We start from the raw sequence: 144,179 nt of genomic DNA, 5'->3' as shown, positions 1-144,179 counted from the left end.
TATTTCCATCACTTTCTTCAGAGATGGTAGCCATTGTGGGTGTGGATAACCTAGATCATGTTCATAAACCAGAAACATTTCCACAACTATATCTGCTGTGAAAGTGTCTGAGTCAAGCAGAAGACATCTCAGTGGGTATGGCAGTTGTAGCAGTGACACGTGTCATAGCAGACATTATTCACAGTCATGTGCCATGCCAATATCAAGTCAAGGTCATGGTAGAACCAGCGCATCTAGCAGATCCAGTTTTCATGAGCATTGCATGCAAAGGATGGTCACACCTCTACCATAAATGCCCTGAATATGTCCAGTATATAAAACCACAAGTAATGCTGAGGTTGTATCCCAGTAAACACCCACACACACCACCGCAATCCACAGTACATCACACACATACACATATATGTGCGCATGTGTGCCTGCATGCGTGTACACACACACACACACACACACACACACACACACACACACACACACACACACACACACACACACACACACACACACACACACACACACACACACACACACACACACATTTCCTCTGACAGTGGATTTTTACAAAGCATGTTACATTAAGCCTTTTTTGTATTGTCTTCAACATTCATGCATTTCTCTGTGTGCTCCCTCCCCCACCTTTGCAAATGATGATAACCATACCTTGCCCTTTGTACATTGTTATTTAGGTTGGGTATTTCTAATGCACAGCATGGTCAGCCTATGCACGGGCAAGCATAGCCTGGTGTTGATTTTGCATTCATCCATACCTCTCAACCTCTTAGCATGAGAAATCTGGACAAAGCCTAAAATAATGGTGGGACAAATGAGGAAAGGTAGGGACTGATTTTTAATACTGCTCTTATGAACTTAGAAAGTTGCTAGAGTAACAGGATTTGTGTTAGCATGCATTTTCTGAGAAATATGAAGAGATATGACATCTGAAACACAAATAGATGTCATTATTTAATGACTTCAGTCCTCAGTGATTTGCCAGAAAACCACAAATGTTATGAGGAAGAGACCAAAAACATGAGGCAAAAAATCTCGACAGTATGCATGCATCATTTTTACTGTAGACTATCTGCTTTAATCTGGTCTGCTATGTTGTCAAACTATGTGCAAGCTGCTATCTCTTTGCCAGTACCATGGCATACTGTGCCAACCTCGTTCCGGTGTGACCATCCCCTGCTGCTGCATATTCAGTGATTCATCATATGATTCGGTCTCCACTGGCTGGTGTGCTGGGGACTGCTGTTTCTGCATTTCCCCAACCTGCTGTAACTGCTTTCTAAGTATGATATTGTGTAACACAGACACTGTTTTTGCACATGTGATGGGGTCATACTGCAGCGTGCCACTGACTGAATCCTGATAGCGAAACAGTGCCTTCAGTAACCCAAACTTATGCTCAGTAATGTTTCTTGCTTGCAAATAGGCATGGTTGTACCCCTGGTCTTTTCCATTTTGTGGATTTCTGATGGGTGTCATCAGCCATGGTTCCAGGGCATATCCAGCTTTGAAGTCAAGATGTCCCTGGGTGACGTCACCCCTAACAAAATGTTGGCATAAGTTACATGATGATTCCATGTACATTACAAAAGACCTGGCAGTTGATAGAGTCATACCCTTTGTGGTTCACAAACCTCCTTTCCAGTTTACCAGGTGGGGCCTATATTTTAGTGTGTGTGTACAGTCTATGGCCTCCAGTACTTCAAAGAAATTGGCTATATCATTGAATTTCCACATGGTGTTACTTCTGTCTTCTGTGGTATTTGGGAACCACATATGCTTCACTACATTTTGAAACACGATTGTTGGATTATCTGCAATACCCTCACTGTGTCACCAATAGGCCAATGAAAGGTTCCTGCAACTAATGTATGCAAAGCCGTACATACCTTGGTACCCAGTGGGATAGGTACTCCACAACTTACATGGGGCTTCATATGATGCCAATACATGTCCATGATGTCTGGCATGATCTAGCTATCTGCAGACTGCCCATCCGCTCTGTAGTTGTCATGGAGTCCATGAAACATTAAGAGCAGTTGAGTGACATGGCCCATCTGGGTGTGATGACATGCAGCAAAGATCCGCTCTGTAGTTGTCATGGAGTTCATGAAACATTAAGAGCAGTTGAGTGACATGGTCCATCTGGGTGTGATGACATGCAGCAAAGAAAGCTTTTTGCAGATGCATATTTACTAGAGGAATGGCATCCCTTGTTATTATTTAACAATTCTCTTAACATAGACATTCATCCAAGTTCCTTTGTACAGTCTGTGTGCAGGTCCAAGGCATGGCTCTATAGAGAATTACTCTGTCGTCTTATTCTGACTCATGCGTATACACTGTACTATTTATTTTAATAATGTTGGTTATTACTGTGTCGTTATACAGCCGGTAACATATATGGAGTCTGACCCAGCTGGTTAGCATTCCTGCTAGTGATATGTGTGTCTCTGCCTGTGGCAGCTCAGCACATAAATCCACTCACTACAAAACGACAATGTTTTCTGACTCTATTCTGTTGTTTCTGATATGTAACGTATCCAATATATCCTTTTTTTCTTTAAATCTAAATTTATATGTTATTCCAATGATCCAGTGGATTATTGCATTCTTTAAATCTGCATTAATATGTTATTCCAATGATCCAATGGATTATTGTGTTTTTTAAATCTGCAGTAATATGTTACACCAATGATCCAGTGGGTTATTGTGTTCTTTAAATATGTATGTTTATTTTATTTTACTGCATACCTTTTACTTGACCATGACGATGTCTGAAAATGGTTATTGTTATCAGGTCACCTATTCAAAGTTTAAAAGAGAATGTATTTCATAAGCTGTATTTTGTATTATTGCTTTTTTAGCTGCAGCACATTAATAGCAAAAAGTGACCTGCTTTTCTATTTTAACATTTAACAACACGTAATTTGCTTTATTGCCTTGGAAGTATGATTCTTTATATAAATTTTTTGTGCACAGGTGGTAAACGAATATATGTACGTCTGATTATGTTAGTTAACAATTCAGATATTGTTTTGGAACCTTGTTGTACATACTGACAATCAAGAACAGCACAATTGCTTACACAAATATTTGATTTTTAAAAAGATAAACTTTAGATTGTACCTGCTGTCTGCAGGCAAAGAGTGCGTATGTAACCTGTGGAGCTCAGCAGAAACAATATCCACAGCTGGAATGCCCTTTAGCTGAAAGTGCAAATCAAAAATTATCTAATGCATAAAGAATGATTTCTGTGTCAACAGAAAGGTGAATGTTCAGTTAAATGCTTTTGCCTCTGGGCATATTTTTCCCAGAGATTTGTAGAAACTGTTTTATCACAGTCAGTACTTCTGTTGGAACAAGTTTGTCTAAACAGACTTCTGGATTATTAAGCATAGCAAAACCCCATGGAATTTTTGAGATAGTAGATTCAACATGCAATATATGAAATAACTATAACAACAATATCTGAGTAGACTGCAGCTTGTATTATTTAATATTTCATGTATTAACAAGCAGCCCTCAAATCTGAATTGAAAAATGATTGTATTCAGTAACATCAGGCAGAATGATAATGCTATTTCATATTCTGCAGCCCAAAGGAGGTACATATTTTTGCAAGGTAAAAACTTTCATATTCCACAATATTATTTTACATTGCTGCATATTTTAGTTGTTAAAGTGAATACATTACAGATGCCATAATTAAATACCAGAGACAATATAGAGGCTGCATTTGGCAACATGATAGTAGTAATGCTTTCTTCTGAATAACAACTGTCATTTTATGGAGTCTTGTACATGCCTTTAAATGAAAATTGTGCAGTTCAGAAAGCATGTTGGTTTGCAAGTGACGTAGCTAAGTTCTGCATGTTATCCCCCCCATATACACACAAACACTCTGTGCTAAGTTCTTCTGCATCAGTACACTTAACAAAATAAATGGATTAGCTCCTAAATACAAAGGCAGGTTTTAAAGAAATGGATATGGGCTTGCAGCAGTTCCCTATTTTTTTTTAAGTTACAATGCATGACAAAAACATTGATAAGTGTAAAGTGCAGATAGGTGAGTCACGTCAAATGGATTTCTCTTGCATATCATCTGTATGTCCTTCGTCACAAACTTCTGCACACAAACAGCTACATCTGATCAAAACAGAACTTGAAAATTTCTTCAGGTAAATGATACACATATTTATTTGTTCTACTGTTGTTTTCTAAAAGACTTCTGTAAATATTCAGAAACTTGACTAGTATCTACATCTAGGAACTTACACTTGGCTTTAATAATAATTAATAATAATAATAATAATAATAATAATAAAACTTATTTGTTAACCAGGTAGGTCTACTGGATATGTAATTACTTTTCAGGGAGATTCGGAAACATTGGAGTGATGTCTTGTTAAGTGACCTATGTACAATCAGGTTTCCAATACACATAGTAACTTCACAATGCAGGGCACTGATATAGTAGAATAAAAGAAAAAGTTAAGATAAAAGCACTGCATTCATTGGATGTGAGACTCCATGTCTCCTAGTGGGATTTTCAGTGAAGATTTGTATTGACAGCAGCACAGGTTTCCAATGCAGAGTGCAACCGCACAGTATAATAAAAAGGAAGAAACGGAGTAAGAATGTTCTCCTGTTTATCACAAATATGTTTCCTTGTCACTGATGGCTAATTGTTCCTTCCATTGCAAGTTGTATATACACACAAACACACACACACACACACACACACACACACACACACACATATATATATATATATATATATATATATATATATATATATGGTTTCACTTCATATCATCAAATTTCATTTCATCGAATTTGAAAACATCCAGACCAAATCATCGAAAACCCATATCATCGAATCTCAAATCATTGAAAACTAAAAAGCAACTAGAAATAACATCCCAGACACTATTTACTACATTTATGCAGGAGGGCAAGCCCCCCCTGCACCCCCCATGTGGGGGGCTCTGCCCCCACACCCCCTGTAATTAAATATACCAACTCCAAGGTCGCACTACAGTGGGGTTAGGAAATTATATTTTCCCCCCACTGTAGTGCAACCTTGGAGTTGGTTTATTTATTTACGGGTGGTGTGGGGGCCTGAGCCCCCCACATGGGGGTGCAGGGTGGCTTTCCCCCCTGCATAAATGCAGTACTAACTCTGTGGAATGTTATTTCTAGTTGCTTTCTAGTTTTCAATGATTTGAGATTCGATAATATGGGTTTTCGACGATTTGGATTTTTGACGATTTGGTCTCTATGTTTTGGGCTTCGATGAAATTAAATTCGATGATATGAAGTGGAACTATATATATATATATATATATATATATATATATATTATATACACCAACTTCAAGTTTGCTATGTCTCAGAGAAAAGGGAATATTCTGAGAAATGGCATCTTAGACTTAATATATGTAAGTTCAATCTTTCCGCCATTTGGTATCTGCATTTGGACACTTGGTCTAGTGGGGCCCAACATTTTATTATGGTTACCTCTGTATATCTATTTATCTATATATATGTTTTTGTCCTTGCTTCTAAATTTTCTAGTTGTTGCCTGTTCAGCTAGATTGAAGCCAAGGACTTTGATAATTTTATACTATTCCTTTTATCCGGTTTTACCATATTTTACTGCAGAAAACGCATGTAAATTTACATATACAATACTACTGGAATACATAACTTTCTAATCTTAAACCTGGGCACAGTTAACACACATCTTATTTTAACAAACAGACTAATATACAGTACACTCACCCAAAGCCTAACTAACATGCAGGCTAATAATACAGAAACTCCCAAACATGCAATCAGTATTATATTCAGGTGCTGCTAAATACCTGCAAACCAAACAGCCCAGATTGATATTATAATGCCACTTAATTTGAAATTCAGCATAAACTAGAAAAAAAAAAACAATCTAACACCACTGCAAAAAAATCTCCTGTCTTTAGGGTTATCATCCCACCCAAGGCCATCTGTTAGAGGCCTACCAAAAACTAATACTCCCTGTCTTATAGGTACTTAAGATATGCCATATTAATGCTTTTGGTACATGCAATGAAGTCACTAAATTAAAGTCATTTATCGCAATGTATTCTATCCAGACATACTTGCAATTGCAGAATCCTGACTAAAATTGCAAGTGAAAGATGAAGTGATCATCTCCTGAAGCATTGACATAAGTCGTCAGAATATACATTCACATGAGCTGGTGGAGTGACAGTTATATATACCAACAAGAGATGAGATAGCTAATTCTGGAAAAGCAGAGATTCTTTTCACCTTTCTCATGGTAGACAATCATAAAAGTCTCTGTCTAACAGCACTATATATCCTGCACAACAATATCATCTGTTTAGCTAAGGCATCCTATCTTGGGTAATAACAAGCATAAATCAAAAAGTTATTAAACTAGAATACATAATCATAGCTTGGCCCATGGCAGCCAAAAGTATCTGTGACAAACCTCATCTTATTTGGCTTACCTCAACTTATCAACATTCCAGCTAGAATCAACAGAATCTCCCACATGGAAAGCAAGCATGGCTGGATACTAACAAATGACCAAAGTAACAGAAGCATTACATAACCTGGCTCATGGTGTATTCACTACCCTGCCTACGCCATATGGAATAAAACAAAAATTCCAAAAAGTGCACTTTCCAGTTTGGTCAGAAAATTCAATGAAGAAATTTTCCTATCACTTCTTAAAACCCTAACATTTTCTCAAGGAATGAAGCCATTACCTATTTGAATAAAATTGTAGTAATAAAAGAAATGTACCAGGACCAGGACAAATCCAGAAGTTGTATAACATATAAAAGTCAAAGATGTCCAGTAGGCTGAAGTTGTATGAAATCAATCAAAATGAAAATGTTAGTCATATGATATTAATCAGTGATTCAGACCTCTTCTTTTTAATGCAGGCTTTAAATAAATAGCACTGTTGAGCCCTGGAAACACATCTGCTCTAAAATCTAAGATCCATTTCAACTCCAAAAATAAAGTTTCATTATTGACATCACCTTCCCTAATATTAATATTGAATTGCTGCAGAACTAAAAACTTAAATTTGTGAGTGTCATCAAAATCTAACCCATGCTTAGCTAGTGCATGATTGGGTTTCCCATTACGTATATCATTAATATGTTCCAGTATACATGCCTTAAGGGTGCAGTTTGTCTTCCCAATGTAGAACATTTCACATGCTAAATATTGTGCCATATAGACAAAGTTACTACTGTTATAATCTGCATTAGATGCATTAATCTAAAAACTTGATTCTTAACTACATTTTTAGCAATGTGTCAGGGATGCATGCTCGTATTATGTAAAATATTATTTTTCTTACAGGGTTTCCTGTACATGCTAGTGGATAGGGCACCTAAATTATCAATATTAATCAATATATCTAGGAATTCAATGCATGTCACAGAGCTATGCATAGTAAAGCTAAGATATGATGTTGTGTTCTGCAAGTAGTCAACAAACTGATCTATAATATGGAAGGGCCCTTGCCAAACAAAAAATATGTCATCTACAAAATGTCTGTAGAACTTCACATAACTTACAAATAAAGTGTTAGAAAAAACAGACTGTTTCTCCCACTGGACAAGAACTAGGTTGGCATATGAGTTAGCACATGCTGTGCCCATAGCCCCCCCCTAGTTTCTGCAAAAAGTAGTCAGTTTCAAATGAAAAGATATTATTTTCCGAAATCATCTGTAAGAAGGCACAAATCACTTCTAGCCTAGAATTCAATAATGTCGTCTCAGATACAAGGAACATTCTAACATTATCAACCCCTAAATCATTAGGGATGACTGTCAACAAAGAGTTCACATCTAGGGTTACAAGAATGACACCTTCTAAACTATTGGACATATTAGACCATTGAAACAAGTCCTTACTTTCACCTAAATTTAGGATCCCATTAGATTGCATTGGGGTGTTCTGGCAGTGGACCCTGATTTGAGGGACTTAGTAGGCATTGCACCACAGTTTGTATATAAGAATAAGCTGAATTTGAAGAAATTGTTGTGCTACCCTAGAGTAGAACACAGGGATCATGAGAGAGTAGGGACCATCCCTTGTGGTCAGTGCAATTATTGTGGGTATATTGACACTGATGCTAGTTTTGTCCATCCTGTCCATGGCACTAGACACAAGGTTAGGTTATTTGCAGATTGCATGTCTACACATGTGGTTTACCTCACCTCCTGTTCAATCTGCAATGCGTTTTATGTTGGCAAGATGGACAGGAAGCTGACGGAAAGAATAAGGGAGCATGTATATCAAATTAGGATCTGATCTGATGTGAATGCCCTTTCTAAGTATGTTTTGGCCACTAATGACACACACACATTTAGTTTTAAAGCTTTGGATGTTGTACCAAGTAGCTTCAGGAGTGGGGATCTGAAGAATGAGACAGAGACCTCTGAGTATAAGTGGATCATCAGACTTAGAGCGGATATATATCCAGGGCTTAATGAGAAAGTACCGCTTAAGCCCTTTCTGAAGAATAGGAGGTTGAGGTAGACACAACCATTTGGGGCATGTTGTTTTTTTTCCAGATAAATGTTTATCTCTAGATTCTGTCACTTGATCAGCATGAAGTATTATATATTTTATGTGTTTTTATGTGAATGTGTTTTGATATATAAATATGCTATGCCTTTAAGGTTTTTAATGATTTTCGCACCTTTTTTCATTTATAAGATCAGCTGTTATATGTATTTATATGGTCTGAGGAAGCCTTCTTAGGTGAAAGCACTTACGACGTTGTTCATTGTTCCTGAATAAACCTGTTTTTTTTACTATTGTGCTGCTGCTTTCTGAGTACACTTTATCCTGTTTTGGATCACGTCATTTTTTGGATATTGTTTATGTTCTCCTGCCTTGTTCCGCTCTTGCACCTTATTGTGTTGCATTACTACTGTTACAATCTGCATAAAAACAAAAATTGATGCCTTTAGATATTCTAGGATGAATGTTGGATGTGGTGGAACAAATAAACCTACATGCCTTGCAAGTCCTACAGGCATAGATGCCTTGGTGTTCAGATTGTATCGTAGTAGGCCTGGATTGTTTATAACATAGGCGTTGTTTCAAAGTTTTATTATTCCTTAAAACAAATTGTGGGGTATCTCCAACAACTTTACTTATATTTTTGTCCGTCATTAAAATTGGCCAATTCTTCTTCATAATGTCGCATACAAAATTGATATTGCTTGAATAAGTTAAAACCATTCAATTCTTATCAGTTTCTTTGATAGTTATGTGAAGTTTTACAGACGTTTTGTAAATGGCATTTTTTTTTGTTTGGCAAGGGCCCTCCCATATTTTAGATCAGTTTGTTGACTACTTGCAGAACACGACATCATATCTTAGCTTTATTATGCATAGCTCTGTGACATGCATTGAATTCCTAGATATATTGATTAATATTGATATTTATGTGCCCTATCCACTAGCATGTACAGGAAACCCTGTAAGAAAAATAATATTTTACATAATACGAGCATGCATCCACAACACATTGCTAGAAATGTAGTTAAGAATCAAGTTTTTAGATTAATGCGTCTACATACTGATGCTTTAATCCTTAAGCAGGGCCTTAGATACTTTACGCATTGAACTATTGGAAAGGGGATACAGCATATGAGTAATAGAGCAGGTCATAGAAGAAGTTAGTATGAAAAAGCTACGCCTTATTTTTCTAGGAAGTCTGACACACAACAAACTAACCCATGACCAGCCAATAAGTCTGATAAGAATAGAATGGTTTTAACTTATTCTAGCAATATTAATTTTGAATGCAACATTATGAAGAAGACTTGGCCAATTTTAATGACGGACGAAAATATAAGTAAAGTTGTTGGAGATACCCCGCAATTTGTTTTTAGGAATAATAAAACTTTAAAACAATGCCTATGTTATAAACAATCCAGGCCTACTAGGATACAATCTGAACGTCAAGGCACTTATGCCTGTAGGTCTTGCAAGGCATGTAGGTTTATTTGGTCCACCACTTCCATCAGTAATTCTAGAATATCTAAAGACATCAATTTTCATTTTTATGCACATTGTAACAGTAGTAATCTTGTCTATATGGCACAATATATAGCATGTGAAATGTTCTACATAGGGAAGACAAACCAAACCCTTAAGGAACATATACTGGAACATATTAATGATATATAGAATGGGAAGCCCAATAATGCACTAGCTAAGCATGTGTTAGATTTTGATGACACTCACAAATTTAAGTTTTTAGTTCTGCAGCAATTCAATATTAATATTAGGAAAGGTGATGTCAATAATGAAAGTGAATTTTTGGGGTTGAAATGGATCTTAAATTTTAGAGCAGATGTGTTTCCAGGGCTCACCAGTGCTATTTCTTTAAAGCCTGCATTAAAAAGAAGAGGTCTGAATCACTGATTAATGTCATATGACTAACATTTTCATTTTGATTGGCCAAAGGGTTATTTTTAAACACTTTGTTTGAGTGTATGATTTATGGTCTGAAGAAGCAATAATATCGTGAAAGCACTTACCTGTTTTTATTTATTTTATTAAAGTATATATTTTTCATACAACAACTTCACCCTACTGGACATCTTTGACTTTTATATGTTCTATAAAATTGTTCTTGCTATTCTCAACTTGAAAGTTCCAGAATGCAAAAGAGAAAAATAAAGTATCCTTCTCTGATGATTATTCCAGAGTGTCGCACAGCTTAGAAGGGGTAAGTATGGAAAATAGTAGGGGAAATGCAAAACAAGCACCGGCATCCAAAACTTCCATCTCTAAAGAAACCTAGCTAAGACTGAAGCTAATATGAAGAAGAGCTGCAGAGATGCTCACTCCTCCTACCTTCCAGTCAAAACAGCTGTACCACTGGAATCCATATTGGACATATTATTATTCAGTATATTCATAAACAAAACACACTTGGCCATAAAACATGTCACTGTGGTCCGTTATGTACACAACTCCAAGTTAATGTGCTGCACACTCTCGATACTTCCCAAAGGCAAATCATTGTTCTGTAATTGTTGTCTTCCACTGAAACCTGGCTAGCACAATCACAGCTACTTCTAAATGCAAGTAAACCAAATTAATCTTATTTACTCCTAAATTACATATGCTAAGAATGATAAAATTAACTTCACATCTAGTACCCCAATCTAAGTTCCTCAGTACCCTAACACATCAAAACTTAAAATCTGATGCAGCTGTTCTGGTGGTCTACAGGGATAAAACCCTAATTATGACCCAGTCAGCCCAGGCAGATTTAGCAGCTCAGGTGACTGACAGAGTGGCTTGGAGGGAGGGGTGTGCCCATCTCAGATTGAAGGGTGTTTGTCACTGATGCTCCCTTGAAGGAACTCTGGTTCAGTGGAGTTGCTCTTGAACAAAATTTACATGTGTGGGAGGCAGTACAGGGAATGGATAGAGCATATAACCCCCCCCCCCCAGCATGGAAGGGGAGATGTCAGAGCTCTCAAGAAATATTTAGGATCCACAACTGGCCACAGCAGGCAAGCCAGTAGACCCAGCATTGACGTGGGGCCCTGGAGGCCAGCCCTGTGTAAAAAACTCCTTAGTTAACCAATAAAAAAAACTTAAAGATTAATCATCATGCTCACTATTTAGAACAGAAAATAAATTTGAAATCATGAGTAATGTACAGAGCAAAGTCCTTCCTTAATGGACATATAACTACAACATTCATCTTCTTACTGCCCATCATTTTCTATGTACCAAACATACAGGCCACACAACTAACCCAGACTTGAAAACTGCTATAACAAAATTGTTCATAACCAAACAGACACATATGAATAAATCAATATGGATGTATGTATATTACTGCATAGCTGTACAACAACTTGACTGGCTAAAACATCCAAGTAGTCTGACTTACTCATACCAAAAATGACTTTCATCTTTAACCAACCTGATAAATTCCCAGCAAATAGTCACAAACTATAATGATATTAACACTGAGAAATTTATGTTGCAAAAAACAATACCTGGCCCTGACAAACAAGTCACAGAATTTCCATGGAAATATATTATATTCAGTCTATGTAGCTAAACTCTGGAATTCTATGCTAGATACTACAGGACAGACAGTTAATCTCAGCAGCTTCAAAACTGCCATGAAAACATCCAGTACAAATGGTTTTGTAGGTATTCCTCAGCTGAATTAAGAAAATCCCACAGACACTGTGCTGCCACATGTGCAGTCTACATTAAAAAAGTTAGGAGAACCCACCCTAGAAGAAGTACAAAGTACTCTAATGATGCAAGAGAAAGTGCCAGACTCAGATGAAGATATGGCAGTTGTGATCAAGATGCCTGGTGAATTAAGGGAAAAAAAGGCTCCTGAAGATACTCGCTGCAGTATAAACAGAGAGGCATATCCCAAAAGCCTGGAAAATAAGCATTCTGTTAGTACATACACAACAGCAAATGGGGGAATCAGAAGAAGCTGAATGTTGGAATAGAATGTAAAATAATGGATTTCCTGAACAACCTGAGGTATCTGGGAGATGAGGTTGAGGACTAGGGAAATCTGCATTAGAAAGTCAAAGCTAGAATCTGACTGCTGCAGTAGAGTGTCAGGGGTAGTGCATGACAGCAGAACAGCAAAGAAGCTGAAAAAATAAGGTACAAAACAGTGACATGACACTATTGCTGTATGGCACATAAACCTGGTCAGTGAAGGCAGAGCAGCTCGGGTGAACCTTAATGTGATGAAGATGAAATGTTTGAAATGGCTAGCATGATGCGCACTGTGAGGCAGACCACAAAATAAGGACACCAGAGTAGAAGCCAAAGTAGTCCTGGCTGTAGAGAAGATCAAGGAGAACAAAATGAAATGGTTCAGTCATGGGTCTATATCACATTGTCGAATGTTGAAAATGTTGAACGGCTAAAATGTCGAAAGTGCCGTTCATCTAAATGGTTTTTGTGGGATCGCAGTACAGTGATGATCAGAACATTTGCCCTTTCCTCACTGTAGTGCGATCTTGGAGTTGGTATATATAATTGGGGAGGGGGTGCAGCCCCCCACAAGAATAGTTTCGAGGAATGGCACTTTCGACATTTTAACTATTCGACATTTTCAACATTGGACAATGTGATATAGACCCTTCAGTCACATATGTAGGAAAGCAGTAGGCAGTCTGGTAAAAAAAAAGATTTGAAAGAAAAGTGGAAAAAAAATACAACAAGAAATGAGGATGCCTAGACAAGTAATGGAAACATTAATCTGCAACGGGTAGACATGAGTGTAAAAGAAGGTTAAATAGTGACTTTGAATCAGAAAATGAGGTGACAGTTGGCATGACACCCCAACCCTATGGTAAATAGGAAAAAAGAAGATGATGATAATAATAATAATGAGGGTGCTCCCCATCTCCTGGATGACCCACCCCAATATCACGTGCCTACTGCAGACTAACCTTCCAAGCTTCATTAGTAATATAGCACTTCAGCTAAGTCTGGTTATCTATCAGAATACAAGATTTTTCTTCTATTTTTCTCATGTTTTTCTTTAAATATTTCTTCTCCCAGCCTGCCCTACATTCCTTTAAATTCTCTGTTATGGTCTCTTACTGACTTATACAGTTTCTTGTCATCCATTGTCCAGAAATATATACAAAAATTCCTTTATGGTTCACTCTACACTTCCTACATCCCATACCAACTCCAGCTATAGTGCACCCTACTTTTAAACAATCCTGAAAGTCGAACATTAATCTATCTTTAAGGACCCTCATGTGTCAATTTCCCAAAAAGGCACTATCACTTAAGCTGCATAACATCACACTGAGATGCTCTAAATATTGCATGCCTCTAATGTTCCCCATTAGGACAAACTTTTATCAAATATTCAACATTAGAACCAAGGATTTAAATCACTGATGCTCTATAAATAACAAATGCATGTTGGAAAGATTTATTACCCAATCCATCTTTAGAGTAAAATTCCCTTATATTGTTAAACAGAGTGACAGATTTGGAGCTTTCAGCACTAGCCTGGATGACTGAATGGACATCCACAAACTCGGCCTAACCTGACCTAACTATAGGAATGTTGGTGAGTGACCCTCCATGATAACATGCAAGAGACAGCAAATTGTGTCTCTGTCGTTTCAGTCAAAGGAAGCCATGCTAGTCCATGTTTAGTTAATATAGTGCTTAATCCAAAACACTATGCAAAACAAGAATAAACAAAGCAATATTGAATGACAAACTGGGTTGATTGATTTGGCAATGATCAACAGTTAAGTCTAACTTGGGGTCAAACCATAAATGATATGTGTGTATTGGATTTTATTCTCACCTGTTCATTTGAGATCACATCATGTGTATTTTCTGTCTCCAGCATTACAAAAATATAGCAGCTGTTATCTACAGAATAGCATCATAGAGATTTCTTTAATAGAGGTTTTTTATAAAAAAAATATTAATGTAGCATATTTACAATATATACACAGAAATGAAGACATTCAACTTTGCATATTGTTATACAATGATATGAATACATTGACTCATCAAGTTAATCTTATACAATTAACAAATTAAGAGTCTCGGTACTTCAATAGCAATATTTTAGGGTTATCCCAACCACTAAAAGTCTTAGTATAATTTATAGATCTTATTCTGATAACTTCTTTTACAGTTTAACATAGTATTGCTGTTAAATTTAAAAATTCGTTCAACTTAGGAACTGAGTTGAATTTCCAATTTTTTGTAATAACTATTCTAGTAACTACTAAGAGAGTCCAAAATTTTTTTTGTTGTTTCTCTTTTATAGATATCTTTAATTGAGATTTGTCCTTCCTTTCACGCAGTATAATTTATGAACCATTTTCTTGTTCATTGTATGGCTAACTGTCATATTTTGAAGGTAATACACGCTAATTATTAAAATTGTCAGTGCAAATAAATGAATAAATAACATTCATATCAAAAGTCATGCATACATCTCAACTGTACAGATTTTCACAAAATGTCTAGATTTTGCCCTCATATTTTTGGTCAGTTTTTCATAAAATTGTGATTTTTCTGGCAAATTAGTGGTAAATCACTACAGATTGAAGTTAGAAAATAATGACAGACATTTGAGTTTCAGACTTCATATCCTTTCTAAAAATTCATGCTAATGCAAAACCTGTTATTCTATCAACTAAGTTTGTAAGAGCAATATTTAAAAATTGTCCCTATTTTTGGGCCTTTGCCCCACTTTTATGTATGGCATTGTCCAGCTTTCTTGCTCTAAGAGGTTGAAAGGAATGGCTCAGTCATGCTATCACTGGTGTTGTCATTTCGAATGTGTTAATATCATATTATTTTTTATCACATTATCTGAGATAAACTTCACCTTAAACATGTAGAGTTTATATTTATCATACTTTAAGCTCACTAACTAAATATCTGTCGAACTAACCAACTAACTAACTTATTAAGAATAACGTGAAAATTGCCTACATTTTGGAACTTATTTGACGTGTTGAAATTAACACTGAAATGCTACTACCTAAGAGATAGGAGAAAACTCAAATGCATGTTCTAGACAGGAAAAAGAGAGATGCCAAAAAAGGGAAATTCTGAAAGATAGATATACTGTAGATACAGATGCAACTATATATATATATATATATATATATATATATATAGATATAGATATAGATACAGATATAGATTAGATATAGATACATATATATATATATATATATATATATATATATATATATATACATATACAGATATAGATACAGATAAAGATATAGATATAGACATAGATACAGATATAGATAAAGATACAGCTATAGATATAGATATAGATAAAGATATAAATATAGATACAGATATAGATACAGATATATATATAGATATAGATACAGATATAGATATAGATATATATATATAGATATAGATATAGATATAGATACAGGTGCTCTGTTCAGGTGATTGATTTCTGGATTTGTCATAAAGTAATTTAACATCCCATTAGATCTGATCATTGTTAGTCCAAACATGTGGAAGTGACTGAGTGAGAAGACAGTTAAATGGATAGGGATCTTTTCCTTTCCTCAGTGTTCTGTGATCTTGGTAAAAAGTATATTCAGAAATATGGGAATATAGTGGTATGGGGAGGTTTTAACTTCGCCCCTTAGCAAAATACTATTTCTATGCTTATTTTGTCCTAGACTTGTGCTGTAGTGGTACATTGGTTAGGACATGGTTGACCGGAGATAAGTAATTTCATCACCTCTATTGTCTAATCTATTGTCTAATCTCAGAGTTAATATGCTTAGAGCAGCAGGGATGTCAGAGGGATGTCCCCTCTGAAAACTTGCAGTTTTTACATTCTTAGCAGTCTGTGTGGCAATGGCTTTGGTTAGATGCTTTGTAGCCCTAATAGCTGTGTTTCCAGTTGAGGTATACTCAAAAATGGAGATAATATATGGAGCTGTTGACACATCAAAACAATCCAGCCTCGTATGCTAAGGTCAGAACTATAGCACTAGAGATTAAACATCTGGACATCAAAGCTGCAGAGAGAATGAGGCATCATGAAGCAGCAGAGGAAAGAAAACTTCAGCAAGAGGAACAGCAGAGAAAAAAGGAGCGACTGAAGGAAAACTGTCGATCTTTCAATAAGTGCGTGTGAGTAGCATGACAGAAAAAACATCTCTGGATGCAAAGGTCAATAAAAGGTAGTTTCACTGGTGCATAAAATGTACCTTTAAAAGTTTTATGTTGGTACGGGGACGTGTACAATCATTATCTAAACTGACTGGGGGCAATGGGTGATGGTTTTTAGCTGCTCTGTGTATCGGTAACTCTATGTACATAATAAGTAAGATGCCTGATCGACTGTCTTGAGTATAGTAAATCAAAGAATATTATTTCTGAATGTTTAAGCTCACACCTAAAACATATAGAAACAAGTTATCAGCTGCAGTGAAAAGTCAGAGATCATTGTTATTTTATTTATTTATTTATTTATTTTTTTTTTGCTGAATTAAACACGTTTTAATATTTGAACTCACTGAAGTCAGGTTGCTTCTTCTGAAATATTAGGAAACTTTATGATAAGGTAGAAAATACTCAGGACTCAGCCCCCTGTGTGATAATATGATAATTTTTTGCTGGATCAAGAGTGCAATATTGTTGAAATGGTCAGAAAATGTGATTCTAGCTAGCTAGCAGGGCAGAACTGCAAAAGACGGGTAAATCCAGCATTATACAAGTATATAAGAAACTAACAGGAGCAGTTTAAACCATCTCATCAGGTTCCACGGGCAAAAGGGGAAGTCAATGGCTCCAGTACATATCAGAGTTTTTAGCTTAATTGTTTCTACTGTAATCAAGTAAGTCATTTATAGTCTAAATGTCTATATAAAGGAGATGAAGAGCAAAACCTTGTGCATGAGTTAACACAGATGGCACCACGTTAGTTATGGATTGTCTCGAGAAGTCAAGCTTCTCTAGGTTATTACTAGGCTCTATACACTATATGACAGAGGGAGAAGAATCTGTTTTTAAAAAGTGTATAGTATACAGTATTAGATGTGACTGCTGTTAAGCCTGTAGTTTTTAAGGATGACCATTTCTTGCCTGGACAGTCCAATCCAGTTAGAGTTAAGGGTGGGACACTTTGTCAGATTCTATTAGCCAGAGTTCACTTGGTCTGTAAAGGAGATGAGAACAAACAGATGGTAGTGTTTGCTGATACCCTGGCAAACATTAAATAGGAACTTTGGCAGTGTTGGTAACATTCAGGCATATATATTAATAGGAGACCATGTCTATGTCAGAGTATCTTTTGTACATTTAATTACCTGTACTTAGGCATTTATAAAGTGCAAATAAAAGGCAACTAATGCTAGTAAAGTGGCTACTTAAGAGGAAGACCTAGGTAGCAGCAGCAGTAAGCTTGAATCTTATCCACAGCTTTACAGAGGTACTTAATTACCTTTGGAAGTGGTTTCATCAGGGGTATAAGCAAGTCTAATGCTGAACCACAGCTGTCAAATGATACCAGAGTTCACTTGGAAGGAAAGTTGGTAAGGATCGCAAAGAAGAAGTGGAAGCAGGTAAAGCTCTTAAATCCCACCTGAAAAGTCTGAAGACAGGTAGCCAAGTAGTCTCCTGACTCTCAAGTGCAACAGTAGTCTTTATACTGTAACAGTAGTCATTATTTAAAGAATGGACTCATGAAGCGAAGGTCTATGGTAATAAGTGGTGCATCTGTTTGTAGATCCAAGGCCTACTATGAGGTACGTTTGGCCACAGGCCATGATATTCCTTTTTCAGGCCATCTAGTACTAAAGCACACCAAAAAAGGAGAATTATGTAAAATTTCTTATAGCCATCTGTTATCAAAGATGTAAGAAAGTTCTGCAAGATGTGTGGGCAGTGCAAGAAACTTTGCATGGCAGGAAAAAAGTTATGATAGTCTGGGTCTATATCACATCATCAAATCTCACTTCAGTGAATGGCTCTTCATGGAGTAACTAATCATCAAAGCCGTTAATCAGCGAATAAACTTTTCAGTGAAAAGTTTCCTAGGGCAAACTGATAGTTGGTCTTTATCTGGAATTTGCCCTTTTCTCCACTGTAATGCAGTCTTGGAGTTGGTATATTTAGTTGGGGGGCACAGCCCTCCATATTGGGAGATGTGGAGGGTGTAGCCCCCTACCTGTGTTGGTGTTACATTTTATGATTTTGTTTACGGTCGCTAGGGTGGACTACCATTGGTTTGCCCTAGGAAACTTTTCACTGAAAAGTTAATTCGCTGATTAGTGGCTTTCATGATTAATTGTTCAACAAAGAGCCATTCATTGAAGTGAGATTTGATGATATGATATAGACCCAATAGTTCTGGTGACCTTGCCTGTTATATAGAAACCATTCTAAAAGTAGCCATTGACATTGTTAGGATTGATAATACTCCAAGTATCATGTGTAAGAGGTATATTTTAAAAAGAGTCTATGCTACTAGGCATGATAGGATGTGGCTTTATGCTGTACTGAAGTTGAGGCAGAAAAAGTTTTAAAATTCTTTGTTAAAAAAACTTTTAACATAGTACCCTTTTCCCTGAAAAAAAAACCTTCAGTAAGAAGTGTTAAGTTTGTATCAGAGGCCTTAATCTGTTTGTGGAAATATTGTGGTTTAAGGCAGTTAAAAACTGTTCCCACCACCCTAAAACAAATAGTTCAGTGGAGGGGTTTAAGTCTATATTTTAAGAGCATATTGACTACTTTTTGTAAAACTAGCATACAGAAAGGGGCATCAAAAATCTATAGTTTTTTTTATTATTTAAGAAAATTTATTTATGTGGGGTGAGAGGTCATGTGAGTAGAGATATGAATGAGATGCCTGTATGGAGTCTGTTGTGGTGAATGTATTGAATTTCAGGACTAAGCATATGAAGCTCAAAGGATTGTCACGTCAGCAAAAGATCTAGTAAAGCTACAATCAAAGTATATTCAGTCAAACAGAAAGACAGCCATGGTTATTTTTGTTCAACCAAACAAAATGCATGTGCCCTAAATGGTCCTTTCACTATTTTGAGGAAAGTAAGCAATGCTAATTATGTGGTAGTCTTGCCAGACAAGAAGGAGAAACATAATCTCTACCATATTAAAATATTGAAACCCTGTCAAAAATGAGAGACGTTGGTATGCATATCTCCTGTGGTTTATAAAAGGATTCAAATGAGGTTTTTGTGATATTTTTTCTCAATGAGACTTGATCTGACACTACCCCAACAGCTATTTCCATCTTATTTGGGTTCTATAAGCTCAACAAGATGCCCCTTGTAATGAAATGTGCCCTAGCAATTTGCCAGAGACTGGTTGCATGTATCCTGGCATACGATGGGCATTATGCTGGAGGCTATGTTCTTGCTTTTACAGGTGATATTGCTACCTATAGTCAGTCTTGCCAGTAATATGTTCAAATTGTTATAGAGGTGCTGAGAAGGTGAAACAGGGAGGAAGATGAAAGGCAAACAATGAAGATGAAAAGGTAAACAATGTTGGTTCAGAATAGCAGAAAAGTCTCATCTTTGCCATCAAGTGTGTATTGTTAAGAATTGGCCAGAGCCTGTCAATGTAGCAGCTATATCGGCATGGCCTACCATTGCAACCAAATGTCATGCATTGGAGTTCATCTGAGCAGTAGGGTATTATAGAAAGTTTGTCTCTCATGATAGCACCATAACCAGTCTTCTCACAGGCCATATCCAAATGAGCAGGATGAATGCATTTATCTGGATATCAGTATTTGACCAGGCATTCCGAGTGCTTAAGAAAGGCTTGAGTGATCAGAACTACCCAGTCCTGATTATTGCAAAGCACTTATTGCAAAAGAAGCTGCTGCAAACCACAGAGTGAAGACTGTATGTAGCCATGTTTTTTTCCAATGGGAGATGAGAATCCAGTAGCATATCTTAGCTGTAAACTCCAGCCAAGGGAAACCATAATGGGGCTAAAGATGGAATGGTAGAAAATTTACAGTAGTTACAAATCAAAAATATATTAAATTGATCATGCAGAGACAGTGGGCAAAATGCATAACTTCCTAGAAGGGGGTTGGGATTTTTGTTCTATATTATGACAATCTAACATTGTTTAATTTCTCCAAGTCTTTTGGGTTTCTAAAATGATGATGGGAATGGGCAGCATTACTTAGTCAAAGTATAATTAAAGTTTGTGAAATTAGTATTGCTTCATTCTTTGATGTTAGTCAAAAGTTCTTTTCGCAGCACCCTCAGTGTGCCCAGAAACTACTCCTTCTGCAATTCATATGGAATTATAGGTATCAGTAGCATATTTATATAAGATTGTAAATTCGTTTTTTTATAAGATTCATTGCTTCTACTACTGTGGGAACTGTCTGGTATCCGTCTTTCACACAGCCCTCATTTCAGCCGGAAAATCCTGGTCTTTTATGACTTTGTGTCTCTCTGTATGTAAGACACTGTAATCACTGGATGAAGTAATTACAATGATCAGTGCCTCCTGGAAATAGCATATAGTACAAGTTGTTCCATTTTCTACCTGGAATTTGGTGTACTTTGTGTTTCCTGGGCATTTGCCTCTTTACTCTTCTGTCTCCTCCCAGTCAGCTCCAGAAGATCCCAGAGTCTCTAAATGACATTGGGCTACCAGAGCTGTAATTGGGCCTTTATCCCTCTATGTCCGAAGGACTTGCTGATTGGTAGTGTTATTTTTTTTGTCATTTGTATGTTCATTTCTTTGGTTTTGTATCATCTATGATATTGCATATGTGCACAACTAATTTGTACATTGCCAAATTTTTATTATTTTAAGTAAAACATCTTATCATTAAGTTTAAATGGCTTATGACTGTGATTTTAGTATAAGGGCATGTATAAAGAATTAGTGAATTGTTAAAAGTTGCTATTACCTCTTCAGTCTGTAATAATTTTATCAGTGGCTACCAAATGATTATATTATGAATGGCCCATTTGTCTTCAACTAATAGGTAACTGTTCTAACTAGCAAAAAAAGAAAGAAACAAATGGCTTTTTACAGGATATGTCTACCACCCCAAATATGCAGTCATGTGGTATTGTTCTTAATAGCATAACTGATCATCCATGTAATACAGTCTATATCAAACTCATCAAATAACATGCCCCTGTGTAAGAAGCTGCAGATGTGTCTGGTTTTGTTCCTGTCGAGATATGTAAAAAGACAACAAGTGTATTACATTCTTTCATTGTGTAATATGCTCACCTACATTTATTTACTGATATATTTGTTTATTTATTGTACATTTGTTGACTTGGAAAGTCCGACTGGATGCATGTCCATTTCCAGTGGAGGCCTAGGGAGAAAAGCTCCACAGTTAAATTTTAAGCAAACTATAAGGTGCATACAGAAGCTTTCAAATTTGCATAGCTAGTACCAAACTTAACATTGACAATAACATAACATTCAAGCTTAATTCAAATTTACATAGACAGAACCAAACTTAACATTGACTAGTAACATAGCATTCAAGCTTAATTCAAATTTACATAGATAGTACCAAACTTAACCTTGGCTAGTAGCATAGCATTCAGGCTTAATTCATATTTACACAGATAGCACCAAACTTAACAGTGACTAGTAACATAGCATTCAAGCTTACTTCAAATGTACATATATAGTACCAAACTTAACAATGACTAATAACATAGCATTGAAGCTTAATTCAAATTTACATAGACAGTACCAAACTTAACACTGACTAGCAACATAGCATTCAAGCTTAATTCAGATTTACATAGATAATACCAGACTTAACATTGACTAGTAACATAGCATTCAAGCTTAATTCAAATTTACATAGATAGTACCAGACTTAACATCATAGCATTCAAGCTTAATTCAAATTTACTTAGATAGTACCAGACTTAACATCGACTAGTAACATAGCATTCAAGCTTAATTCAAATTTACATAGATAGTACCAAACTTAACATTAACTAATAACATAACATTCAAGCTTACTTCACATTTACATAGACAGTACCAGACTTAACACTGACTAGTAACATAGCATTCAAGCTTAATTCAAATTTACATAGATAGTACCAAACTTAACATTGACTAGTAACATAGCATTAAAGTTTAAGATTTAACATATTTACATAGGCTGAACACATCTTTTACAGTTTTAGGTTGAGACATTACATAATGGTGAACACTGTTAGTAGGGGTTGCATTTTTTGCTTTATACAGTTGAGTTGTGAGCAAGTTAGCCATAGTAGGGAGTATAGCAGCAGGAGAACAGACAGAGATGGGAAACTGGATAACAGGTTAAGTAAGAAAACCAGGAGTAGTAAGTAGCTTAAGTATAGAGTAAGAGTAGAGGTGTAAAGAGAAAAGTGTAGTGGATGGATAACAGAGTGTCCTAGCAGTGGCAGATGGGTATTGACTAAGGGGTTAGAATTAGAGGTGGAACTGGAAGGAAGCTGGAAAAGTTGCATTCTTTTGATGATGAACCTGAAGTCAGAGGACAAGAGTAAAGGGAGATGGTTGGGGGGGGGGGGGTCAGCCAGGTGGAGAACATGTGCATATCCATGTGTGCTTTAGGTGTTCTTTCAGGAGTCTTTTAAATGTAATCTTTGAGCCTGCTGAGGAAATAGCAGTAGGTAGGGCATTCCAAATTTTGCCTATGTAGTTAGGGAAGAGGGAGTCCCCTGCTGTGCTGTTGGTCTTGGTGACCTTGATTAATTTTTTGTTGTTAGAGCGAAGTTGTCTAGTATTAGCTTGTAGTTCTAGTAGATTGGCCAGAGCTAGAGTTTTGTCTGGGAGTAGTAGGAGATTATGGGCAAAGGAAAGTTGATGATAATTTAGGAGATTAGGGAATTCAAGCCAGCCAAGTTGTTTTAGGGAATGGCAGTGGTGGTCTCTGTAGGGAGCACTGGTAGCATATTTTGCAATTTGATTGTAACAGGTGTTGAGTTTGACAATTTTGGTTTTGGGTAAGTTGGTGAGAATGGGTGAAGCATAAAATAGTGTGGAAAGGAGGTACATTTGAGCAATTGTTATCCTATAGATTGTGTTACAAATGATTTATTTTTATATAGACTGCCCAGATTTTTGTGGATATTTTTAATGGTTTGATTTATATGCTGATCAAATTTGAATTTATTATCAATAGTCACTCCTAACAATTTACTGTGAGTGTCAGGGGAGATGACAGTCCCATCCCTGGACAAAATATTAAATGGGCTGGGTATTGTGGTAAATTTGTTAGTTAAAATAGCAACAGTTTTTTTTTGTGATTTAGTATTAGGTTTTTGTTAAGAAACCAGTTTTCAGTGGTATGGAAGGCTTTTTAGGTTACAGGGAGGAGTTTCTGAGGATCATTAGCTGTACAGACAAGTGTTGAGTCATCAGTGTATTGTATAACTGTTGTGTCTTGACAGATGCTATGGAGGTTATTGGTAAAAATGGGGAATAGGAGGAGACCTAAAATGAAACGTTGTGGGACTCCTGCAGTGATGGGTAGCAGTCTGGATAGGTTGTTGTCCCACTGAACTACTTGTTGTCTTCCTTGTAAATAGTTTTGAAACCAAGCTAATGCTTAGTTACTAAGGCCAAGGTCAGTAATGGCTTGTACTAGTTTAAGATGGTTGACCATATCAAAGACTTTTAATAGGTCCAAGAAAATGGCAGAAGTTAGATTGCCTGTGTGTTTGTTTTGGTTGATGAGGCTTGTAAAAGAGAGTAGGGTGGTGGTTGTGCTATGAGAAGGCCAAAATCCATGTTGGGTAGGAGAGAGAAGTTGGTTGTTAAGCAGGTATAGCATAAGTTGGTGGTGTATACATTTCTCAAGTATTTTAGCTAGTGGAGGCAAGATGGCTATGGGGTGATAGTTGGTGAGGTTGGTGGAGGTACCTCCTTTATGGAGGGGGGTAATAGAGGAGGTCTTCCAGATGGGTGGGATTGATGTTTCTGAGATAGATGTGTTTTGAAGGATGGATATAGGGAAGTCAAGTTCATTGGCAGCCAACTGAAGGTATTCAGCAGGTATCCCATCAGCTGCTAGTGTAGTAGGTTTAAGTTTGGATAGCAACCTTTTGACATAGTTGATAGGGATAGGTTGAAATTGGAAGGTTGATTTGGGTCTATCTACAGGTTCTGGGTAATTAGTGGTAGTGGATATAGGCTGTTTTTGAACAAGATTAGAAATAGTTTCTGTGAATATTTGTTAAATGTGTCTGGTATATTTGAAATTTCACTAGTGGAGGTTGGAGGTGGGGTGGAGGGTCTGCCAGGGTGGAGTAGCTTATTTATTCCTCCCAGAATTTCTTGGAGTTGTTGTGATGCTTGTTTTACAGCTGTAGGAAATAATTATTTTTATCTAGGAGAACTGCTTTTTTTTGTCTCACTCCTAAGTTTTTGGAATTGTTCTTTAGCTGCTGGGGTTTTTGTGGCTCTCCAGTGATACCAGGCTTTGTTCCTTTTTGATATTCTGTTTTTAGTCTCTCTGGTAAGCCAGGGGCTGTTTTCATTTTGAGTTTAGTGGTCCAGGCTGGAGCATGGGCATTTAAGATTTCTAGGAAAGTGTTACTGAAATGGATTACAGCTTCTTCTAGAGGTAGCACTTTTATCATTTTCAAGTTATGGTGCTTTAGCTCAAGTTTCAATTTGTTGGGGTCAACGTTTTTTGTGTTATGGGTTAATTGATTGATTGCTTAATTGATTGATTTAATATACCATGGTAGTATAATGCCTTTACATGTAAAGGTTTTTTTTTAAATGCATTATTCACATGTACTGTAATGCAAGTGTGTATGGTTATGATGGAGAAATATCCATATGATTACACGTGCTGCAAATAACTAAACAAAGTAAAGATAAATAAGTTACACCTAGTGCATAAGAGTGGATTGCGGATTGCACAGTATTATTTTGCTCTGCATCAAAAAATCATGACCATTTAGATTCATAGTATAAATGTTCAGTTAGTGAGGATTTGAATTCCTGCAGTATATGGCGATTTTTGCTTGTTTTGGTAGAAGGTACCATACTACTGGTCCTAATATGGAAAATATTTTTTCATCCATAGAAGTTTTGAATTCTTGTTTGAGGAAAATAAGGGGATTATCTTGACTGATTCTGACTGCGTATGTTAGTTCCCCAATTGGGAGCATTCTTTTAGTACAGGGCAGCAATTAAGCTGCAGAATCTTGAACAGCAAAGTACTGAATAAAAACATATCTCTGTGGGTAATGCATAACTAACTAAATTACTTTAGAAGGTCACAGTGTCACAGTGATGAGTGTTGTTATATGCAAGAAGTACAAGTCTGCATATTTTATTTTTAGTGGTTTGTAATTTGTGTTTACTGTGTTTGAAGAGTTTTGACAGAACAGTGGAAAGATATATTCTAATTTTGGAGTTATGACATTCTTGACTATTACTGCTCATTCTGTATGAGAAAGAAAGTGGGAGCTCTGGTAGCAAACTGGTTATATTAGATGTGTAGCGGGAAAAGTTGATAGAGGGCTCTGGGGTAAGGCTCAGATATTTTTGTTGTGAAACATTTGTGATGTGGCTGCCTTTAATCTCCTTAAACATAAGGCATTGAGAAAGTTTCAGAAGTCTAATGTAAAGTCATTAATGAATATAATGAATAGTAGAAGTCCTAAGACAGAGCCCTGAGGCACATATATGTTAATTTACCTATTTCAGAGAATGAAATCTTTGCGTAAATTTGAAAAGTTTTATTTAGTCTTTGTTGACTGGGTTGGTTCCACCAGGCTAGTGGCCTCTTCTCAAGGTAAATCTGAGGTGGCATTACTACTACTAGGTGACAACTGGCAAGTGCTTTGACAAAATTTCCTTACTCTTTTCAATAGGTGTTGTGGGATCTTTTACTTCCACCTAAGCTACCAACAACTCAACCAGATTGGAGCTTCAGTTTAATAACTTATCCAAAGTTCAACATACTCAGGAGTGCAATAACCCTCTAATTGTGCACCACAGTGTCAGCAATCCAATCACTTGGAGTGGGAATAGATCTCACAGCCTTCTGGTCTTCTAGCACAAAAGGCCAGTGGGCTACCTGTTCTACCACTGACACTGTCTTTCAGGTAGTTTTCGAACCATAATATAGAGTTTTAACTAAAGTTTAGTTAATTGAGTTCGTGTAGAAGTAAATTGTATTTAATGGTTTCAGAGGTGCATGGTATATCAATAAATACATGTGCTGAAATTAATTATTCATATAATTATTCATATGCATAGAGTCAGTGGAAGAAAGTAATGCTGTTGCAATGTTGAAAGAGTTTAAAAACAATGTTACTTGCCACAAAGAAGTCAATAGTTATTTATGTGAGTAAGAAGCTGCTACTAAAGGAGGTTTTCAAAAGTCTTTGTAAGACAGCACAGATTAAAGCTAGGAAAATAGTCTCCAGGCTCAGAGGGTGAGGAGACTTTGGGGCGGAGAATGATGTATGAGTGCTTTAATGCTGACGGAACTGTGTCTGAAGTGAGTGAGAGACTGAAAATGTGTTTTTTATTTTAATAATGTGTGTATTGTACTTTAGCACCATAATACCACTCTTTAAATATTAATAGCCTCATTCTGGTTTGAAACATGAGTCAAGTTCAAATGCTTTACTTTGAAAAAAATGAATGTGTGGCTAACAAGGACGATCTCCGATAAATACTGCATTTCAAACAAATCCACTAATTCAGTCCTCAACTACAGCACTGCCAGGAATATCTACAGGAATATGTTACTTAACAAAAACAACTGCATTAAAAACCTTCAGGCTTCAGATAACACAAATCTTTGACAATTTCTAGAAAGGAGCATATGCACTAATATTTGGATACCTGGCTTCACCTAGTCCTCTGCTATGATCTGTTTATACCCAAATCATATAGGATTCTTTCAATTACTTCCAATCGACCAACATTTTTCATTAATTCTAGTGAGTCTGGTTCATCTACTGTAGCTAGTCTTCTGTTAGCTTCTGTTGTATCTAACTCAGCCTTATAAATGTAATCCTTTAACAGTTCACTATGATGCTTCCATTGTAAAAAAAGAAAAAATGAAACCATGTCATTCTTCAGCAGACAATTTCAACATAAATCCATCTTTCCTTGATTTAACTTTCAACAAGCTATTTAACTACAGTATAAGAGAATCATATGCTCTGAGTATGGAAAATATAAAGTATTTTCACTGAATAAAGTGGAAACATTTGCTTATTTTTGCAGCAATAAATCAGTAACCATATTACATCTCTTTCCAAACTGTTATAAAAAGCCATACATAAATAAATAAGGAGACCCTTCTAAAATCATAGCTTCCTAAGTGGTTTTCATCACAAATTCTGACCCAGCTGTGGAGAACAAATTGCACTTCTGACTCTCAGTGAAAATATCAGTGTGAGTGATGGATGGATTAGCACACTTCCTTTTCATATCATGTCAGTGATACACCAGTCAGCACTTCCCTTTCATACAGTGTCAGTGATGCACCAGGTATCACATTTCCCTTTCATACAGTGTCAGCGATGCACCAGGTAGCACATTTCCTTTTCATGCAGTGTCAGTGATGCACCAGGTAGTACACTTCCCTTTCATATCATGTCAGTGATGCACCAGGTAGTACATTTCCTTTTCATGCAGTGTCAGTGATGCACCAGGTAGCACATTTCCCTTTCATACAGTGTCAGTGATGCACCAGGTAACACATTTCCTTTTCATGCAGTGTCAGTGATGCACCAGGTAGTACACTTCCCTTTCATATCATGTCAGTGATGCACCAGGTAGTACATTTCCCTTTCATGCAGTGTCAGTGATGCACCAGGTAGCACATTTCCTTTTCATGCAGTGTCAGTGATGCACCAGGTAGTACATTTCCCTTTCATGCAGTGTCATGATGCACCAGGTAACACATTTCCCTTTCATGCAGTGTCAGTGATGCACCAGGTAGTATGCTTCCCTTTCATGCAGTGTCATGATGCACCAGGTAACACATTTCCCTTTCATGCAGTGTCAGTGATGCACCAGGTAGTACATTTCCTTTTCATGCAGTGTCATGATGCACCAGGTAACACATTTCCCTTTCATGCAGTGTCAGTGATGCACCAGGTAGTACATTTCCTTTTCATGCAGTGTCATGATGCACCAGGTAGCACATTTCCCTTTCATGCAGTGTCAGTGATGCACCAGCTAGCACTTCCCGTTCATGCAGTGTCAGTGATGTACCAGGCAGCACATTTCCCTTTCATGCAGTATCAGTGATGCAGCAGGTAGTACACTTCCCTTTCATACAGTGTCAGTGATGCACCAGGTAGCACACTTCCATTTCATACACTGCCAATGATGTACCAGATAGCACACTTCCCTTTCATGCAGTGTGAGTAATGCACCATGTAGCACATTTCCAAAAAACAAGTAATCTCTGTGGTATCCCCGAAGTCTCAAACAACCCACTAAACAAGTATAGTGGGTCCAAAAACAAAGCAGCATAAGAAACTTCTCTGTGTGGAAGATTTGCAATCCATATATATCTAGTTAATCACTGTATATTAATCACATCAGATAATGGTAAAAGAAGTAGCCAACTTAAACTCATCCTAAGTAAAAAAATAATAAAAAATATAGAATTTGAACTATTATACAGACTTACTAAGTATTAGAAAGTAATCCAAGTAGGGTAGACGGTCTGCTTCCAGTTGAAAAGCCTTTATTTAGCACATGTCCCTTTCATGCAGTGTCAGTGATGCACCAGGTAGTACACTTCCCTTTCATGCAGTGTTACTGATGTAACAGGTAGCACACTTCCCTTTCATACAGTGTGAGTGATGCTCCAGGTAGCACACTTCCCTTTCATAGAGTGTCATGATGCACCAGGGAGCACACTTCCCTTTCATACAGTGTCAGTGATGCACCAGGTAGCACACTTCCCTTTCATAAAGTTCAGTGATGCACCAGGTAGCACACATCCCATCATGCAGTGTCAGTGATGCACCAAATAGCATTCTTCCCTTTTATGTAGTGTCAGTGATGCACCAGGTAGCACACTCCCCTTTCATATGGTGTCAGTGATGCACCAGGTAGCAAACTTGCATTTCATACAGTATCCATGATACGACAGGTAGCACACTTTCCTTTTATACAGTGCCAGTGATGCACCAGGTAGCACACTTCTCTTTCATGCAGTGTCAATGATGCACCAGGTAGCACACTTCCCTTTCATGCAGTGTCAGTGATGCACCAGGTAGCAAAATTCCCTTTCATGCAGTGTCAGTGATGCACCAGGTAGCACATTACATTTCATACAGTTTTCATGATGAGACAGGTAGCACACTTCCCTTTCATACAGTGGCAGTGATGCACCAGGTACCACAGTTGCCTTTCATACAGTGTCAGTCATGTGACAGGTACCACACTTCCCTGTCATGCAGTGTCAGTGATGCACTAGGTAGCAGGCTTCCCTTTTATACAGTGTCAGTGATGCATCAGGTAGCACACTTCCCTTTCATACAGTGTCAATGATGCAAGAGATAGCACACTTCCCTTTCATACAGTGTCACTGATGCACCAGTTAACACACTTCCTTCCCTTTCATATAGTGTCAGTGATGTACCAAGTAGCACACTTCCGTTCCTCTATAGTTCAATATTTTCTTTTTCTGGATGCGGTTATTAAAGAGTACTTTCAGAACTATACATCCGTGGTACACTGTTGCCCAAAGTGCTATAACAAATGTCATGCAGATGGCTCCTGTGTTCACATATCATATCAGATGATTGCAACATATGATATAGCAGTACCTGTGTATGTGTGTGCATGTGTGTTTCATAAGATCCTTTAAACAGCTAATTAAGTAAATTGTAACACAATACAGTTTAATTAAGTGCTATGTAAACTGTCTTACTGGATGATAAAGACACAGATCCAGTTGTTCTTCATACTCTCTGTGGAAACAGTAACACAATATATTCTGAATTATGTAATTATGGACCTGCAGTCACAGGGCTCAGTTTTATACAAGTCACAACAGTGTAACATGGGGCGGAACCTAGATGGCCAACTGGTAACAGCTTTTTTCTTGAGCTCCACATCAGTTACTAAGAAACAGGAAAATTATTAATTAAAATTCTATTATCTGTTCTTTAAAAGTTGTACAAACTGTTTGAGAACATTTAATATCCAACTTTGGAGCATTTTCTTAAAAAAAATCATGTCAAAATTGATGATTATCTAGCTAAACAGAGATGAGCAATTCAAAATCTTTACATTCTGATTCCTCACTGAAAAAAGAGATCTAGTCCATAGCTACTACTCTACAAGAATTATCCTTAAAGATGGATAGATTCACTGATAACCTGGAAAGCTTAAAGTTAAACTGTCAACAACAAATTGATGTTTTGAAAGAGATCCTCCAGCAGCAACAAACAAAAATCCTGGACATTGAAACTTCACTGAGTGATATAGATGGAAGACTCAAAGAAAATGACTCTCACTGTGAACTCATTCTGCATCAAAATAACTGGCTGATAAACAAAGTGGATGATGTTGAAAATAGAGAAAGAAGAGCAAATATTAGAATTTTTGGTCTCCCTGAAAAAAACTGAAGGAGAAGATATTACCTCATTTTTAAATTCCTGGTTACCTGATTTTTTAGGCTTAAAGGAAGGTCTGTCCTATGGGATAGAAAGAGCTCATAGAGCCATTGGGAAACCTATTCCTTCTTCTCCAAATGCTTCACCAGGATCCATAGTTGTGAGGTTCCTTTCTTTCCTGGATAAAGAACTTATACTAAAAACAGCTTGGAGAAAAAGTACCTTATCATTCAATGAAAATCAAATAAGGTTCAACAATGACTATTCTACGGGAGTCCTGGAATTGAGAAAACATTCTTGGCCACTGGTAAAGCTGTTAAAACAAAATAAAATCAAGGCACAGCTTGTCTACCTAGCCAAAATCAAAATTTTCTACCAAAATGAAGTGAGATCTTTCAATACTATTGGAGAAGCTGTCTCTTTCATCCAAAACAAAAACATTATTACAGTCCTAGAAGGTATGGACTGGTCAGCATCTACAACCCTTAAAAGATCATATGAGAAAAGTAATTGGATAGAAGTGAATACGAAGAAATTAAAGACTGATCTTAAAAGTGCTGGACTTTTTATTTCTCTCAAAGATCAAACCAAATGATAAAATATTCATGGACAACTAAAAAGTATGTATCACTAGTTATCAGTCTATGAACTCTATCTCAGTTGTATTACAAATGATAAATATAGCTTCAACTTATTTGTGTTTCTCTCTATTTAGAACAAAATTAATAGGAATATTTAATATATGTAGTTTTTTTTAGTTGCTGCACACATATGCTTATTTTTCCTTCATGGAACTTAATATCTTTTAACAAAGATAAAATGCTTATTATTTTGAGAATAAATAATACATCAACAGTACTTGGTTCTGTATATATGTAACAGAGCATGCATTTAAATGAGTATTTTAAAATGTATTGGTAAAATACATGGGTTAGATCCAGCACAGATACTGCTTTCTAACAAACTTTATATATATATATATATATATATATATATATATATATATATATATATATATATATTTCTTAATGTCTTTTAACAAGGACAAAAGTGATTATTTTTTATGAAATGATAATATTTATTAACAGATCCCTGGTTTTGTATATATCTAACAGAGCATGTATTTGTGTAAGAAACTCAAAATGTCTCAGTGAAACACATGGATAAAACGCAGTACAGATTCCTTTCTTCATTAAATGCCTTTTTTTTTTTACTTAGTTTCAACCTAGCGTTTCAGCATTCCAAGCTGACAGTTACTGCTTCACTACACGAAACAGCAGTCTCAAGCACTACCTAGATGTGAGAATAAATCACTTTCCCTTAAATACACTCGCAGTTCCTTTAGATATAAGGCTAAATCCAATACAAGAGGGTTAAATACAGCATGGATACTGCTCTCTAAGACAGAAGTGGTTATTTCCTGGTTTTGTGTACATCTAAAAGAATACGTATTTATGTAAGCAATTCAAATTATTTTCACTGAAACAAGGTGACAAAACACAGCACAGATTCCCTTCACTATCAATGTATGCTTTTTTTTTTAATTTTATATTTTTACTTAGTTTCTCCCTAGCGTTTCAAAATTCCAAGCTGACAGTTTACTGTTTCACTACACAAAACAGCTGTCTCGAATGCTGTCTTGATGAGAACTCTCTTCCCTAGATACACTTGCAATTCCTTTATATTTGGGGTTAAATACAATGCAAGAAAGGTTGGTTTTGGTTGCAAACCAAAAGCGAAGTGGTTTATGTGTAGCTTTTTTTTTTCTGCTTAGCGAGGGGCTCGAGCGGTGTACATGGTTTGCCTGTATGGTTGCATAGACATTCATTGATTGCATTCTTGGAGAAATTAATAGAGAAACTAAATAGCATTAATCTGAGAGATGTTTTGGGGTCGTAGTAATTTAGGGATGTAAAGAGACGGCACTAAGCTAAACTATTCCCTGACAGTTGTATCATAGAAATGAGGGCGGGGTTATACAAAGTAATAATGACCTCTTTGTATGGTCTTCATAATTACAGGCATTTAAAAGGAAAGATAAACTAAACAAACTGATAACCTGGCTTCACATAATTATTTTAACAAATATTCACTCATATAACTATCTTTTATGGAATGAATATATGACAAAACATATGCTGTTTTTAAGTAGTATAAACTACTGGTATTAAAATGCATGGCTTAAATAATTAATGCTTCAGCATTTAAACAGACAGTTTAATCATTCCTTAGCACTAGACTCAAATATTGATTTGAAAAGGGAAATTATTCCATTCTACACATATGCACTTATAATTATTTTTTTGAAAGATTACATCTGGAAAAATGAGACTTGTTATTGCTGCAAACTAGAAATTGCAATAAGCTTATATATAGTTTTTTTCTGGGCAGTTGAATGGAATATATCGTTATAATTGTCAAATTGACTTAATGCTCAAAAGTTGCTGGCACAGAGCAAGCAGGGCAACATTATTTAATAATGACCTCACTGCATGATCACCGAAGCTTGAAGACATTTAAAAGAATAGTTAAAAGATGACATATAAATAGTAGGATTCCTCATATCCTTATTATAACCAATATACTAATATCATGCTTCTTGCCTATGACAGATATGCTGCTCAGTTAATGAACATTTTTGTGTACATAGAGTGGTTTAAATTAATGAACAGTTGATCTCGCAATCATCTTCAACTGCAAACAATTGGTTGTTAGAAGCAAACAAATCCTCAGAAAAGTACCATATTCCAAATAATATAGATGAATGATATATTGTCATGATAAAATTCAGCAGAGCAGAAAGTTACTTTAAAGGCTTTTTCTTTTTTCACATAAACTACTGTAAAGTAACAACCACTCTAAACATAGTACTTCCATTCTTATATCAGGAAAGTGAAGTCAGAACGCTTCATTACAGGCCTGGCTCCAAATATTAGGTGGTTATGCCTGCAAAGATCTAAATTAAATTCTTGTTACTATAGTATGGAAAACAGTTTTGGGTCGCAGTTGGGTAAGGACCATATTTTAATTGAAGGCTTCTTCATTGCCCTCTGTAACGGACCTAAGGGATAACTGCAACTTACATCTACAAAATGACATAAAGCCTCTAATTTATTACACTTTTTTTGTGTGACATACCTAAGAACATTTAATAGTAAAAACACACAACAACTAAATGTTGAGCTACAGATGCAGGAAGGAAAACTGTATGAATCTTTATCCTTCCTTGCAGTTTCTCCTAATGATAAGAGAGATAAATGTTTTTGTCATATTTAACTTTAACACTATGACTCTAAGCTTAGTAAAGAAAATATATCTTCATTTCTGTTACCATGGATGTACTTGATGAAATAGTAATTATCTGAAAATGCAATGAAACTGATGTTTGAACTGTGTTGGTTCTTAAAAAATGAATATGGGATAATGTGTCAACAACTGAGTTGCACTGAGAAAAGTTAAAAAAAATACTGCCTAAGATGTTAGAAGTGTAATAATAATTGCCTAAAGATAAATGTTAAAGCTATTCCACATCTCTAAAAGAGATATGAGGTAAAGAAAGGCACAGAGAAAAAAATAAAGGGGCGAGAGTAAAGATAAGAGGAAAAAAGGGGAAAGGGAAAGGAATAAGAGGAAATGAAATATAAGGTTTTAGATAGGTAGTCATAATTAGACTCACAATACTTCTAGACTAGAACTGGATTGATAGAGTTTTTACTTATCATTATAAGTCATGTGACTAAAATTAGTCTAGTGAAAAGTGAAATGTATCTAAATAATTCTTAATCCATCAGCATGTTTAAACTTACTGTTATTACTATAAACTGGCTCAAATGTTGAATTTTCAATTTTAATGATTATCCTAACTTATGCAAAATAGTTTAATATATATTTTTTTATCAAGTGAAATAGAAATGTTTAAATAGATAATTATTGTTTGAATTCTTCTTTTATTGATAAATATTCTCATATGTATTCACTGTCAAGTTGCAAAATTCTAAACCTGGTAAGAATACTTATGGTAATGAAGAATACGTTCTTTCTCAATCAATGTTTTATTAGTAAATCTTAAAGTATACTTATTAAAATCAAAATCTTTTATTACATCAATATTGCTGTTCTCATACAAATAAAATTATAACATTTTCCATAGAATACTTATTCTGGAGCTTCAAGTTGGGAAATTGTGAAGTCTTTGGGAAGATGATTAATCTGTCTGGATATTATTATCCTGTCAGATTAGGAATGGATTACATTTCACGTCAGTTAAAGGATTTACTGAAGTTTCACCAAGCTGGACGAACTCTGCAACACACTTTATTATTAAGCGCTTTTCATCCAATTGAATCATTGGACTTCCTCAGATAAAATGTAATTAAAATTAATGGATTTAAATACAGCTCTGAAAAGGTCAGATTACCTACTCATTACATATTTAAGTAAAAAACTTATTTAAATACAAATCCATTGTGAATATATTAAGATAATTGTGTTCCTTAAAACATTTATGTTATTTAAAAACGTTTTACAGCCAGCCAAAAAAAATATTTTCCACAAGAAACTTATTCTTTTTAAACTAAATATATACCTACATATAAAAACATTTGTGCAAACATATCAGTGTAAAAATATATTTATGAAGTATAACTTTGTGAATCTAAACATATACAAGACTAGATATTCTATGTTTTAAGCATCTGAACTATCTTGATTCTGGTCAGATAAATGTATATATATATATATATATATATATATATATATATATATATATATATATATATATACTTTACCCTCTAACCACTTATCATGCATACGTTTATACAAAATAACAATGCACAATGCTAAGAAAGGTGTATATGTGTATATACAAAAAATAGAAAACCAGTATACTTACATACATATGCAAATATACAATTCACCTCTCTAAACTTTTTAATTTTAGTAAGCACAATAATAGAACATTTGTCATTAAGGCCAGGATATGTATAGGCATTGAGCCTTATTTGCCAAATCAATTCTAATTTCTCTAATAATAGAGAATGAGGGCCACCCCTAGGGTCAATATTAATCTGATCTGTTTTCCCAGATCATAAATTCAAGTTTAAGGTCATAGATCAGATTAATATTGACCCTATGGGTGGCCCTCATTCTCTATTATTAGAGAAATTAGAATTGATTTGGCAAATAAGGCTCAATGCCTATACATATACTGGCCTTAATGACAAATTTTCTATTATGTGCTTACTAAAATTAAAAAGTTTAGAGAGGTGAATTGTATATTTGCATATGTATGTAAGTATACTGGTTTTCTATTTTTTGTATATACACATATACACCTTCCTTAGCATTGTGCATTGTTATTTTGTATAAACGTATGCATGATAAGTGGTTAGAGGGTAAAGTATATATATATATATATATATATATATATATATATATATATATATATATATATATACATTCATCTGACCAGAATCAAGATAGTTCAGATGCTTAAAATATAGAATATCTAGTCTTGTATATATTTAGATTCACAAAGTTATACTTCATAAATATATTTTTACACTTATATGTTTACACAAATGTTTTTATATGTAGGAATATATTTACTTTAAAAAGAATAAGTTTCTTGTGGAAAATATTTTTGTTGGCTGGCTGTAAAACATTTTTAAATAACATAAATGTTTTAAAGAACACAATTATCGTAATATATTCACAATGGATTTGTATTTAAATGTGTTTTTTACTTTAAATATGTAATGAGTATGTCATCTGACCTTTTCAGAGCTGTATTTAAATCCATGAATTTTATTTACATGTTATCTGAGGAAGTCCAATGATTCAGTTGGACGAAAAGTGCTTAATAATAAAGTGTGTTGCAGAGTTTGTACAGCTTGGTAGATTTTTATTCTATTGTTTGCCCTTGAGTTTTTTGTCATTTTGGATTTACTGAAGTTTAATTACTTTTTTAAAAACATGTTTTGCTTTTACAGGCCTCGATTTAAATTCATAACACATTAATCAATGGGAATTAGCAATTTGTCAATAAAAAACAATTTCTTCAAAAATGGTTTTACAAGACTTAAATATTATAAACACTTGCTATCATATCCTTTTATGGTTGGAAGGTTTGGAGACAAAGCCAGAGAGGCAAGACTACGTTGGTTTGGACATGTGCTGAGGAGGGATGCAGAGTATATTGGGAAAAGATGCTAAGGATGAAGCTGCCATGTAACAGGAAAAGAGGAAGGCCTAAGATAAGGTTTATGGATGTGGTGAGAGAGGACATGCAGGTGGTTGGTGTGACAGAGCAAGATGCAGAGGACAGGAAGAAATGGAAACAGTTGATTTGCTGTGGCGACCCTTAGCGGGAGCAGCCGAAAGAAGAAGAAGATCATATCCTTTTATCGCTCTTAACCTTTGAGTAAAGAAGATGGATTTGACCTTTTTTTCTTTGAATGTTTATGGTTTAAACAACCAGAGGAAAAAGGTTAAATTTGCTAAAATATTTGAAATTAAATAAAGCACAAGTAGTTTTCTTACAAGAAACTCACTTTAAAGTGAATAATAGCTTTATTTGTAATCCAAAGGAATACTTAACATTATCCAATTCTTCATATACTAAAAAAACTAGAGGGGTCTTAACATTATGGAAAAAGAATACTATCTCCCCCCCAAATCATTTACAATTATGAAGATAAAGAGAGTCTTCTATCAATAATAATAATAAAATTAAGTAACAGAATTTGGACATTAGTAAGCGCCTATTGGTTTCTTGGAATTAGAGTTAAAACAGTAAAAAAGCACTTAGAACTTATCATTAAAAATTTTAAAGGTCATTTAATTCTAGGGGAGATTTCAATTGTTTGCTAAGTGATTCAGAAACTTCTAATAAAAGACCTTTCCGTATTACCTCTATAGGAAAATGTCTTAAAAAATGGGCAGATAATTTACAATTATGTGATTTATTATATCTCAAAAATGATAATTCACTAGAATTTTCTCACTGTGACTTTAGACATAAGACCCAGACTAGAATTGATACAAGTTTTATATCCCAAGAACTAAAAACAAAAATATCATACTTTACAATAATTCCGTGCCCTGTATCTGATCACAATGCACTCATATTTAATCTCCAAACAGATTTTAAGAAATTGTCCATCACCAAAAGAATTCCAGCTTATATTACTAAATTAAAGCAGTTTAAACCTTGGCTAGACTCAGAAATATTTCTTTTCTAGACACTAACCTAACTAGCAAAGTAAATGTAGAATTTTATGGGATTCCTTAAAAACCTATCTATACAGCAAAATTATTGCATGGATTAATAATAAAACAAAAGAATGGGAATCTGAATTATCTAACATTCAAAAGCAAATTGTATTAATAAACAATGATAATACAAAAGTTTTGTCAAATAAGAAAAAAGAAATTAAATCTTTAAATAAAAAATATAACAACATTTTAACTCACAAAACTAATCTAGCTTTAGGAAAACTAAAATTAAACCCCTATTCCATTTCCCCAAATTATATGCATAATCTAGCATTGAGAGTAAAAAGACAGTCCATTGAACATAATATTACAAGTATAACTCATGAAGGAAGGAATAATAAAAAAAGTTTCTGACATAAGCGATATTCTAGATGCCTTCAAGTATCATTTCTCAGAACAATATAGAAACAAAGATATTCAACTGGGTATTATAGACCACGACCTAGACTTTTTATAAATTAAAAAGCTTACCAAAAAACTTAATTTATGAAATTCAAAAGCAAATTTCCCTAAAGGAAATCAATGAAAAGATTAAAAAAAGCCAAAATAACAAATCACCAGGAATAAATGGTATTACTAATGAAATATATAAGCTATTACCATCCTCGGCTATATCAATTCTACATAAAGCTTTAAATGAATTGTACTTACAAGGCACAATTCCACCTTCATGGAGATATTCATTAATTACTCCTATACTAAAAGAAAATAAAGATTCTCTCTTATGTAGTTCATATAGACCAATTTCATTGATAAATATTGATTATAAAATTTTAATGTCCATTTTAGTTAATAGAGTCAATAAATCACTAACACACCTTATTACAGAAGATCAAACAGGATTTATGTATAATAGGCATACTCAAGATAACAGTCAAAGAATTTTGACCATCATAGATTTATTAAATAGGGATAATCAAGAAGCTCTTATAATCACCCTTGACATTGGGAAGGCCTTTGACTCCCCTGAATTGGAATTTTATTTTTTAAATTCTTGAATCATATAAATTTCCTACTGAGTTCATTAACTTTATAAAAAAATATTTATAGCAATAATTTAGCTTATGTAAAGTTAGAACCATTTACATCTGACTCTATTGAAATTACTAGGGGTACCAAACAAGGATGTCCAATGTCTCCGTTTTTATTTGCATTAGCAATAGAACTTTTTTCCTTGGAAATTCAATCTAACCCTAAAATTAAAGGCTTTAATGTATATAATCAATTTGAAACTAAAATAATGCTATTTGTAGACAATATCTTACTAACTTTAATGAACTCAGAAGAATCTTTACAAGAATTAGAATTATTAGTTAAAAAAAATTACGATATCTCAGGGCTTAAAATTAGTAGTTCTAAATCCAATCATATACTGTTAAATAAAAAAAAATCAATGATAACACTAAGTCTACCATGAGTGAAATAGCTGGGAAACAAGTCTCTTCTTTAAAATATTTAGGGATTGTACTATGTGATAATATAGAATAAACTTTAAATACAAATTATAATAACATTGTGAGTACAGTAAAAGCTCTTACAGTAAAATGGAATAAATTACATTTAAAATTTGAAGATAGACCACAGCTAATTAAAATGATTTTGTTACCAAAAATATATTACATTGCTTTATCTATTCCTATATTACCAAATAAAAATATTTTAAGAGAAATAAATAGAATCCTTTTAAAATTTGTATGGTACCCAAAGAACAATAGACTATCTTTATCAAATCATATTAGACCATGGAAGTTGGCAGGAATACATTTTCCTGGCTTAGAATCCTATATTAAAGCTTCTAATCTCAAAACAATATTAAATTGGATTGATCCAAAAATTTCTTCAGCATGGAAATCCCTACATGCAACCATTATCCTAAATGAAAACAAATTAATAAAAAATTTACAACTGAATGATCTGAGCAATATATTTTGGTATGTACTTTGTGTAAAGTTACAATATAATGTTGTTAAACCCACAAATCTAAATTATATAAATTATATCTACAATACTTTTAGATGTTTTGTTAACAACAATATCGATATTAAAATATGGCTACAACTATTATACCCCTTTAAAATTACAAAAAAATGTTTTCAATAATATCAATGCAGATATTCTTAGTATTTGGGAAATGAAAAAATGTACATGCTGGTATCATTGTATAATGAACTTAGTTACTCTTGATGCAAAAAATATAATAGAAACATTTAATTTATCAGAATCAGATTGGTTAGCTCTTAACAGTATATTTCCATTTACTCAAGATTTATGCAGAACAATAAAGAATTCTTCCTTTACATCCACACCTAAATTTATAACTCTTATGCATGAAATACTACATGGAGAATTTAGATGGAAAAATTTAATTTCAAAACTCTATAAAGTCATATTTAAATATAAAACTGCTCCTAATCAGAAATTTTGAAACTTTATTACCAGGAATTATACATTATCTTTAACTTCTGAAAATAAAGCTAACCTCCTACATTCCATTAAATTAACTTCTAATTTACAAATATGGAGAATTTTCTCCTGGAAATTTTTGCATAGAGCATTTTACACCCCTAACTGAATTGCCAAACTTAATCTTTCTAAAGAGGTAACATGTTGGAGATGCTCTTTAAAATGAAGGCTGATTGGCTTCATATCTTTTATAAATGTTCGTTCATTAAAAACATTTGGGAAGACATTGGAAATTTCCTTCAGGCTATCTTTAGTGATTATCAGAATCTTTGATTTCTTTTTTTTTAATATAAATGATTCCATTATAATGAATAACAAAAATAAATATCTTCTTCAATTTTGGTAGTAGCCAAAAAATGCATCACAAGAAGATTAATGTCACCCTCCCTTCCAACTGTTGAAGACTTCATGACTCTACTGGACGAAGTAGCATCAATGGAAATAAAAGTAAAATAACTGAGAATTTATCCTAGAAAATGGACTAATAATCCTTGGGAAAAGGTTTTCTCACTTATTAAGGCAGTGAATCCAGACACAACTCCATCTAATTGATCAAGCTAGAAGCAAGAACTATTTGAATATTGTATAACTTCTTTTATTTGTTTACATTTTTTGCTATTCTCATTTCTTCTGCCTGAGGCCTTTGTAAATTTTGTACATAGTTTATGGCTATTTGTCATCAAATTGTAATTTATTCTGTTTTCTAAATTATTGGAAAATCAAATAAAAAATTTGAGCAAAAAAAAAAAAAAAAAAAAAACAACAGCATAACATTTGCGAAGCAGCAAAGGACGTTATCTAAAAAAGTATCTATAAGGATACAGAGGAACACAAACATGCACAGTTATATGGTATTGCATATAAAATGGGCTAAATGATATGCGGCATGGCAAGGACACATGGAATTGGAATTTCGCCAGCAAGCATGTGTAATCATGTGGCTAGCATTTTAATGTTGTACAACATTATCTAGTTGTACCTGTGACTTAATGGGACCATATGTAGGCAAAGTTACTTCAGACAACAGAGACTCTTACAAAGGACAGGTAGGCAAATGGCTACTTTTGCTACTGCTAACACAAAAATACATAGGTTGCACATTAAAACTATTTTTAATGTATGCATTTATGGATAGATTTTGTAAAATTTAGACTGCCCCACTTAAGATGTAGTATTCCCTGGCATAGTAGATATTAAATATTGATATATTTGGAGAAAATTACTTTTTATTATACATATAAAATAACAGCCTTTATTTTTTCTTGTATAGAATATATTATTAATCTATATAAATAATCTAAATCATATTTTCTCAGCAGTTTTTCTGTTGTTGACATTATGCTTTTATCTAAACACTCATACCATAACTATATTTTTTTGTTTTAAAGTGAAACCAAATTAACAAGGTTCTGACTTTCTAAAAATCCTGGTATAAATGAAATAGGAAATAGTATAAATCTCCATTTTATTTAAATGAACACTAATTAAAAATTTCTAAAAGTATTCAGTATAATCATCATTTATTTTTAATCTAATTTTACCACTATATTTCCATCTATATAACTTTTTAATAACCATACAAATTATCTAAAATGTCATTTATGCTTGAATCATTACAATTATGTGAATTTAAAATTATTTGTTCATGCAAAATTTTCTACTGAACCCATAACATAACCATATTCTAAATTGTAGCTACAGAATATGACTCTAAATATTCAATGTCCTTATATGTTTTTACATATAATTTTTGGCCCTGTTAGATGCCATAAAAATGAAATTAATGTTTTTTACAATTTTAATTAATATTTTATCTTGAATAATAGTTACTGATTGTAATATATAAAGTATTTTAGGTAATATAATCAATTTTATAATTATCAGTATTTTATCCAATGAAAAGAAAATCATGTTCCATTGTTTTGTTACAGACATTATTTCATTAGTAATTTTAGTAAAATTAACATTAATGATTGTATTAATATCTGAATTCATTATTCCCAAATATTTTAAAACATTCATTCTCCAATAACATTTATATTTATTCTTAAAAATAGGATTTGCACATTAATAAAATAATGTCAGATTTGTTATGATTAAGACACATTAAATAAACAATTTCTTAGTTAATTTCAACTATTGAATTATTAATATATTCTACTTGAAAAAATATTTTGAGATTTACTTGCTTACTGTTTGCTGCTTCTTGCTTGGTGTGATGGATCTGAAGTGTTCTTATGACACTCAGTCTTGCTGGCTGGATTCTGCTAAAATTCAACGTCTGATTATATTTGCATTCACAGTCTGTTGCATACAGAAACTTGCAGAATATACACTGATGAGAGAATATACTTTGCAGCATCAACTTTAAAGAGCAGTAACAAATAACTTTTTATAATAAACCAAACTGGAAAACCGTTGCAGCTTAAAAGTACTGTTCCAACTTTACTTCTCATATAGTACAGATGATGTGAGAGATATAACATTTACCTTAGGACTTGTGTCCCTATCATACCTCTCTCTTACCATACCCCTAAACAACTGGATTTATACAGCTCTTTATATACTCTTTTTAGTCATGCATAAACATATTTTGGAGAATTGCTTATCCTGTAGAAACAATACTAAACTTCCTTGTTTAACAATGTCTTGTAAGAGACCAGCTTTTCTGACAGTGTGAATATCCTGTAACAGTGTCCTAATGTCCATGTAGAAAAACATATTTTTGAGAAAACACATTGTCAGAGATCAGCTTTTCTGACAGTGTGAACATCCTGTATTTTATTTGGATCTTTGTATAAAAAACATCTGTTATCCTGTTTTTCCATGCAGCATAACATGTCATTGTTCTTTAAAAGCAGATTTTGCATTTTTGTTCTTGCATACATACTGTTTTGAGTCTGTAAGGGAATAATGTCCATTCTTTAAAAGCAGATTTTGTATTTTTGCTCTTGCATACATCCTGTTTTGAGTCTGTAAGGGAAGAATGTCCATTCAGCAGATTCCTTTTCCAAGCCATGGTCATTTAGTATGACTGCTGATCACATATTACTTAAACTTTGTTTCTGCATTTAAGCAAGCCTTTTCTTTCAGCATATTTACAACATAATTAATTTCAGATTTATATTCATAAAATCTAACACTACTGATACTGGAGTATTACTTGTAAATAATTGTAATTTTAGATTGAAAATTTTTATTAATACTAAAGCTTCCATATCTTTATTTAATTTTATACTATTACCAAATGGTTCTATTGCTAAAGCAAAACACAATAGCAAAAATGAACAGCCCTCTCTTGTTCCTTTTAAAAACTTAGATTTCTGGGAAATAAATGTACCAATTTTTAGAAATACTTTAAAACTTATAAACAAATTCAGTAAAATGTTTTGGTAACATAAATGCTATTAATGTCTTAAATAAGAGCTTCTAATAGACCAAATTAAATGCTTTTTGATATCCAGGCTGATTAAGGATATATTTTTCCAGTTATTAGCAAAATCTATTACTGTAATTATTCTTTTAATATTAGCATAGAGTAGTCTATTTATTATAAACCCAGTCTGATTCTTATTTATCATTATATATACAATGTATCTTACCATATTAGACAAATGAGTTTTGAATATTTTATAGTTTGCATTTAACAATGGTCTGTATGACATGATTACTTCTTTTGGAGCAATTCATAAAGGTTAACATAAAGTGTACATTATTTGTACACTTTGATGTAACTTTTTTGAATTCAAGAACATCCCTATTACAATGCTTTTGGTGTCATATGAGTACACAAAGTGTGGACATAGGTCCAGATTCCAAAGTAGTTGCTATCAGTGTAAGTCTGCAGTGATTCCAAAACACCTGCTCTCAGTATATGTTACCTAATTCAGTGTAGGGCCTAACTATAAACAGACTCCAAAAACCTTGATTTCAGCCTAATCTCAATTTAAGTGATCACTTACACTGAAAGCAAGTCTTTTGGAATTGCAGCCATAGTGAACCCTTTGTAGTAACATTTATGAGGCTCCCCCTTTATATTTTTCTTGCTTTATAACTGCGGAAAAAAAACAAATTTCCATAAAGAAGGAATTATTTTATGAATCTGAATTAACTCAAATGCATAATCTTACAATATATTTTTTTATTAAGTAATAATTTGTAAATTTCTGCAGTAAGACCATCTAATCCAGTGCTTTTCAGTTATTATTTTTCTTAATCATTTCTTTAATTTCATTTATAGAAGTTATTTTTATAATTTCTCTATCTGATCTGCATTAAAATGTGTAATACCATTCTTCTTTAAATATGCACTTAAAATGTTCATCAATATGCATATTATTGTTATTATTATTAATTTTTTATAAAATTCTTTAAAAATATCATTTTCACCACCTGGTGTATTATTCTTGCTTAAATATTCTGTTAAATTATTTATTCAAATTTTCCTTTTCATTAACTTACTTCTATTGGTAAATCCATGTAGTTTTTATTTAACATTACATAACTATGATCTTTGACTTTTTCTAAAGCTATTTCAATTTTATGATATAATTTTTATATTGTGAAGTGAATAACTTTATTATTTCTTTATCTTTTTTTGTATTTTGCTCTTCCAATGCAGCTTGATGTAATCTTTCTTGGATATTAATTGACTCTTTATCCCATTCCTTGGTTTTATTATAAGACCACTTAGCCATTTTCTCTCTATCTATATTTAAGGTATCCCATAGTATTACTTTGTTAGCTTCCTTATTATCACTAAACAGAAGAAAATGATCAATTTGATCCAAAAGTGTTTTCTTAATTATTTTGTCTTTGTCATATAAGCTGGATCTTATTAATCAATTAAAAATTTCTGGGCTCCATTTTTAAATCTATGCTTATGTCATTATGGTCGGAAAATGGGTACAGTATAATTTATGAATGTATCAAGTTTATTACCACCATCTAATGATATATAAATTCTGTCAATATACATTTGAGTAAAGTGCATTTGAATGATAAGTAAAAATAAAGATGTATTTACTACAGATATAGCTAAGTGTTTTAGAGTGTTATTATTTACCCATTTATATTATTTATTTATTTTTACTTTTATTTTAGTTTTATTTTATTTATACTTTATTATAAAGAATAACTGTGGTTGAAAATACACTTTTAGAATAACTAAATTTACCTAAAATCCTTTGCATAACTATTTTTTTCCAAATTATATCTGTACCTCTCTTTAATAGCTGTGCATGGTCTTTTATTAGATATGTTTCTTGCAAATACATAATATATCCTTTAGTCACTTTTAAATATTCTAGTAATGTTCTTCATTTCATGCTACTATTTAAACTATTAACATTAATATTTATTAATTTTAAACTATTATTTTTTTCTTTTTTTAATTTTAAGAATTTGAACAAATTGAAGATTTAGTGGCCTTTAGTGGCCTTTGTTGTTATTAAAAACTATACCAAAGTAATTATAAAATATCTTCCTTTATTTTTAACTGTTAATGACATGTCTTCCTTTCTAAATCCTAATCTAATTGTTCTACAAGGTGTTATTTGTAAAATTTCAGCACAAGAGAAAAATGTATTTAATACCCTACAATCTATGTATTCAAATGTTCCTAACCTATCTAGCTGGTAGACAGCTTAACTAATCCCCAATCATCTATCAAAACAATTTCTATCCATTTGTATTAAACTATTAATATTTATTTACATATAATCACTACAAATGACAAAACTGATTAAACAAATAATCATCTAAATCTTTACTAATCCTTTTTTTATTTTTATAGTATATCCATTAACGAGCATATTATTGTAATTACTCCCTTTATTTAGAATATTTGTCTTAATATCTAAATATTATCTAACCATATTTATATTATTACTCTAATAATTTTAAGAAAATCTATTAAGTGCTAATATTTATAATTTGATATATCATTTTCCTGTTCACTTTTTTATATCACATACATTTACAATTCAGACTGTTAAACACTAACTGCATGTTTACATGTATAATTAAATATTTATATCATTTTGAAATTGTAATGTTTCTCTTCTCACATATACTGTTTCTGACATGTTAACTCTGAATGATGATTTCAGCTCTTAGTTCATTTTATTCAAGCCATGCATCTTTCATTCTTGAATCTGTATCTTTTTTTAAGCAACATATTGTATATCAATAAAGTACAATATATAAATTCAAAATGCATTCTAGTCGCATAATAATTTAATACTTGGATAAATCATATTCAACTTCTAATGCACATGAAGTTAACAGAATCAGATATAATGCGTAGCTTAACCTCAGTTGTGCCACTTAGTTAAATTACATTCCTATAGTCCTAAATTGCATATATAGTACTGATTCAGTACTAAACTTGAAAGTATATATATTTCAGTAGATATTTCCCATAATTTTGTAAAATGATAATTCCATCCCAAAATTTCATCATGCATTTTCCAAATGTTTATGAAATTTGAGCAGAATGTTATAATTCTGTAAGTGCTCCAAATGATCGTCATTGTAATACTTGTAATATATTGAACATATCAAGCTTTCAAACTAGAACGATGAGCACATCAATAAGTATTATTTAAATACAGTATGAACAAAAAAATCTTTGTTAGTTTAAATGTTTATTCATTAAAACAAGCATACAATTTTCCTATCTACTATTACTAAGGACATGTAGAAATTATAACAGTACTGCTCGAACACAATCATTTTCTCATCCTATGAGGTTCCAACTTTTATATCTTTAAACAAATTGGACTCTGAAATTTCTTTAATTTAGAAATTTAAAAGCTGTAACTATATAAGAAAGACAGGGCATGCTGAATTAATGCAATAAATTATCTAGATTTCAAGATATATATCATAGAATGTACACCCAAAAAACACTATATTCTTAATTGCAAAATTATACAAGCATTACTTATTATTTAATACCATGGTGTCCTAGCAACTTATCCTGTCTTGTTCTGTTCATTAAATTTTGTTACATTTTTATCATGAACACAGCACCACTTTACCAGCTGTCATGAAAGTATAGAATGCAACTTTTCCCTAAATATAGAGACATCATAGTGATCTTATGTACAGATCAGCAAATGGGATTTTAGAGCAGTGTAGAAAACTTTGCTTAGGAGCAGTTTGGCCTCTCCAGGGATTTTGTTAATACCAACAATGCATATAGTGTAATCATAAATATCAGTATTCTGTTGCAACTACCGATGAACCAAGTATTTATAAAAACACAACATAGTAGAAAATGACACAAAAGCTTAAACAAGTCATGAGTAGTCAGCCATATGTAAATATGTAGTGAAATCAATGAAATATGCCATTGGACTAAATAAACCCTCTTCATGGGCAACAAGAAAAGTTCCCAGTCAGAGAAAAAATGCAGCAAAAATGATGAGGAGCAATTAACTATGATCACACAGTATTAAGTAGAAAAAGATTTTTGCAATAAGGTTGGGGCATATTTTTATCTTTGAAACAACAACAGAAGAGCTTAAGATTAGCTTTAACTTGCTTGATAGACCTGATTTCCCATTATTAGTTTATCAATAAACTCAGTATTAATGAGAATGCTGATTACTGTTACTTGAAAGAAATGCAGGAGGTGTGAATTCATTGTTCTCCAACAATCAGAGCGTACCCTTATTCAACACAGCAATTCCAATATATTTCAAAACTGTCCTATCATAAGCAATCAATATAAAAACAAAAGTGCATTCTTAATTTAGAATAACTTATTTATAAATTAATCCATTACCTAGTACTAATGCTGAAATTAAAACATCCTTAAATATAACTTACTTCATAACATATTCTTAATAGTGCCATACTTTCAATTAACCACCTGATATCAGACTAGGCTCTCTTTACTTAAGAGCCCTAGCCAGAAAAAAATGTAAGTAAGAATGATATATTTATTTTATTTCATTTTATGGGATAGCACATAGGAGGAAATTTATTCATTTTTGGAATATTTAAACAGTACTACAGATTATTTACAATTTACCTACAACTGCAACAGGAAAGGATTAACTACCGTGATACCCTCATATCACAAGCAGTATCAGGATTTAAGTCTAGCATCTATAGAAAATAAACTTTTTGCAATGCTTACTTACATTTTTCCTGGTGTCATCCTTGCATCCATAAAAAAAGTTTGTTAAAGGGCCATGCAATTTGGGTTGCAAAGATGACATCCAACATGAGGAGCTGTGGGATGAACTAATTAAGCTTAAAGAAATGTTTATAGTGAGAAGATATCAAGAGAAGTTAGTCTATGACTTAATTAATCATGTGTTTGATGGCTGGGGTGCATTATAAACCATTACTTGGATCAGGTCTAACCAAAACACTTGACAACACACAAGAAGTTAAATATAAAAAAGCACTTGTAGTAGAGCATAATAAGTTTTCTGGTGAGATTATGGACATTGTCAAATGTAACTGGAATATTTTCAAAGTGAATAAGGATATATATATATATATATATATATATATATATATATATATATATATATATAAAACATGGTCGAGCTGAACCTATTTTTATTTAAAAAAAACTGCAAAGAATTGTAAACAATTGTTTGAAAATAAAACATCTAAAACTTCAAATACAGATAGAGGGACAAACCCTTGTGGGTGTTGCAAACAGTTTTCCCACATTATTAGGGTACATACCTTGGTACTTGAAAATGTACTCAATAGTAACATAGGTGTCCAGAAAGAGAACTGTGGAACAACTAGAGTGCAGTATTTGTTGAAGTGTGACCAGTGTCCTGCTTACTATATTGGTAAAAATAGAAGTGGCAGTTAAACCACTTACTTATGAGCATACTTATGATATTGCTAACCACAAAGAATCCAATGCCCTATATAAACATTCTATCAGCTGTCCTGGTTTCAAAACGTTTTCCTTTGGGATATCAACCCTATGGGTTTGATTGGAAGCAATGGCTTACCAAAAGAGAACTTATGTTGCAGCTCAAACTGTGTGCCACCTTTCCCCGGGGTTAAATGAACATGTATCAATAACCCCAGTATTGAATACTAGGACTGACAAACTATAACACACCATATGCTTAAGCATGTTTCAATTAACAACACCTTTAATTTATAAAAGGTTTAGTTTTTTTAAGCATGTTGCAAATTTTGTAGTGTGCCTTTGAGAGTACATTAATCAATTTGTCAATTTTTTCATTAATTTTAGTAGAACCCATTGATTTATGTGTTCAGATTTATAAAAACTGTGATCTGTGCTTTCTATTGTTATTCTGATGAAGTCTCCTTACTGGGACGAAAGTGCTCAATGTATATTAAATTTTATCATTTGTAACCATTGTTGGATCCTTGTTGGTGTTATTACTACTATTTTTTCTTCATAACACTGTATCTATTTACTTACAGTTTATGGTAAAAAGTGGTCAAAGTGCATAATAACACTGTACAACTACATATCATGTATGTATTTGAAGAGTACTATGCAGAGTATGAGGGTGAAAAACCCACTCAGAGCCAGCTTCAAACATCCTACATATGTAGTTACACAATGTACAAAGCACAGTATCAAAGTCATGCAACACAAGAGAATTCATACACCGACTATGAGAAAATGCAGTTATGGTTACAATATGGTATCATTGTGTGTCCAAAAAGTGATTTTTTTCCCTGTGAATGGTAGGCTTTACTAGTGTAACAGTGTCCCACTTCAAATCCATTACATATGTAGAAGTGTACATAAAGTGACCATCATTATATGACAGTAATCATAGTCACCCTATTTAAGCAGTGATGGACGTATCACCTACCTATACACTTACACAGTCTATACAGTGTATTATCAGCATCCAGCACCACAGGAGAATTCAGCATCTATGAAGGGATGAAATTAACAGTGTATTATCAAGGAGAGGTGTCTGGTAAAATTACTTTTACAGCCAACTACTGCTAGGATTTTAAAAGTTGCCACTACAAATATGTGTAAACCATTCATGAATTCATTTGCAGTCACACACAACCATACTTGTAGAACTTAAGCATTGCTGTATTTGAACCTCTTACATATCATTCTAGAGAATAGTATAAGAATCACAAGCACCTCAGGAGAAGTCTGACATTTAAACTCTGACAGTTCACTTCAGAAAGAATGACCTCATAAGTGTGTTGCACCATGAGTCTAGGCAGAGCATTTAATTTCATAATCGTGTGTTTTAATTTCTACCCCACAAACCAGGAAATGCCCCCCCCCATAGTTAACACATTTTGGCATCACTTTCTTAGGAAAAATATGAAAGAGATATATTTTCAGTTTATGAGATTCCTACTGGAAGCATTCATTTAGACAGTTGTGGACATAGTATGGCCTAAACAAGCCATAGTCTCTTCAAGTAAAGTATAGAAAAATGTAATCAGTAGAGTACAAAGAGTATGTCTAGGTACACCCTTGTGCTGCAAAGAAGTTGTGGTTGTGAAATGTGGGATAAGGGGATAGTGCCATCATTTAGCAGGTTAAAATTATTATCCAGAGTAGAAGTTGATTGAGCACATGCTCACCTATCTGTAAACACCCCCACTCACACACACACACACACACACACACACACACACACACACACACACACACACACACACACACACAACTTTTTCATAATGACCACTGATCTCATGGCCTATGTAGTTACACAACGTAGAAAGCATTGTATTACTTGCAAGTGCCACAGGAGAAATCTAACTCTCAAGGGAAGATAGTGCACTTGTGTCAGGATGACCTAATTAGTGTATTTCAGTAAAAAGAGGGATAAGGAAGCTGTGTGCACATTTAAATGCATTCTGTTCCAGGGAAGTGTATACAACACAAAGCATTCCATATACACACACATTTTCCATGCTGAGCATCAAATCTCTACCTATCTAGTTACACAATGTAAAAAAAAAACACTGTGTCCATTACAAGTGCCACAGGGAAGTCTGACTTTTAAAGGAAAAGAGTACATTTTTAGCAGGATGACCTCATCAATGTGTTTCAGAGATGACGTTTCAGTAAAAAGTGGAATAAGAGAGTTATGTGCACATTTAAATGTATTGTTTTCAAGGGAAATAGATACAGCACCAAGTATTACACACACAAATTCCCCATGTTGGCCATCAAATGTACTGCCCATCTAGTTACATAATGTAGAAAACACTATATTAATTGCAAGCACCACTGGAGAAGTTTGATTGTTAAGGGGAGATTATGCACTTTTATCAGGATGACCTCATCAGTATGTTACAGTAAAAATTGGGATGATGGAACTGTAGGCATATTTAAATGCATTCTTTTCAGGGAAGTGGACACAATACCAGGCTTTGCATACACACAAAACATACACACACATTACCCATGTTGAGCATCAACCTTCAAACATAACATTACACAATTTATAGAGCACTGTATTAATCATAAGCACCACAGGAGAAGTCTGACTCTTAAGGGTTGTGAGTCCATTGTCAGGATGACCTCATCAGTGTGTTCCATACAGGATGCTTTGGTACAAAGTGAGATTAGGGAGTTGTGTGAAAAGTTAAGTGTATTTGTTTCCGGGGAAGTAGATACAGTACCAAGTGTTACAGACACTTTCATGCACAGACAAATTTCCATGTTTGGCATTGAACCTCCTACCTATCTAGTTACACAGTCTAGACAGCACTGTATTAATCATAAGCATCATGGGGGGAATCTAACTTTTAATGAGTGAAAGAGTGCACGTTCATCAGGATGATCTTATTAGTCTGTTTTATGGAGAATGTTTCAATAAAAATTGGGATAAGGGAACTCTGTGAAGAGTTGGATGTATTTTTCTGAGGGGAAGTGGATACTGCACCAAGTGTTAAACACAATGTCACATGTTTCCCATGCAGGGAATTAACCCTCTTACCTATCTAGTAACACTACTGAGACAGTACTGTATTAGTCACAAGTGCTACAGAAGAAATGTGATTGTTAAGGAGGGACACTGCACTTTTGTCAGGATGACATAATCAGTGTGTTTCAGGGATGGTTTCAGTAAAAACGTGGGATATGGAAGCTGTGTGAAAAGTTAACTGCATGCTTCATAGAAGACGTGGATACAACACTGGATGTTACACACACACACACACACACACACACACACACACACACACACACACACACACACTCACACACACACACACACACACACACACACACACACACACACACACACACACACACATGCACACACACGCACGCACATATGCACACACAAACACGCACACACACACACACACACACACACACACACACACACACACACACACACACACACACACACACACACACACACACACACACACACACACACACACACACACACACACACACACACACAACTTTTTTCATAATGACCACTGATCCTCTGGCCTATGTAGTTAGACAATGTAAAAAGCATTGTATTACTTGCAAGTGTCACAGGAGAAATTTAACTCTCAAGTGGAGATAGAGCACTTGTGTCAGGATGACCTCATTAGTGTATTTCAGTAAAAAGTGGGATAAGGAAGCTGTGTGCACATTTAAATGAATTCTGTTCCAGGGAAGTGTATACAACACAAAACATTCCATGTGCACACACACATTTTCCATGCTGAGCATCAAATCTTCTACCTATCTAGTTACACAATATAAAGTAAAAAAAACTGTGTCCATTACAAGTGCCACAGGAGAAGTCTGACTTTTAAAGGAAAAGAGTGCATTTTTTAACAGGATGACCTCATCAATGTGTTTCAGAGGTGATTTTTCAGTAAAAAATGGGATAAGAGATTTATGTGCACATTTAAATGTATTGTTTTCAAGGGAACTAGATACAGCACCAAGTATTACACACATAAATTCCCCATGTTGTACATCAAATGTGCTGCCCATCTAGTTACATAATGTAGAAAAAATTATATTAATTGCAAGCACCACTGGATAAGTCTGATTGTTAAGGGGAAAGTATGCACTTTTATCAGGATGACCTCATTAGTGTTTTACAGTAAAAATTGGGATTATGGAACTGTAGGCATATTTAAATTCATTCTTTTCAGGGAAAGTGGACACAATACCAAGCTTTGCATATGCACAAAACACACACACACATTACCCATGTTGCGCATCAACCTTCAAACATATCATTACACAATTTAGAGAGCAATGTATTAATCATAAGCACCACAGGAGAAGTCTGACTCTTAAGGGGCGCGAGTCCATTGTCAGGATGACCTCATCAGTGTGTTTCATACAGGATGTTTTGGTACAAAGTGAGATTAGTGAGCTGTGTGAAGAGTTAAGTGCATTTGTTTCTGGGAAAGTAGATACAGTAACATGTGTTACAGACACTTTCATGCACAGACAAGTTTCCATATTTGGCATTGAACCTCCTACCTATCTAGTTACACAGTCTAGACAGCACTGTATTAATCATATGTGCCATGGGAGGAATCTATCTTTTAATGAGTGAAAGAGTGCACTTTCATCAGGATTACCTTATTAGTCTGTTTTATGGAGGATGTTTCAATAAAAATTGGGATAAGGGAGCTCTGTGGAGAGTTAAATGTATTTTTCTGAGGAGAAGTGGATACTGCACCAAGTGTTAAACACACTGTCACATGTTTCCCATGCAGAGAATTAACCCTCTTACCTATCTAGTAACACTACTGAGACAGTACTGTATTAGTCACAAGTGCTACAGAAGAAATGTGATTGTTAAGGAGGGACACTGCACTTTTGTCAGGATGACCTAATCAGTGTGTTTCAGAGATGATGCCTTAGTAAAAACGTGGGATATGGAAGCTGTGTGAAAAGTTAACTGCATGCTTCATAGAAGATGTGGATACAACACTAGATGTTACACACACACAGACACACACACACACACACACACACACACACACACACACACACACACACACACACACACACACACACACACAGTTTCCATATTGGGCATTGAACCTATCTATCTAGTTACACAATTGAGAAAGCATAATATTATTTACAAGTACCACAGGAGAAGCCAGAAGTCAATAATATGAAATAGGACATTTGAACTTTTTGAAAATCCACTGTTTGGAACAGATGGTGCTATGCATCACAGGTTGTGTAACAAATGCATATGTATGTACAAGGCAATTTAACATCACCATGATTGTCCATGTAATTACATATTTATCTGCTGAAATTTAAATACTGTACTTCATGTACATTACATTACTGAGTCGGACAATGAGATGTTTCACATTATGGGATGCCATATACATTCACTGTTGTACACCAGTGGATTATCAAACATTTCTGTGACTTCATGTCACGATGATTGCACACAAGACAAACATGCAAATCAGATATAGGACAGTGCATTTTAGAATAACAGTGGTAGATTATGTGAGAATAGGTTAGCCAAGCTTGTATCACAGTTGCTAGCATAAACTTTGTGGAACAGACATAACATTAGATGACTGAACTGAGTCAACATCATTCTGCAGTCAAGATCATCTGTTGACAAAAGTAATGCAGACATATAGACGTTGTGCAGCATAAAACGATAATTATTTCATTTTATTTTTTTAATTTACTCTTTGAGCACAGTACTGCCAAGCTGAATTGTACTGCTGATGGCAAAGTATTAGCACATAAGTAATGTTATCTTGAAGTGTTTAACTTATAATGGGAATTAGCAGTACTCTATGTTGCTCTGTACTGACGTTCGCACAATGATCTGTACAAGACAAGCTTCACAATATGGAGTAGTCACAGTAATATAGCAACAGGATAATGATGTGTTAAGGAAACATGTAGCCAAAATTTAAAGCGGTCAGACAAAACATTCTATAACATTTTTCATTTAGAGCTTTCCAAGAAAAACATTTATACCTGAGTATTATCTAAGCACATCATGTGTTGTCATAATTCTGAGAAAAACTATTTGATGGCAGATTTCAGCAAGTGTAACTTATGTATTCATCTTCATTTCCCTATTGACAACTATAATCTGTGCATCCAACTCTTCAGCTTGTTGAGAAGTACTTTAAACTGAATAAACATAGCTAAGCACATCCACGTGAAGTGCAACAGAGTAATGCGGCCAAAGGCAATAAAATCGCAAGATATTGCCATAGGCTATGTACTTCCATTTAGCCTTAATTGCATTTGTTGCCCAGCCCCAGACATTGTATGAATGTAGAGGGGGCAAATAATGATACAGAATGGAGAATGTATATCATCAGGGTGACATGGAGGCAGGGACAAAGTAGCTTATGACCGAAGGATAATGGTGACTTATAACAACATGTAGCCAACAGATAAACATAAAATAGTGTACCAAAAACAGTCAGTAACACTTAGCAAATGGCTGGAATAGAACCCTTGAAATATATCTGTGCATGTGAGGATTAGATAATCACACCACAAAGGAATTATTACTTTACAAAACTCCAGAATCACAGCTGAAGCACAGTGACAACTTACTGAAAGCAAAGAGAGACAGTGACAGATGCAGGCAGGAATAGCAACAATATGTTTTGTCGGGCATTTAGGAATAATTGTATGGTGTGTTACTCTTATTTATTAAATCATCATTCATTTGTCATGTTGTGTAGAATAAAGAGCTTGCTATAGGGATGAATAAGGGGTAAGAGAGAGCAACAAGCTTGGAGAGATAAGCAAGATAATGTTGGCTTAATAAATCTTCCTGTTGAGGCTGCAATGTTTTTGCAAATTAGGTCTTGATGCACTATTCAAATGGTCCGTTAAGGAAATGTTCAAATGGTCCGTTAAGGAAATGTTCTAAGTGGAGAAAAATACAAATGTTTGCAGTTAAGTATATGACAGGAATAAGAAATGTCATGAATAAATTGACCTACAGCTGTAATCAAGCCCATGACACTATGCAAGAACATCAGTCTGCAAGCAGGGTAATCATCTCTACATGACACATACAAACCCCTTCTTTATCATATCTAGAAGCCTAGGAACTGATACATTAACTGTATCACAGTACTGCCTTTGGTCTGCCTTTACTCTGTATTCCCATAGTGCAGTGGATTTAAAAATATTTGCACAAAAGTAACCTGACCATTATGGATTACACTGAAATCATCAGCTTTTGAAATACGGATTTTAAACAGTGTTCACTGTCACTCATCACTGATGCATTCGGCCAATCTCTGTGCAAATGCCAAGGACATAAAATGAAGATTTTTCATGGAACACTTCTGGCTATGTGTGTTGTGTGTAGATCTATTGTTTTTTTTTGGATCAGATTAAGCATGTGCACAATAGGCTTATAGGACAGTTGTGAAAATGGAATGGGCAAGCAGAGGGTAGGGCACAGGTGAAAGAATACAGGAATTTGCAGGAGGGTTGTGGGAAAGCACCATTGCCATCCACTTATTTACTACATAAATGTATGGTTGCATACACAATTTTATGACTTTGGAGAATCAGCATACTAGTGATGGATAACAAGAGAATAATGTTCTATAGCCAGATGAACCAAATCAAGTGTGTCAAGATGGCACATAGGCGAAATGGAGGGCTATGTATGGGGTGTATTGTTTTTGTGAGACAGGTGCCCTTTTTTATTATATTTCAGGAGAGAGAGAAATGTTGGTAAAGGTGCTTAGGAATGACAAGGTCAGGAAGGTAGGTAGGTTAAGAAGCATGTACAGACATACAGGACATACAAGACAAGGGATGGTGATGCAGGAAAAAAGGTTGGGTGACACCATTATGGGGAAAAGGTAGGGGACATTAGAGGCACACCCAAGGCCAGCTTGGGAACAGTCAGAATCTAGTCCTTACCTGCAGAACAGTTATTACTGTCTCCTGTAGCAGCAGCAGCAGCTCTGTGAGTCATTGCCAGACTTGGCATCATCTTAGCAATCTGACATAGGACCTTTTCAATTCTGTCTATATGTGCACCAAAGCCCCCTTTAATTTTATTCTCCACCACCCCTGTCAGTTCCTGCTGGGTGTCAAAACTGCCACCTCCACCACTACTGCTGCTGGAGGGTACCACTTCACCAGCAATCAGGCAGACCTACCTGATGCGGATGCAGCAGGTAGGGCAGTAGTTGTTGAGGCAACACTGACTGGTTGTGAACTGAAAGTGCTGGGTGTTTGTGCTGCCATCTGTGGAGGTATTGCAGGCTGAGCTGCAGTGGTTTGTCTACCTCTCAGTGTAATCAGAAGATTGTTAATAAATTATTGCCCCCCCCCCCCAATATAAAAAATAGAGAGAAAAGGTGGGGAGACAAAAAAAGAGAAAATTACATAAATGGCATGTCACAGTGCTGTACTTTTTCAATAAACTTTGTTTGGCAATACATAAACAATTATGATACTTTACTGTTGTACACCTTCGTGATACCAATATACAATGGAAAGGTATTTATGTGTCATAAAACGAACAACTCCCACTGCTATGATATACAAAGAACAGCCTTTATTTCCTATGATGGATAGGAAATATGCATTCAAATGTAATAATTGCAATTAACATAATTTGATTCTTCCTGACATGTTATTGTTGTTAATGTTTTATAAATGCTTATTCAGTAATGAAAGGTGACTGCTGCTTCTGGGTATTGACACCCACACAGTTAAGCTCATGCAAGCAGCAAGAGTTATTGTTGAAGGAATACATGCTTGAGGTGATGGTTAAGGTATGCCTGCTCAAGATGCTAGTGCTTGAAGAAATGAAAATAAATTTCTTGCTTGGATTTGGTTCTACGTCATACCTACCTTGTGCCTGTCTTAGGTGAGTTAATCTCTCCTGGTGCACCTCACTGTTGCAGCGATTTTCTCTGCAGATGTACAGTACAAAAAGACACGAAAAAAAAAAAATATATATATATATATGAATGCATAATGAGTACCTGCTTTGACTGGCTAGATCATCAATGCCATATCACAGACAGGTGATAAGTCAGTAAATTTATACAACAGAAAGGTTTTTATAGTCCTAATTTCACCCTCCCATTCGTTTAGGAAGCCCTACTTACACTTCTTATAGGTTCATAGGTTGGTACTAGGCTATCGGCCCTAGGGACTATACAAGCCTAGCCATAACAAATCCCTGGATATTTCTTCCCACAGTATTTATTTCCCTGGACCCCTATCTAGCAGGGTGACTGACGTGATCCCCGGGGTGAATTTCCTATCTCCCATCCAGTCATCAAGGTTCCTTTTGAAGAGGGCCAAAGAGGAGCTCTCCTTGAAATGTATGGGCAGTCTATTCCAGAGTCTGGGGAGTCTCTTGGTCAGGAACCTATCCCCCCAGCATGTTTCCTTCATTGTGTTGACAAGGTTTAGATCCCTGGAGCATGTGTCTCTGAGGGATTGGGATTTCTTTAAGTGTAGCATGTTCAACAGCTCTGGGTTTGACATGGCCTTGTATGTTAAGGAGAGATCGCCTCTAAGTTGATGATATGTGACAGAGTATAGGTGGAGTTTTTTAGACGGTCAACATAAGGCATCTGCTTTAGGCCTGTGATTCTTTTAGTGAGGTATTTCTGCAGCCTTTTCAGTTGTTGCAGATGTCTTGAGAGGTACATACCAAATGGGACGTTGTATTCTACAATGGGTCTAATGAGGGATGAGTACAGTGGGGCAATGACCTCCTTTTTTCTGGATGAAAAGCCCTTAGTGATGAGGTGTGTCACATAGAAGGATTTCCTGACTGTTGTGGCAATGTGGTTATCGAAAGTGAGATCACTGTCCAACTGTGTCCCTAAGTCTCTTATCACACTTTCGGTGTTTAGTGTACTGCCACTTATGTGATAATTCATGGTTACATGGTTTTCCACAAAGGGGATAACTACATTTCTTGGCATTGAACTTGAACCCATGGTTCTGGCACCAAGCATCTGTTTCTGTAAGGCCCTTTTGAAGAATATCTACATCATTTTGTGATTCAATAATGGCTCCCAGTTTGCAGTCATCTGCAAACTTTGTTAGCCGGAGGCCCTTAGTGTTGGCCTGTACTTCAGAGAAGTAGATGCCAAACAAGAGCGGTCCCAGGACTGAACCCTGAGGTACTCCACTTGTCACTTGTCAGGAGATGGATTTGGAGTCGGCTACTTTTACAGTGTGGGTTCTGTCAGTAAGCCAGTTGGCAACCCATCGAATGACATAGGGATTAATGCCCAGCTTAGTAAGTTTATCTATGATTCCAGAGTGGGAGATGGTGTCAAAGGCCTTGAAAAGGTCCAGAGAGGCTGTGTGGACCACCTTACCCTTGTCCATGGCTCTGGAAATGGATTTGAAGAAGTCAATCAGGTTCAGGAGACAAGATTGACCCTTCACGAACCCAAACTATGTGGGGTCCAGTGTTTGAAGGTTGCCAATGTCTTTGTTTATAAGTTCCATGATAATAAGTTCCATAGCCTTGCAGATCAGGCTCATCAGACTGATGGGGCGGTAGTTCCTCAGATCCAAGATGGATCACCCCTTGTGGAGTGGGATGACTGTAGATGTGTGCTACTCAGTGAGTACAAAGCCTGAGGTGAGGCTATGATTAAACATGACACTTAGCTGAGGTGCCAGTTCATTTTGTAGTTCATGTAGTACACAGCCTGGGATGTTGTCTGGTCCCATGGATGCTGTATTCTTAGTTTTGGAGAGTGCGTTTTTTACCTGTGTGGCCATTATTACTGAAATTTGGCAATCCTTTGGTATTGAGATGGGCCCTTTAGGGGATGAGAGGAGGGTGAAGTTTGCACTGAATCGATCTGCCAGGATATTGGCAATATCCTTGGGATCAGTATATTTAATACCATTCTGTTGTACCTCAGAGCAGATCTGAGCATTGCCATTTAGATTCTTGACATAGTTATATAATGCCTTGTGGTTGTCTTTGGAATCTTTGGCAATTTTATTTTTGTAACTAGCTTTGGAGGATTTTATGAGGGATCTCAGCCTCTTACTGAAGCTGGTAAGGGAGTTTTTTGCATCCTGGGATTTTCGTTTTTTCTGCAACAGTTTCTTCCTTTTGTTGTAAACTTTGTTTATGGCAAGGGACCACCAGACTGGTTTCCTTTTTTTGAAGGAGAGCATCTTGGTTCTATTCGGGATGGCACAATTAACGCACAAGTTGATGTGCTCATACAGTGCCTTAGTGTAGGATTCAGTAGTCAAACTTTCAGTTCCCGTATGCATGGGTGTCATGAGGTTTGCCACTTCTGACTTGACTTTTTCACTTCTGACTTAAGGTCACTATAGTAGTGACAGCATTGTTCTCCTGTGCATGGAATGCCAGTTGCACTGGATACAGCCTTGGCTAAGCTATTCCAAGCCTCATCTTTATACTGAGACATGGCATAATCCACCTGCATCAGCCTATGGCTATAGTGCATCATGAGGAGTGCCACAAATATCCAGGACTCTTCATCCCCTCACTTTTGTGCTCTAAATTTAGCACCATTCTCTCCTTCATCAGCCATGTTTGTAAAAGTCAAGCTAACAAATATGCCTGAATTGGCACTCATTTTAAAGGTTGCAAATAACTAGTTGTGCAGAAAGACACAGAGCCTTATCAACTGCATTTGCACAATTGAAAGCAGATAGACTCCTTGGCAGACACATTTGCCCTACTTACATCACAGAGCAGTAAAAGTGTGAAGCATGGCATTTAGCTTTGGCATGTTTGATTCTCAACCTTTTGACACAGGTTCCAATGTTCCACAGTATAATGCTTAATGGCATAGCTTTTTAATCGTTGCAGCTTTTAAGGAGAAAGAGGACGCATTGTGACATTTTGTGATTTTGGGGCTCACACTGTTAAAGTATTGGTGTACCAGCTGGGAATCAAACCCATGGGATAAAACATGCAGAAACTGAAACTAAACTTATTAATTGACATTGCCAGAGGAGAACTTCTGTTCAAGCATGGAAATTAGAATTATACTAATTTAGGAATGCATGGAAATACATTTCAGAGAAGCCTATATGTGTGTGATTTTAATTAGTCCTGCGAGTGCATTCCAATATAAAAGTCATTATTTCTTTTTTTTTAAATATTTCAGATGCATGTAGTTGAATAAGTTGAGTAATGCATGTTTGTTTGCTGCCGAGCAGAGAGCAAATGCAAATTAAAAGGACAAAAGAAAAACAAATATTGTGAAATAGTGCAATGTGATTTCGAAACAGGATTTAAGCAATGCTTCATGTTTCTTTCTATTCACTTTTGGTGCACTTTGTGCACAAAACTGGACCTGGCATGTGCATTCTTTTCAGTAAGTAGTAACCAGGTTCTGGAGGGCCGTTCAATGACTCCAGGCATATTTGATCTGTATAAGGTAAACTAAATGAAAATGTTTACTTTTTTCCTTAGGCAGTGACCTATTTTTGTGTGCTGCTGAGTAGAGACCAGATAAAAAAGCCATTAGAAAAAAATATATATGATAGAGAAAAAGGATGACAGTAAATTAAATATAATCAGTGGGTATATGTAGCAATGACCAGAGCAAGTTTTGTATTCAAGTGACACATTCACCCTTCTTACCTGTTATTGCAACATCAGAAACATACTTTGTGCAACATATTATTAGACTTGTGGTTAGTGACAAGTAATGTGAAAGTGGACTGACGAAAACTCACAAGTTGACAGCAATAGTGGCAAGAGTTGCTTTCTAAACAACAACACGATGGTATCACAAAATGTGATTAAATATGTATACAGAGCACCATCTGTACAATTATCAGTGAAGTGGATTCTAACCATACATCAACTGCCCTTTTTCTCTAAGCTTACTGCATTTACACCTTGTTTCACAGAGAAAGTTACCTGACAGGTGTATTTCCTTCATGGAGACCTATCCATTTTGCTGACATCTGCCCAGTGCTACCAGGCTGTTTTGCACTACTTAAGGCAGTCTAAACTAATGTTTTCCCTTTTTTCCTTTCGCTGTGAATGTGCACTTTGTACAGCCAAGCAATCCACAAATGCAGAAGGCAATATCATAGCATAATAGGATCATAGGAAGTTACTAGACTATCAACCCAGAGGTCATCCCAAGCCTAGCCATTTCATCCCAGTATATAATGACATAGATACTATAGCCAATACCCAGGTTTATATTTAGTAATGACTGACCATGTCCAAGAGGGTTGTGGAAGCATTCACACAACTTTCTTGGAATATCAACATGAGAAACATAAAACATATCACAGTGTTAGCTAGCAATGAGCAGAACTACCACTGCATTACACTGATGCATTCAGCTTTCTCACATCTTCTTGCCACATCAGTACTATCATGCATGTTTCAATATCAGGACTTTAGTTAATGCCATGGGAATAGAGACGGGCACAGGAAACTGCAGAAATGCTTTCATTGTTCAAGCGGCATACACAATTAATGCTGACATCATTTCAAATGACTTATCTCTGTATCACTTTTAGTGAATATTAACCTTACTTGACTTTCACACATCAACACATTCATACACTGAAATGAGTGTTAAGATTTGGTATGACCTCCCTCAGTAAAATTATCTGTGAACAGGTTTCGAACCTGCATCACCTGTATTGTTTCTCTAAGATCAATAGGTTTACACATTATGCCACACAAATAGGAGTGTGGCAACTTGAATTTCTTCATTTAATATTGTCCAGCCTGCTGAGGAAAGTGCCAGTGTTCATTGCTCTGTTGATGGCAGTCCAAATGAAATTTGTCAGATTTTAACCTTGGCAGTGAACTGGCATTCACTACTAATGACCACTAACAGTCAACATAGTGCAATGCCAAATGGCATGCAAATTAAAGGAGAAACAAATTGGAATCAAATGCTTTAAATGTGTATTTCTGATGTTTACTCAACTTTCTTATCTTGCAACAGGAACCTGTATACATCTGAATCCGTAAGAAAATCACTGAGGAGTATTTCCTGTATTTGACACAGACAAAGCATATATATGCAAAGAGAAAAAGTGTTTAGATTTTTCTGATAATGTCGCATTTTATCAAGTCACACTAAAAGTACAATAGAAACAAGTTATGAAAGTTGTCCTTTCTCATCTGACTGGAAATGTCTGGATGATTATGATAACCGTTAGAATACCAATATACTCATACAATATTAAGGAAAGAGTGCAAACACTGCAGCTGTATTCCACTCTTTCTTTATGGTGCATCATTCCCTTATCTATGCACTCTTCAGAGTAATTACATATCTGCTTAATCTCATATTTTATCACTATCAATGATTAAAGTACTCCCTTAAATATGAAAAAAAAACCATTTGTTAGTAAGGGTCAATAAACGTCATCATTAAAGCCAGCATTTGAATGTTAGCAATGCTGCTGTCCTAAATCAGTTAATGTACTTTCAGACATTTTGGTAAGTTTTTTCTCCCTGACACACCCTCAGTAAGTGTACATCAAAGAGGGGAGTCTGTCAAACCCTGATTGTTTCTACAGTGAGAGTAATCATAGATACCTGCAAATTCTCAGTAGGTAACCTTTCTCAGTAATCATCCTTGCAGTGCTATGGCATGTGAATGTAATTGTGTAGGTCCTCATACAATGCTTACATTCCCTCCACTTGTGGTATTTAGGAATTCTAACACTTTAATACCTCCTTTGCATACTCACAGTGCTGACTGGGTTGAGAGGGTTGAGTCTGCACTTTATAAAGGCAATTGTATAGCTAATTCCCTTGTATCATACTAGGGAGACTGGATCCAGAGAGAGCGTGATAATCCCAAATTATTTTCTACACTGATGTATTGTCAAGGTATGTTGTTATTTCTTACATGACACTTTTAGTTAAACATTAAAAGGTGAATTGCACTGACCACTAAAATAATTTTTTATCTTAAATGTTTTTTCTTTATCCCTTTCTTTCGCATAAAGTTCCTAAATATATATATATATATATATATATATATATATATATATATATATATATATATATATATATATATTTACTTCAGAAGACTGAAAGCCCACAATCTTGAATCCCATAAGACTGACGCCCAAAATCTCGAAAACTCAAAAGACCGAATCTCAGAATACTGAAAACACACAGGATACAAACACTTCCTATATTCCAGTACAAGGATATAGAGAAACAAATACAAGAGAAATCATATTACTTTCCACCAAGTATAAGCAGGGGACCAAGCCCTCCTGCTCCCCCCGCACCCCCTGCTACTTAAATATATCAACTCCGAGATTGCACTTCACTACACTAACATGAGTTATGTTGTAGTATAGCAAGTTAGAAAGGAGCATTACTAAGGTTACGACAGGCAGTCATGAAACACGTAATGTTATGTTTGCCATTTTCTTCTGTGGACTGTGATCTTGGAGTTGATATATTTAAGTAGCAGGGAGTGTAGGGGGCTTACCCCACTGCTTATACTTAGAAGAAAGTAATATGGTTTGTCTTGTATTTGTTTCTCTATATCTTTGTACTGGAATAGTAAGTGTTTGCATCCAGTGTGCTTTCAGTATTCTGAGATTCAGTATTCTGGTATTCAGTCTTTTGAGTTTTCAGTCTTTTGAAATTTCAGTATTTTGGGTGTCAGTCTTATGGGATTTGAGATTGTGGGCTTTCAGTCTTCTGAAGTGAATTCATATATATATATATATATATATATATATATATATATATATATATATATACATAATTTTTTTCAGTTTGTATTTAATTGATATTTTCACGGGCTTCCTATTGAATTGTCAACAGCTTAGGTTGGCGAATGCTTAAGCATCGATACCTAAGTGCTGAAAGCTTACAATAGTGAATGGCCACATCATCAAATTCTTTCCTTGGGAAGGAATTCACATGGTGTTATCGGGGATTTGCCCTTTCCCAAATATAGAGCAATCTCAGAGTTGGTATATTTAGTTAGGGGGATATGAGGGGCACAGCCCCCCTCATCTGGGTGTGTGGGGGATGGCCACCCGAATTCTTTCCCAAGGAAAGAATTCGATGATGTGGCCATTCGCTATTGCTAGATTTCAATGCTTAGGTGTTGATGTTTTAGGATTCGACAACCTAAGCTGTCAATGTTATGATATAGACGCTTTTCACGGTTATTGCAGATTAGTGTATTATAACCTTGTAGGAAGGTCTAATATTTTTATCTGTGTTCACAGAAATAAAAATATATTATGTTTGTGGGTTTCGACCTGACTGCCTTCCACAGCATTGGAGATGGCACTTACAGTTTTGTACGATATTCTAATGCTACATTTTGAATTGTTATTGTATTCTAATGCTACATTTTGAATTGTTATTGTATTCTAATGCTACATTTTGAATTGTTATTGTATTCTAATGCTACATTTTGAATTGTTATTGTATTCTAATGCTACATTTTGAATTGTTATTGTTACTGCTGCAGTGTATTACACAGTTAAACCTGTATTATCTGCATCACATAACTGTTATAGGTTGTTATTTTTTAGAAATATATATTTTTTGAGGGGGGCTGTCCTGCCTTTTGTGTAGCCATAAGGAAGCATTAACTTTTAAATTGTTGTCTGCATGATGAATGTTTCATTTCATACAGGAATATGGCACCCAAGAAGAAATCTGTATCCTGTAGGCCACCATACTTTAATGCAAAAAATGAGGTCATTATCATGGCCTTACATTGCCATGGAGTTTTTTCTGTTATGGAGAAATAGAGGTGACACCTCTGCCCAACACAGGATATGGCAGCAGGCAGTCAAAGACATTAATGCTGTTGGAGGGCATGAAAGAACTTACTTCCAAATACAACACAGGCAAGTGATATGATAACCTCTGTCTTCTGTAGGGTGGTTCAATTGCCTAGGAAAAGGTGGCTACAAAGGGGGTAGGGTAATTTTGCTACCGAACCACCACAACCTCAAATAGAGGAGTTCCTCTCCACTGTTAGAGATCCAGAGAGTTAAGCAAATGGTTCCCACAGAATCCTTAATGTCGGTGCAGATGTAGAAGACAGACTCAGTGTCACAAGCAGACCTTCCAGGTATGCAAAATGCAAGTGTCATTGTTATATCTTTATATATGTATACATTAGATATCTGATTTATATAGATCCAGTACTAAGTTTGTGAGTCAGATGACGCAATCGTGGAGAACTATAGGTGTTTGGGGGGGATCCAAGATCCAACTGTTCACTACAGTTTTGTATGAGAACATTTTTAATTTGCACTTGTGAAGGGGATTGTTGTCTTTTTCTATTTTCATTTGTACTGTGATGCTTATCAGCCTTCTTTGCTTTCCCTTCCTCACATACTGGCACATCTGGTTTGCAGGCTGCCAGCCCACCTGCACTTGCAAACACACATTTGGTTATTGGTATTTCTGTCTATAAGGCAGATTCAGGTCTGTATGAGCTTAAAATTTGCATTGCTTTAGCATCTGTTAGATTTTAACATACCTTTTATACAAGGGCAATACGTGATCAGTTTTATTCTCTGTTTTTCTGTTTGTTATGTTTATTATAGGTGATCCTCTGAGTGGTACTGTGGAACTCCTTCCACCTGATGTCAGAGTATTGGTAGCTGCTGCCACTGCTAATGGTGATGATTAAGATGCAAAGTCTGGGGGTGCAGTGGGTCAGTCTTACTCTGAGGTTGTGGATCCAACATACCCTGCCAGTATTTCAGGCACAGTCATTATGCCTACACATACTCATGACATGGACACCTCTGATATAGAGCAGGTTGCAGCTGACAACGTTGATCAGGATAATATGGCTTCTCTGGTTGCAGAGTGGGTTGTCTCTCCCTGTAGCCATTGTGAGGGCATGGTGCCATGAAGGATGGTTAGTAGAGGTGCTTGGAGCAGGCCTGCTGTCCATCCTTCTGATATTGTTGTGTCACCAGACATATGTGTTTAGCCATAGTTGAGGTATGCGTACATTCCACCATAGCCTTGGATAGATGGTGTGACTATAAATATCATACACTTTGACATGACTGACTCCCTGAATGGGATGGGTAACTCCTTGGACAGGATGAATAACACACTGGATCGGGCAGCATCTGTGAATGAACATCTGTTGAGGGAAGATGGGCATCCATGTGGTCAGCGGGCTGCTACATCTTCTCGTGTAAGCAGGTGAGGCCATACAAAATCCCACTCTGACAGTGACACGACATTCACTGCTCCATCAATGACTGCAATATGCACACCCGAATGTGGTAGACAACAGATTGGTGGTTCCAAATGTAGGTGCAAGGAGATCTTGTCCAGCAAACATCGCTCATGTAGTACCCCAACTTCCAGCTAAAGCTGTGGAAATAACAGTGCAACTCCTGGCAGAGGTGATTCTCATGGTCTGGAGCAACAATGTGGAACTGACTACTCTACCATGCATGGCTCACACCTGTCAGGGATGCCATGGTGTAGTGCTAGCACAGTGTATGATTGTGTTCAAACAGAGACACACAAGCTGAAAAAAAAATTGCTCGTACCACCTCACACACAGGAAAACTATCTATATTGTACTGCTGAGTGCTATACATCTGCTGTTACTGGCCCAGAACACTAGATACCCTGATAGATACATTGTTTCTTAATCCCACACACTCATTCCTTTGGTGTCAGCCTTGCCCTCCTACTGCCCGCCCCCCACCCTGTGCAAATAATGATGATGACTGTGCCCTGCCCTTTGCACATTTCTTTGTGACTTAGGTTTTCATATATGTCTTATGCACAGAGTGGATAGCTAATGCTTGCTTATTCACAAGTTTTCACTTAGCAATATGTATTGCAGAAGAAAAGCTGTTGATTATTTTGTTTCTACTCATTTGTGAATTATTTCTTCTCTAATTGTTGAACCGCATTGTGTTTCGGTTAGTATTTCCAATACAACAGTGGAAGTATTAAGTACTTCAGTCCTGCTCTTTGGTACAGTTGTACAAAACAGGGTATACTTGACCTGCTTCATGTTTTATAGATGGTGATCAATTGAAATGCTTGATGCATGCTATTGTTTCTAATACGTAACTGTATATTGCAAAAATCTGGCAGTGGAGATATTACTGACACAACGGTACACCTCAGGTAAATGCTTTGCTTGGGGTCATATACATATTTCCATATGACTGTAATCAGTTACATAAGTTTTTTTCTTTACAGGTTGCACACTTACCTGTGATTACTGCAGGTGCAAATTGCATTCTTGGAGATTGTCCCTGTCTGATGCTATCAGAATACAGCCATTACATGGTTAATTAAAGGTTGTGGAGTCTGATAGGCAAAATCTTTGCTATTTGTATGTGCATGAGATCTTTGGCTTTGACCCAGGAAGCAATTGTGTGTGCTGTCCTTTGCCTCTTAGTCACAACAAGGTCATGCTTTGCACGCCTCCATCTCCTAGCACCGTTTGCAGCTGGTGGTTCTCACTGCCTCTTAGTCACAACCAGGTCATGCTTTGCACGCCTCCATCTCCTAGCACCGTTTGCAGCTGGTGGTTCTCACTGCCTCTTAGTCACAACAAGGTCATGCTTTGCACGCCTCCATCTCCTAGCACCGTTTGCAGCTGGTGGTTCTCACTGCCTCTTAGTCACAACAAGGTCATGCTTTGCACGCCTCCATCTCCTAGCACCGTTTGCAGCTGGTGGTTCTCACTCAGACTCCTCATCTGTATCTGCTGTTGCTGCTGGCCCTGTCTGTGGTCCTTGAAACTGAGGTCGTGACCTTTGCTTCCTTGTTGAAGCTGTTTCCTGGGAATTAGATTGTGTAACATGACGCAGACTGTAAGTATTTCAGCAGAGATGCCTGGGTCATACTGCAGTGCACCTTCTGAGTGGGGTTTCTCATGTGTGTCATGAGCCAGGGCTCCATTGCATAGCCGGCATCCCCTACTAGATGCCCTTGATAGATGTCATCTCTAGCAAACATGTATGCCATATGTGTGAGTCATGGAAACTGTTTGGGTTACCTGCACAGACATTGTAGATGATCCCTTAGGCATTACAGACAACCTGACAATTTATAGAGTGGAAACCTTTTTTGTTGATGTACTGCCTTTTTCTGTTTACTGGATGTTTTTTTATGTGTGTACAGTCTATGTCCCCCAATACATCAGGGATGTGTGCTTCTGCACATAATTTCTCTATTGTTCTTGCTCTGTCCTGTGTGATGCTCGGGAAGCAGGTGTGATCCCTTGACTGTAGTAGAACTGCATTAAAAACTGATGTAATATTTGAGATGCTGATGCCTGTGACACCCTTAATATATCCCTTGTCAATCACTGGACAGTACCAGTAGCTAGTATATGTAATTCTACACATACCTTTGCTTCTACTGGGATGGGTTCTCCATAAATTTCCTGTGGGGCCTGAGGTGGGGGTAGTAGAGGTTAAGTATTTGCTCCATTTTTTCCCTGTCCATCCTGTATCTGTCAGTAATTTCTGTGCTATGCAGTCCGCGATAGGTCACACTGGGTCTAGACATCCTTCTTCTTGTAGCCTAAGGTCTGTCGAACATACAGCATCAGCTGCAACCCCTAACTTTTATTTTTCTAAGTGTAATCATGCTGTATTCGAAAGACTTGAGTGTGCATGATTACTTTATAACTTCCTGAATAGCTCTGCCATATTGGATTGGTTAATTAACATGTACTTACTTTGACTGTTTATGCTTTCATTACCATATATTGCCATATCCTTTTGTTTGGCATCTTTACATGTCATGTAGGGCAGCTTAATGAATACCAAATAGTGTACTATCATGCTTGCTGGGATAGCTACACTTTGTTTCACTGTTACTGAGTCCAACTCATGGCAATTTTGGAATCTATAAATTCAAATTTCTTAAACTCATCAGTGCATTTAGCAAAACACATCTTCCAAGCAATCAGAAAATTTGTGTTAAAGCTTTGCTTTGCATCCGCGATTGTAGTCTTCTAAAAATTAGGCAGTGAAGCTGAACTGCATTATAGGATGAACAAAAATACAACTGAATGATTTTCAACTGTTAATAACCAACTGCAATTAAAACAACAAATAATTATTATTATTTTTTTAAATTGGTTTATTCATGGCAATAATGAGAGCATTACATCCGGACAACAGCCTTTACTTTGCTTTCCTTTTTTTTATTCATTCCATTAAAGTAAATTTCATTTTGAGGCCACATTAAAGCTGTGTCTGTGATGTATTGGCACACACCATATTTATAATGGATGGCCACTTAAGCTTGATTTTATGTGGCAGGTGGTAGAAATACGAACATGGAATTAGACAATAACAGACCAAAACTTACTCATCTATTTATTTACAGTGTATTTTGTGAAAATTAATTGATCAATATTTGATATGGATTATCTAATGTGAAATCAACAAATGCAAAACTCATTCCAGGGCACTGATTAAATATACACTGATATCCATATTAGCATTTTATAATTCCTTGGAAGTATTGTCATGTCATTAAAGTATTAATCCCTAAACCCATCACTGTACATTTATGGCTCTGAGCTCTTTTAAAAAGCTCATTACAAAAAGCAATTCAGGAATATGCAAAAAGTGAACCTGAGTTAATGCTAGGTTGGGGTGTCCAGTTGCACAGAGAGCAGAACTTGAAGTTGCTTGAACAAGTGTTGAGTATGCCATATCTTACTTGTGGTCACTTGCTCACCATCAAAATGTTCTAGTTATGTCAGTGGGCACTTGCACAGTTTGCCCACCTAGAAAACACTTCTCTAATTAACTATGTTGCATTTAACTGCAATGATGTCCCACTGCGAGGTATGCAGAACTGTTTTGTACATATGTAACTGTGTAACTTACTTACAGTTGAACAGTTCTTTAGCTCTTGGGGTGTCTGCATGTTAGCATATTACAAAACTATGAATAAATTCTTCTTTAATTCAAGTCAGTGTGTGCCTAATTTGGGTTTTTGTATTATTTTTCCCATGGAATGCTCTGCAAAAGATCATCCTCTGGAAAATATCAGGAGAATTTGGACCTGATTATTCGCGTTCTTATTTTCTTTCTTTTCCAGTTGTTTTACGCTATGGTTTTAGGATATCTGATACATAAATACAAAGATCCATTTAGCTACACTTTTCTCACCAGTTACTGCCTCTATCTTTCACATTTCTAAGGAATGCCATGACATCAGCGGCACCAGTCTATACAAGTTGTCTGGAGTTCCTGGAATGTTATTAATGATGTCATAGACTGCCAATGCAGTATGAAAACAGAGACCAGCAACAGTCAAAGAAAAACATTTCTGTATAGTATTGGGCCAAAATAGAGTTAACTTGTATAGCAGTTGATACTAAAATATGTTACAATGTTGAGCATAAAAAACTGAGGTTCACTATGAAAGATCACCTCCTGTAATGGTGACAAACAGAAGTCACCTGCAGCACCTGTAAAACTGAAAACATAGCAAACATAACAAGTGACACAAAAAAGGTTGCAAAAAAGCAAAACTTTTCTTGCACCCCCTTATGTGAGGGCAAGCCTCATACCTGTGATTTCTATCTATTCCAGCTCTGAGGTTGCAATACTGTGGAGAAAAGGGAAAATGTGGCAGTGCTAAAACTTACCATCTTCCTCTTTCAATATGCAACCATGTCAGAACCTTGCTTTAACATGACTCATACCATGTTGTATGTGATGTTGTGATCATCCATGTAAAACAGACTATTTAGACAGTAGGTTTCTTAAAACTGGACACCTTGCAAAATAAAAACATTTCTTGAATGCGGTATAGCAAGACTGAACTTCAAATGTCGTAGTATCCATCTGTGCTAAGTACATAATCATGCATGTAAGCATGATACATTCAATTAACATTTCATTGGCTGTTTCAGAAGAGTTGATGTAGCATGGCTAAATAGCTGCAGTACTTTGGAAGTTGTTTTATACCCCAGTTTAAGTTTTGATATATTTCCATGCAGAAATCTCATTAGCAAGGCATGCTTTCAGCTTAGACTTGCACAATTACTGTGTTATGCTGTCTCTTTAGTATAGCCTTAGCATCTTTGCAACCTGAATAATATAGGATTTTAATTTTCTTTCTGATGTAATGAGACTTTTCTGTGACAATGAGTTTCATGCCATTATTGTGTTATGATATTAACTTGAAGAACCAAGGATTACATGTTATGGCATATTGTACTGATAGACTATAACATTTATGGTATACTGACCTACTGACCAGTAGGGTGCTGTGTCTGCTAACAGTAGTCCAGTGGAAGAAATTACCTATGTGTGCGTTAACTGAGTAGGACACTAGCAAAAGAAATTTTCATTCTGCCCTAATAGATGACATTAATATTAAACATAAAGGCAAACAGCCACACCTTGTTACAGATGGATAAAGCTCCAACTGTCCTCCAACTGATATGGGTCCAATAAGAGGCCAAGACAGTGGAATAGCTATCTGGATAAGGACAGCACCTGATTATGGTTTGACCATCTCACCAAAAGGAGACTGTTAAGTCCCACTGCAGGGCCACCCACGAGAGAACACCTAGAAGTGTACTCTATAATCGCAGGGTCTCATGCAAGTGAGCACAGCCAACACGCTGCTCAGCACACTAGCACACTAGCCAAGCATTGTTACGTGAAAACACACACTTACAATCGTGCTCTGTAGAGCAGTGATTCTACCATGTTTGCCACCCAGTTGGGGAAAGCTACAGAAAAGCTTTTAGTAGTATGACAGCCAAAACTACTGGTTCTTGCCTTCTCTGCAAATGTCCTCTGGGACTTGGAGAAGTGATCATCTAAATGAATGTAAAATGAGAATAATTAATGGTGGGAGAGAATTCAGAGGCCTAACAGCATACACAGAATTATAAGCATTTTTAATTGAACAATATATGTATTTGAAATAAGACCATTTATTGAAATGTTCGTATTAATTCAATTATCTGGTTACTGATTTAGTTTGAGCATTGCTTACTGTAAACTTTATAATTAACTAACATCACTAATAAGGTAATAAGAAGCACATAGCTAAAAGACAATCTAAATTAAAGGAAAACGAGACTTATAAGATCAGGTTTAAAAATGTCTGTCTCTTTTGCTTGAGGGTAAGTATAAATGTTCAGCCAAGGCTGAATCAGACAAAAATAGAAGATATGACTCACATCTGAAAAACTTATTTCTTTGTGAAAATATAGTTATAGCTGTATTACAGACAGACAACAGAAACAATTCAGGAATGTATGGGAAAGTTTCATAGCCCAAACTGGAAATGTTTTGCAAAATCTGGCTTTCAAAATTTAAAATCTCCAAGCTCACAGTTTAAGTTTTGCTTTATGTCAGAGAAAAAGTGATGGAGAAAAAGGCATTAGACCAACACACTCAGCAGTGTCATACAAGAGAAAGAAGCATGCCAAAGCCAAAAGTATGGACATGCTGTAAAGCTTGCATTTAAACTGAGTCAGCTACATATTTGGCAATAAAAGATGTTTCTCTATGAGGCATGTGTTATACTATATTTTGCAAGAAATGTCTGCAGATATTGTTCAGATAAACCGTGTCACTAGTCCAAGAAGTATAATGCATGCATATTGGTTTAGAAGGCTAGTAAAATGCAGATGCATCTATAAAGACAGGTCATATGCTTGAGAAGAAAAATGTAACACCTATATATAAAGTTATAGTGAAATCAAATTTGGAAATTGGACCACAATCTGGAGTTACTGTCTTCCTTAGAACCCAGAAGAGACATAGTTCACAGGATGAGAACAATGATGGCAGAAAGTTAAACGCACTATTGTTTCAAGGCTGCCTGACACAAATTCCTACTCTGATTATTATTTCAAGGCGACCCAACACAGATTCCTACTCTCTGATTATTGTTTCAAGGTGACCCAACACAGATTCCTACTCTCTGATTGTTTCAAGGCGACCCAACACAGATTCCTACTCTGATTATTGTTTCAAGGTGACCCAACACAGATTCCTACTCTCTGATTATTGTTTCAAGGCCGCCTGACACAGATTCCTGCTCACTGATGACAATGGATGCAAACTCTGACTGTATCAGTGCCTCAATGAAGCTAGTAATGGTGGTTATGTTACTATTGTGATGGAGGGTACAGACGTGTCTGGTTAACACATGTCCTTCAGTATCAGTGGTTGTCCCCAGTGTCAAAAAGGCATCATCCAGGTCGGGCCTTGACTACCAGACTGATGGGCAAACCAACTATCATGGTTCTATCTGTTGAACCATCTCTCAGATCAGAATTAAAAGAAAATAAAGTGCCAAGTGGCAACTTAAGTACTGTCTTTTCGTGACCTAGTAGCATACGTTGATAAAATGGAAAATGAATCCCTCATATCTGAGTCCATATCCCATTATTTGAGATGCACTGTAATAATATACTATAGTATGGAAAAGATGGATGACAACAGTGACCTACCTTGTGGCAGTCATGTGATAATCTTGAAGACTGAAGCACATACTCACACCAGTGTTCACACATGCAGGTGTATATATGTATGTGCAGTAGACTCCCTCTTATCCGGCCTCTCTTTAACTGGCCTCCTCTTTAACTGGGCATCAAATTTCTGCCATATTCCTAGCAAAAGACAGCAGAGAAAAACAACACTTCCGCATCCTCTGGACTAAATAGTGACAGACATTTGAGTTTTACACTTCATGTTCATTAGAAAAATGCATAATAACACAAATTCTGTTATTCTAGCTGATTTATAACCTATAAATATTATTTTGTATGCTTTTTCCGACTAACCAGCCATTCGTTTATCCAGCCTAAGGTCCGGCCCCAGTGAGACCGGATAAGAGGGAGTCTACTGTATGAATGTAATTTGTCCGTTTATTTTTATTTATTTGAATTTGTTAACCAGGGTAGGACAATGATCAAGATTGATAAACATAAATAAATAAATAAATAAATAAATAAGATAAGATAAAAACATCGTTACTGCAATATTATGCCAATTAATCCATCGCCATATTTGGCCTATCATCACTATCTGCACAGACAGTAAGGGGGTGCATGTTCTAATAGCATGACTCTATGCTCAGGCTTAAATATAAACATGCACTTGCTACAAGACACACATATAGTTCTACACAATATTGTTATTTTACTGTCAGATAATGTACAGAGCATTCCTAGTTGTGGTGAGAGGTCTGTCTGGTATGGATTCATGTTGAGTCACTGAACGTAATTTCAGCAAATGAAAAAAAAAATGAAAAACATTCACCGAAACCACCTTTGGCGAACAACTCAGAAATTTGCTTTTTGCAGGAGGGCAAGTCACTCTGCACCACACACACACCCAGGCTTACATATACCAGCTTCAAGGTTTAAGGTTTTTACATGTAATGGATATTTATTACATGGAGTTCCACAGTTACTTTCCATTTTTGGAAAACATACAGACATAATTTGTGGTCCTATATGTTTTTTTCCCCTATAACTAGTATTACATACGATCGTAGGAAGTTATTAGGCTATTGGCCCTGAGGCCCTTACAAGCCTAGCCAAGAATTTAGCCCATGTTCCAAAAATACAGCACCCTATACACTGCCAAGCAGGGACACAGGTGGAATCCCAAGGGTGTATTTTCTGTTCCCCATCCAGTTATCCAGATTGCACTTAAAAAGTTTTAATGAGACACTCTGCTTTACATGGAGAGGGAGTCTATTCCACAAAAGGGGGAGTCTCTGGGACACAAATCTGTCCCATCAACAAGTTCTATTGATGTCACAGATGATGTTGAGATCACACGTGTGGGTTACTCAAGTGGAGCCTGACTTATGGATATGCAGCAGTCCCATCAGGAAAATGTTCACCCCTGCCTAATATTGAACCCAGGACCTTCTGTAGTACAGCATAGTGCATTAGCCAACTAGGCCAACTCAACTCAGCTCTTTACATGCTCTATTACATAGAGCATATAAAGCTCCATGCATGACCAAGAATTATGATCAGGTTTCCCTGATCGTAGCTTTTATTATTTTTGCTGACTCTTCACTTCAGTCTATTCTCGAGGTGAAATTCTTGACATCCATGTCTCAAACAAACAGTAAGTTAGCTATGATCACAGACACAATCATAAGCCTTTATGCAGTATACAGAGTGTCGCAGGTCACAGATAACTCCAGTTTTGGTAAAAAAGACAAGTTTCTTTAGCATCTTTCTGACATGATAACACTGCTTAAGCTTTTTTTAAGCAGCTATCAGCACTGTTAAGAAAATTTTGATACCAGGGCATTAACAGTAGCTAATGCTATCAGCACAGAATGGGAGAAGCTGACAGCTTTAAAAACGGTGACACACTTCTATGTCAGTTATAAGAAACAACGTGAATAATTGGAGTTGCTAACAGCTTTTAATGTTGCTCTTTCCTCAGAGGACACCACTTCTGCAAATTATCTGTGTGGCAGCACAAAGAGTTTTCTTTATTTCAGCAGTAAAAAAAACTTTGCACTCCTGGACTTTTTTTCTGCAACTGGTAGTAAATGGAATAACTAAAACTCCTTGGGCTGCAAAAAATTATGATTCGGTCTCTCAGTTATAATTCTTATTTTGTTTTCTCAACTTAGATGTCAAGATTCTTCTATCAAGCTTCACTTTGCTACACTCTTGAGCTGAATTTTTTGGACTTCCACGTTTCAAACATATGATAAGTTTATTAACATAAAAATTTATTTAAACAAAAAGCAAATTAAAGGTCATGCTGCTAATGCTAGGAATCTAAACATGAAACTACACTCATTGCAAGCATTCTTAACCCTGGAAGATGCTGACATTTGTGTAGTCACAGAAACCTGGTTCAAAGCTGCAGAGAGCACCCCAGCCTTACCTGGTTACTCATCCCATCATACATTCAACCCCCAAACTGTGGATAGCAAACCTAAAGGAAGTGAAGTTTCAATATATATTAAAAACACACACACACCTCCAGGCTGGTCAAACAATATGTCACACAGGAGTCACTCCAGGTGCAGTTAACCATTGACAAGATCCCTATTCAAATCATAGCTAGCTACAGACCCCCAAATTTGACTCAAGATTCTCACTCCACCTATCTGGACCTCTTCAAATCTATCAAGATTCAACCCTTTACCCTGATCCTGGGCAACTTTAACTACCCAACCATAGACTGGAAAATTTACTCATGCCTGAATGCAAATGCTCAGAGATTCCTCAATTTTATCAATGCAAATGCCTTGGAACATCTAGTTGATACCCCCACAAGAGGTGATAAAATCTTAGACTTGGTATTAAACAACATGAGTAACCACTGTAATATCCCCACAGAATCATCCTCCCTTGTATGATCTGACCATTAAGCAGTCACATTTGAAGTCAGCATCTCTCCTGACCCCCCTCTAGCTAGGGTCAAACAAAAAAAACTTCCCAAAGCTGATTATAATCTCATGAGAGATGGTATAAACAGCTTCACATCCTCTCTCCCCCTCTGTTAGAACTGGCACCAATGTCCAAATCTACACCAAAGTACTATATGAAAACTTATATAGATGCATGGAATCATGAATACCTGACTGGCCAAAATCATCCTCCGCAAAAAAGAGAAAACCTGTCTGGTGGACATCTGCAATAAATAAACTGTATAACAAAAGGAAAACAATTGCTGTCCAGGACCAGGAAGGAGCAGGTGCCCAATTGGATGCAATCTTTCCTTAGCCTGAGCAAGCAAATAAGAGCACTAGTGAAATCCTCTAAAAACAACTTCATGTCCAAATTGACCACATCTGCTAGAGACAATCATAAGGCCTTCTTCACATATGTCCAGAATCTCAAAGGAAGCACCAGATCTGTTCAGAACTGGTGGTCAAGGACACCACATACACAAATGCTGTAGATATAGCCAACCTCCTGGCTGAAAGATTCAGCAAAAACTTCACCTGTCTGTCCCCCCATCAGTAAATCAGGACATCCCCAGTACCTGCCCCCTTCCCCTTACCTCTAGGGAATGGGTCATCACTACCCTCTAAAAGGCAAAAAATACAGCCTCTCTGTGACCCAATAACATCCCAGGCTGCATCATACATGAACTCAAGCATGAACTTGCAGCACCATTAGGCACCCTATTCAACCAAAGCCTGAGTACCACCTTTGTCCCAGCCAAATGGAGGATAGCCACTGTCATCCCGTTACACAAAGGTGGAACATCCACCCAGCCAGGAAATTACAGACCCATCAGTCTAACTAGCCTGATCTGCAAGGACATGGAATGGATTAGCATGGACCTCATTTACAAGAACACTGGCAACCTCCAAACACTTGACCCCTTACAGTTTGGCTTTGTCAAGGGGAGGTCATGTCTATTAAATTTGGTCTACTTCTTTGAGACAGTCACCAAAGCTGTGGAGGAGGAGGGGAAGATGGTGCACACTGCCTACCTTGACTTGGCCAAAGCCTTCGACACTATTCCCCACTCGGGCATAATAGATAAACTCTCTCAACTAGGCATAAATCCATATGTTATCAGATGGGTAGCAAACTGGCTCACTGATAGAACCCACCTAATCAAAATAAGGGAAGCTACCTCAAGCAGTAGACCCATAACCAGCAGCATGCCCCAAGGATCGGTCTTGGTTACTCTGTTATTTGGGGTATACTTCTCTGAGGTGCAGGCCAAAACCAGTGGGCTATGGCTCACCATGTTTCCAGATAACTGCAAGCTGGGTGCTGTCATCAATTCTCCAAGTGATGTGAACATCCTTCAAGAGGGTCTCACCCAAATGACTGGTGCCAGAAATATGGCCTCAAGCTGACTGCCAAAAAATGCATCATCATCCCCTTTGGGGAAAGTGATGTCACCACATATTATCACATTAATAACAATGTCCTAAGCATGCAAGCAGTTGTTGAGGGATTTGGGCACCCAGGTTGATAGCAACCTAACCTTTGACCACCATGTTGCTTCCATTGTATGGAAAGCATTCTAAATGGAGCCACCTCATAAGTAAGAGTATCTCATCCAGGGACAAGGAGGTCATAACATCCCTGTATTCTTCCCTTTTATGTCCAATTATTGAGTACAATGCCCTCTTAGGCATGTACCTCACAAAGCACATCCAGCAGCTGGAGAGACCACAGAGGTTCCTCACCAGAAGAATCCAAGGCCTCAAACATCTACACTACACAAATAGGCTAAAAGCCCAGTCCCTCTACTCAGTTTCATACAGACTCCTCAAAGGTGACCTCTGTCTTGCATACAAAGCAATCTCAGACTCCGCCTTGATGGGACTGCTGCATATCCGCAAATCAAGCTCCACTCGAGTAACCTGCATGTGCAACCTCAACCTGGTCTGTGACATCAATAGGACTTATTGGCGGGACAGATTTGTGTCCCAGAGACTCCCACATCTGTGGAATAGACTCTCTGTATATGTCAAGCAGAGCACCTCATTATCCCTTTTCAAGTGCAACCTGGATAACCAGATGGGAAACAGAAAATAGATCCCTGGGATTCCACCTGTGTCCCTACAGGACAGGGGCTTTGGGTGCTGACTTGTATAAACATGGGCTAAACTCTTGGCTAGGGTTATAAGGGCATCAGAGCCAATAGCCTAGTAACTTCCTATGATCCTATCATAGTTATTATTAATATTATTAGAAAACCTCCGCCAAAACAGTCACACTTTTCAAAAACTTCCCACTTTTGACAAATCTCTATTCATTCAACTCTAGGTACATCACTTGACAAAAAATTATACACAGCTGAATACATCCTGCAATACCATCTCCTCTCATTTAAACAATATGGCTTCTGGGAAGGGTGAAGCACCATGATAATCTTCTGGACATTAACCAGTGACTTTCTATTAAACAATGGCAAAAACAACCTCATAGGTTGTTTCTTCATTGACCTAGCCAAGGCATTTGACCTTGTTGATCACGATTTTCTTATAGATAAACTAGCAGAAGCTGACTCCTTACCAGGGTTTAGAAACATCCTGTCAAACAGATACTTCTCAGTAAAAAAATGGAACTTTATCCTCAGATAAAACTTCCCTCCACAATGGGGTTCCCCACTGTTTGATACTTGTCCCTCTAATTTTCTCTATCTTTATTAACAAACTTCCTTATGACTTATGTCACATTACACTGGTTTTAGATGCAGATCACACACTCATCTATAGATTCATGCCCAGCCTGAAATACATACAATCCCAACTACAATCTGACCTTCACTCTCTGTGCAATTGACTTATTAACCTCAAACTGATTCTTAACTCATCCAAAACAGAAGATGTGTTTTTCATGACCCACCAAAAACTATTCTGTGCATCAAAAACATACACTTCACTGACCTTAGCTGTTCCACTTAACCCACTACTATCTTCAAATGTGTTAGTATCTGGTTAGATGAAACCCTAAACTTCCAATTACACATTGAAAAAAAAAACAGAATCAAGGTCAGTTCCCTCCTCTTCTTGGCAAACAGAATTTCACTATCTAAGTAAATCAGCCAAGGCACAGGAAAAGGTGTCGTACTATCTCAGTTAGAAAAGGACTCCCAATCTTTGCTTCAGCCTCCAAAAGGAATTCCAGCACCTTTCAAACTGTATCCAAAAAAAAATTGTCACTTCATTTCAAACTCCGCCTGCACTTCTTCTTCTGGCTTTTCCCGGTTAGGGGTCACCACAGCAGATCACCTGTCTGCTTGTGATTGGCAGTGGAGTTTTATGGTGTCAAGTTGCTAGCCTGGTGCCCAACCTTCCACAGAAGGCACACACACACACACACACACACACACACACACACACACACACACACACACACACACACACATTCACTCACACACACATTCACTCACACCTTGGGCTAATTTAGAGTGCCCAATCCACCTACAGCATGCCTTTGGGATGTGGGAGGAAACCGGAGCACCTGGAGGAAACCCATGCGACCACAGGGAGGACATGCAAACTCTGCACAGAAGGCACCCCAGCTAAGGATTGAACCGGAGAACCAGCTGCTGTGAGGTGGCAATGCTGACCACTGCACCACCGTAGCCACCCTTCCTCCTGCACTAAATATCATTACTATCTTACACTTTCCAAAGTGAACTGGCTTTTCATGAACCAGAGAGCTATTATCTTAAGAGGAATCAAACTCTACAGAATAACCAACTACAGATTTCACCATGGCATGCAAACCAGTAGGAATAAAATGCTCATACCACCTTTGGAGTTAGAATTGACCCACAACCTCCTAAGTCCCACAAACAACTTGTAGTGGACAAAACATGCCTTTACCAATTTAGCCTAACCAAATGGAGAAGTTTTAATTGAGACAAGCAGGCATGTTTTAACCATAATGTTCAACATAGAGATGGTACCTATAGAAATATAGTGTGTAGAAATAATTAAGATACTATTGATAAGGAGAGAATATTTGTCTCCACTTATAGTGTATTCAGTGGTGTTTTAATTGATGTGGTGAAACACTACTGGAATTTTTTGTTTAAATCCATGGATTTGGTGAAGCTAATTTCAACATCTCTAGGCATTTCATTTTGGAGAGGTAGAAATCTAAAAGATATTTTAGTACATAATAGATTTAGATATTCCATCAATGTACAAAAAACTAAAACTATTCACGTAAAGGGCACTATGCCTTGTGGTCACTGTAATGTATGTCATTTTGTTGTTCGAACTTTTAATTATATAAATGGTCATTTATTTTATGTTAATGACACATATAATTGTAATACTGAAGGCATTGTTTATGCATTGAGATGCCCCTGTGGTCTTGTATATATAGGGGAAAGTAAAAGGAAATTTAAAATTAGACTTCAGGAGCATATTAGGAATATTATAAATAAAAAAGAAGACAGTCCTGTTGCTAAGCACTTTACGTTGGTTCATAATTCTAATCCTAATGGGCTGCAAGCTATGATTTTAGAACAAATTGATAAAGGTGTATTTTCTGATCATTTGTATAAGAAAAAGTTATTGTATAAAGAAAGTATTTTTATCTTGAAATATGACACTTTATTTCCTCAGGGTCTTAATACAGAATGTGACTGGAGGCTTTTAATTTGATTTTTAATGTTTATTGCTTAATTGATTAATGTTTATTGATTAATTGTCTTGTTTATTAGGGTATTTAAACTGTGCTCACTCTGTAATGTTTTATACTCCTTGAAGGCATTTGCCGAAGTGCTAGAGGTACATTAAATCCAGTTTAATTCAAGTGGATTCTTCATTTGTTATTTTTTGTTCATTTTAATATTTTTTTGGTTGGTGTCTTGTTGAGTTTTTGGTTTTTCATGGCGAATGAATTCTTGTTTGGCATTACTAGGCTTTTGAGAGATGATACACTGGATGGCAGTCATAAAACTATGACAGTTTTGTTATGCATCAGAATGTTGCAGGAATGGCTGGTTCAGCAGCTGCTAATACTTCTGCCCCAGCGGTTGTTACTTCTTGCATGATTTGAACGGCTTGAACAAGCAAGAAAATCTAGAGTGAATGACCCATTTGCTTCAGTGGGACAACCTGGTTCTTCTTCCAGTCCTTCAGGTGAATCGAGTGCCTTAATGAGTAAGTTGGAACATTTGTTCCATAGAGAGACTGCCGTATATTTCAACGTATTAAGTTTACAAAGATATGTTGATTTGGATATTACACCTAGGGGACTTAGAGCTTTTAAAAGTCCCTCCACTCCTTTTGACATGTCTGATGATATAGACGTGCAGTTCTCTAAAAAATGGTTATTAGCAGCTCATCGCTGTACTTTAGAATGGATTTCCATCTTATTGGAACGAGACCGGGTGAAGCAAAATAGATTGAAGGAAGATATTAGAGTTGCCTATAATGATTTATCTAAATGGCTTTCTTCTATGCAGTTTGATAAGTATTTATCGGACATTAATGCTGGTTTGGGGAAATATGAAAAGGAACTGATTGATCGTAAGTGTACCAAACTGAAAAGAGACTTAAAAGATTATGAAAATAATCGTGCTTATTTATGGCACAAACCAACATACTCTTATCGTAATAAAGGATCTGGTCCCTTTAAGAAATCACCGGCTCCTTCTAGGAGTGTGTCATTTGCGTCAGACATTTCTGGCTCTTCCTCTAATGGGGATGGAAAAGGAGAACAGTTTCCAGCATTACCAGCAGCTCAGAATTCTTCCAGACTAGCTACTGATTTTCGGAGAGGGAACCAGCAGTTTCAGGAAGAATCAAATGATTGCAAAAGAGAGCAATTTCAGTCTGGCAACTTTAGTTACTGTGAGGGACAAAATTTCAACAATAACAGCAGCAAAAGAAGTAAATGGTACTGATTTGACTGATATTAATGTTATGCAAGATACTTGCAGTAGTGCAGTGTTTGCTGATTATAGTAATGCTTTTGCAACAATGGATGCAACTAATGCTTTTGAGTTAAATAATATTTCTATTGTGCATAACATATCTGGTGTGTCTTTATCTGATGAACAAGTGAAAGTTCTCAATTATGGTCTTAAATATATACCTACAGTGATGCCTCGGTTACATGAACTTAAATGTGATACTTTTAGATTATATCGTAAGATTCATTTAATATATTTTTTTGTTAATAAACAGTATAATGAGTGTAATGAATGTTTGTATGAACTTAATAGTTTAGAAGATAGTTTTCATTCTTGCTTATCTGACCCTGAGGAATGTTTTGATTATGAAGGTGCTACTAATGCTTATAGTTTGTTAAAAACTGACACAATTGTAAGCAAAAGTAATTTTATTCCCCCATATCAGCATGAACATATAAAGAGTTTTTCTCAAATGTTGAATTATGCTGTGGAAAGTGATTTTTATAATTTTATGCAACATAAGGATGAGCTAGTGTATAATTTATTTAAAAATGAGTGGAATGAATTGCAGCTATTAGCTATGAATGAACAATTTATTATTAAACCATTTGATAAAGGTAGGAAGATAGTAGTTATGAGTGCTGCACAATACTATAAATTGTGTATGTTGCATTTGGATGACAATAAAACTTATGTCAAGAGTAATATAAATTAATATAATAAGGCTATAAATAAATTTGATGCCCTTATATATAAGGGAGGCAGGTTAAAATATTTTTCACAGAATGATTATGATAACAAATTTAATACAGAGGATAGTGAGTTGGCTTTATTTTACTGTCTTCCAAAAATTCATAAAAATGATGTCGACTCATCTGGTAGGCCTATTGTATCTGCTCAAAAGTATTTGTTATCAGACATTGGGACATTTTTGCATGAATACTTATTTCCTTATGTGACAAAGCTACCAAGTTATATTAGAGATAGCTTTGATCTGTTAGATAAACTTTCCACAATACAATGGAGTACAGATATGTTTTTTATAAGTGTTGATGTTGTTAGTCTCTATACCAGTATTCGATGTCAGTTTGGGCTGGAAGTAGTAAAATAATTTTTAGGGGACAGTCCAGTATCTTGTTATATTATTGAAATATTGGAATTTTGTTTAAATAATATTTTTTTATAAAGTAAAGTAAAATCCACTGCTGAGCAAGCAAACGCTGTAGTTCCGTGAGGTAGATATAATGTAAGTCACAAAGGAAGCGGAGTACAGCAGAAGTAAGAACAAAACTCCAAATTTAATTCCAAGAATGTGCACTTATAACATACGGATGAGCGCTTTCACCATTACAGCTTCTACAGATCCTTGTATGCTTCTTTTGCCCCCATGTATGCCAATTTGATGATGGGCTTGTATGAGTTGGAATGTTTATATCGTATACATTTTTTTAATAATTATGTAGTTAATTATTTTCGTTTTACTGATGATCTTATTTTTATTTGTAAAGGTGGGATATCTAATGTTGGTCAGTTTATAGAAGCTATGCAGAACAATAGATTTGGACTGTCTTTTGATGGTATACAGGTGGGTAGACACATAGCTTTTTTAGATATACATCTTATTTTAGAGGACAGTACTATTTTACGGACTTCTGTATATAGGACAATTTCTGATAGTAATCAGTACCTGATGGGTACCAGCTGTCATCCAGCTCATGTTATAGCCTCTCTACCTTCTGGGGAATGTTTGAGGCTGAGACGATTATGTAATAATAATTACAGATTTTTGTAAGGAAATTAATATTGCATGTAGTATGTTTAGATCAAGAGGTTATAATAGTTATATGATTCAAACAGCTATAGATAAGGTTATTAATGAACAACATAGAGTTGGTACCTATAGAAATATAGTGGGTAGAAATAATTAAGATACTATTGATAAGGAGAGAAGATTAGTTTATTTTGTCTCCACTTATAGTGTATTCAGCGGTGTTTTAATTGATGTGGTGAAACACTACTGGAATTTTTTGTTTAAATCCATGGATTTGGTGAAGCTAATTTCAACGTCCCTAGGCATTTCATTTAGGAAAGGTGGAAATCTAAAAGATATTTTAGTACATAATAGATTTAGATATCCCATCAAGGTACAAAAAAAACTAATACTATTCACGTAAAGGGCACTATGCCTTGTGGTCACTGTAATGTATGTCATTTTGTTGTTTTAACTTTTAATTATATAAATGGTCATTTATTTTATGTTAATAACACATATAATTGTAATACTGAAGGCATTGTTTATGCATTGAGATGCCCCTGTGGTCTTGTATATATATATATATATAGGGGAAAGTAAAAGGAAATTTAAAATTAGACTTCAGGAGCATATTAGGAATATTATAAACAAAAAAGAAGACAGTCATGTTGCTAAGCACTTTATGTTGGTTCATAATTCTAATCCCAATGGGCTGCAAGCTACGATTTTAGAACAAATTGATAAAGGTGTATTTTCTGATCAATTGTATAAGAAAAAGTTATGGTATAAAGAAAGTATTTTTATCTTGAAATATGACACTTTATTTCCTCAGGGTCTTAATGCAGAATGTAACTGGAGGCTTTTAATTTGATTTGATTTTTAATATTTATTGCTTAATTGATTAATGTTTATTGATTAATTGTCTTGTTTATTAGGGTATTTAAACTGTGCTCACTTTGTAATGTTTTATACTCCTTGAAGGCATTTGCCGAAGCGCTAAAGGTACATTAAATCCAGTTTAATTCAAGTGGATTCTTCGTTTGTTGTTTTTTGTTCATTTCAATATTTTTTTGGTTGGTGTCTTGTTTTAACCCAGTTATTTCATTTCATTACTCTTGTTTATGGCAAATGGGAAACAGTGTGCTTTTAGTACCATATGTATGTGTATTAAATACTTATTCAATGAATTCATACTTGTGACTCTGACCATATTACTATATTTCTGAATGTAGGAGTCAGATGTCTGGATGTACAACCAGTCTGAGTGGCTTATACATTCTTATGTTTTCTTAATAGCATTGTAAAAGGCTTTGAATGTGTATACACACACAAACACACACACACACACACACACACACACACACACACACACACACACACACACACACACACACACACTCTTGGAAAACACTAGTAGCGCAATGATGGAGTTAGGTATCTTCATATTTGGATGAAGGTATGTCCACATTAATACAAGTTACTGACACTATGAATGGGATATAATCATGCATGATCAGTGTCCACTGTCACTATCACTGTCACTATATACTCATACCAAATGTAACAATGTAGTTAGGCTGTGTGATTCCGGAGTTTGTTTGACAATGGCCCACGTCCTGATATATCATTTGGAAGTGCATTGATGCAGGGCACACACGAATATCAGAAAGTATGTGTTCAGTCAAGTGCACGTTATTGCCCTTCTCTTGTGTTTATAAATTTATTTTCATGTATTGGAGGTTTACAGCCTATTAACCATAGTTGGAGATGCTATATGACTTCACAAAGAGCATCACTGAGAAGCTGATTTGCACGGAAGATGGCAAAGTATTAGTGCGTGGGTGATTCAAATTTCAGGAATTCAACTTGCACTTGTGAAGCAGCAGTATCCACTGGTGCTCATTGCCAAAGTGTGCACAAATAGGGACATGCAGCAACTGACCGGATTGGAGTTAACTGAAATATACATTTGTTTGTTGTTAATGTTTCATAGGTCAGGCTTTCAAGATATGTTATGGAAGAGACTACAGACAGCGAGTATGATAGTCATGCTGTAGTATATGTTTGGAAAGTTGGGGCCAAAGTTTTATTACATAAATAACTGTTGGCCTCACCTTCCCCATTTGTGTGACATTAAGTGCTGAGCAAACATGGTTCTCTCCTTAAGGAAAACTGAAAAATTTAATGTAGTATGCCTTTCTTTGCGTAAACAGACTCAGCGGCGATGTGCGACCACAACAATCTGGACAATACTGAGTGCCGAAAATACATCTGCTGCCTAGCTTTCTCTGCAGCACAGGGTGTAAGAGCAGTGAGGTCCTGGTCAGAGCACAGGTGAGTCTTTGCTGCAGCATAAGGTGTAAGAGCAGTGAGGTCTTGGTCAGAGCACAGGTGAGTCTTTCTCTGCAGCATAAGGTGTAAGAGCAGTGAAGTCCTGGTCAGAGCACAGGTGAGTCTTTCTCTGCAGCATAAGGTGTAAGAGCAGTGAGGTCCTGGTCAGAGGACAAGTGAGTTAAGCTTCAAATCTAGATAATTCTCGTTATTTTACAAATGGTGTCAGGATGTCATTAGCTAAGTAAATGTGATCAGGATTGTAAATGAGACTATCAATGACTACACTAAAGTATGTGTTTTACCCAAACTGTATCAGTAATGGCTACCTCAATACACTTCTACAGCTAGTTGCTGTTCTGCAGGCCTCACTGCAAATCACAAGTTAATTTTGTCTACAGCTTGCTACAAATGACAAGGGGTGGTACATTTTATGAAATGTTTAGTATGACTCAGCAGATATGCTAACTATTTGGATAAGGCTGGATAACTTGAAAAGTCTGTACAGTATGCTTCTTCACAGTAAGGAGTTGCCACATCATATTAGATGAACATTGTATCCATCATCCTACTAAAGATACTGCACTATATCCTGATGAGACAGAAGAGGTGATGACAGATACTGGGCTGTAAAGAAAGTAGGAAGTACTGTCCTGGCACATTCATGAACATCTTAACTGTGTGTTGTTATGATGTGTCTTCTCAGTCAGAATATGTCCTGCTCTGTAGCATGAATTGCATGAGATAAGGATAGAGGATATATAGAGTGACAATAACTAATACAGCCATGTACATCTGTTTAAAGAAGATGTGGGTCACTTGAAATAAAATGGTGCCATGTGGCACTTGACTTTTGATCGTTGTATCAGTTGTGCCCACTGTGCAGTTTACTTGGTGGGCAGATGTATCATACTTATGTAGAAGAAGGGGGTAGATAGATGGATAGGTAACAGATACTATGTATCATACTTATGTAAGAGAAGGGGTAGACAGATGGATAGGTAACAGATACAATGTATCATACTTATGTAGGAGAAGGGGCAGACTGATGGATAGGCAACAGATACAATGTATCATACTTATGTAAGAGAAGGGGTAGACAGATGGATAGGAAACAGATACAATGTATCATACTTATGTAAGAGAAGGGGCAGACAGATGGATAGGTAACAGATACAATGTATCATACTTATGTAGGAGAAGGGGCAGACTGATGGATAGGCAACAGATACAATGTATCATACTTATGTAAGAGAAGGGGTAGACAGATGGATAGGTAACAGATACAATGTACCATACTTATGTAAGAGAAGGGGCAGACAGATGGATAGGTAACAGATACAATGTATCATACTTATGTAGGAGAAGGGGTAGACAGATGGATAGGAAACAGATGCACAGGAAAGAGACCTCTGAAACAGTCCTCAAAAACATCTGCTACTGCTGGATTATGAGTCTTGACAAGACACAAATGTAAGTTTATACATCTGATCATCACCTGAATGTGACACAAAGAGAATCCTACAACAGATTTTGAAACCTTAAACACTGCAGGACAACTCATAATGTATTAAATCAAGGTGACATGTTGGTGTTATCCATCAGCAGAGTCTTGACAGAATGCAGAAACCATGAAATGACCTTTACATCCATCAGAGTAACAGATGCACACATGCAAAAGGTGTGGGATTGAAGGGGTGAATATAAAGAGAGATGGAGATACACATAATGCTTGGTGTAATGGAATATTCATGTACTTGCGTTGGTGTGTTCTCATAATTAACCTGCCATACCTAGCATGACGTGACTGATACAGGGATAAAGAAGGGTCAGGAGATGGGACAACATGCTTATGACAAGCAGAACAAGGTTGGATAAGTATCTCCTAGTTGTGGGGATGGATGTCACTTCAAATAATCTTTTTTGTTAAGATGTAAGTGGGCAGACATATCATAGACACATAACATTATAGATTCATAGATTCAGAAGTTCATAGATTCATAAATTGTTACTACACTAATGACCCAGAAGAGGCTTTCTAAGCCTAGTCAAGTTTTCCAAAAAGAATAAGTATGTCCTGTAACCAAACAGGGCATTGACAACCCAGCATTTATAAGCTACCTCTGTCCATATGGGACATGGGTGCCAGGTCCAGCATAAATTTGTTATTCCTCATCCACTGATCTAAGCTGAACTTAAATTGGCTAATAGACAAGCTCAGCTTCACATGGATGGGAAGCCTGTTCCATAGGATGGGCAGTCTCAGACAAAATTCATGTCCCTAGACCTGTATTTCTTGCATTTTTTGACTTACAAATATGTAGGAGATTCATAAGTGTGAGATTTGTAGGTGTCTTGAAAGCCAGGTATAGATCACTCATCATCAATCTAAATGAGACTGAATACAGGGAAAGGGCTTTAAACTTCTCTGTATAAGTCAGGTCTGTTAGGCCTTGCAATCCTTTTGTAAGGAACCTCTGAGGTCACTCTGTTTGCTGCATATGCCTGGTCAGGTACATACAAAAGGGAGCATTTTACTCCATGATTAGTCTGATAAGGGGGAGTACTGTGGGATAATGATCTTTTCAGACCTAGATGCCACACACTTACTTATAAGTTACACAACATAAAAAGATTTCCTTAACACTGTGGCTATATGGTGGTTGAAGGTAAGACTACTGTCTATGTGCATACCTAGATTCTTGACCACTGGGTCAACTCTTAGGGGAGTACTGTGGGATAATGATCTTTTTGGACCTAGATGCCACACACTTACTTATAAGTTACACAACATAAAAATATTTCCTTAACACTGTGGCTATATGGTGGTTGAAGGTAAGGCTACTGTCTACGTGCATACCTAGATTCTTGACCACTGGGTCAACTCTTAGGGGCATATTATCAACATGGCAATTAGCCAGTATGGTTGACTTCCCAAAGGGGACAAGTATGCATTTCATAGCATTGAGTTTAAGACCATGGCTTTGGAACCATTTGTTAGTTAGAGACAAAACTTCTTGAAGAATGCTAGTGTCTGCAGGGAAGTCGATGACAACCACCAGCTTGCAATCATCTGCAAACTTTGTCAGCCATAAACTTTCAGTATTTGCTTCCATTTCATAGAAATAGATGCCAAAAAAGAATGGGCCCAGTATGGAGCCTTGGGGGATTCCGCTAGTGACTGGCCTCTTGGTGGATCTGGCCTCATCAATTTGACCTCCTGGGTCCTATCACTGAGCCAATTGGCTATCCAGTCGGTGACAAAAGGGTTTATACCTAAATTGGTGAGCTTGTCTATAATGCCTGAGTGGGGTATTGTATCAAAAGCCTTGGCCAGCTCGAGGTAAGCTGTGTGCTTACCTTCATCCAATGCTTTGGTGACCCTCTCAAAAAAGTCCACCAGATTTAATAGGCATGACTGTCCCTGAACAAAACCAAATTGCGATGGGTCCAGTATTTACGGGTTACCTATGTCCTCATTTATCAAATCCATGATGATGCTTTCCATGGCTTTACATATGAGGCTGATAAGACTTAGGGGCCTGTAGTTACTGGATCAGTGATTGGACCTCCTTTGTGCAGGGGAATGAATGTAGTCATCTTCCAATCCTTGGGCACAAAACCTGACTGAAGGCTCCAGTTGAAAAGGGATTCAAGTGGACCACAGAGTTCATGTTCTATGCTATTTATTAAAGATCATGGGATGTTATCAGTGCCCATTAATGCAATGTTTTTGGTCTTAGAAAGTGCATTGATAACCTGTCCCCTAGTAATGGTTATGGGATTGTAGTATGCGGTATTTCCTTTTGACTATCGAGGGGAGGAGTGGGGAAAGAAATTTGAGATGAAACTGATTGCCAAAAGGGTGGCAATGGCCTTAGCTTTCAGTCTTTTTAATTTCTCCAAGTCTTTTGGGTTTCTAATACCATGATGGGAATACACCCAATTCCTAAGTCACAGTATGATTAAAGTATATGAAATTAGTATTGTTTCAATCTTTGATGTTAGCCAGACGTTCTCCTCACAGAACCCGCAATGTGCCAGGTACTGACTCCTTTTACAATTCATATGGAGTTACATGTACTGGTACCATATCTAAGTATGACTGTAAATTATTTTTTATGAGACCCATTGCTCCTACGACTATTGGAACTGTCTGGGTATCCTTTTCTCACATTGCCCTCATTTCTTCCTACAAATCCTAGTGTTTTATGACTTTGTGTCTCTCTGTACATTAGACACTATAGTCACTGGATGTAACAGTTTCAGTGATCAATGCTACTTTTGTTTTATTTTCATGGACTATTATATCTGGTTTTCTCACATCTATTTTTGAACTGTTGGTAATGGGTGATCCCGTGTGATATAAACTTTATTATTTTCTATAATGCTTTGTGGTTCATGTTTCCAATGTTTTTCATCTTCTTTAATATTACAATGTTTGCACAATCCCTAATGCAACAGTCTTGCCACAGTATTATGCCTTCCAGTATACAGTCTTTCTGCCACTAGGATATCACAACCAGCAACAAGATGTCTGACTGTTTCCAATTCTGTTTTACAAAACCTACATGTGTCCGTTTCTCCCACATGTTCAGTTGACTTTGCAAACCAACATGTATGGAGTCCACTATATTAAGCCGCCAATATTAACCTTTCATCTTTTGGTTTAAATTCACCACTTCTTAACCATCCCTGCATTCAGTTCTGATCAACATGAGGTTGCTCCAAGAGTTTTCTACACATGCAACTATATTTATGCATTTTCCGCATTTTTTGCCTTCTCATCTGATCTTTCACCTAATATTCTTTTTTTGTTTTATTTATTTGTTTTAGCACATTCAGTTGCGGCCTGATTGTTATCTACTGCTGTTTGATTTCCATTCCCAGTTGAAACCGATATGCTTCTGCTAGACTAAGCAGGGAAGTCATCTTAGACTTAGTCTCCTCTTGTTTTAAAACTTTCACTACATTTGGGCCTTGTGAGGTCAACAGATATGTATGCAGTCCTACGATTGCAGATCTATACATATAATCAACTTCAAGGAGGCCCATACCCCCTTCAGAATGGAGAATATATATATATAGTCTTAGTATACACTGATTTTTATAAATCATTTGATAACATGAAGCATCTTTCTTGTTTTACTGTCCAACCAATCAAACACCTTTTGCAGCAAGTCAGTCACTCCAAAACTGTAAGTTAGGACAGGAAGAACAAATTGTTTTATAGCTTTGACTTTGTTCCTAGATGTCAGCACTGTTTTCAGTATTAATTTTAGTGTTCTGAAATATTCCTACGTTTTATTCACATTTTCTCATGTTTTATTGTTGATCCTTCATCAGTTCCCAAATATTTATGCACCCCTTCTTGCTCAAGTTCTTTTATATCACATTCCTGGCCCAGGCTGATGTTTTCTTGGTGCTAAAGCTTTCTTGCTTTAAAGGTTACTTTTGCACATTTATCAAGACCAAATGACATTCGTATATCATCTGAAAAAGTTTTGACCACTTGCAGTTGTGCTTTCAGTTCCTCATCTGATGAACTATACAGTTTTAAATCATACACAAAAAAAGATAAGTCTTCACACTTTGTTATTTTATGTGAGCCAAATTGTAGCCATGACCTAATTTGTTAAGTAGACAGTTTAATGGATTAAGGTTAAGACAAAAGAGCAGCGGTGACAGAGTCACCATGGAATATCCACCCTTGAATGTTTATCCCTGAAATAATAATTGGTCTTTTATCACAGCTTAACTGCAAAGTGGTTTGACACTGTTTCATGGTCACTGTAATGTAATCAATCAGTGTAGGGTGTATCTTATATACATTTTTATGCACTCTTTTATCCATGAATGCAGGATACTGTCAAATGCTTTTTTGTAGTCTATCCATGCCATACTTTGATTCTTCCCCTTTTTAAAGTTCTCCACTATGACTTTAGTTAACAACAAATGACCCTTTGTTTCATATGAATTTCCTTTTTTACCTTTTTGTTCCATTGCCATGATTGACATTTCTTCTAAATGACTATAAACTCTGTTGGCATCACTTCTAGTTTATAGTTTATACATCATCAAAAGGCAAGTAATTGATGTATAGTTTTTAAGACAGATTGCAGGTTCACTCTTAAGTAGACGTATTGTTTTTCCTGTTGTTAACAAGGTTGGTGTCTGCTAGAGGGGCGCATACAAATAGTCCATGTTTTATTGCTCTAGTAATGCTTGGGGGATTGTGATATGCAGTATATTCTTTGGACTATCAGGGGGAGTGGGGGAAGAAATTTGAGCTGAATTTGAGAGCCAAAAGGTTGGCAATGGCCTCTCGTTCAGTGTAGGTAAATCATTTACAGTAAGTTCTATGCATTGTTGTATATTTGTCCTGAGGTTTTTGATGTAGCTGTAGAAAGCTTTCTGGCTGTCGTTTGCCTGAGAAGCTATTTTTTCTTCAACTTTAGCCTTTGAACTATTAATTAACCCTCTTAACTGCCTGTTTAGATTTGTCTGGAGCTTTTAGTATGTATGATTTTGTTCATTCTACGTAAGATTTTATTTTCATTTGTTGTATAACCAACTGATATTGTGATTCCACCAGACTGGCTCGTCTTCTGAGTTTCTCTTATTCTTAATACAAGTTGGCACAGCTCGCTCTATGCAGCTATCAATATAGCTGTACAGAGATTTTGTAAATAGATCATGATACTCTATGGTGTTTACTGGTTTTAGCAGTGCTTGGAATTTAGCAAAGGTGTTGATTAGTAGAAAGAGATTAGCCTTGCAATAGTTCCTAAAGGTTTTTGGTTTTGCTGGATCCCCTGACTTAATTTTCATTTCAAGAAATACTGCCTTATGGTCAGATCTGATGAGCGAAGACATCACATTAGGTGAGGAGCATTGCCCCCCCATGTTTGTGAGTACAAGGTCAAGGATGTTTGTTCCTTGGGTAGGAGAATGGATCAACTGTTCCAGGATGTTGGTATTAACAAAGTTTAGGAATTGCTGGGCTTGTGCAGAGCTAACCAGACTAGTACAGCTGATGGAAATATTCACCAAGATTAGCCCCAGGAAATGATTAAAGATTTGTCATCACTTGGCATTGGCGCATGAGCCAAACTCTGTGCAAATACATAGGACAAAAAGTAAAGTTTTTTTCTGGGCTATTTCAAGCCATGTGTGTGCATGTGATTCTACTTTTCAACCAGATTAAACATGTGAAAATGGGGTTGATAGGAAAGTGGTGAAATGTGGAGGCATGTACAGGGGAGAACAATGGAGAAACAATACAGGAATTTGTAGGAATGGATTGGGAAAGAACCATAAATATTCATGTTTTCACCACAGTACTGTACACTAGTAGACAATAGTTGATGAATTTGGACTGTCACCACAACACAGATGGGTAACAACAGTGCAATGATGTTATATAGCCAATTGTACAAAATTAAGTGTGTCCAGAAGACACATATGTGAAATGGAGAGCTGTGTATAGGACAGTTTTTTTCAGTGAGGAGGTTGCCCATTTTTTGTTTTTTGTTTCAAGAGGAGAGGAATTTTGTTGAAGGGACCTAGGAATGTGAGGGTCAGGTAGGTAGGGAAGGTGAGGAAGCAGGTGCAGACAAACAGAACAAACAAGGCAGACACAGGGATGGTAATGGACACAAATAGTTTGGGGGACACCATGGTTGGAGAAACGTAGGGGATATTGGAGGCACATGCCCATCATGCATGGGAATAGTGATAATCTAGTCCTCACCCTCAGAACTGTCATCACTCTCCCCTTCCACAGTTGTCTGTCAGACTGCTTGACATGGAAGTGTTTTTTTGCTTTTTGAAACACCTTGTCCACTCAGCTGATGCGGGCACCAAGGCCACTCTCTGTCACATCTTGCACCATCCCTAGCAGCTCCTGGTGGGAGATGTAAGCATTGCCTCCAGCAGTAATCCCAGAGGGTACCACTGCACCACCAGCTGGAGCACTACTACCTGATGAGGATGGCCAGGTAGGGTAGGGGTTGAGGAGGCAGTGCTGCCAGGTTGCACCCCGGAGGTGATGAGTGTTGGTGCAGTAGCCAGTTGTGGGCTGATAGGATGAGCCCCAGTGTTTGGCTCACCTCCCTGGGCTGAAATGCATTTGTTTTGTTGGCAGAAAGGTATGACATCAGAGCGGTGTTGTGATTCCAGGTAACCTCCAAAAAATAAAAGAGAGAGAGAGAGAGAGAGAGAGAAGGGGTAGGTTTTGACAAAAAAACAAAAAGAGTTGATTAGAACAGTGATACATTACATTAATTAATTCTGTATTACAATAAATAGCCATTTATTAATATCCTACCTATAGAGCTTTCACACTCTCAAAAATTATTGTGAATTGTTACAAATAATCCATGGAATATGCAGATATTCTATAGATGCTTTCATCACTGCATTTCAGCTGCAAAAATAATACTTGTTGAATGTGAATCTATAGGTTAGTTGTGGATATTGAACCCACACAATCCAAGTATACTACTACACCTGCCTAATACAATCACCAACAACTACAGGAAAAAGCATGCATGTTACAGTTAAGATATGCATCCTGAATTTGCTAATGATCTATGGAATCACAATAATTCATACAATCAGAATCAGTTGGGCTACAGACATATGCATTTCCTCTCTGAGTCTTGCCAGTCTTGCAGCATGCACCTCCCGCATGCACCTCCCGCATGCACCTCCCTCATGCACCTCCCTCTTCTCCTTGATTTTCTCTTTAGCTGAAAGATGTGAAAACATTATGCATACCAGTCTTGGCTATCTACTCCATTCCATATCATTTCAAACTGCTTGATCTGTATACTTACACATCTGGGGGTGTTAGCAGTTCTAAACTCATTCAGCCATTGGTCAAGTTGTGCCTCCTTGTGCATCTTAAGGTCTCTATAGTGGTGGCTATACAGCTCCAAAGTATGTGGTGTGCCATGTGTACTGGATACAGCCTTAGCTAGGCTGTTTTAAGCCCCAGCCTTGTAATGAGATCCAGTATATTCCTCCTGCAGCAGCTTCCAGCTGTAGTGCTTGATGAGGAATGCAGCAAAGATATTGGAATCCTCCACAGCCCACCTCTGTGTCCTCAGTTTGTCACCACCATCCTCATCACCTGCCATATCTGCAGAGGTCATCCAACAACAGTAGCAATGCTTTGGCACCAAAGTGCGATCTTGCATTATAAGACAAGTGCGCAAACACAGACAACTATATCAAACACATTTGTGTGATGCTAAGCAAAGAGAGACATTGCCAAAAAATGAGGAAGGGAGTTTGTGAAACAGCAATGATGATGTGAAACCTGGCAGTGAACGTTGGAATGTGTGATATTATATCTGGTCATACTTTGCTCAGTTGTCAACACACTGAAGTGCTCAATGGCTTGGCATTTAAGCCTTGACTCTGGCGGAATCAATGTGGTGGCTTGGCACATATTTTGGTGGAACTTTCACACTATTAAATGTAATTTGTACAAGTTCGGATTCAAACCTGTGTAAAAAAAAATGCATACATTTCAACACTGGTGATTATCCCTCCTTGCCATAGAAGAAGTTTGCAAACTATGGTCATTAAAGATATATAGCATAAAGAGTGACAGGTGCTATACTTCAATTAGATCTATATGTGTGTGCATTAAAAGGTCCTGGCTCATGCATTCTCCACTGTGATGCAGGACTAATGACTGGCAATGCATTGGAAATGGATAGACTTGCATGACTTAGTAACAGAGTTTGGAGTTAGGATACATACCTCACAACACATTTTGTTTTACAGTTATAATTGGGTTATGGGAAGGGTCTAGATGATTGTCAGTAAACCATTGTGTCCATCAGAGATATGTAACTGCCAGGGGTGGCTCGTGCTATAGGACTGCAGGACTGCAGCCCCCCCCCCCACCTAGAAAAACCAAAAGAAAAAAATTGAAACAAGAAAACAAAAAAAAAAAACAAAAAATGGGCTTTGTTCGTGACTTGGATTGTGCTGCTGGACTGGCTGGAGGCTTCATTTGTGAAATGGCTGCTGGATACATTGTGTGTTGTACTGGATGTTTGTGAAACAGCTTTTACAGCAGGTGGGGAAATGGTGTGTGTGTTGTACAGGTAGGAAAAGGTGTGTGTGTAATGCCCCAGCTGCTATATAAAAGTGGCTGGAGAGAACACATGGTGGTGGGTAGAAATATTCAGGCTTGAACTCTGTACCTTGGATGCAGGTGGCAAGGACCTGAATTCCCTACCCACCACCATTTGTAAAAAAAAATTGCAGATTTTTGCCTCATATTTGTTCTGTTCCTCATAATATCTGTGGTTTCTGTATCTTCATTTTTCCTTGCAAAGTTTGTAGAGCAGTGGTGCACTGGTAACATTGCTGCCTAACAGCTACAGGTTCTCCGGTTTGATTGTTGGCTGGAGTGCCTTCTGTGTGGAGTCTGTATGTCCTCCCATCTTACAAAGATGTGTCTGGAATGTCTCCCTGCTCTGCTGAACATTGTCTTTTGTTCCAAGTCAGACTAGTTTCCTGGTTAAATGTTTAAAAATAACAGGCATTTGAATTTCAGACTTCATATTCTTCAGAAAGTACATGGTAACATAAAACCTTTTATTCTAGCAGTTGTCTAAGCTTATAACATGGATATTTGAAATTTGTCCCTATTTTTGGGACTGTATTCCCCCATTATTGGCTTTGTCCAAGTATTTTGTGCTAAGGTTGAGAGCTATCTATGGTGAGAACTGAATTCACTGAATGTTTGGGGGCTGTATTCCCCCCATTACTGGCTTTGTCCACATGTTTTTTGCTAAGAGGTTGAGAGCTATGGTGAGAACTGAATTCACTGAATATGTTTGAGGACTGTATTCCCCCCATTATTGGCTTTGTTCAGGTGTTTTGTGCTAAGAGGTTGACAGTTTTGGTAAGAACTGAATTCACTAAATGGTAGCCATTTAAGTTTGTCTTCCTCTCTTTCACAAAACAGCTGATTTGGCATAGTGGTATGTTTCTCTGACTGTTTTGCACAGGGTCCCCTGGGTTAAAGACGTGGCAGTGAAATGTATGGTGGTAACACAGCATTTTATTCTAGCAACTTTCCATTATACAAGTAATGTTTAAAATGTGTCCCTGGTTTTTGGGCTTTTGTCCCCCCCCCCCAATAAATTTTGGCTTTTTCCAGATTTCTTGTGCTGCAAAGTTCAGAGATACAACTGCGTGTCGAGTAGATTTTACAAGGAGCTGAGATCTGCAGGGGAACAAAACTTTAGTGCTGCTTATTCCGAGTCTGCTTACATTGTTAATAGCACAACAGGTAGTGCACTTGCTTTTGATGCAGAAGGCTGTGGGTTCTACTCCCACAGTAGATAGATGCATTGCTGATACTGTACTGTGTTGTAAAGGGGGTGGATGCTGCAGTCCTTTTTGGCGAAGATACCTAGAGTAGTAACTATAAACCTGTTATCAGTTTGCCATACATTCCCTATTGCGATATTACTAGCTTATCATTTTTTTAATGCATGCAACATAGGCAGTTTATTCCTCAAGGGCAACAGGCACTTTATTTGTAGATGAATAAACAATGACATATAAAGTTTTTTGCTAGCAGCAATCTCTTCATTATTACAGATTTCTTTAATGTGGAATTATTTAGATGACTTTTACTACTTCAGAGATTGTGCATATTTGCTGATACTGGTGGACTGTAGAAGGTTGAGTAGACTTTTATGATGGAAATGTTCTGAACTGGGCAGTTTTGTCATTGGTGCATGCATTGTATTTTATTGTTTACTGGAAAAATGTTCAAAACAATAAATTTAAAATGCCCTCTATCAACTGTACTGTATTGTACAAGGAATACAATTTAATACAATCGGGAAGGTGTATCAAAGAGCATGCGTATGTTTCATGTTCAAGGGCCTATGATTTGAAAACAGCCCAAAGTTAATCTTTATCTGCCACTGGCAAAATTTATTTTCTTTGAATGCGGGTTTCAATGCTGTTTCAATGCATGTGAGTTTCAAGGGCAGAGAAGTTTTAATGCTAAGTCTGTTTTCATTGTGAGGCTGCATTGCTTTGTTTAGCAGATATCTATTGGGGTTTGTGCTGTAAAAATGCAAAATAAAACTTTCAAATGAAATCCAAATCATTGCAGAAGTAAAGCAGTATGCACATTACAGTGTTTATGGTAAATGGGGCAAAATAACCAAGGAATGGGACATTGGAATGGCTGCAGGGGGGAGGCTCCATTCGACCATGATTTTGAGAGGGGAAGGGCAGCAAACTCAGATAGCCCCGGTTGAACTATACCTCTCAGCTGTCCATATTTTTGCAGAATGAATAGATATTTGCTTCTTATTTTTGGTTTGTTCCTCATACAATGTGTGGTTTTCTGGCAAATCTGTCTTAAGTTTATACAAGAGCAATTTTTAGTAGTGTTTGTATGTTCCCCCAATATATCTGGCCTTGTCCAGATTTCCTGCATTAACAGGTTGAGAGGTAAATGCAAATAAATTGCTTTATAGAATTAGACATATCCAAACCTCTCAACTGTCCCCGATTTTGGCTCAAAATGTTGCTCTTCCCCTAATAATCCCTCTGCAAAATAGCAATTTTGGAAGAAAACAGGGAGGGTTTACAATTAATAAATAAATAAATAACTGTAATAATCAGTTATAGAGTACTTTTATTTCATAAATGCATGTAGATTATTTTATTTTGTCAGCTGCTCAAGTTAGCAGTACTAATATTAAACAGTGTCCCTTCTCTGACAGGTTCCCAGCTGTATTGGGTGGCTATTTTATATTTTTGCATCACATTTTTGGTCAATTTTTCATAAAATTGCTTTTTTTTGGCAAATTAGTGGCAAATCATTAAAGACTGAAGTTAGAAATAATGACAGTCATTTCAGTTTCAGATTTCATACCCTTCCCATTCAGCTGTCTCCTGCAGCCCCCCTTTGATTTGAAGTCAGTAGCAGCCACTGGTAACTGCATTTATTATTACATAACCATCATTGTCATGCTAAATCAGTCACACACATAATCAACTGGAGTCCATGTGTCAATTATTAATGAGCTGTGATACTTTCAAGAGTATGTGTATGCATGCAGTAATGACACCTTTCTGTCATTCAACCTACTATACATAGCTGTCAGTATGTAGTAGTACCTTTATAATAACTGTTTTGGGAGGAATGACAGTGTGACATCTTCACTAAAATGTAGAGTCTGCTGGATTTGAACCCTGGCTCACTGGTGCTTTGATCCTGAACTCACTGCACTTTCACCTGGTGCCACAAGAAAATCTAGGCAGCTGGTGTCACAAGAAAATCTAGGCAGCTGGTGTATTTTCTCCACTCAATACTGTCCTGAGTGCTTCCTAAGCAGGTAAGCTAGTTTGACACCACTCAGCAGTGAGCAAGTGCAGATGGCATGGAACTCTAACAACTAACATCTGGATTGGATAAAGCAAGCATACATGTGAGTAATGCTATCAGCATTCCCTTGACACATCATTAGTTGTGTTACACTTACAACTTGCACGGGTACTAGCAAGTCTTTAAAAAAGGGACACTTTATTCACTCAGTAAAATTTGTACTGCTATAGCCATATAATGTCACTGAGCCTGTTTGCACTCATAAAGGCATACTAAATTAACATTTTCACTTGTTTTCTTAAGCAGTAAACCATGTTTGAACTCAGATAGGCAATGTGCAAATAGAAAAGGTAATAGTGAACACGTATTAGTTGAGTATGTACTCATTATGATCCCCCGAGCTAAAAATATCTACTGTGCGACTGCAACCCTGCTTTACATCTGTTTTCTCTTTTTTAACTCACCAGATTTACACCTTGTGCCACAGAGGTAGTTAGCTAACAGGTGGAATTTCTGCAGACATTGCCATCCATGGTACTGACCACCATGCAATGCCGCTAGGTTTCTTTCACTTTATAAGGTGACAAAAATTAAATTTTTCACTTTTTCCTTAAGCAGTGGCACATTTTTTGTGCTATGCCATGTGCTGCTCACATGGTAAAGGCAAAAAATAAAAATAAAAAATAAATAAATTAAAAAAGGGAAACAACGGTGAAACAATTCGATTTGAGCCATCACACTTACACAACACAGTTGTATTGGGTTATCTCTGTTTGCCACAGATATAACCTTGCAATAGCAATCAAATAATGTGCATACAAGCAATTCAAATTTCATATTCAGTATTAAACAGTTCATACAGTTGAACATTCTCAGCTGATTGTACATGTATAGATAATGGATCTATATTATATCGCACACTCAGAAGAGCGAACGACACATAATCGACCCTATGTAAGCAAAAGCTTACAATGTCAAAACCTCAGAACAGCAATTTTTTTCCAAGGGAAAAAAAATCAGTGTTCTGAAAAAAAAAATACAACCCCCACACGCACTTAAATATACCAACTCTGAGATCGCACTACAGTGCTGAAAAGGCAAAGTAGTGAAAGTGGCCAAACAAATTCTTTCCCAGGAAAATAATTCGCTGAAAAGCCGCTTCACTATTTTGCCTTTTCGTGCTTTTCAGTTCGACAAAGACGCATTCGGCAACCTGCGTCTGCGGCAGTGTAATAGGGAGCCTAGATAACATATTTAGTGGAATGACTGATCCCAAATAAATCATGAATATGTTTGCAAAACTGCAGCTTTGTCTTCTCTTTGTACACTGGAATTTCTTCCCTTAGCTCTGCTTTACTTTTAGACATGTGCTCTGTATTCCATATTATCTCATTTCTCATTCAAGGTGTGAAACAAATACATGACAGTGAACAGCAGGTTTCAGCAAAGTCAGGTAATTATGCCAAAGAAATATACATGCAAGGTGTCTGGTTCTGTTTAAAATCTAACTGAAGTCACTTCCACACTTTGTAAGCATATTCTCAAGGCTAATCATTCACAGCTACAAGATACTGGCACCTAACAAGGGTGTAGAGGTTATACTATGTTTACATCTACTACATGAAGTCAAAAGTTTGGCATTCTGCAATTTTAATGAGTTTATACCTCATTTGCATGTTCAGAGTGCTGACAGGGCTGAATCTACACTATAAAAAGGTAACCATGTAGCTAGGGAACTTGACAGTGAGTAGACTGTTTTGAGACAGAGAAGATTATGCTGTTATTTCTTTGAAGGAGATTTTTCTGCAAAGGCGCACAAATTTTGCTAAGGTATGCTCTTATTTAAGTACATTTACATTCTAATATTAGCAATGCATTAACATAGGCAGTAGAAAAATAAAGGCGGATTGGTATGTCCTTCTTATACTTTACTGTTGGCACAGGCAGCTCTTGCATTGCTTTACATTTGTGAGATAGGAGGTTTATGCTTACAGCACAGTATGTCGTTACCATTTGCTTTTGCAATTTCCCCTGGTATTGGGGGCAACTGTATTGTGTTTTTCATCCCATGCAAGGGGTTGTACATATGGCTAACAGTGGTGCTAGGCTTCTCAGGTGTCCAGGGCAACCTCCACAGCAGTGATGGGCACAGTAAAAAATTGACTGGCATTCTACTTTGCATTCTTGACTATTTAGCAATGACAACTGTCATTCAGTAATCAATAACATAACTGCAATCTTGAGTAGTGGAATGTTGACAGAATGCGTGTTTGTCCAGACATTTTCATTTGTGTTGAAAGTTTGGGGGTTAGGGGGTGGCAACCTACCATTCTGTTCTAAATGGAAAGTGTGTTTCAGGTGCTTTATATTGACAATGGGTATTCAGCCTGATTTTTTTGGAAAACATACATTTCTATGTGCTATTCATGGGTTTGTCTAAGCTTTTTGTTTATGTTAGAAAGTAGGTTTGGGGGAGGGGCAACCTACCATTCTATTATCCTAAATGGGAAGTGTGTTTCAAGTGCTTTATGTTGACAATGGGTACACAGCCTTTTAGAGCTGTGAATTGTGCCAGATATGGGAATCCTGGTAACTGCCGGGGTTGCCAGCTCACACATTCAGAATGATTCCCCTAACTTTACACATGACCAGGCAGTTGATGGATTGGAACTCCTTTTTGTTGATGTAGACCCTTCTCTGTTCCTTGGCTTGTGATTTGAACTCAATGTGGGTGCAGTCTATCACACCCAAGAGTTCATGAAGTCTGTTGCAGGGTAGAACTCTTGCATAGTTCTAGCTGCATCCTCAGGGGTATGGTGGAAATATTTATATAGCCACTATGATGCTGTAGGATAGAATTCAGGAAATAATGTAGAATCCTAGAGATGCTGATGCCTGTGACATTCCTAGAATATCCCCTTTGGGTCTCAGAAAGGTTTCTGTAGCTACACATACCTTGGTCTCAACAGGTATTAATTCACCTCAGTTTACCCTTGGTGTCAGGTGAGGACAGCAGAGGCTCCAGAGTTCCTGGAGAGCATCTCTATCCACCATGTAGTGCTGTACTATTTCCACTTCATGCAGACCATGAATACCCTCATCCTTCATGCACATGGTCTATCAGCAGCAGCCACAGCATAAACTGAAGCCTGTTGCATATACACATGAACAAGAGCAGCAGAAGCCCCTAACATTCTTTCTTTCCAGTGTAGTTTCTGCAGCTGTATTCCAATAGGTTTTGACGTACAGGGACAATGGCTACACGAAGTGTACACGATTGCTTTATAGCATACTGAGTAGCTCCGCCATCTTGGATTGACTGATTAGCTTACACTCTAATTAGTATGCCACAATGTTTACCTGGTTTGTGCAGCTTTACGCTTTGTGTAGAGCTGTTTACTGAATAGAAATTGGTCAAGCCATGATGCAAACACGGTTGCAGAGAGTCATGTAGGATTTATTGAATCCAGCCCATTACCTTTTGCAATGCACTGTTCTGTTTCTTTAAATTACTCAGTATAATTATATTCCATTTTCACATCACATTTTCACAACATTTATCACCTGAAAAAAGTATTTACCCATCTTCTGACATCATTTCTTTTTCTAAAACAGTCTGCATTTCACTTTTTTCACTACCTTTAATATCGCCTTCTCCATCCCATTCTTAAAAATCAAACCAAAGATGCCACTCTTTAATGCATTTTGTATATTTTAACCTAAATGTTTGGTGGTATATCCTTTTTTGCCACATTGGTTATATTCCCTTTTATCACATTCACTCATAAGACATGTTTTACTTTCATAAAAAATAACACATTTTTGGCTGTCCAGCATACTTTACAGTCTCTTTTTCTCATTCATCAAAATCACTCAATGCAAACCTGTATGGTGGGGTAGAGGGATAAACCCCTGATTATAGCCCAGAGGTGACATGGGTTCAATTAGCAGTTGGTTAACTGACAGAGTGGCACGGAAGGATGTGTGTGCCTTACCTCTGGGGAGGGAGGCAATATGGGTGTCTCCTGTGGCAATCCCTGGTGGAGGCTGGGGACATCGTTGAGAGGAAGTGCAGTCAAAAGAAGAAGTGAGTGGTGGATCTGGTGAGCTGAAATGGAGGTGGGACAGTATGTTACAATGTTCTCATTGCATGCCCACCCCTTGGATGTAACCATGTTGCTGTGAGGAAGGGGGGAGTGGATAGGTCATACAAGAAAAAACCCTGGAAGGAAGCAGAGATGGCCAAGCCTCTAAGATGCTCTTAGGATCAGTGACCTCTGTCAGCACACTGGAATAAGTCTGGGGTGTATAGCGAGATTGGCTGGTGAACCCAGTATGGATATGGGGTACTCGGATGCTGGGCCAGTAACATAAGAGAAAGGGGACAAAAATCACACAAGACATATGCAGAAGCTTAAATTACACAAAGTTCAGTTTCATTTACTACTTGATTTGCAATTTGTTTACTAGGGAAGACTGATCCAGTGGACAAGTTCTGAGCTCAGCCCAGATCAATGACAAAAAATGTATGCAAATAAAGGAATATAAGTGGGTACATAGGTAATGAGAAATACAATATTACAACTGAGGCAAAAAGAGAGAGAGAACACTTGGCAATTCCAGTGAATGTACAGAATTTGTAGAGACTGTAAAAAGAGCTTAATGCTAGCTACAATAATTTCAGAATAATATCTGGATAGGTATTATATCATGATATAATTATTATTATGATATTATATTATTATTCTATTACATCATCAAATCGTCAAAGGGATGATAGAGAAAGTTTAATAAAATACTAAATGTTCCAACGAAGGTTACCCAGAAAGTTGCTCTTCAGAATAGCTCACCATCTTCTCAGAATAAAGATGGTTTTGATGTCTATTCAGAAGGACAGCATACCAAAGTGCCTCAAGAACAATGCAGAATCCACAAGCACAGAATCAAGAAAGGTGCCTGTTTTAGCATCAGAAAGCTCAGTAAGCAGCATTCCTAATGTTGCAATGTCTGTTACTGCTGCTGCGAGTGGTACTTAGATCTGGAAGTCTCACGTTCCAGACTGTCAGTTGCTTCATTATTTTATCTGTACATAGTACTGTAATGTTATATACTCTTCTAGAGGCTGGTCTAATGCTAAAAAGTTCTTTATATGTTTTATATAGACATCTTCGAAAAAAAATTATTCTTTCTGTAAATGCATGTGGCATAGTAACAGTTTGGCAGTTAGTGCAGAGGACTAAAGCTTTAACCACTCAGTGCTTTGGGGAATTGAGAATTTGGACTAGGCTTCTTAATGGTCTCCTGGACTGCATGCCTAGTAATCACCTATGTACACTAGTATACATGGAATATAGCACTTTTGAAGTAATTGTAAATAGTCACACCATCGGTAATATTTATAATAGTATTTGTATAAATGAAAGCATAATGCCCGCTATCACTTTAAGTGGGTACCAGCCTTAATAGGATACCTACCATGTGTTATCATCCTTCCAGATATTTCTAGTAAAGATGTTGCTGCCAATACACATTTTGAATCTTTAGGCCCATTTCTAACTATACTTAATAAGAAATGTACATGTACTGCTAAATAAAAGTCTACATAAACGTTTTTATAAGCTTGTGTTTGTTGGAGCTCTCACAGATTCCCTAAACAGCTATCAATAGTGGTATAGTAATTGTAGTATGTTTGTACATTTTTATTTGTCAATATTGCCTGCTGCTGTTGATTGCATGTTTGTGATTTTCTCTTTATACTTATTTAAGTAAATCGTAAATGATAAAGGGCCTATGAGGTCTAGCTCACCTACCTATAAATAAAATAAGCAAACAAAATAAAGATAAAATAACAAAGAAAAATGTCTCTGTATCTAGACATATTTTTCTTTGAATACATTGAAAAACATTCATCACTGTGCATCTTTTAGTTATTGTGTTAAAATATTTTAATCTTTCAGGGGTGATTAGTATGTCGCATGATGCCTGGAAATATAAACAATATCAGTACTTCTGAGAACTTAATTTTACATTGATCGAGCAGAGCTACATAAATACCTCTATTGCTATTTCAATGTAGCCTACTAGGGGAAATGGCATTTGCCAAAACAAACAAACCAATAAACTATCAGCAGGCAAAATAGTTTTTTTGTGATTTCTTGAGTTGGGGTTGGTTGCCCTCACACACAGACAAGACCGCCTATAACCTCTCCTCCAAAATAATCGTTCTAATTCTGAATCATTGCACCAGATTGTCACTCATTACATATTTCAGCAGAGCCTAACCTCATTCGGTTGACTGGTTACAACACAAAATGCTACATGAAATAAGTTAAATTGGTTCTTGTGAGGCAAGCAGGAATTTGCAAGCAATGTACGCTCCCATTGGAGCATTCATGCTTTAAAACTGAGAGCTGGAATTCACATTAATTTCATGTAGACAGATGTAAGCTTTGACGAGAGTTTTATCAGGGCACAAAGGTCATTGACCCACTGATGTCTAGGGAGCTGACTTTGACATGGCCTCTCAAAATCTAATCAATAATAAATAATTATGTTTCAGTCTATCATCTTAAAAAGAAATTGTTTGTATTTTACTGAAATATTAGTCCTCTCAGGTAAAAATTCTTGTTCTAGAATTATGTTGGGTATTGCTAACAGAAATACAATGAAGCTTGTGGTTAGTTTACACCTCTAATCAGTAACAGCATTGTTCTGCAAAGGAGCTATGATCAGACCTTTAAAACAAGACAGATGAGGTTTTGCCATTTCAGTATCTGACACATAATCAGACTGCTTCCTTCCTAGAATACTTCACAATGATAAGACCATGTATCAGAATATCTGACTTTTATTCTTTAACTTTCAAGGGTGCTGGAAATATTTCCCGTTGAACAGATGGATCACAGGGTGAGGACGTTTACTGCATACAGCGAATGAGCACTGACAGAAACGTTCACTTCTCGCTGTTCTTAAAACTTGTATAAATGCAAAGAAAATGCCATAAGTACTGCTTTGTTGACAGATGTGAATTGTTGCTTAAAATATGACTTCTGTTGTCTTTTAATGTAAATATATTTCAGATTATTAAATGAAGATCAAGCCCAGGATCAAATGAAAGGTAAAGGTTTGATTTGCATTCTGTATGATATGAACAGGAGGACTGCAGGTCTGACAATGAACTGTCATATGACTGCTTAATATCTCAGAGTTACTTTCTTTGATGGAGTGATGTGTTGTTTCTTTTTTTGGCTAAATTAAGTCTGATGATAACTACCAGGTGTTTATTAGCACTTGTGTTTTAATATGTTTTTGACTGAAGAACTTTTTGTATTTCTGCATTTCTATATTCCATTTACCCCCTCCCATCTCCGATAAATGTTCTATATCAGAGGACTGGTGGATTATGGGGAACGTTAGCAGGAACTTCAGCAATAAGAAACATGATGCTATTAATACTTTTCTACAAATGTATGTCAAAATCCCATTTGGAGCATTGGGTGCTGCCCACAGACTCTATTTGAAAATTCATTTAAATATATTTGATTTTAGTGCAACACTTTGCAGCCCAATAGGTGAACTAATCCCCAGTATTCATATGGTTTAGTAAGGCTAAAGGCATCAAAGTGACAATGGTTGCTTGTAGGAATCCAGATGATGTTCTGTGTAAGCATCTTAGTTGCTAGTTATTCTGTTTGAAGTGTCAGTATTCAAGCTGACTTAACTGGGTTCCTCTTCTGCACAAGTATTGCACCCTTAGGGGATGTTTATATTAGTTGGGGGGTGGGGGTTCAACTCCCTACAATACCCAAGGCAGGTTTGCCATGATCCTTTGGAAAACACAGTATCCATTCACAAAGGAGGAGCATGCAAACAATTTATGTTTGATTTCCCTTAATGACTAATGTCATCAAAGCCAGTTAGTCAAGAGTAATACAATGGGCTTCTATCAAAAGATTTGCTATGTATACCTGATGTCTGTTGACCCCAGAGGTTCTTACATCAGTAAGGTGATGCAGGAGGGGAAGCCAACTATATTGCAATACAATGGACTTCAACTCCATGTAAAATTACTTTTATCTAAAGCTAGTTCAGGCTAGTAATCTGTTAAGATGGCCTCAGTGCATTCTGCCATATAAAAGACTACAACATCCTCACTACTCACTTATGCTTTCTATCCATCACCCAATGTACAGGAAGTAATTGAAATAATAAATTTTATATTGACAATTCTCGAAGTGATAAAAGAGCGAGCAACAGTATTACAGTTATCAACATAATCTCCATGACCAATAATCAAACAGCTTAAATTTGGGTTTATGTGTCATATAACTGAGGCATGATTTTGTGTCATTTAACTAACATGAAAGACATGTTAGGCAGACAGGAACATGGGATGATTAGCTTTCAGATGAATGTTAGAGAAGAATGTGGAAGTAAAAATTAACAAGAAGTGGGTAAAGTGAAGACAGTTATTTAACAAATGAGTGGTAGATGCATGGATCATGAGTATATCTTTTATATACTATAATGTACAGAAGTTTAAGATTTTATAGTTCCTCTGTCTTCTTTTAATGAAGCAAAACAATTCAATGATGGTGCACAATTAGTTATAAGACTGAAAAAAAATATTTATTTATGCAAATAAACTCACAGGCACTGTCTTTAAGGAAAATTATTTGGACAGATATGTACATATTTAACTGATTCCCTTCACTGGAGATATGTGAAGTTTATAATGTAACTTCCAAAGGGTGGAGTCTAAGATTTTATTAACATCAAATTATGTCCTCACATTTCAAACAAATGTTTATATCTCTGGAAACATAGGGGTTATGAAAGAAGTATAAATGGCAAACTATTCAGCACAGACTGTTTTATAGTGCTAGTATTCTTTAGGTTCTTTGTCTTAAACTGGATTTTATAAGTCAAAGCAAACACAGTAACTGATAAGTTTGTAATATTTTGATAATAACTTATAATATCTCTGCAACTACTTGATATACACACACATACTGCCAGCAGCATTTTGTTCATCCAGCTGAGAGCTTTCATATGAGGCTAAACAGTCCTGTTTGTGCTACTCAGTTGTCGAAATATTTAGAAAAACATAATATTTATGACAATATAAATAAATATTATATGAACAGCAATATCTTTTTACCTGCACTACACAGAGGTAAAATATTAATATACTTATGTCTGTCATTGTGTAAGCTCTAAGATGAAATATGCTAATACATTGTATGTTTCATGGTTTTGGAATTATTAGTGCAAATATGAACAAGTAATATTTGATGCCTAGAGGCATCAGTAGGATTTAACTTGTCTATTCATGTTTGCTTATGTATTCTTTGTCAATACCATATTTGTAATATGTTTTAATTGTTTTTATTGTATTTGCTTACCTTGGAGCTTTTCTCCCCGGGCCTCCGCTGAAAATGGACATGAATCCAGTAGGACTATCCCAGTCAACAAATGTAAAATAAAATAAATAAACTGCAGAAGCACCTGGCAATATCACTTGGCTTTAATGAGTTAATTACACTGGGTGGGATTCAGAAAATGTTGTCGCATCACACTATGTGAATATGTAAGACAAATCGCCATGCACAGGATACAGGTGATTCAGAAAACCCAGCTACATGACATGACTAGGGTGAATAATGTGGTCAGCCTTGGTATATGCTAATAATCTGGTCAGCCATGGTATATGCTAATGGTTTTAGATGAAGTGCTGAGTATGATAATGAGACAAAATAAGATGGCAAAGTGATTCAGCAATGTCCAAATGTCACTTAGAGACACTCCACTTACCTTAGAATTAAACTTGGCCATATGCCTTTATTCGGACAGAGTACATTATACAAATATGCTTGGGGTTATTGCAGCTATTGTAAATGTGTATCTGCATGAGGCTATCATTACATCTAATTTACACAATGTTGCACAACTTCACCTCTGTATGCATAGGGTCATCTGACCGTGATTAATATTTTGTTTCCTCCACAACACCAACATAATGAAGTGGTACAGTGTCAACAGAGACATGATGCAAGAAACCACGAAAATGTGTCAACCTCCTCTGCAATCCCATTGGGCTACTGAAGAACTTATCCCAGGGAGTACCAAGGCATGTATAGCTTTATGTATATTAGCCACAAGGTAATTCCTGCTGGGGACAAGAATGGGGGTATCTCTGACCTCTGTCCTGAGAATGCTCAAGCCTTTCCTTGATGCTATGCTTCAACATATGGGTGAACATTTCTGGTTCTCAAGTACCCCACAGGTGAGAGTCAACACCATGTGGAAGCTCTATTATATAGCCCATTTCCCTGAGGTTCTGGCGGCCATAGACTGTTCCCACATTAAAATAAAGGCTCCACTTGGTGAACTGGGAAGGAGGTATGGGAAGCACAAAGGGTATCACTCCATCAACTGTCAAATGATCTGTAATGAACAGGATATCATCTATAATGTGGGTGCAGGTCACCTGGGAGGTTTTTATGATGTTCCCATGTGGAACACATTACCTATGCCAGTGTTTTTAAGGGTTGACCTCTCACAGAGGCATCTTGTTGGTGATGCTGAATATGTCCTGGAAACCCAGGCTCATGACATCCATCAGAAATCCACTGATGACATGGAGTACAACTGTGCACTGTCACAAATCATTAACATTACATCAGAAGTCCACTACTGACATGGAGTATAACTGTGCACTATCACAAATCATTAACATTACATCAGAAAACCACTACTAACATGGAGTACAACTGTGCAATATCACAAATCATTAACATTACATCAAAAATCCACTACTAACATGGAGTACAACTGCGCACTATCACAAATCATTAACGACTCCCACAGTGCTAGTACATCACTTAATTAATTAACATTACAGAGTGTGGGTTTGGGCTGCTGAAGTCATGCTTCTGCTATCTGGCTTCATCTGCTGGTGATGTGCAGTCTGATAATAGCACGTGTACCAAATTACTGACTGCGTGTGCAATATTATACAATACTAAACTTAAGAAACAGTTGCAGATGGATGGCTTTTTGCAGGACCAGCATTTCACAGCACCATAAGTGTTGGAAGCTGAGACAGAAGAGGAGTCAGTGAATGAGCCAGCAGCAGCAGATGACCATGTCAGACAGAGCTGGGCACAGTATGCTGTGGCACCAACAAAGAGGCAGTGGACTGCAGATAGCTTTAGAACATGACTATACCAAATAACAAAGATCAACTGCATGTAAAAATAATGCACAGAGAAAAAAGCACACCAGACTGTGCCTACCCATGCATAGGCTGATAATGCTGTGCATCAGATTCTGGCAAACCAAGTAACATTGTTCAAAGGGCAGGGCAAAGTTATCATCATTTAAACAAGCCACCCAACAGTACAAACCTTGAATTTAGGTGATTGTCACTGTTGAAGTGACACCCTGACACTATATGGAAAAATGGTCAAAGGGGTTGGGGATGGATGGATGGATGGATGGATGGATGGATGGATGGATGGATGGATGGATGGATGGATGGATAGATGGACGGATGGAAGGATGGATGGAAGGATGGATGGATGGATGGATGGATGGATGGATGGATGGATGGATGGATGGATGGATGGGAGTACATGGGTTCAGTTTTTACAAGGAATTATGTGATTATGAGTGCTGAGGTACAGCAAAAGAAAAAGTGTGAGAAACAGTATGGTTGAGTTAATAATGAGAAGTGCCACAGTTAGTGGGCTTGTGGGGTGTGATGAGGGTTGTGGTGTTGCTTGTTTGTGTCTGCAGGCTGCAGAGACATTTCTTCAGAACTTGTGTAGTAGTACTCTAACTTGGCCTACCAGACAGGTCCAGAGCATGCATGACAGGGGTTCAGCTTACCATGCATACTCGCACCCATGAGAGCTGGCTCCATCAGGAGTTACACTAGCTGTACTCTGACTTTAGATAGATGCTGGAATGCTATATGACCACCACTGACTTTTGTTAGAAGATGTGCCATCATGACAAAGGCCATGACCATGGAAATGACCTCTCCTGGATGTAGACACCTCCACAATATATATTGCTGTGGATGTACTAGCACTGTGGGAGTAGAATCTCTTTGTTCATGGCCATATTGGCCAACTTTGTGGATGTAGCACATAACTGGCTGCAGGGATGGCCCCTTGCCCCTGCTAGATGACTCACTGAAGACACTGCATTGTCCAATGTGTGATTCTGTCTATCCAAGGAATCACACGTACAGGACTTGCACTCCCATATTTCAGCATGCACAGCCTAGCTTACCCTCACTGTGTCTGTCATGGATGGATGTGCTTGAACTTGCCTGTGCCTCCACGATGGCTCTGCATGTATGTTGGGTTGCAGCCACTGACACACCAACAACAGGAGGAAACAGGTAACCATCTCCACCAAACATTATTAACACTCCCCTTCCTCTATGTGGACCTTTCTGCCCATGAGTACTAGGGCAGATTCTGAAATCTGTCTACTGGGGACCAGCACTCTACCCTGATCTATAGTGTTCCCATCAACCTCTCCTGTCTCAGATGTTTGTGTACCCTAAGTATCTTCAGGCATACAGACTGTGCCCATGGCTTGAGTAGGGAATGCAGTGGTCATACTCCCTGTGTGACCCCCCCCCAGACTCCTTATCCCTTACATCATTATCAAAGGCTATAGATCCACCTATGTCTTATGGGGCAGTTCCATGATGCTGTTTCTGGATAAAGAATCACTTGTAAATACACCAAAGCAAAAAAATATCCAGTGTAAGTGTGACCCATCACCAAAAATAATACCCTAGACCATAGCTTGTGCAGATTGACATGCCTGTAGAATCCCTGTAAAGTCAGACAGACTTTCAATGAAGTTTAGAGAGACTACAAGGTAATAGGGACTTGCAGGCATTTAACAATGTTCTAGGACTACATACCTGAGGTATCTGCAGTTGCTACATACCTGGGCATCTGCAGTTGAAAGTCTCTGGGGCCTGTCCAGTTTTGCCTCAACATCCAGCTCTGATCTGTGGGACTCTGCGGAGGTACTACTGCCTTTAACCGAGGCCTAAAACTCCTCTGACTCCATAAGAGGTGCTTTGGTTGATAGTCCACCAGCTGTTGCCCTGTGTTCCTGTGGGTAGCAGCACAGATCCTATCCATAGCCCTGTGGTGGACCATGTCATAGTAGTGATCCTGGCAACCTACAGCATTAACATTGTTAGCAATGATCATGGAATAACTGGTCAGCAGTAAGGACAGTGAAGGGCCATTGCCCACAGAAATGAAAGGCCTTCAGTACCACCTTGTTTGTAGTAACTGCAAACTTAAGTTTACAGATGGATGCATAAGCACCATCAGAGGCAGTACTTTCCTTTGTGCCTTGTTTTCTAGATGCAGTGATGTCGGTAGGGAAAACAGTGGGATTAACCGCACTGATCCAGCGTTAGCCTTAACGAGTCATATACAACTACTATCCTACTAGGCTAATAGCATGTAGCAGTTGTAGATGACAGATATCTATAGCCACAATGTTTAAGTAAATATCGGACATGTACATGAACTAAACGTATTCTAAACAAAACAAGCACATAGCTGCAAGTGAACAACACTTATACATTACAACAGCACCATTAAAATGGTTGTGGCTAATTACACATATGAAAGGCTACGAAAACTAAAAGAGCACGAAACACTACTCTCAGTGTCAGCTAAGAGGTGTGTCTGCCATCTTCCATAACAACCTTGCAAGCTACTACATTCAGTAGACTTGCAATATACCCCTTAATATGCTTTTGGATAGCACATGGACAATTACTGACAAATTTTCATCCCTTATAGTCCTTAGAGTTAAGACCGTATCAACATCTACAGTTGTTCAAATAAATAGATGTGTAAAAAGTAGCAGTTATCTTTTTAAATTAGTTATCTTCTAGAGAAGATGTTCTCTGGTGCAATTCTCAGCTGGGTTGCCTTCTGTGCAGAGTCTGTATGTCCTCCCTGCCATTTGTGTGGGTTTCCTGTGGGTGTTCCAGTTTCCTCTCACGTTACAAAGACATGTGTCTGGAGCATTTCTCCCCGGGCCACCACTGAAAATTGGCTTTGTTCCAAGTCGGACTTTCCCAGTAAACAAATGTTAAATAAATAAATCTAAACACTGGTTACATAAGTTTTCTTTTGTAGCACAATAAGAATCTGTGCTTCCAGTCACTTTTATATTGTGTAGATTTACCCCTCTGGGCATGATGACTTTGCTATTTACTGCTTGTCTCATTATTGCTTCTGAATCACTTATTCTATGTGATGATCAAACCAGACAAATGTGCAGATTTCTACATGATGCAACGCACATGCCTGAGTACCTGCAAGCAGCTCCATCCATGTTGTGAGCAGGCATTATTTTAGGGATGAGAAAATTATCATCCTATATTTAACCATCATTAGATGGAGTTACCGTAGGACAAGCATTTTCAGTATGCATGCAGAGGGATTGAAGATTGCCATGTTTCACCCCTTAAAGTACCACTGCAAACAGTAACTCAGTACCTGTATTTTCTGAGTTTGCCATCCATTGTGCAGATTAGGTGTTCATTGATAACAGTGGTTGCATGCCAGATGGGACGTATAAGAACTTTTTACAGTGTCAGTTCTCTGCTGCTATTTCCTGAGATTCTTCAATGTGAGACATCATAGCTGGAAAAGGAGAGGGTGGTACTGCTTCAGTTAAAGCACAGTGTTGGTGTGAGGAGGAGTCCAAGATTTTTCTGGACATAAGGATGTACAGCCAGATGCTCCTGCAGGAGAAATATACCAGTTCATAGTATAAGACTGATGTCTATAATAGTTTGGGCAAGGCTGTCATCCATGCTACTGGCATCCAACTCACAAGAGACCAGTGTCATCACCATGACAGTGACATGAGGTATGATGATCCTGACCATCTTCACTGATAGGAGGAATAGGTTAATATGCAGTGACCACCTCTGTGTCTTTTATTACTCAGATAAACTGCCACTGTGTGCCACCATCTACTTTTTCATTATGCCTTTTATATGTCTCTAGACCCTGGGAGGATTGAAATGCATGGAAGCAACTGGAGCATCTAAGAGAGAGCTGGGGTGAGTATATATGCAGTCATAAAATATCTGACCTTTAATAGAAGCAATAGTGCTGTGTGTTAGCTCAACCTATACAACAATATGCCAAAATGCATATATTGTGGCTAACAGTGGGTTTAAATCCATGTAGGTGATAGCTCTCATTAATTTCTATGTCCCTTATGGACAGGAGCGGTCAGTAAGACACTCGAAGCATAGCCACAAATATTCTTGCCCCTAGGGAGCATATATTGGGTAAAATCATGTTATATTGGCTAGGCTTGTATGGGATTTTAATCTGTAAGCCTAGTAATCTCCTATGAATAGTAGGCATTGAAATGAATGTATAAATTTCATACTCTAGTGATCACATCTGTCAGTACTGGTATAGATCAAATGTATTAGTACAACTATGCAATGTTACAAGTGTTTTTTCATGTCTTCTTCTGTATAGACAGACTAGTGGATTTTAATTTTAATTTCTAAGTTCTCACATCGATGAAGATGTCAGTAGAATCAATTCCCACCACCCCCACACTGCTGTGATCCTGAAAAACATGCTACTGTATATTCTTCTTCCCAGTACTATCACTGCAGCAATGCAGGGTCCATATATGCAAATTCATCATTCTTGGTTTTAGGGACATTTCACAACTTACATTTAGATTGGCTGACTTGTGCCTATCACCTGTGATTGAAATATATCTGTCCAACCAGCATGTTTACTTTGGATATGTACAGTATTCTCAGGCATCAGAATGCAACTCTGACCACAAGCACACCATGGTTTAGTTAAATAGCCCCATCCACTCATTTTCTATATGTAATATTGCATATCAGTCTTGCTGTTATTTTAGGATCTACTACACACACACACACACACACACACACACACACACACACACACACACACACACACACACACACACACACACACACATATAAATTTATATATGCATATATATTTACAGATATATACATAGGGCTCCCCTATCAAAAGCACAAAAGACCACAACACCGAACTGCAAAACAATGAGACCAGAATGCAGAAAGTGCAAAATAAAGAAACCTGTCAAGAACGAAACCCAGAACAATGAACCTCCACATGTCAATTGTGAAAGTGCAAAACATCACAGATAAAAGCTTTTGCAGGGGACCAAAGCCCCCTGCACGCCCCACACCTCATGCTAATTATATATACCAAGTCTGAGATTGCACTGCAGCTGGGAATAGGCAAGACCCCAAACACAGCTGCACTGTGGTCTTGCACAATAACTCACCTGCCTGGCTCATTGTTCTGGGTATCATTCTTGAAGGGTTTTGTTATTGTGCACTTATGGCGTTAAGGTCTTGATGTTTTGTAGATCAGTGTTGTAATCTTTTCTACTTTTGATAGGGACCCATATATAGATATAGCTTGATCGATCTGTCTATCTATCTATCTATCTATCTATCTATCTATCTATCTATCTATCTATCTATCTATCTATCTATCCATCTATCTCCGCAGCCCCTTTTTTTCCATTTGTGCACATGGTGTCACTTCAACAATGACATTATTTTAAAGCCAATGGTCACACTAATGGCTGGCTAGCCCTGCCATGATTGTTCTTCCATACTACACATACACACTCACATCTAAGACCAGTTTTGAATGCCCAATCCACCTACTGCATGTCTTTGGAATGTAGGAGGAAACCACAATATCTGGAGTAAATCCATACCAACACAGTCATGACATGCAGACTCTACACAGAAGGCATCTCAGACAAGCATCAAACCAAAGAACCTCTTGCTGTCAGGTGACAATGTTGCACTCTGCACCATAGTGCCACCTCAGTATAAAAAACTTCTGACATCCATAATTATTTATTGCTTTCCAAAGTACTATGTTTACCTGTATCATTAGCAACAATAATAAGAATGCATTTCATTGTGTTTGTATATTTCTTCCCCCACCCACTTTGTTGCTATACTTTCTCTTATATACTTTTTTTAGTTTATTGTTTTGGTTTCTCTCCATATGTTTTACTATTATTTGCAGAAGTACACCAACCTGCAACCATCTGACAGCAAGATCTATCAGCCTGCCACAGGTGGTGCCAGTTGCACCATCACCACCAGCTGAAGTATCTCTATAACGTCTGCACTACCTCTACTAGCTGCATCATGGAGCCCTGTACTGAAGGGTGGTATAGTGGAACCCACAGTGTGAGAGGAGGTTGCACCATTGTCACCCATTGCTAGCTGGTAGGCATTGTGGGGAATATTATCCACAGCTGGTTAGATGCCTACATCAGCCACATGGAGACCATGCTCTGGTGACTCATTGAATCTTCTCTCTGCACATCACTTATTCCACCTTCTGAGCCAGGACTTAGTGATGACAGCACCCAGCGGATGAGTATTCACCCTCTATGTCTCAGCTGGCAGGGACTGCATCTGTGAAAACCCTGTCTATTCCCACAAGTTGTTGTTCCCTTCCCAGTGGTGTCCATGCCCACCCCTGTTAGTTTAATAATCCTCCCATTGCCATTATTTTATTTATTTATTTTTTATTTTTATTTATTTTACATTTGTTAACCGGGATGGTCCGGCTGGATATGTGTCCATTTTCAGCAGAGTCCCGGGGAGAAAAGCTCCAAAGTTACAAATTCAGATTAAGAAAATAGACATTACAAATAGATGATCAACTAATAGAGGTTACATAGAAGAAGATTGTAGACATAGTACATAGAGATAGAAAGTTATAGGTGTAACAAAATAGACAATCCACTAAATTGTGGTTACAATACAAGTTGATTATAGACATAGTACATGCATTCTTCTGTGAGGCCAGAGGCATACTTTTCAATTGAAAATAGTGGTTGAAGATAACAATACTTAGAGTTGCAGTCATAAAGGATCTCATTGTTTAAATGAGGGGGAATGGCTGAGCAGAGTGTGTTGGAGGGGAGTGTGGGGTCTTAGTCAGGGTTGGTACAGGGGCATATCCAGTGTGACTTGAGGTGACTTTTAAGTTTATGTTTAAATATGGTTGGAGAAGACTCTATGGTAATGTCAGTAGGTAGTGAGTTCCAGTTTTTACCGACAGAGTTGGTGAAGAGGGAGTCGCCTGCAGCATGGTTGGATTTGATTGTAAGTACTAGGAGTTTGGTGGATGAGCGTAGTGGGCGATTATTACTGTAGGGGCAGATTATGTTTCTTAGGGCTGGGGTAGTGTCCGGTTGGTGGAGGATTTTATGGGTGACTTTGAGCTGGTTGAGCTGTAGGAAGTGGCGTAGTTCCAACCAGCCCAGGTGTTTCAGGTTCTGGCAGTGGTGGGTACGGTAGGGTGAGCTAGTAGCAAATCTGGAAATTTGGTTGTAGCATGAAGACAGTTTTTTAAGATTGGTTTTTGTTCAGGTGGGAGAATAGAGGGCAGGCATAGAGAAGGGTAGATAGGAGGTGGGAGCGGGCAATTGTTATTCTAGCTTGCGGGGTGAGGAATGATTTGATCCTGAAGAGACTACAGAGTTTTTTATTGGTAGTTTTTATAGTTTGATTGATGTGTGCATCAAATCTGAGGTTGCAGTCGATCATGACGCCCAATAGTTTAGTTTGGGTAACTGGGGAGATGATGGTACCATTATTAGCTGTTATATTGAAGAGAGGTGAGGTGGTCCTGTATGTTGGGGCAAAGAGAAGTAACTTAGTTTTATTGAGATTTAGTATTAGGCGTTGGTTTAGTAGCCAATTTTCAACCTTGTTGAAGGTGCTTTGGGTTATTTCAGTAAGTTCTGCTGGGGTGGAGGCAGTGCAGATCAAGGTCGAGTCATCTGCATATTGGATGCAGGTAGCCTCTGGTATGACTGTGCTAAGTTCATTTACAAAGATGGAGAACAGAAGGGGACCTAGTATTGAGCCCTGGGGTACTCCTAGTCTGATGGAGAGGTGTGAGGAGAGTTTACCCTGCCACAGTACAGCCTGTTTCCTGCATTGTAGGTAGGACTAAAACCATTGGAGGGCCTGTTTGTTTAAGTTGTTGGCCTCCAGGCTATTCATTAGCATTTTGTGGTCCACCATGTCAAAGGCCTTGGACAGGTCTAGGAAGAGAGCATAGGACAGTAGGTTGTTGTTGCGATTTTGATTTATAGTGTCTGAGAAAAAGAGAAGGGCTGTTGTGGTGCTGTGATTGGGCCTAAAGCCATGTTGTGAGTTGGATAAAAGTTTGTTTTGTGTGAGATATTTCATGAGTTGAATATGCACACACTTCTCCATGATCTTAGCTAGTGGTGACAAGATGGCTATGGGCCTGTAGTTAGACAATTCAGTGGAACTGCCCCCTTTGTGAAGTGGTATGACATGTGAGATTTTCCATATGTCAGGGATTATGGCTTCTGATATGGACCGGTTAATAAGGACAGAGATGGGGTATGCAATTGCGTCTGCAGCTTTTTGTAAGTAGTCAGCTGGGAGGAGATCAGCAGCCAGGGTGGTTGGTCTTAGTTTCCTAAGTAGAGTTTTAACGGGTTGAGTGGGGACTGGTTGGAGGCTGAAGGAAGTTGTAGCTTTGGAATTGGTTGTGCTAGGATTGGAACCAGTGGGTGAGAGTTGGTTAGCTAAAGTTTGGATGGTTTCAGTGAAGAAGGTGTTAAAGGAGTTGGCAATATCTTTGGGGGAATTTTGATTAGTGGCAGATGAATTTGGGATGGTGGTTTGTCCTGGGTGGAGGAGTCTTTTTATTCCCATCCAGAATTTCTGAGGTTTAGATTTGTGTACCTGTTGTAGGCGGTGGTAGTATTCCTTTTTGTCTGAAGTTACAGATTTTTTTGCATCATTTCTTAGTTGCCTAAATAATAGTTGGTCAAGTAGGGTTTTAGTAGTCCGGTAGGTGTCCCATGCTTTATTTCTTAATGCAAGTTTGGCCCTAGTTTCTTTAGTGAGCCAAGGTGCGGTATTGACCTTGGTTCTACTAGTGCAGCTGGGGGCATGAAGGTCGAGAATAGCCAGAAATATGGAGTTGAAGTAACTGACTGCTTCATCTAGTGGAAGGCTTTTTAGGGCAGACCAGTTGCAAGCCTTTAGTTCATTGTTAAATTTTTGGGGGTTAATGTTTTTATTGCTTCTTATAGTTCTATAGGTGGGTTGATGATGGTGATTAACCTTAAGCTTAAGTATATATTATCTTACCTTTGTTTGCCTGACATCTTGTTCAGTATCACATTCCCACATCCTCATTGTGTTAACACACACCTTGCTAGTTGTCTGGCTTTCCTTGCTACCTAACCTACTCTTCTTCCCTTTCTCTTACTCCCGCTACTTCCTTCCCCAGGATTGTCTTCCATTAAACACAAAAGGGCACCTATCCCACATAAAAAAGTTTATTCTCTCACCCCACCTTACCGCTGCTCATTTGTTCACTTTCTGTTCTACCCTCTGCTTGCTTCTCCTTTTTATCTCTGTGTTATATTCCCATTTCTAACTTTTAATCTGGTCAAAAATAGAAAAATCCACACACATGCCCAAAAAGGGCTTATAAAACTATATTTTTATGGTTGTATGGTGCACAACAGTGACAGAGAGGACCCTCATTTCCCATACATGACAAAAAGAACTGGTACTTTTTGTTGTGTAGCAAAGATGAAATCCAATTTAGGTCCAGAGATACTGAGCTAAGTGCCTTTACATGACAGCTATCAGATATGAAACTGTGTAAAGCTTATGAGGCTATCCTGACTGATGCAATGGCTCAGCTTGTTAATCACCTGCGTTGTAGACTATCAATGCACAGAGTGAAATGTTCCAGTCTTCTTGTTGTTATACTCTTTTATTTCCCATTTCTGACTCCATTCTGTCCCTGACCTCAACCTCATTACCATAATCAACACAACATGCTGGAGGGACAGGTTCATAACCCAGTGACTTCCCATGCTCTGGAATAGACTTCCCATACATGTCAAGCGGAACACCTCACTGGCCCTCTTCAAGAGAAATATTGATGAGTAGATAGGAAATAGAAAGTTCACCCAGGGGATCACTGCAGTGGCTCTACTTGATAGAGGCACTGGGAAGTAACATCGGGCAGCATGATAACAGGGCACTTCTATGGGCTAGGCTTGTAAAGACTCCAGGGCCATTAGCCTAGTATGCAACTATGAACCTATGAACCTATGTGTAACACTCTCCTGATATGAGCTTCCCTGACCATTTCCATATGATTCCTGCAGTAGCTCAGTTTGTTAATGCTGTGTTTAAGGGACTCTGACTGAACAAATGCCTGGGTTAATTTCCCTTGAAGCCTGCCTTTTACTTTCTGATTGCAGTATGTTGTGTAACATCTCATTGATATGTGTTTCCCTGGCCCTTTTAGTGTAACTCCAGCACTAGATGCCTTTTAATGCTTTGTTTAATGGAATATCACTGAAAAGTGTAATGCGTTCAAATACTGTATGTGTTGCTATGTTGTTTCTCATGGATAGACTAATAAAATAAAATGAGATGATGTCAGAAGTGGTGCAGGTTTGTACATCATGTTACTTTGCTGTATGACACCTACGCTGAGTTTCACATTGCCTAGGTTTAAGCATTTCAAATGGATATCTGTGTTTTTGGGTCATACCCCCTTCTATATTGCACTCTGCATCCCTGCTTTGTTCATCAGCTCCCTTTGTAGTCTTCTGTCAGTTTCTACACTCACCCTTTAGCCTGAGTCATGTATTTATAATTTTAATGTATTTCATGGGCTAAATAATAGTGGTAGTCATAGCAACAGCAATAACAATAATAAATGCAATAAAAGGAAAAAAGAAAGCTCTTGTTATCACAATATTATTTTGAAACAGCAAGTTTGGTGTTAAAAATCCAACTGTTTGTGCAACAAAAGACAACTGAGATAGAATGCAGAGCTGTATGCTAGACCTGCTGACTGTCAGACATTCGTGCCATCATACTAAACACATGAGTATGTTCTGCTATTGATCTCAGTTGTGGAGGGGCAGGACTGATGGACTTAATGTTTGCTGCCCCAGTACATTCTCTTGCACTAAAGCCATTGTGGGAACAGATTAAATAATTTCACAGATCTTTTAATTTCTTCTCATTCTATCCATCACACGTTCTGTACTTGGCCTGACCTGACATCGTAAACAGTGAGAAGTGACCATCCAAATTGAAGCCAAATTGATAAGCAAACTAAAGCATTTATAGCAAGACCAGTCATTTCAGATATTGCAGTGCACACCCTTAATTACCTCATTTCAATATACTCAATTCTGTAAACCCATATCATTCACATACTCTTTCATTCCATTTTCTCTGGGGTCCTGCTATCTATAATTATAACTGCATTATCACATTGAAGTGCACCCTATTACTCATGCTATATTTCATGAAGTGCACTACAGTACCCATGCTATATTTATGAAATATACTATAATACCCAAGATATATTGTATGGCAAAAGCTAAGTCATGCAACATGGCAAAGACTCATGCTCATGGAAAAAGTTACTTAAGTGATTCATTACTACTTAAACTAATCAGATCTAAATAGTTAACTTATTTTTTTCAATAAAAAAGTGGCTAAATAGGGCACACAACAAAATCTACTTCAGTTGACCAATCCAAACAAAAATATTGGAAAAATACTTTACAGTCATTCAATTGCATACTCCTGGAAAAAACTTTCATTGTCCCTTTGCTCCACTACGAAAAGTGGTGAATTCAAAAAGCATCTAAAAATTCACTTACAACATGCATGGATCTGTACTTGTCAGGAAATAACCTAATGAATTTTTCTTCTTCTCTCAATCAACATATCTGCCTGGTATCTGCTGTCCAAACTGTCTACACATATTACTCTCTGCAGTTAGTACCTATGCTATTAAATGCATCTTTGTTGTACTATGTCATGATGTTACTCTGAGTTGTATATTGCATATTTTTTTATTTTAGGCATTGCTATATTCCTTGTATATAACTTGATGCTAAACACATTTCTCAAACATATTGCTACTACATTCTCAAAATACTTTACTTTTGGCTTGTAAATATTCTATGTTACATACCTCTCTTTCTCTGTTTTTGTACTGTTAAGTATCTTATAACTTAAATTGTTAGTTTTTTTTCATATTTTTAATTACTTTCCTGGAGCTTTTCTCCTTCGGTCTCCACTGAAAAAAGGTTCTCTGGGCTCAGTCAGACTAACCCGGTGAACAAATGTAAAAATAAATAAAAAATAAAAATAATAAATAATCAATTAAGTTGCAAACTATTTTAAAATACCCTGCCTGATAATAAGTGTGAGTCTGTCTGTGTTTGTATGCATATTGTGTGTGCGTGTGTGTCTCTAGACGTGTATAATTTTATTAAATGAACTGACTGTTAACAAAAATCTTGTTGATAAAAATGCATTCACATCATAAGTCTTAGGAATCATACAGTTTCAATCAGATTTTTGTGAAATAAAAAAGAATGCACTCCGTAACCCACACAGTTAAACAAAATCTCAATCACATTTTAGTGAAAGAAAAAAAGAATGCACAGCAAAACCCACACAGTTAAACAAAGTCGCATCACCAACATATTAAGGCTTCGCCAGCTCCAAAACCCTTGCTTACATATGCTATAATCATACAAGTATAATAAGAAGAAAGTGGACTACACATAATGAATTGTACCCCCGACAATATACAAACCACAGTGGAAGTGATTTTAAATTCAAAATATAAAGTGAACATTCCTGTGAAACTATAAAAGAAAAAGTTAAAGGTATTTACATGAGGAGCTTTGCCTATTGTCCTCTTATGTGGTGGACTTTGCCTCCACACTCCACTTGCTGACATACACTAGCTTCAAGATCATTTGGTCATGAAGAGAATGGGAAGCCAACACACAATGAATCACTGCTGATGCAGAAATGTGAACTACACATCTGCCAGTAGTTACATATATAACACTTTACACTAAATACAAATACTATAGCCAACAAACAGCAGTCATCTGTAGCAGAAGCTGTTAAGCATACCAACTGACTATTAAACACCTACTGCAGATGCATAGCAAGACAAACATTAGTTTGTTGTGTGCAGAGGTTGTTGATAGATTGGATAGGCATCATAGCACATTGAACTCAACAGTTGTTGATTTATGCTATAGTTGGGTAATGCACTGTGGACTACTGAACTGTATGTGGCATTTTCATTTGTTCATAGTTGAGTAATTTTGAGTATACATTCACGGATGCAGAGCTCTGATAGTTTAGTTTACAATATAAGACTAGTAGATCTGGGTTATGAAGTTGCTTTTTATGTGAGGATCTTTGTGTGTGTGTGTGTGTGTGTGTGTGTGTGTGTGTGTGTGTGTGTGTGTGTGTGTGTGTGTGTGTGTGTGTGTGTGCTTGTAACTGTTTCTGTTTATTGCAAAGTACATGTTTTGGTTCTCGTACTTTTTTATAGTTCTTTGCCAGTGTTATCAGTTCACCAAGCACAAATATGTGTTAGATTTACTTGAGAAACAAAACAGACAGGCTTAGTAGATCATTGCAATCGATTCTTGATTTAACAGTTTGTAAAGAAGTCAAAGCATAACTTAAGTCTCTTTTTTCTAAACGCACCAGATCTCATATTGGAGATCTGTTACAGCTATATTCTTAACATACAACAAATAACACATATTTCCTGTCAGGTTTCATCCTTGTGAGTGGTAACAGTAACAGAATCTTGGTAAGGAAATGACTACTGTCTCTTTCCGTCACCAGCCCATCCCTTGGTAAGTGGTAATAGTTCCTGTGGTTTCACTGCACAGATGCATAACCAACAGCTGGGATACTCTGGTGAAAAGTCATAATGAACGGTGCTTTATGGAGAATGAAAATAAGTCTCTGACACAGAAAGTAAAGGCTTTAAAACATTGATGTTAAGTTGTCTATCTCGCCTTCATTCTTGCTGGTTGGTTTGGAGCTGATCCTCGGCTCCGACTCGGCCATCTTCAAAAGCTCGAGAGCTGCTTACTGGCTCAAGGCCCCCTCCTATATCCCATGATGCCTGGCGCTAGATATCCAGATCTCATTTGCCGCTTCTGCTACGAGGTTGCGTTTACTGGCTCAGGTTGCAATTTTCACTTTGTTCTTATATTTAGGAATTTTTTGTACTTGTTAGATATACTTTTATTGTTATAGCTCAGAGTAGATTCTATAGCAGTTTGTTAGTGTTTATCCCCCCTTCAAAACTTGTTTTCTCCTTAGAGAGTTTTTCCTTTCCCTCCCCCACCCCCGTTTACCTTTCAAAGTAAGCCGTTTTAGTTAGAGGCTTATCATTTTTTTATTTTTAAGGTAGACAAAAGTTTTCTTTTTAGTAAATTGTGGTAGCTTGTAAGTCTTATATTATTATAGTGTGTGATGTTATGGTGTGGTAACTTATGTGAATTGTGTGCATTTTTTTTTCAGTTGCCTACTCTCCACTCTACTTGTTATTTGTATTTGATTTTCCTTTACAGGAATGTCTAAAGACACAAAAGTGTCGGGATTCAAGAAGTGTGACTAATGATGTCAGAAAATGTCTCTGACAGATGGTCACACTTCTTGTGTCTATTGCTTGGGCTCCCTACACCTGCAGGACTCTTGCTCGATGTGTCACGCCTTTAGTCCAAGAGTCCTGCAGGAGCATATGAATAAGCTTATCCTGAGGGGTTTGCTTAAACCTGAAGGATCACCGGCCAAGACTCAGTCAGTGAAACCTTCTAGGCCATCAAAGCCGTCGGCTCCCAGCTCGGAGCCGTCGCCGGATATGGCTTCTGCTTCAACTTCGGTTCCGGCTGGAACCGAAGTACCTATCTCTATGTCAACTTCGGCTCTGACTGGAGCCGAAGTACCTATCTCTCAGTCGGCTCCGACTCTTCCATCGGAACCGTCAGGGAGTCGGAAACGCTCCAGGTCACCATCATTGGAGTCGATACACTCGGCTCCAGGGTCACCCTTATTGCAATCTGAGCAGAGTCATCGATCCCACTCTTCTCGGTCATTTAGGCTATCTGACCATGATTTGGAGAGAGTGGTGAACAGGCTTTTAAGGTCGCAAGCCCTGGCAAAAATGCTATCCAGCCCCCTCACCAGGTTTTGGCTCCACCTGTTTCTCCAATAGTTCCTCCTTCGACTCATCCCTTGAGTTTGGAGCCGGAGTATGCTGTGGCTGGAACCATGGGTCCACCTGCACCGATACCTGCCCTTTCGGTGCCATCGTCGGCTCCGATCTCTTCCATGGCGCCGTCCTTGGAGGGATCTGGGCACCGGGACTCCCTCGTCGGCTCTGAGGGGGCGAGTGGCATCGGACCCTTGTCCAACCTTGTTCTCCATCTCGGAGCTTCGGCGCAGGTGAGTTCAGCTCCTACATTGGCTTCGGAGCCATCCCTCTTGGTGCCGGGAAGGATTCCAGTCTCTTCAGAGCCGGAGCCTTCTATGGCATCGGGAAGGGGCGCCTTCGAGGTTATGAGGAGTGTGCTGGCATCTGAGTCAGCCTCACGGTTGGCCTCATCAGCTCCTCCCCCCCATGGTGCCTACTCCTGCCTCTGCCCCTCCTCCAGACCCCAAGCGTCAGGAACAAGTGCTCCAGGGCACCCCATTGGGTGTATCTTCCTCTCCGAGGCCTCCCCTGTTCATTCAGAGGAGCCCCCTTGAAAGAAAAAATGCAAGAGGAAGCATGTTGACTCCCCTGAGTCTGTCACTTCATATACCAATTTGGAGGAGTTGGAAGGGTCCCCGAGATCCCCCTCTGAGGACGTCTCCTTCTCAGACATCCTTGAAATCCTTAGGCAGAGGGGGAACTGGACTACCCTTAACCCTTCCGAGGATGAGTCGGTATTCCTGGATACGTTTGGTTCCCGAACCTCCACCTCCTGGGTGTCTCCGCCTTTCAATCCACTGATGTCAGTGGTGGCTCGAAAGGCATGGTCAGCTCCAGACACAATGGAACCAGCTCCCCGTAGGCCCACAAAATTCATCACCGCCCCTCTGGCCAAGCAATTTCTGACCAAGGGTGTTCCTGCTCATGCCATGGTGGTAGCAGCGGCCACTAAAAAGGAACTGTCTGAAACTTCTTCATCTGTCCATCCCCCTAATAAGAAATCTAGGACAATGGACAGATATGGGAAGTGGATGTTTTCCTCAGCGACCTTTTCCATGAGGTCTCTGAACTATCTGTGCCATTTTACCCACCTTCAAAGGGATCTCCTTAAAGAGTTAGGAGATACCCTTCAAGATCCATCAGCTGCGAGGGCTCAGGCTAAGATTGCCTCCCAGCTGGTGACTCTAAATTCTGTAGTAAACTCCTCCATGCGGCTCATCTCTTATGCAGCCAATGGAGTGACTAGGGCTGCAGGCACAGGTGTGGCTTTGAGGAGACATGCTTGGATGCAGTTATGCAACTTTGCAGAACTCTTTAAGGCGTCTTTCACCAACACCCCCTTTGATGGTTCTGCTCTGATTGGACCACAGGTGAAGGATATCCTTACCAGGTGTGAGCAGGAAGGCAAGACTCTCTCTGCCATTGGAGTCCATTTTTCCACTCCTTCAAGACCGTATCCCAAGGGTCAGAAGAGTGGGAAGATGTGGTTCCGGAAATCCCAGGGAGCCGTGCGTGACACACATGGAGAGTTCCCCTCCAGGGGCAGAGGAGGGAACAACAATAGACACTGCCCTAGGGGCAGGGGGGGTCCGCAAAATCAGGAACAAAGAGAATCCTTCTCTGACAAGCCCTTCCAGCATCTCTGAAGTGCTGCCCGGCTGTCTACCTCCGGAGGCAGTCGGGGGAAGATTATCGCTGTACCCAGAAGCCGGGCAAAGTATAACAAAAGACAAATGGGTACTTTCTATTATATCTGAAGGCTACAAAATCCCCTTCTTTCACACTCCCTACATTCCCAACAAATCCCTTCCAGATGTTCCACCCAATCTAAGGGATCAAGCAGTTCAAGAAATTTCAAACTGCTAAGAAAAAGAGCCATCCAGTCAGTCCCAGCAGACCAACAAGGATCCAGAATTTACTCAAGGTTCTTTTTGGTACCAAAAAAGACAGGGGATTGGAGACCCATTCTGGATCTCAGCAGACTAAACAGGTCTGTTCAAAGAACAAAGTTCCGGATGGTCACGCTACAGTCCATTTTACCCTTTCTGGGTCAGGACAATTGGATGTGCTCCACAGATCTTCAGGATGTGTACTACCATATCAAAATGCACAGACGCTCCAGAAAATTTCTCCACTTCCGGCTGGGAGCCAGTCATTATCAGTTCAGAGCGCTGCCCTTTGGTCTCACCACAGCCCCCAGGGTGTTCACCAAATGTTTGGCAGTAGTCACCGCTCACTTGAGACGGCAGGGATTCCAGGTGTTTCCATATTTAGATGACTGGCTCCTTACTGCAACCACCAGGCATCACCTGCTGCTAGCAAGAGACTACACCATCCAAACGTGCTCCACTCTAGGCATCACAATAAATTTTGAAAAGTCTGCATTGTCGCCTTGTCAATCTATCACCTTTATAGGCGCAAACTTAAACACAAAGGACATGTCAGCGACTCTACCAGTAGACAGAGTGTTAGCCATTTGACGACATGTGCAGGTCTTATTAGGATGCAAAAAGATTCAGACCAGATTTGTCCTAAAAACATTGGGTTTCATGGCAGCGGCTATAATACTAGTCCCCCTTGCATGCTTTCATATGAGGATTCTTCAGTGGATGCTTTTCACACAATGGTCTTTCCAGCAACTCCCGATGTCTCACAGGATAACGATCACACAGTCATGCAAAAAACAACTTGTTTGGTGGATGGTTTCCCCATCATTACACCAGGGCAGACCATTCATTCTTCCTCCCCCAGTAGCTACAGTGACCATGGATGCCTCCCTGATCAGGTGGGGGGGGGGGCATTATCAGGGCAGAACAGTCCAAGGCACCTGGCAGCCTCACGAGTACCATCTGCATATCAATGTCTTGGAGATGAGAGCCATGCTTTTAGTGTTGCAAGCTCTTCAGAACTCTCTTCCCACCAGGACCATTGCAATTCAAACAGACAATATGTCAGTGGTATGGTACATCAACAAGCAGGGCGGAACCAAGTCATACCCCTTATGTCGAGAAGCACTCAGACTTTGGCAGTGGGCGATCTCTTCCCAATGGTTTCTGATAGCAGCGCACATCCCTGGGAAGTCCAACGTTATAGCAGACAGGCTGAGCAGAGCAATTCTCAAGCCTCACGAGTGGTCTCTCAATCAGACTGTGGCGGACAGAATCTTCCGCAAATGGGGTCAGCCTTGTTGCGACCTTTTTGCCACCCCCTTCAACAGCAAGTGGGACAATTTTTTCTCTCTCCTACCTCTTCCCGGACACTTCCCCAGAGATGCTCTAGTTCACGATTGGCCCCAGGGACTTATTTATGCATTCCCTCCATTCCCCCTGATTCCCAAACTAATTCAGAAAGCTACCACACTGGGATGCAAGATGATCCTCATTGCCCCTTACTGGCCTCGACAAATTTGGTTCCCCTTCCTGCATCATCACCTTCTAGAGCAGCCCTGGACCCAATTCCAAATCTCCTGATCCATCAATCGGGCGGGCTGCACCAATCTCTTCAATCTCTCCAACTCACTGCTTGGTTTCTCCACTTCCGACTTTAGCCAGGCTTCCCAACATCTCCCATTCGGTGCGTGAAATCATCTTATCCTCGCATAAGTCGACCACTAGAAAGACTTATGCTAGTAAGTGGAAACGTTTTTCCTTATGGGCAGAGAACAAGAATATAGATCCCTTTTCAGCCCCTGTGCACCATATTTTAGATTTTCTAGCAGAACTTTTTCGAACTGGATCCTCTTCTGCCACGATTAGAGTTCAGCTAGCTGCAATTTCAAACTTTCATACGGGCCTATCTGATTCAAGCATCATGTCCCATAAGCTTTGTAAAGCCTTTCTGAAGGGGACCACTCTACTCAGGCCCCCAGTAAGAGATCTCCCGCCTCCGTGGGATCTGAATTTGATTTTAACTTCCCTGATACTGTCCCCCTTTGAACCGGCAGCTTCTTGTTCCTTGAAGCTTCTTTCTTGGAAAACCCTTCTTTTGGTTGCAGTTACGTCGGCCAGAAGAGTTTCTGAACTTCAGGCTCTTTGTGCTTGTCCTCCTTAACTAGTTTTTCACAATGATAGAGTTTCTCTTTGGACTAATCCTTCCTTTCTCCCAAAGGTTACTTCTGATTGTAATTTGAATCAGTCCATTGAACTGCCCGTGTTCTTTCCAAATTATTCCAACAAGGCAGAATACAAATTACATCAGTTGGATGTCCATAGACAATTACACTTTTACTTGCATAGAACCAAGCAATTCAGAAAATCAGACCAGTTGTTCCTGTCTTACGCTGAAGGAAAACAAGGCATACCATTGTCAAAAGTCACCTTATCTAGGTAGTTGTCTTCTACTATTACCTTTATATATCAGTTGAGAAATAAAGACCTTCCTGCTAAACCAAAAGGTCACTCCACCAGAGCTTTAGCTACTTCTGTGGCTTTTCAGGCTAGCTTGCCAATGGAAACTATTGGTGCGGCAGCTACCTGGGCTAATCCACATACCTTCATTTCACATTATAAGCTGGATGTGGCTTCCAGAAGCAGAGCTGATTTTAGTTCCACTGTTCTGAAGATTCTGTTCCAATGAGCCACCCAGGATTGAGGTGCTAGAGACGCTGTCCCAACCAGCAAGAATAAAGGTGAGATAGACAAGTTAACATTAAGAAGTTATGTACCTACCATAACATTCCATGTTAGTTGTCTTCTTCTCGCCTTCTTTTTTGCTTCCCACCCTCCATCCCCCTATCCTAGTAGACCGAGAAGAGTTCCTTAGGCTTCTTTATCACTGGCTGAGTCTTCCCTGGCTGTTACTTCTGACTGTCAGTCTCTCCAGTAGTTTCCTGTATCCTGCTACAGTTACTGTATTATCATGATGATTATTATTATTATGTCTGTAGTTAGGTTACCAAACGAGATCTGGGTATCTAGCGCCAGATATCATGGGATATAGGAGGGGACCTCGAGCCAGTAAGCAGCTCTCTAGCTTTTGAAGATGGCCGAGTCGGAGACGAGGATCGGTTCCAAACCAACCAGCAAGAAAGAAGGTGAGAAGAAGACAACTAACATGGAACGTTATGGTAGGTACATAACTTCTTATTACAGCATCCATTGACAACATTCTCTGGCAAAAAAAGTTTTCGGCAAACAAAAGCATTTTGTAAAAATTTCTTTCAGGACATAGCTTTGTCCTCCTCCACAGTCTTTCTCACACCATGCCAATATCCCTAACCCCAGCTGTATATATTACTTACCAAAAAACATTTCACTAGCAGTACCACTAAAGAGGACACTCACACACCCATTTCACAAATATCATCACACATATGCAATGCAAAATCCAGAAACAGTAGTACATATACTCTTACAATATACACACACACACACACACACACACACACACACACACACACACACACACACACACACACACACACACACACACACACACACACACACACACACACATACACATGTGCAAGCACATGCACACACACACACACACACACACACACACACACACACACACACACACACACACACACACACACACACGCACACACACACAAACAGAGGCAGACTCACACAAGCAGACACAGGTTCATAGGTTCATGGGTTGGTACTAGGCTATCGGCCCTAAGGCCTATACTAGCCTAGCCATAACAATTCCCTGGCTATTTCTTCCCACAATATTTACTTCCCTGACAGACATGAGCACAGACACACACACTAAACTAAATCTTTCCTTGTCTTATTCTAACATGAACTCACAAAACGTTGCTCACACATTCCCACCCGTACTACTGAAACTTTCCGTATTTCCAAGCATTTTATTATTGCAAAAAAAAAATGCCATAACTTCAAACACATCCCACAAAACTAAGGCTGCATTAGTGTTCATAAGGCAGACAGGCTTGACTGTAAATGTTATGAAAAATGAGCTGGGTATGATGGAAGCCAAGTATTTAGGGAACTGTACAGGAAGAGGGGTATTAAGCCCACCAACTTAAAATACAGATCCCATTAAAAACTGTCCTGTATCTTATACTAATAGACTGGCTAATTATTTCCTTGGATAGTACACATTCACAAATACAGAGTAATCACATAAGGTAGATAATCCCATAGACAATTGATACAATATGTAAATAATATTAGCAGAGTAGAAAATCAAATGTAAATTAATTTTAGTAGTCAGTATGAGAAGGAAGCAACAGCTCAGAACCGAAGATCAAAGCAGAAGCGATGCAGGTGAGGAGGGAGTTAGGTTATGTGTCCAGTGGAATAGCACTTCCAGTCAGATTTTTCATGAAGATGTCTTTTGACATGAGCTCTGAAGGTAGGGAAAGTGGAGACTCTGAAATCTAATTTTCCTTACATTTGTATCCAAAGTGTTATTCCTTATTTATGTAGCATACTATGCACTGTGCTTTCGGTGCATATTTTTATGCTTTCATGACCCATCCAGTACCTCCTCTTCATGGACCCAACTGGCTCCTTCATGCCTCTTTACAGTGGGGGCTAACACATTCAAGAGCCCTATAGTCTGCTCCTTCCCCACCCAATATCAGAGCCTCACATGTCCATTTGTTACCCTGCAAGGTTGGACTGTGGTGTAAGGGAATGGACCTATCATTAAAAATCATGTATGGCCCTCCATGTCAATCAGACCTCTCCTCAGTGTTGGCTGTTGGGTTGTACTTCAGTATGTAAGGAGCCCCATTTAGAGACCTGAATATACTCCAGAATGGCTCCTTGGCTTACATGCAGTAAACAACACATGGTCCAGTGCTACTACTGACAGAGCCACAAAACTCCACGTGAGTGGTACAGCATGGTTTCACCATCTTTCTCTCCCTAATGTGGGTGAGCTGTTCATTCCCACCCTTTTTGCCACTTGGCCCTTCCAGCTTCCCATACAAATAATCGCACGTACATCATGTATGGTGTAGTTAGGGCTTTATCAGTCCACGCCTCAGAGCTGGGGTATCACTCGGTGCAATTGGTGCATATTAAAATTGGTTAATGCTTCACAATTGTCACTAAGTGATTTTTTTCAGATATTTTCTGCATTTTTGTTCATGAGCAGCAAAACTCTTTTAGAACATATGACCTTTGCAGTTTTTCAAATTTGCAAGTCTGACTTATTCAAATATATATATATTTTTGCATGTTTAGAAAAATGATACTCTACATTTTGCGAATACTGCTTTGCAATAATGCAACATCATAAGCCTTGGATTTCTCATGAAATTTCTCATGGAAGCTTATTTGATGTATGGAGTCAGAGGAACATAATAATGTGCAGCACGTTGGTAACAAACTATCACTTAAGCAAAATGAACTATTCAGATACTAAACCCACAAATAATTATTCAAAATTAATTATCCAAATCCTATAGCCAACATAAAAAGTCCAAAAAACGTCAGTAATCCAAATAACACAACCCCACGACCAGCAGGAACAAAAATATCAAGAGGTAGTGTAAAATATGGAATCCTTTATTCAAATTTATCCAGAAGAGAGCGTAACACAAGCGCTTTTGCATTCACTTGATAAAGCTCAGGATTACCTGAGCAAAAGCGCTTGTGTTACACTCTCTTCTATAGCCAATATATTTCAACTAGCAATGATGACTTTTACTGAATGGCACCAGTGCTATTAGTAAAGAAAAACCTGTCAAGCAATTTAATTGGCAGTGACTGGTAGTAATGAAATTTCAATGTCTGTTACCCAGATAACTTAAAGATAAGTGAAAAGGGCACAGAAACAGCTGGCCGACAAGATTAAGGAGGGGCAGGACAGGTACAGGAGAAAGTTAGAACAAAAAATACAACAGTGTAACAGCAAAGAAGTTTGGAGGGGGATGAAGACCATTACCTAGCCATGTGATGGAGGGGAGTAAAGAGAGAGCCAATGAGTTTAACATGTTCTTTAACATGTTTGATAACACGGACTGGACAAACATGCAATGTGGTCCCCACATGCGATGGGAAGATGCCCTCCTGGATAACAAAATGCATACTTTGTCCTCCCCCAGTCTCTTCTGTTCAACACAAGAGAAGAAAAGTATACAATGACATGTGGATGACACTGCACAAACAAAAATGCCCACACTCCCACCTCGGCTGACAAAGCAGAGGCTAGCAGTTTGACTATTATCTTATCAGAGGACCTGGTGATCAGAGAAATAAGAATACTTTGCTCTACAAAAGTGGTGGGGACTAATGGCATTAGCCACAGGTGCTGAAGACCTGTGCCTCACAGCTTGGGGGGGTGCTACTCAGGATCTTCAACTTGAGCTTCAGGGTACCTGTGTTGTGGAAAACATCCTGCTTGATTCCAGTACCAAAGAAGGCATGGACGAGGGATTCTTCAGGTTATAGAACTGTGACACTCATGTCATACTGCATGAAAGTCCTTGAGAGGCTGGTTCTGGAAGTACTTCACCCCAAGGTCAGGTTAGAACTAGACCCCCTTCATTTTGCATACCAGGTGAAGATAGGGGTTGAAGATGCCATTATCCACCTTATGCACAGAGCATACAGTCACCTGGACAAACCGGATGGATCCCTCAGAATCATGTTCTTAGAATTCTCAAGTGCCTTTAACACCATCCAAGCAAACAGGCTGGGGAGTAAGCTGTCAGCGACGAATGTGGATGCTCCCTTAGTTATATTGATCCTGGATTATCTGACCAATAGACCCCAATATGTGTGACTGCAGGGCTGCGTGTCTGACACAGTGCTATGTAGCACTGGAGCACTGCAGGGGACAGTTTTATCAACTTTCATTTTCACCTTGCATACCACAGACTTCAGCTATAACACTGAGTGCTGTCACCTGCAAAAATTCTTAGATGACTTGGTCATAGTAGGAAGTATCAGGCATGGAGATGAGGAGGAATACAGGAAGGTGATGGACAGCTTTGTGAGCTGGTGTGAGAGTAATCAGTTGCAGCTGAACATCAGAAAAATGAAGGAGCTGAAAGTAGGTCCAGGGAGATCGTGATCTCATCCGCCAATGACCCCTTTGTCAATTAGGGGGGGGGTTAAAGTAGAGATTGTTCAGGACTACAAGTATTTGGGAGTGCACCTGGACAGTAAGCCTGGCTGGTCCAAAATCTCACAGGTGGCATATAAGATGGTCAAAGTAGGCTGCACTTTATACAAAGACTTAGAGCCTTTGGATTCGGTGACACTGTGCTACAGTTGTTCTATGAGACTGTAGCGGCCAGCGCTATCTTCTTCACAGTGATGTGCTGGGGTAGTAGTATAAAAAAGGCTGAGACAGACTCAATGATTTGGTAAGGAAGGCTAGCTCAGTAGTTGGAGAAGAAATGGACACTCTTGAAACCATGGCTGAAAGAAGAATGTTAGCACAACTAAAGTCCATCATGTAAAATGATGACTACCCACTTAACAGAGTGGTGGATGGACAGAGAAGTTCCTTTAGCAGGAGACTGATGAGCATAAAGTGCTCCACTGAACGTCACAAGAAATCCTTCCTGCCTACAGCCATTATACTCTATAACACCTCCTACCATCTTAGCACCACCCCCACTACTGAAGGAGACCACAGAATGCAATGTTAAACTCTTACCCATGTTTTTCTTTTCTCCCCATCCTTTTAATTTCTCTTTTATCTCTCTTTCTTCAGTGTAATATTAATCAATGCAATTATCCTTTGTGCAATATGCTATACCTTAAAGTATTGTAACCACTACAGCTTAGACAACACTCTTAGACTCTACAATATGTGGTATCAAACTCATCTAATACACTGGCTATGGCCAACAGTGTACCAAGGTCAGGCTTTGCTGTTATATATGTGGAGTAACATAGTCTCTGTCATATCTAATTATGTAACATATGTGATTGGTCTACTTTGTGTCTATGTTTATCTCTGCGGTCATAATATAAGCAATTTCCTGTGGGATTAATAAAGTATTTCTGATTCTGATTCTGATATATAAATGGAAAGGGAGATATATGGAGATAGAAGGAGTACTAGGAATAGATAGGTAGATAGATAGATAGATAGATAGATAGATAGATAGATAGATAGATAGATAGATAGATAGACAGACAGATAGATAGATAGAAAAGAAAGAAAGAAATATAGATAGAAAGAAATATAGATAGACAGGTAGATAGATAAATAGACAGATAGACAGATAGAAGGATAGAACATGTGAGCAGGACCAGATAAGTTAATACCCATTTTTCTGCGACTACTGTAGTTCTTTCAGTCCGTTAATCTAAAGTATCTTACACATGTAGTAAGAATTATGCTTTCAGCTGACTTGTCTGTTTACTGTTTCATACAAAGCTTGATCCCAGAACAACCCAGCTGAAATTCTCTAACTCAGTTTTGCTTGTTAACATTCATGGAGCAAAGTGAGCGAGTATCTCTTTTTCATATACATTTCCATAAGTGACTGGAGCAAAATATTTAGAAAGAAAGGCCAAAGACTGAGAAAATGCTTTTCAGGAGTTTGTTTATCTCTGTCTGAAATTCAGTCAGTGTATGGTATGCCAGAAATACCAGTCAATCAAAAAAGTACTTAAAATAAATCAAGGTAAAAGGCAATTTAATAATTGTGAACTAATCATATTTGAGATTTCGGAGTTGCGTAGTGTTTGTGATATTTCATACTTTTTTGTTGCATGCAATCTCACACTACCTACAAAGGTGCTAAATCTGTCTATTGTGTGTGTGTGATTTAAACAACTAGATTTGTTGAAGGAATTTGATTGTAACTTAGTCCAGCCTGTTTCAATATTTCTTGCCAGTAATTCTCTAAGGTATTTCTCTAGGAAATATTTTAATTGTGGTTGTTGTTTCTACAGTCTAACCACTGCTGTTTTTATTTTATAGAATGCAATAAACAAGAGAGCTCGATCTGAAATCATGAAATGGAAAAAATATAATCCTGTCTCTGGGTTGCTTTCAGAAGTTTTGCACTATATCATACTTTTGGATAGAGTGACACGTTAACACCTAAAATATAAAAGGAGACAGAACTCTTTATTCTGATCAATTTCATGAAATGACTTCAAAAAGATGGATTTTCTTGCTTTCTTGATACTTTATAAAAATGAAAAGGGTGTGTTTATTCGCTCATATTTTGTGGTAGAGTATTTGTGCTGATGTGTCTATAAATGCTGTATGAGATGGGGTCACCAAAAGGTTTTCCATAAAATGATTAGTTCTCAGATTGCCTGATGTGTAGCTTTATGAAAAACATTCTGTTTCTCAGGTGTGCAAGTGTATAGAAAACTGCATTAAGAAAAAGTTACAGTTCTAGTTTAAAAAAAGAGTTTTCAGGTTAAGAAGCACACTTTTTATGTCACCAGTATTGGCTATGTTTTCTCATTTAATTCTTGTCATGTTTTACCTCAGCATATAAGAATGCCCTGTCAGTCACTAGTTATGAAAATCTCCTTACCATATCAAATTCTACTGTAAGATTTACGTTTTAGATAATATAACTTCACAATGAAAGAAATGTCATACAATGTTTAGAACAGCGAGGAATCAAATGTAATTTTAAATGAAAATGTATTTTGAATCTGAAACAGTTAACAAAAGTGGTAAGTACAGCCTCTGTGTAACCATTAACAGGGTATTGCATTAGCTAGGGGCCTAGAAACAAAAAGTGGGCACATCGAATAAATGATGTAAATGTAAAACAAAAGTTAAACTTTGCACTTTTAGACATGGTACTCTTCAAAAATATTCTGAAATCCAAATACATAAAGTTATTTTGCCATACCATGGTCATCAAAATGTGTATTTTTGAATTTTCATAAAGCTGTTTTACAAATCATGAATTGTGATTAACCCAGCAAATGAACTGAATTTTACTTTGAGCAGATGTCTTACTATGAAGTGTCAAAGCTGAGAAAAGGATCTGAATCTTTTACTAATTAGACTCTTGAGGAACTGTAGTCAAAGTTACAAATGACCAGCTGGCTGCCTATCTACTACTGTCTTAACTGACTGTCACAATAAAAAGTTAAAGTATGAAAAATGTAGCACTCATTCTTAACATTAAAATACGTATTTCAGTTATTCTAAGTTAATACTCCCTTACATTTTAAATATTTAATAATGAGAGTATGGAGTATGTGGGGGGTACAGACATTTAATAGTATAAAGAGATTCAACTTTCCTTCAAAAATATCTGCTGGCTATCACAGTGGTAAAATGACAGGGCAGTAAAGTGTGGGCAATAAGTCAGGCAGCATTAGTAACACTGAAGGGAAACTGTTCTATCCATTGATAACTATGTTATAATAACTGATATCTCATGTTCTATCCACAGATAACTATGTTATAATAACTGATATCTCATGTTCTATCCATTGATAACTATGTTATAATAACTGATATCTCATACTTCAGAGAGGCATTCTCCTACAAGCTGTTTTGTGTAATTTGTTTTAATTGTGGTTTATTGAAAATACATAGATTTGCATTGTGTGAGTTTGGAGAATACTCTAGAAGTTTTTTTAACTGTTTCCCATTGTAGTGGGACTATGGAAATTGGTATATATGAAAAAGAATGGAATACTTAGGGGCAAGCCATCTGCATGTAGGTACATATCTCTCTCCCCACCCTGATACTTTTTGTTATGTTTCTGGATTACTACACATCAAGCAAGGGTGAGTCATTGAAGAATGAGTAGACGGGACATAGCAAAACCAAAAATAAGCATCTGTTATTGTGGAAGCATACTTTTAATCTGTTAAGTAGCAATAAAATTAAAGGAATACAATGTACTTGCCCATTGCTGTACATGACCAGGCAGAATGTTATATAGTGAATGGATTTTCATAGGTTCATAAGTTCATAGGTAGGTACTAGGCTATCGGCCCAAGGGCCTAAGTAAGCCTAGCCAACAAGGTTCCCTGGCTTATGCCATGCAAGAAAGTTATTTTCCTGTGCCCCTGTTGAGCAGAGCCACAGAAGTGATCCCCAGTGTGTATTTCCTATTTCCCATCCACTCATCAAGATTTTTCTTGAAGAGTGCTAATGAGGAACTTTACTTGACATAGATGGCTAGCTTGTTCCAGAGTATGGGAAGTCTCTGGGACAGGAATCTATCCCTCCAGCATGTCCTGTTCATTGTGGTGAAAAAGTTTAGGTCCCTAGAGAGTTTAGCTTGGAGGGATTGGGATTTCTTTAGGTGTAGCATGTCCAACAGCTATGGGGTTTGACATAGCTTTATATGTTAGGCAGAGATCACCTCAGAATAGGCGATATGCTAAGGAGTAAAGCTGGAGGTTTTTGGGATGGTCAGTGTAGGGCATCTGTTTGAGGCCAGTCATCCTCTTTATGAGGTATTTCTGTGGCCTTTCCAGCTGCTGCAGATATCTTGTGAGGTACATTCCAAAAGGGGCATTTTACTCTATAATGGGTCTAATGAGTGTCAAGTAGAGGGGGACAATGACCTCTTTTTTCCTAGATGAGAACCCTTTTGTGATGAGGTGTGCCACATAGAAGGATTTCCTGACTACTGTGGTGATGTGATTATCAAAGAAGAGACTACTGTCCACTTGGGTCCCCAGGTCTCTTATTACATATTCAGCATTAAGTAGACTGCTGCCTATGTGGTAGTTCATAGGCACAACATTTTTACCAAAGGAGATGACAATGCACTTTTTGGCATTGAGCTTGAGGCCATGGCTCTGACACCAGGCATCTGTCTCAGTGAGGCCCTTCTGTAGGATGTCCACATCATTTGGGGACTCAACTATGGCTCCTAGTTTGTAGTCATCTGCAAACTTCATTAGCCAAAGGCCTTCTGTGTTAGCCTGTACTTCAGAGAAGTAGATACCAAACAGGAGAGGTCCCAGGACTGAACCCTTTGGTACTCCACTTGTCACTGGTTTGAAGTCAGATTTGGAGTCTGTAACTTTTACAGTGTAGGTTCTGTCAGTGAGTCAATTGGCATCCCATCTTGTGACGTAGGGATTTATACCTAGTTTATTGAGTTTACCTAAATTCCAGAATGGGGGATGGTGTCAAAAGCCTTGGCAAGGTCAAGATAGGCTGTGTGAACTACCTTACCCTCATCTACAGCTGTGGTGACTGCCTCAAAGAAATCAATCAGGTTCAGGAGGCATGATCTGCCTTTCACAAACTTGAACTGGGTGGGGTTCAGAGTTTGGAGGTTGCCAATGTCTTTGTTTATGAGTTCCATAATGATACATTCCATGGCCTTACAGACCAGGCTCATCAGGTTAATAAGGCGATAGTTCTCAGGATCAGTGGTGGCTCCCCCTTTGTGGAGTGGGATAACTGTTGCTGTGTGCCATTCAGTGGGCACAAAGCCTGATGTGAGACTGTGATTGAACATGGTGCTTAGGTGGGGAGCCAGTTCTTTCTGAAGTTCATGTAAAATACAGCCTGGGATGTTGTCCAGTCCTATGGATGCTGTGTTTTTGGCTTTAGAGAGTGCAGCTTTTATCTGCGTAGTTGTGATTACAGGGACTCTGCATTCTTCCTGTATAGATATGGGCCCTTTAGGGGGTGATGGGGTTGAAGTTAGCACTGAACCTATCTGCCAGGACATTGGCAATATCAGTTGGTTCTGTAATTTTCATGCTGTTGTGCTGTAACTAAGTTGCAGATCTGGGTGTTGCCATTGAGATTCTTGACATAGCTATAGAATGCTTTGTGGTTGCCCCTAGAATCAGTGGCGATTTTCAAACTACACAAACTATTGAAGAGATTGGTTTGCTGCTGCAGTATCACCCTACAACAATCTGTGTTAAGATATGCTTGTGCATGAACCAAAAAACATACAGGTAAGTAGTGTCTGTACCTGGTAGATGCACAGCTATAGTGTCCTTAAAGGAAGACTATTCTAAGCCCTAGATTAACACTATGCGGCCCATGGTCATGCAGCTGTCATCTATACTTTTCTTGCAAGTAGAATGCAAATTTGCCTCTTTTCATTTAAGTAGTTTCATCTTTATGACAGAGCAGAGAGGGAATACAATAATTAAAAGATAATGAATGTAACCATTGCGACTATTTCATACTGATGAGTCTAAACAAAAAAACTACACTTTCTAGATGCTCTGTTTACCCTAGAGAATGCTGATGACTGTGAAGTCACTGAGACATGGTTTAAAGCTGCGGAGAGCACATCAACAGTGTAAGGTTATAATGTCTTCCACACATTTAGGCCAGGTACTTCACAGGCAGGGACTAAAGGTAGAGGTGTCTCTATTTACATCAAAAATAAATATAGTTCAAGGCTAGTCAAACAGGACAATGCACTTGAGCTGCTCCATGTTCAAATCACCACAGGTAAAATCCAATACCACTTCCTTACAAGCTATAGATCCCCCTCTATGACCCAGGAAACCTATACCATGTATTTAAACTAACTAGAAACACTAACCATCCAACCCAACACCATATTCATGGGTGACTTTAATTACCCCTCTATTAACTGGGAATCCTATACAACACCAAACATACATGCACAAAGATTCCTGGATTTTGTAAATGCAAACTCTCTGGACCAGATAGTCAATAAGCCAATCAGGGGTGCAACAATACTGGATCTGGTCTTCACTAATATGGGAGACTGCTGCACATCCTTTACTGTAATGCCTTCCCTGGTAAGGTCAGACCACAAAATGGTCTCCTTTGAAGTAAAAATAAAACCTGGACTCCCAGATAAACCTATAATAATCAGGAACTATTTAAGGCTGATCTCCTGCTAGCAAGTGAGAACCTGGCAAAAGTTCAAGTCCCTAAAAACCATGTGAACACTTCTGCCTATGCAGAACTGTTCACAGAAACCCTGTACAAGCATGTTAATAGCTGCATACAAGCAGCTGTACCCACCAGGAAGAAGTACAGAACTAACTCAAAAAAACAAGCCACCCTTGTGGAATCACAAAACCAACTGTCTATATAACGGGGGGAAGAAAATCATGGAAAAAATTAGGAGGTATAGCACCCAGCAGGATAAAAGTACTCTCATCAAACTAAACAAACAACTCAGAGGACAAATAAAGTCTACCAAAGCCAAATTTGAGGTATGTTTGGCCTCCCACACCAAGGACAACCACAAGGCATTATTTAGCTATGTCTGCAACCTCAAAGGCAATACACAGTTGTGTGCAGAGCTCATTGTAAATGGAGCCACCTATATTGAGCCAGAAGATATAGAAACCTCCTGGCTGATAAATTCAGCTCTAACTATACTCTTCTCTCCCCCTCAATCTTCCCTCAGGAAATATCATCAAATATAACTCCCCCTACAAT

This window comes from Protopterus annectens, chromosome 11.part0, assembly GCF_019279795.1.
Source record: "Protopterus annectens isolate FY-2018-M chromosome 11.part0, PAN1.0, whole genome shotgun sequence".
NCBI classification, from domain to species: Eukaryota; Metazoa; Chordata; order Ceratodontiformes; family Protopteridae; genus Protopterus; species Protopterus annectens.
The sequence above is the reverse complement of the archived record's forward strand: the minus strand, read 5'-3'. Positions refer to the sequence as shown.